Genomic DNA, 144,179 nt, shown 5'->3' on the forward strand with positions numbered 1-144,179 from the left:
GAAGGGCAAATTCTCTCTCTCTTTTTGAGCCTGGACATCAGAGCTCCTGATTCTTGGGCCTTTGGACTCTGAGTCTTACACCAGCACCATCTCTCTCTCTCCGGGTTTTACCCCTGCCTCTCCGGAGTCACATTCTCAGAGCCTGTCCTGGAAATCTGTCCTTCGTGCACACACATCCACCCTCTGGCCTTCCCCACCCTGTTCTGTCCCCTGGGAGGATGACTCACGTTAACTTCCTGCCTCATTTGCCTTCTTATTTCTCGTTGGGTCTAGCTAATGGGATGCCCCTGCAGGAAATTGAAGGGTAGGAAGAGAATGAGGGTGCCATACGCACGTCCCAGCTCTAGCTCACTGGGTTGCTGTGCATTGGCTCTGCCCCCCATCAAAAGGCTGCAGCTCCTGTTGGAAACCGTCTACACTCAGCTCCCCTTCCAGGTTTTCTGCACCTGCTTCTTCCTCTGGCCTCTTCAGTCCTGGGGATGGCAAAGCTCCAACTATTGTTAACCTTGGGGGTACTGTGCTATCCCTTTTTGTTTCCCTAAGCCTTGCCCACATTTTTGTAAATAGTCCCTTTATAAAATCCTGTTCTGACAAATTAGTTTGAATGTGCCATCTGGATTCCTGCTGGGATCCCAAAGTTTCTCCTCTACCTGAGCTATAAATGTTTAAATTCCTCAGGCTTCAGTCTTAGCTTCCTTTTCTTTCTATTTTCTTTCCTAGATTATCTCATTCACTTCTATTGCTGTATGCTGACACTTTAATAAATTATATCCCTGGCTGAGAACTTGCCTTTGATTTGGGGACTTCTAGAGCCAGCTGCCTGTTTGGAATGCCCACGGACACTAACCATACTGAAAAAGCATGCTCCATCCCCTAGTGGTAAGTATTCCTTCCTGGCCAACATCTGTCCTGTTACTGTCGCCATGTCTGTACGTTCTTCAAGCAGGACTGTAAGCTATTGCACCCAAGTCCTTCTCCTTACCCCCAATCTTTTGTATTGTCTCTTTCTCTAAAGTGGTCTCTACCCAGAGACAGCAGGGACAGTTTATTCAAAGTACAAGCCATTCCCAATTTAAAGAGGACTTTATTCTGAAAGTTCATCAGCTTAGAATTCCTAATGCTTTCCCCCAGAGAAAGTATGCTATAGCTTCTGCCTAGATTTCTAGTCTACTTCACAAAGACTACTGAAGGCATATTGTACTTGTAAGCTTCTCAAGGGCAATGATCTTGTCTAATTCATCTTTTCTTAAAAAAAAAAAAAAAGCTCTATTGAGATAGGATTCAAACACCATACAATTAAAAGTGTGTAAGTCAGTGTTTTTCAGTACATTTGCAGTGAGTATACCATCACTACAATCTAATTTTAGAATGTTTTCATCCCCCTCCCAAAAACAAATCCCATACCCATTAGCAGTCATTTCCTCATCCTAGTCCACCCCATCCCTAGGTAACCACTTTCTGTCTCTGCAGACTTGCCTATTCTGGATATTCACATAAATAAATTCATACAATAGCTGGTCTTTTGCGACAGGTGTCTTTCACTTAGCATAATGTTTTTAAGGTTCATCCTGTTACAGCCTACATCAGGACTTCATTGCTTTTTATTGCCAAATACAATTCAATTGTATCAACATATCACATTTTGTTTATCCATTCATTCATTGATGGATGTTTAGGTTGTTTCTACTTTTTGGCTATTATGAATAATGCTGCTGTGAACATTTATGTTTCTCGTGTAGGCATAAGGTTTTATTTCTCTTGGGTATATAGCTAGGAGTGGAATTGCCAGATCATATAGTAACACTATGTTTAACTTTTTGAGTAACTGCCAGTTTTCTGAAGCAGTTGTACCATTTTACATTCTTGGTTGACAGATTTTTATTTCAGCTCTTTGACTATATCTATCGTCTCACTGCTTTCTGGCCTCCATTGTTTCTGATGAAAAGTCAACTTTTTGGGTTTCCTTTGTGTGGGATGATATGTTTTTTTTTTCTTGCAGCTTTCAAGATTCTCTTTGTCTTTCAACATTTGAGCAGCATGTGTCTGAGTGTGCATCTCTGTATTTACCTTAGAGTTTGCCGAGCTTCTTGAATGTGTATAATAATATTTTGCATCAAATTTATGAAATTTTCAGCCATTTTGTTTTTGTCCTTTTTTTTCTCTTTCCTTTCCTTTTGGTGCTCTCATTACATATATGTTGGTGTGTTTAATGGTGTCCCACATGTCTCTGAGGCTCTGTTTGGTGTTCCTCATTCTTTTTCCAGATTACATCATCTCTATCAATCTGTCTTCAAGTTTGCTAATTCTTTCTTCTGCCAGGTCAAAACTGCTATTGTCTATATAATATTTTATCTAATAATTCTATCTAATAATTCTATCTAATAATTCTATCTAATATTCTATCTAATAATTCTATCTAATAATTTTATCTAATAATTCTATCTAATAATTCACTCTAGTGAATTATTCATTTCAGTTATCATACTTTTCAACTCTGAAATTTCCACTTGGCTCTTTATCTTTTAAAATAATTTTATCTCTTCACTGACATTTTGTATTTGATGAGATATTTGCATCATACTTTCTTTTATTTCTACAAGCATGCTTTCCTTTTTTGTAACAGTAACTTTGAAGTCTTTGCTAAGTACAGCAACCTGGACCTACTTCCAAGGCAGTTTCTGTTGCCTGCTTTTTTTCTTATGCATGGGTCATAGTTCTCTGTTTCTGTGAATGTCTCACAATTTTTTGTTGAAAACTGGATATTTTAGACAACGTATTGTAGCAACTCTGGATACCCATCCCCTGGGAGTTGTTGCTGTTTCCTTGGTCATTTGTTTGTTTAGTAGCTAGGGTGAAGCAAAGTCTATTTCTGCAAAGTCTATTTCACCCACAGTGTGTGGCCTCTAATGTCCCTGCTCAGATTCTTCCCCCTTACTTTTGTCTTTTAGCGTGGCTAGCTAGGGGTTGACCCTGGGTTGGCATAAGCCACTTACTAGTCAAAGATTGTGCTTTAAGTCCCCTTAGGCTGTTAGATTGTTAACCCTTTACTGTTGGAAATGGCATGTGCAATGTGGACGCTGTTATCACAGTTTAGAGAGCTCACTATTTTTCTCCCATGTTCAGCCAGGAACTAGTAGCTTGGTGGTTCCCTCTCTGATTATTCCTTGGAGGATGCAGCCTTGGGCATGCACATCGTCTTCCAGATTGCCAGGGATGAGTGTGATTTTATTTTTAAGCCTAGCTTTCTAGGAGTCACTCCTGAGTCAGAATAGCTTATCGTTCAGTCAGGTTTTCATCACAGGTTGTGCTGAAGCCCTTTGTGCCAATAAAATGTCCACTGTGTGCTGATGGGCCTGTGGGTGACTTGAGGAACTTGTGGGGCTTTGAAGTTTGCCCTACATCCTGCCCCGATTGCTCCTGAGTGGGTGCGGCATAGCTCAGCCCTTCTGACCCCCAGACCTGACTGTGATCATAGGAGGGCTCTTCTTGGCTGTCTCTTTCTCTGGTCTATTAAATCTCTGGCTGCTGTTCCATTTTGTTTGTAACATGCATATGCCAATCTCCTCTTAATTGCTTTCCAACAAGATCACCATTATTTTTAACAATGCCCTTACATAGGAACCTCTTTACTCTTTGTTCCAAATAAAGTCAGTCTCTTCAGGCAAGGCTGTGGATATTTTCCTTTTTGTGGCTTGCCTTTCCCACTGGGCAGAACCCCTGTACCACTACCCTGGAGCTCAGTCGTAGATCCTCTTTCCCCAGAGTGACGTCCCTGCTCGATGAGTGGTTACTAGGGGTGGGGGAGTGCAGAGGCCCCTGTCTTCTCATCTTACCTCTCCCAGCGTGGAATTTCTGACTTGCAAGTGAACTGAGCTGTGGGAAACCAGTCCCCCAGTGTTCTTGACTTGCTGTGCCTAGAGTAGAGCTTGCACCTTACAAGTAGGGGGCTGGATGAAACCCGGTCCTCTTGGCATGTGTATCTGGAATAGAACTTCTGCAAACCAGGGTTTGGGGGAATGAGAAACAACAGCCTCTCTTCTAGGGTGAAACCAGAGCCCCACACTGGGATCTAGGGAGAGGCGGAGCCCTATCTTCTTGGCTGCATGTGCCCAGGGTAGAGCTCTCATAATAGGGAAGTGGTGGAGAGAGTGATGAGGGAGATCATTGCTCAGATGTTGCTGTTATTATTGATATTTTATAATTTTTCTTTGAGACATAGTCTCACCTGTTGCCCCTGGCTAGGGTGCAGTGGCACCATCATATTTCACTGCAACCTCAAACTCCTGGGCTCAAGCAATCCTTCTACCTTAGCCTTCCAGGAGCTGGGACTACAGGTGTGTACCACCACGCCCAGTGTGGTTTATTTTTATAAAAAATTTTTAAAAATTATTATTTTTTTGTAGAGATGGGGTCTCACTATTGAGCATGCTGGTCTCGAACCCCTGGCCTGAAGTGATCCTCCCGCCTCAGCCTCCCAAGGTGCTGGGATTACAGGCTTGAGCCATCACTCCCAGCCTGGATTTTGTTGAATGAATGTTTCTCCTTTGCTGTATGCCCCTGTGTACTTTCCAGAGACTTTAAATGATGAATACTTAAAATAATTTTCTCCAGTTCAATTGTTGTTCTGCTGGGGAGAATGCCCACCAGGTTTGTTATACCATTAATCCAGAAGTCCCACCTCTTAACTCATCTTTATATATCTGCCATAACATCTCTTTGCACATAACATAACGGTTAAAATAACAAGTTCTAGTCTAATCAGCCTGGATTCAAGTCCCTATTCTGCCACTTGTTAGCTGTGTTACTTAGAACAAGTTATTAAACTATAGTAGCTACCACAGGGGATTGTGGTGCAGATAAATGAGCTAAGCCATGGAAAACACCCAGCATGGTGTTTGTCTCAGAGTTAAGTACCACTAAATGACAGCTATCACGTTCATCTTGGTAACCCTGCATGATGACAGATTGCCACAAGGGGGCACCAAGAACCAGGGGTAATGATGAAGGACTCGAGGGATTGATTGAGTTAGAGCATCCCAAAGTTTATATTTTTAGGCTGGCAGTTATATTTGTAGGCAAACCAAAGTAGGTATTTTTTCAGACAATATAAGATGGTGGTTGAAGGTTGAAGGTTGAAGGTGGAGGTTGAAACATCACCATACCATTTCCCACATCCTGAAGGTGGAAATTCAGGATCCTTGCTAAATATTACCAGGCTTAGCTATGCACAAGGAAGTATGCTGTGAAGGGAAATGTCACATTCGATCTTCAAGGTACTATTCCTGTGTGCAAGGTACAGTTTCAGGTTCCTTTAAGGAGAAGTCAAACGCAGTAAGTTGGTGTTTACTCACTGAGGATTCTAAACAGCTGAAGGCATCATCCCATTCCTTTTGTTCTGATTGAAGACAGCCCCAGACGCTTGGCTGAGGATTTGACCTAGGTCCAGAAGATGAGGATAGAAGGCCAACAGAAAGTCTGCAGCAGGGACAGGGTAACTTAATGAAGAAGGAATTTGGCATGATTTATCTAGACTGAAGTGCAAAACTCAGGGATGCCCCTGGCAATGTTGAAATAGACTGGTGTGAAGTCGAACGTTGTTCAAGCAGAAACTTATGATAAAACTAAATTTTAAGAGAAGCCACAATAGTTAAGAGAAATGAAAATGAAGCTGTTGTTCTGGGGTGAATTAGGAGCAGGGAATCTGAGTTTCCGCCTACTAAGCCTCTATCTCACCCTCTAACCACCCCAAAATGGTAATTCTTAACAACTGAATCAAATGTTGGAAGAATCTTGGGTGAATCTCTGTGTAACACAGTTTGAAAGCCACTGCAGTGGTTCAAACAGTAAAATGGATGGATGAAGGCCCAGGATAAAGGATGGTGGTGAAGATGTAGAAAGTGGGTCAGACTCAGTACCTTCCCCCTCGCTATCTTCAAACCTATTGATTCTTTTTTTTTTTTTTTGTCTGCCAGCTCAAATCTGCCATTGAATTCCTCTAGTCATGTCAGTTATTGTACTTTTCAACTCTAGAATTTCCATTTAAATTTTTTATAATTTCTATCTCTTTATTGATAGTCTATATTTGGTGAGGCTTGTCTTCATACTTTCTTTTTGTCTTTTACACATGATTTCCTTTAGTTCTTTGAGTATATTTGTAATAGCTGATTTAAAGCCTTTGTATAGTGAGTTTAATATCTGGGCTTCCTCAGAGACAGTTTCCATTAACTACTTTTTTCCTCCAAATATGGGCCATACTTTCACTTTCTTTCTATGTCTCACAATTATTTGTTGAAAACTGGATATTTTAAATGATATAATATGGCAATTCTGGAAATCAGATTCCCCTCCTACTCAGGGCTTGTTATTATTGCCATTTGTTGTTGTTTTGCTGTTTGCTTATATAGTTACTTTTCTGAGCTAATTCTGTAAAGTCTGCACTCAGTTAGCTTAATGGTCAGTTAACGATTGGACAGAAATTTCCTTAGGTGTTTTGCATAAGTTCCCCAGCTTTTTCCAAGGAGCTCTCCAAGTGTGTGGCAGTGTGCCTTCAATGCTTTGACAGGCAGTTTATAACACTACCTTAGCCTTCACTTCCTATTTCTACCGAGCCTCAAGGCCAGCCAAATGTGGGAGATTAAGGCCTTCTCAGATCTTTCCTGGGCAAAGACCTGAACCTGTGCACGGCCTTCTATATCCTCAGAAATGTGCTGGAGCCTTTCAAAGCCCTCTGGGCATCTCATTCCTCAGTTTTTCTTTTTAAATTTTCTGGTCAGCTTCTTGTCCCTCTTAAAATGTTATCTCTGCTGCAGAGATGGCTTATAATGTTAAGCCATTGCTAGGGATTGTTTTCAATAAATGCTCTGGGCTGTTTCCATTGAGGGAGCTCTGAGTCAGGTCAAGTAAACCTCCCTGAGAGTGGAGGTTTTGAGGGATCCACCAGACAGGTCAAATAGTGACAGTTCTCTAAAGATGTTCCAAACATGTTCCGCTTTCTCCAGTGGCAGCTAGACTGATGATTTCCACAGCTACCAAGGTTTCAAACTATGTGATACTGGGGAGAGGAGGAGGGGAGTAGGACAAGTTAAAATGCCACAAAGCTCATGGCCTTACTGATATTCAGTCATTTCCCCTGAATCTCATTGTTGGCATTAGCTAAGAGACCTTGGACAAACTATTTGATCTCTCTAAACCTAACTCTCCTCCTTGTATTGTTGCAAGCCTTTGGTTCCTTTCCAGAGTTCTGAAAAGGTTGATTCTGACCATTTTTGACAATGTCTCATTGCTTTTATGGAAAAACAAATTTTCAGAGGCTCTTACTCTGCTGTTCTGGATGTTGGAGACCCTAGTCGCAATGCTTTTCTAAGCAACTGCATCACACTGCTCACTCATACAGGGTCCTCTTCAAAATCCTGCAGCCTTTTGTCACAAACCACTGGCTACTCCTTGTATTTGATTATTGTTAAGTATATTAAAGAATTTTCATTTTTGCTAATTAACCACTTCGATACGGTGCTCACCGGCCGCAAAACCTTGCCCACGGCGGCACTCACAGTCCGCACCATAGTTTGTTCTGTGCATTGACAACGAATCCGTTTTGCTCTTGTGTGATGAAGAAAGCTTTAAAGCACTGAAAGCTTGTTTTACTTTACAGGCAGCTTCACTTGCAATTCAAATCAGAATAGGTAACATATACATATATGTTTTCATTATGTTATTTTTAAATGTTCACAATTTTATTTTGATAAATGAAAAATTAGAAAAGTCCTATCACGGTTGTTGGCTAAAGTCGACGCTCGGCTGTTCGCATTCATCTGTGGCTATTGACGCTCATACCGAAGTGGTTACATTTCATTTTCTTTCATTTCTTGTAGTTCCAAGATGTCAAGTTATTTTGAATCCTGACATCAATAAGTATGCTTTTTTTTTTTTTTTTTTAAAGTTTCTTTTAGCTCATAAATAACATTTCTGGTCAGGTCAGAGCATGGAGCAGCTTTTTGGTGCTCTACTGAGTATCTCCTGCAGGGGAGCATTTACTGCCTTAACTAGTTGTGGAATACTTATCTGTTTACAAACAGTATCTCTAGCTCTCCAAAGTCTACCAGGAAGACAACATTTTCTAAAAAAGAAGTTGGTTAGTTTTACATGATTTCTTCATAGAGCATTTTCCCAGCTTTTATTTATTTATTTATTTAGACAGAGTCTCACTCTGTTGCCCGGGCTAGAGTGCCGTGGCATCAGCCTAGCTCACAGCAACCTCAAACTCCTGGGCTCAAGGGATCCTCCTGCCTCGGCCTCCCTGAGTGCTAGGATTACAGGCGTGAGCCACTGTGACTGGCCCAACCTTAGAAACCTTGTCCCTGGTAAAGGAAGAGCATGGCCTGGGAAAACCAGCTGCAGGAGTGGGTTCCAATATACAGGCAGCTAGCTGATAGCTCTGGGTGTGGTGTGGGAAATCAACCACATCGGAGTTCCAAATCTCACTCAGAGGGCTATGGTGTGGTTCAGGGCTGGCTTTTCTGGTAACCATGGTGGCACCTAGTCAGTAACTACTGCACAGAGTAAGGGGAATCCAGCACTCCCCACCTCCTAGCAAAGGGGACTGGTGAGAGGAATATAGGATAATAAGGCCCAGCGAAACTGACTGAAATTCACAGCTGAAGCCTCAGACCTAGTCCACAGGGCAGGAGACCTGTACAGTGACCGGGGCCAACTATGTGGGGACAGAGGTCGTTCACAGGGATACCCAGGGCTCACACATTTCCTGCCTATTTCATGGATGACTCCAGTGACATGTGGCACATCTGTGATCCCAGCCCTAACGGATGGGGAAGGCAGGAGTTGCCAAGGAATACTACTTTTGAGAGTTTGCATAGTAGAGTGGAAATAAAGGCTCAGGGAGGCTAAACAGACAGTGGTCAAATCCCTTGGCAAGTTACTTAATATCTTTGTGTTTTATGTTTCTCATTTATATAATAAAGATAATAATACCTCTTAAAGGATTTGTATGAAAGACAGAGATCTGGCCGGGCGTGGTGGCTCAGCCCTGTAATCCTAGCGCTCTGGGAGGCTGAAGTGGGAGGACTGCTTGAGATCAAGGAGTCCGAGACCAGCCTGAGCAAAAGTGAGACCCCGTCTCTATTAAGAATAGAAAATTAGCCGGGCTTGGTGGCGTGTGCCTGTAGTCCCAGCTACTCAGGAGGCGGAGGCAAGAAGATCACTTGAGCCCAGGAGTTTGAGGTTGCTGTGAGCTACAATGATGCCACTGCACTCTGCCCAGGGCGACAGAGCAAAACTCTGTGAAAGAAAGAGAGAAAGAAAAGGAAGGAAGTAAGGGAGGAGAGAAGGGAGGGAGGGAGGGAGGGAAGAGATCTACATTAAGCACTCAACTACCTCTTACTGTGGGAAATTTCATTTTGTATGTACTAAATATATCCATTTCTTTCTCGGAGCAATTTCCCACCTTTACCGCCAGATGGCGCTCACGAGCAGTGCTGCCCTTCTCAGAGGCTTTTATTTCCACTCTTTGGGCGCTAGGTAGTTATCTTCCTCGCTCAGTGCACAGGCTGGCATTTAAAATCCAGTGTTGCACACAGACTTTGTGTTTTTAATCCATCTGCTCCATGAAGAACTGTGAAACCCAGAAATACCTATTTCTAGCCAGACACCCATTTCTCCAATAGGATTTGTCAGATGATAAGCCTTTGTGATATAACCATGCAGCTGGGCATTTAAAAGGAGTCAAACAACCCTTAATTAGGAATCTGTTTTTGTGTATTCTTATCCCTATTATAAGTTTAGAGAGGCTGAGAAGAATGCAGAAATTCAAAGTTCGGGCCATATGAGTTTGAATCTCTGTAGGAGCGTTAGCTGAGCGACCTTGGACAAACTATTTGATCTCTCTAAACCTAACTCTCTTCATCTATAAAATGGTTGTAATAACAGTAGCTGTTTCATAGGATCGTTGTGCAGATAAATGAGATAATACACGAGGGATACTCAACACAAAATCTGGTAGACAGGAGGTGCTTACTAAGCGTAAGCGATTATGATTATAAAAGCATGAACTTTGAAGTCAGATGGATATAGATTTGATTCCCAGCACTTTGACTTAAAAGTTGCATGATTCTTAAAAGTTGAATAAGTTATGTAACCTTGTCTTGACAGTTGCAAGGTTATTACGAACATTGCAGAGATGTATTTGCAAATAATACCTTTCCCTTCTATTTTTTTGTATTATCACCCATTTCAGACAAGGTTTGAGTTTATCTACTTCCTCCCCCCCCCCCCCAAAAAAGCAAAAGAAATTAGCCCAATGACTTTTTTTTTAAAAAGCAAGCAATAGAATCAGGGTGAAAGCAAAGCAAGAAATGGGAAAAATAAGGAAAAGCCAGAGATAAGGTTAGGAGCTTAGATCACAGCATAAGATTAGGTCACCAATTTGGCTTTGAGCTTCTTAGCATCCGAGGCAATACAGCAAGGAAATATGGTTTGTTAGATGATTCACAGTGCCAAGATAAATGCAGAGGAGTTCTGAAGAAGAAACCCAGCTATTCCTAGTTCTGAGACTTAAGATACTATAGCACATGGTGGATACACAATAGATATATAAATGTTAGCTTGTCCTCATCTACAGGAACAGAGGGAAGAGTGAGTCTAAGAATAAAAGCAACATGGAAGAGGTAAATTTTGAGCTGCATAAGACTGAGTACAGATTTTCCAGCTGCTGGGGGGCTGGAGAAGGGCAGGAGCCTGTCCATCAGAGTGTGGCGGTATCTGGACGGTCCCCGCACATCAACAGCAGGGCACCTTTAAATGTGGTGTGCACGCTGGGGCGGAGATGAAGTTCCCATCTGGCTGAAGGACACAGGAACTTGTCATGTGAGGAGGCTGGAGGGACAGGATGCCTTGGGAGCACTGTCCAAGCAGCTGTTTTGGTTTAGAGACTCTCCCCACTGGACATCTGGTTTTTAATGACAATCCTCAGAGGGAAGTTAGTTGTCTGTTTTAAGTGTGTTTTCTTTTGTTCTGTTCGCCTGAGGACCCAGACTGTGGCTCTCGAAGAAAGAAAAGGGTCAGGATAGTTACAGGAAATGTCACCTTTTTCCTCCAGGCCTTCTCCTCCATTGCACCCGGTGGAGGGACAGTCACAGGGTGAGTGGGATCAGGCTTGGGGGTGCAAATGAAGAATGAAGGACCCTGGCATTATCCAAGCAGTAGGGAAAGCAAAAACACAAAAATGTCACTTGAAAAGGACACCGAGATTCCTTTCCTCTGTGGCATCTCGGAGAAGAGATTTTCGGAGCTAGAACTTTAGCTTCTAGCTCCTTGGTTTGCAGATGAAGACTCTGAGGCTCAGAGAGCTCAAATGAATGTGTTTGAGTCTTGTAGATCACAACAGATAGTTCATATCAGAGCCAGGTGTAGGACCTACACCTTTGAAATCCCAGGCCATAGGGCTCTTGGAAGAACATGTTCTTCCAAAACATTGTTATGAGCTAGAGAAGAGGTCCAGGGAAGAAGTTTGGGTGTAAGTCCCTAGTGCAGTACAGAGCATGTGAAATAGCAGTGGGGATTTAGTCAAGAGCCTTTCTGTAGTCTGACGGCTCTGTGTTTGCCTCTTGATGCTGCATTGGCCACACCCCAATAGCTGTAACACCCATGGAACTCTCACTGCTGGCCTCAACACACCTGGTACCTATCATGCTTCTTTTCTCAACAAATAAACATCTGTTCAGTCACTCATTGATCAACTAGTATGGACCAGGAACTGTACAAAGCACTTGTGCTAAAATGCAGAATATCTGTCTTAGGAACTTTACAGTCTAGTGAATGGACAAGAGTGTCATATGATCACTATATTAGAGGGCTTTATGGGAATACCGAAGAAAGAGCATTTAGCCCGGCCTGGGTGTGGGAAGTGGTCAGGGAAGGTCTGCTGAAGAAAGGCTACTTGAACTTAACTTAGCATGAGGCAGGAGCAGGAGGCATAAAAAGAAGAGGGAGGAGGACATTGTAGGCAGGAGTCACCTGGACAAGGACGTCATGAGAAAGCATGACATTTTCAGAAAACTGAAAGTGATTTGATTTCCCCAAGAGAGTAGGGTGTATAGAAGAGATATTTAGTACTATACCAGCTTCCTAGGACTGCCGTTAACAAAACCCCACAAACTGGGTGGCTTAAAACAACAGAAATTTATTCTCTCATCATTCTGGATAGCAGAAGTCTGAAATCAAGATATCAATAGGTCCATGCTCCCTCTGAAGGCTTTTGGGGAGAAAATGTCCTTACCTCTTCCTAGATTCTGGTGCCTTCCAGCAATGCAGGGCATTCTTTGGCTTGTAGCTGCATCACCCCAATCTGTTTCCGTCTGCACATGGCCTTCTTCTCTCTCGTGTGTGTCTATCTGCTCTGTGTCTGTGTGTCTCCTCTTCTCACAGGGACCCAGTCCTTGGATTTAGGGCCTACCCTAATTCAGTATGACTTCATTTTAACAAGTTACACCTGCAAAGACCTTCTTGTCAAGTAAGGTCGCATTGTGAGGTTCTGGGTGGACATGAATTTTGGAGGGGGATACTATTCGACCCACTACACATACTTTATTCCAGAGTGAGAATCCATAGCTTTTATTAGATACTAAAAAAAAAAAATCAAAAAGCCTCCTAATCCCCAAACCTTTAAGTTGGGAAAGTAGAAGAGGCACAAGAAGCAGGGCACTCATCCTCATCATGGCCCTATCACCCCAGTTCCCAATCCCACAAGCCGATGCCTTGAGCAAGTCATTGCTAACACTTTCTAATGACTTCTCCTGTGCACCTCCTGGTACCCTTCACCTGAAAGGTGCCCTGAAAGCCAGTGGGAATGAGAAACAGGATGTTGCTGGGAACAAATGTCTCTTGGCTCCTCCCAAGGCCCCTCACCTATAAGTTGGGGGTATAGATCATTGCATAGCTCGCCGCACAGGGTCGGTGAAGGATTCTGTGAGATAACAGATTGAGAAAGAGCACTGCAGGCTGCAAAGACCACAGAATTGTCAGCGAATGGTGTCTTATTTCTTCTCTTCTCACCCCACGCTCTTTGCTCCTTTCTTCTCCTTTGTTCTTCATTTCTTCTAACACATTCACCCTCCTCTCAGAAAGTAAGCAAGAGAGGGTGAGATAAACTGGAAGAAATCTGTGTTTCCTTCTGCTTTAGACACCCAGAACAAGCAGGCTCTGGGGAGCATCCAAGTCCCTGCGTCCCCTCGGGACTCTGCCCTAACTAAATAAGCATGTATGCAAACACAGTGCTTTGCTGCTTGCTTTGGGGTGTGCATGCCCAGGAGGTGGAAAATGAGCTAACTAGTGATTACAATTAGGTTTGAATTCTTCAACACAGCCCTTGGCTGTGCCTCCCTTTCAGAGACAATTGAGTAGTGACTCATTTTTAGGACTTCAATACCTTTCGGGCTCTTCCTGGCCTGCCCAGGATAGGCATAGCATGATCGCAGCGACCAGGGTAGTAGCTTATTATCTCAGCATCATCTGTTTTCTAAGAATTCTCTCCCAGGCCAGTTCTCCGTATGGTTCCAATTGTTATCTTTGCACCCTCTATGTGACATTTAGCTCACTCTGCCCAGGTAGGGTGGAAGGGGACAGGATTGGAGAGTCAGGATATCTGAGTTCCAGGCACAACCGTCCCAGACAAATCTGATAACTGTGGATAAGTCGTTTCTATTTTCTGATCAAGAAGAATCCCTGGAATGGATGATTTGTAAGTTCTTATAATCCAATTTAGAGCAACTCTTCGGTCCTGTGCGTTTAGGAATGCCATACATCTAATTGTTGAACAAGTTTTTGCCAACTGCCGACTATACACTAGGTCCTTTGACAAGGCCTAAGGTTGCAAAAGTAAATAGGACACTTTCCAAGGAAGGCTGTCTCCCCTGGGGGAGACAGACACACAAACAAAATACGTCCAAACTACAATGGTGGAGAAATACACAGGGCATTTGAGTTGAACATCTGGAAGTGTTTGTAACTTTTCTTCCTGGCTTCCAGAGAGGTCATGAACTGCTGAAAAGAGCGGGCTTTTTTTAAGGGCTTCCATGCAGGAGGGGATGGCAGGTTGTTCCCCTCCAGTCACTGAAGGCCCCAGGCTCACACTCACCTGCTACCTGCTCCCTCCTGACACCCTCCACCCGTGGTCTCTCTCCTTGTGCTGCTAGCAAGCTCATGATTTTATTTTATTTATTTATATTATTATTTTTGAGACAGAGCCTCACCCTGTTGCCTGGGTTAGAGTGCTGTGGTGTCAGCCTATCTCACAGCAACCTCAAACTCCTGGGCTCAAGCAATCCTCCTGCCTCAGCCTCCCGAGTAGCTGGGACTACAGGCGCATACCACCATGCCCGGCTAATTTTTTTCTGTATATTTTTAGCTGTCCAGCTAATTTCTTTCTATTTTCTTTTTCTTTTTTTAGTAGAGATGGGGTCTCACTCTTGTTCAGGCTGGTCTCAAACTCCTGACCTCGAAGCGATCCTCCCGCCTTGGCCTCCCAGAGTGCTGGGATTACAGGCGTGAGCCACCGTGCTCTGCCCACGCTCTTGATTTTAGTGGAAATGGGTCTCCTCCTTCCTGGGCAGAACCCCTACTGTGCATTCCTCAGATCTCCCGCTTCCAGGGTGAGAAGCCCCACAGCTTCTAGGAGCCCCAGGGATCCTGCCGGGGTGCCTTTTCCTGCCCTGGCCGCGTGGGCGCTCTTGGGCCCCCTTCGCACCCAGCACTGCAGGAGATGGGCCGTTAGGGACGCCAATGAGTACGCGATCACACCAGCATGCTATTCTTGCTCCAGTGTAGGCCTGAGCAGTTCCCAGTGGCATTATGGTTCTGCAGAAAGCAGTGTTAAATGGGAAATTTATTCAAAAAAAGAAAGGCAAGAATATCGATATTGGCAAATGGCAAGCCAGAGGGGCAGATGCTGCAGTGGGCCCAGGTTCTCGCCCCTGTTGCTTTACTTGCCCCGGGGGGTCCAAGCCTTTCCCTTGTGTTGCTACCCGGTAGTCTAGGCTACCATCACCTCTGCCTTCAACTGTGCCGCTTAGCTTCCACATATGCCTCATTATAATTTCGTCTCCATATGGCAGCCAGAGGGATCTTTTTAAAATGTAAATCAGAGCATGCCACTCCCCTGCTAAAATTTTCCAAATATTTTTACTGTACTTAGAATAAAATCCAAAGTCTTTACCAAGTCCTGTAAGACCTTCCCTAATCTGGCCTCTGCCTACCAGTGCCAGCCCTACTCTGAACCCCTTTCCTTCTCCCTCTCTCAGCTCCCTGAACTTCTGTCTGTCCCTGCACTGTGGCAGTGCCAGTTCTGCCTCAGGACCTTTGCACTTGCTGTTCTTGTTGACTGACCTATAACATCCCCCAGATCTAGGCATGGCTTCTTCGTTTTATTATTCGGGTCTCAGCTTCAAAGACAGGTTTTTGGGGAGAAGTCTTCCCTGACCATTTCATCTGGAGTTTCCCCACCACACCCCCGTTACAGCCTTTTCACTCTGCTTTCTTTTACTTTTCGTAGCACTGATCGTAACCTGGAACTGTTATTTGTTTATTATCTATCCTCCCTGCTCCAACCAATTCTGTCCCATTCACTGTTGTATTCCCAGCATCTAGAATAGGGTATACCCATAATAGACAATTATTCGTTGAATGACTGAAAAACTATGATAAATGTTGTTGAATATATTTGAGCCCCAAATTCCTTGGCAGTAAAATGGGTAAAGGAAAAATATCTACTTGGCTACACAGCAGATCTTTTATGATCCCTCTGAGGTAGATATTACAATTATAGCCACTTTACGGTTTAAGAAATGAAAAACCAGATGGGTTAAATTATTTGCCTAAAATCATAGTTGCAGCCTGAAAGTTTATCCTCATTGAGATATCAATAAAGATAGGTTAGATTAGGAGAAAGAGGCAGGGGAGAGAAATTCTCTATGTTCTTCCAAGTTTTAAATCTCAACAAAAAGTTTAGCACCCATTGGAGAATGGAGCCACGTACTATCTATCCAGTATACCCAAGAGCGAGGTCTGTGGCCAGGACCCTATTCCTACACATAACCCTTCTCCATGACATTTATTCATTCATTTATTTATATATCAACTCATCATGTATGTCCTGTTAACAGTCCATGGCTATGATAGGTGCATGGTGGCGCCAGGGAAAAGCCCCTGATTTGTGCTAAGGGTATGTCCCTAGATTCCCCTAGAAATGGAGAGTCCCCAGTAGGGTCATTGGTCAAACCCTAATTCTTTTGGTTAATTAAGATAATGCATATATAATGCTTCTAGCCAGGGCTCTGGCATGGAATAGTCCCTTAAGGAATGTTAGTAATGATGAGTATCAAAACCTGGGCCTCCTTCCTCAACCAGGCTGCCTGGGAGAGGAGAAAGAGATGAAAAACACCCTTGGCAATTTTTCCCACCTAGAGTCATCCTGTTCAAAAATCCAGCTCACATGACTCCCATTGCCTTTTCCTAAATCCACAGCCTGTACAAGCAACTGAAAGTAATAAGCATAATTTAAATGCTGTGTCTTTCCTAATTAAAATCCATCCAGAAAGGGATGCCAGAGTTATTTTTGTCCATGTGGCAGAGGAAGTTTCATTACATAAATCCAGGCTTCTAAACAGAGTCCAGGGGGAGGCATGTCCGTGCGTGCGTGTCCTTACGTGTGCCGCGTGTGCACACATGCACGCATGCGCATGTAGCGTACGCTTGGGGGTGCCACCAAGCATGCACAGTTGTTGGCCCCACACAGGTTGCAGGCTCTGAATTCTCAAAGGCAGCTGTCGATGGAGGCACTGGGGACTGGAAGAACGCCGGAGTCTGCCTTGGCCCTCTTAGGTAGTTCTGAAGAAACGCGCTGGAATGGCTTTTCCACGAGGGGATGTTGTCCCCGCGCTCCCGGCAGGGGCCCCACGTGCTTGGCGGCTCCTGGTGGCCAGAGCAGCTGTGCCGGCCTGGCTCCCCCAGAAGAGGCGGGAAGGCGGGCAGGGAGCCTCTGCTCACCCGGGGGCCTCCTTCCAGGGGCGACTCCCAGGAGCGTCCACACAGGAAACCAAATGCAGAGAGGGAAGGGAGAGAAGGAAGCAACACTAAGAAGGGCAAGGAGATTTAGAGGGCTTCATTACAAGGCGTTGTCTCTGAGGGTAGGCTTTGCTTCTCCGGGGCAGGAGCTCGTGTCTGTGTGGAGGACAGTTGGCTCAAGCGTGAAGACAGTTTGGGGCACGCTTTTCGTTTTCAGAGGATCCTTCTTTCCCTACACCTGGCCCTGCAGCGTCGCTGGGAATCTGCTAATATTTCTGAGATGCATTTCCATGTATATCCTCTTACGGATAAATCCGTTTCTTTCCCAGCAGCCCTTCTGCCATGTCGTCCCTGCCAAGGAGTAGAAAAGAAGGAAGATATGATGTTGAGGGACCCCCCCCCCAACAGGAAGGGGGAGGAGATGCATCCACAGGCCTGAGGAGGGGGCCCAGAAGAGAGAGAAGACAGGGCAAGAGATAAGAGATGTGGGGCCAGGCACTCACAGGTGGCTCACGCCTGTAATCCCAGCACTTTGGGAGGCCCAGGTGGGAGGATCACTTGAAGCTAGGAGTTCAAGTCCACCCTGGGCGATACCCACCCATTTCTCAAAAAAAAAAAAAAAAAAAAAAATTAAAAATTATCTGGCCAAGATGGTGTACACTGTAACTTGGGAAGCTGAGGTGGGAGGATAGCTTGAGCTCAGGAGGCCAAGGTTGTAATGAACTATGATTGCACCAATGCACTCCAGCTTGGCAACAGAGTGAGACCTTCTCTCTTAAAAATAATTAAAAAACGAGAAACTAAGAAACCTCAGTTAAGAAAAAGAAAAAAAGAGAGATGTGGTGTGTCTGCTCCCCAACTCAAGTGAAACCTAGGGTTGTTGGGGATGGGAGGAGAGAGAAGACATTCAGGAGTTTGAAAACACGTAGGTAAGGAAATAGGATAACTTACCCCTGGGAAATACAAATGTCTTAGAGATGGCCCATGGTCAGCATGGCACAGCATCTGGTGCCAGCCCAGGGCAACCAGCTAGCAGGGCTGAGGATGTGTCCACATGAGTGGGCCCTTGGCCCAACGTGCTGAGATTTGCAAACTCCAGCCTGGTGCAGGAAACACATCTGAGGCTCTAATTAGGCAGGTGCAGAGGCTCAAAGAAATGAAGGATGAAAACAGCCTGAGCTATGGATAAGGCAGATGCAGCATGCAGGGACCTCACTTCTGGAGGCCAGGCCAGGGATCACACACAAAGCTCGGAAAAACAAGGCAGGATTCCCTTCCCAGGCAGCTATCCAGCAAGCAGATCAGAACAGCTTATAGATCAGCACAGACCTGCGGCCAGCACGTGAAGGCAAGACTGCTTCCCTTGCTATCCTAGGATTTGTGAGTTCTGCCCACACCCAGACACAATCTTGAGAAAGAGAAGAAAGTGCAGAAATGTCCTGAGAGAAACCGTCCTGGACATTTGTACATCGAATTGATCGAATTCTTAACCCAAAGAGATCAAATTCAGCGAAAGATCCTGTTTTCAATTGGAGAAGAAGAAATTACATTTAATTGACCAATTAAGTATTTGGGGGGACTTAAAGATGAAATCAATTATAGATCATTTTAAGAGATGCACTTTTCCCAACAACTGAGTTGTAGTGAAAAATTTTTGGCCACTCTCTAATAATGACCATACACCTTTGCAAATAGAGTAAGTGTACACATCATTTTCATATATGTTATCTTCCTTGAACTGCACATCGAATCAAGATAGATGTTGTTATTCTAACTTCACAGATGCAGAAAATGGAGGCCCAATGATGGTAGGAACTTTGCCCACGTTCAACGTAGAAGAGGGCACCTGCCCCAGGACAGTTGCAACTACAAACTGCTGAGTCTCCGTCTAATATAGTGGTGCTCCACGAGGGTGATTTCTGGGGATAATTTTGGTTGTCACAGCTAGAGGGAAGGGTTGCTGCTGGTGTTTAGTGGGTAGAGGACAGGGATGCTGCTAAACATCCTGCAATGCATAGCACATTCCCCACAACAAAGACTTATCTGGCCCAGAATGTCAGTGGTGCTGAGCTGGGAAAGCACATCTTTTCTTTCACACTTGTAGAAACCCCCAAAGGCTCAGAGCCAAGGTGATTACACTTTACAATAGGAAGGTCCAACTAACAAACATCACTTGCCAGAAACATGGCCTTACCGAAGCTTCATTTCCAAAATGCTATGGGGGGGGGGGATGGGTGAGTCAGAGGATGAAGAGGAAATTGTGCTCATTCTGAGCTGGGCTGTACCCTGGGGTGTACTGGAAGCGGATAGCTCTTAATCTCCCCTCCTATGTGCAGCACAATTATTTTCAGTAACAATCATGAAATAAAATAAATAATAGTAACACCCAGCAAAGTATAATTTTTTTCTTTTATTAAATATAATATTAATAATCATGTCAGGAAGATAAACACAGTAAAACAGGAAAAGCATAGTAAATGATACTTTTTCATTAGTGTATTTTCTTTTAAAGGAAAAAACTCGTACCTGCATATTGTTCTGTTGCAATAATGAATAATAGTATTACAGATTTTGTGTTTGTGCCTTAACTTCTGTAAATTTGTTAATCACTTTGTCAAAATTGGCCTTTCCTGCATGTTCGTGTTCAGCGGGCAGAGCAGCCAGATTTATCAGGCTATCTTGACTTATAGTTGATCAGAGAACTATTAATTTTAGTTTTGAAATTTTCTTTCACACAAAGCGACAGGTTTACATTAGGATATATTTACCTTGTGGACAAATTTGGCAGCGATCCATAAAAATCCCATTTCCCAATCAATTCCCCAAATCACAATTCTGCCTACATCTTTGATTCCCTTCATGATTATTCTAGCAGCTTCCCAAGGTTTTCACAGTTAAAAACGTCCACTGAAATACCTTCGGCAGAAATTTCATGATTTCTGTTGTGCTTGGTAAAAATCTGGAAAATTGTCTTCTTCTGCAAAAACAGAGAAAATGGCTGAATACTATAGAATACTTTTATGATTCTTAAAATCACTCCAGACAAGGCGCCGTCTATTGCCTGCACCCAGGGCTCACCCATCCTGAGGCTTAGTGCTGGGCGTGCATCTATCTATGGGTGCTTCCTGGAGTAGGCGTGTTTCATTGCTTAGGCAGGGCAAGGATCTGTGGGGTAAGGGCAGGCTTCACTGCATCACCATATTCCAAGATTAAATCCTTTTCTTTTTTAACATTTTGTTGTTTTTTTTTTAAAAAAATCTTTGCACAAAGAATATGAAAATGCAGAAACATATTACAGAATAAAGATCACACATTGAATTAGTTAGGATTAGATTTGCTTGCAATCCACAGCATCCAGTCTCTGCCCTCAAAGATGCCTACATCTTTGTGGAAGAGGCTAAGTTGTGAACAATGTATTTAAATCCGATTATAGAAAGTCAGCCATCCCAAAGAGGGACAGATGGAGAGCTTGGGCTGGGAGTAGGGTGAGGTTCAGAGGAGATTCAAATGGGAGACTAAAGAACATTTCACCCACGGGGAAAGTGGCATTTCAGTTTGTATTGAAGAATGGGTAGGATTTGGATACTTAAAGATGTTGCTTAGGCCTAGAAGACAGTAGACTGGAAAAAAATGAGCCTCTTTGTGTCTCCATTTCTCCATCTGCAAAACAAGAATCTGATCATCTTTGGCTCCTTCTGGAAAATAACAAAAGGGGAGACAGGGTGCTGTATTTAACAGCACGGTCCAGGAAGCGAAGTAGGGGATGCTGTTAATGTAGAATACGCAGCTGTGGGGAGCACTCAGCACCCCACTTTCCTTCTCAAGACCACAAGGTTCTCATCTGAAAAATGAAAGGATACACCAGAGGGAATATATCCTCGGAAGCATCCTCTCACTCAAACATTATCCTGTGATCCTTCAAGTGCCTTGGGGCAGGTTTCTGAGCAGCGCAATGGGCTTCCGGCTCACACAGGCTCTTCAGTGACTGGGCATCACCCCTGTGGTGTGTTTACAAGGTCACAGTCAGGGGGCCAGGAAGTCTGGGCCGTTCCTGCCCCATCCACCTGCCTGGGGCCTGGAATCTTCATCCCACTTGCTCTATAGTCACCCTCTCATCCACGTCCACCCACTCAACCCCCACCCCCCACCATCACCACCAGCACACACGCACACACGCATGGGAGAAAAGTAAGAGGAGAAGGAAGCAGCGGAGAGGAGAAGGAGAGAGAGAGAAGAAGGGAGAGAGGATGGGAAGGGGGAAGAATGAGAGACAGAGACAGAATGACTTCAGCACACAAATAGCTCAAATCCAAGGTTCCCACTGAGCGCTGTGGGGCCCAGGGAAGTCTCATCTCCTTTCTGCTCACCGCCCCCCACCCCCTCCTGCCTCTGTCTTCTCTTTTAAATTACTTTTCCTGTATTTCTGAGTTTCATCTTCATTCAAAAGAAAGAAAGGCGCTTTGGTCTTCCAAGGGCTCCTTTTCATGAAGCTTTTCTGTGCGTCTGCTTCCCTCTGTAGTTCTGGGGCGGCAGCGGCCGGGGTTCAGGGCCTGAGAGGAGGGTGAAGGGGGGGGTTCGGCGATACTGCCAGGGGGGAGGAGGCGGATGGGCTGGAAGAGCGAGGGGGTGTCTCGGGACCATCACAGCAGCCTTGACAAACGACACACATTTTCTGGCTTCAAAGCTACGAACAGAAAAGTTAGGACGAGGAGACTCGGGCGACAGGTGAGGGAGGTTCGTCCCAGGAAGGACAGCGCTGTCTCAGATGCCTTCAGAGGAGCACCCACAAATCACAGTCTCCCGCAAGTCACAGGCTTCCGTTTCCCAGGTAGCGGGCGGAGAAGCTCCGGGGTGCAGGCTGGGGAGTCAGCAAACTGTCAGAGGCATTTGAAAAAAATGTATCCAAAATGAATGAATTGCAGCTGAGGCGTTGGGGTATGTTTGCAGGGGGTTGCAGAGGCCCACTTGAGCCCTTCTCAGCCTATGAGCTGAGCAACAGCCCCTTGGGGACAGAGTGATGGCATGACACTCCGCATCACAGACCTTCCCGCTGCCCTCTGACCTCGGGTGAGATTTGCCTTCACCAAAGCTGTTTTCATGTTTATTTTGCCCTGAGCACCTCATAGGGTTGCCAAAAGGGCCCAAATGAAAAGCAGATGGAGGAAAGCTGGGCTGCACCGTGGCACTCAGAGGTGACAGGATCCTTCCCACACCGGCTGGAGACATTTTCCTTCCCCAAGTGCATCCTCTTCATGGGAGACGTTCCCCTTTCTTTCCTCCCTCTCGCCCCCTTCCCAAGCCGCAGGGTGCTGTCCAGAGGATGGACAGAACTGATGACCGTGGAAGAAACCTGGCTCGTAGCTGGGCTTTGTGACTCATTCTGGAAGTCCATCATGTCCACTTCCAAGGAAAATCACACAACTCTCAGTTGGCTGGGAACTGAATGTTCAGCTAACGGACACTGACTCTCAGTCTTTTATATCCTGGGATTCAATTCCGCAGCAGCTTCAGAATGTCTACATAGACGTGGCTCAAGGGCTGCAATGTATTTGAGGCGTACGGGGTGCACCTAGAATTGGAAGCCACGTCAGCAAAGCAAGCACCCTGGTTTTACTTGAATGTATGCAAATTTGGGGCGGCTTTTGGAAATTAGTGGAGATTATGGTGTACAAAGATCCATGATGCTTTCACTACCAATTTACCTTGGGAGTAGAAGATAAAGATGTGATGCTGATTGGTAAGGGCGAGGTTGATGGTACAGTGTGAGCATTAGACTGGGGGAGGGGGTTGCAAACCTAGGGTGGAATCCAGTCTCATCGGCAAATATTTGATTTCTCATTTTAAACTTAGGGTAGTAGATGAGAGATTCTCTAAGACTTGTTTCTTAGGTCCTATCCCAGACTCCTGAATCACAATCTTTTTTTTTTTTAAAGACAGAGTCTTACTCTGTCATCTAGGCTAGAGTGCCATGGTGTCATCATAACTCACTGCAACCTGAAATTCCTGGGCTCAAGTGATCCTCCTGCCTCAGCTTCCCGAGTAGCTGGGACCACAGGTGCACACCACTACACCTGGCTAATTTTTTCTATTTTTTGGAGAGACAGGATCTTGCTCTAGCTCAGGCTGGTCTCAAACTCCCGACCTCAAGCGATCCTCCTACCTCAGCCACCCAGAGTGCTAGGATTACAGGCGTGAGCCACTATGCCCAGCCGATCCTATCTTTCTACAAAGCTCCCAGGTACTACTGCTACTGCTGAACCGTGGACCACATTTGAAGTAGCAAGAACTGAGATCACAAGTGTACAAGCTGCAATTGGCATCACCTGGGGAAAATTTAAACTACTGATGCCTGGATTCTACTCGCCTCCATTTGGATCCACTTGGTTATAAGTATGACCTGGGATTCATGAGCTTTAAAAGTTTCTCAAGTGATTCTAATAAGCAGCAAAGTTTGAGAGCCACTGTCTCAGATCAAACTCCCAGCCGATCCAATGGGGCAGCTCCTCTGGGGCTGGGTATCCCTCCTGCTTCAGGCAGCTGTGGATGGAAGTGAGAGGCTCATAAGGTACGAGCACATCAGCCACATGGAGGAATAGATAGGACAGGTTGGGTGAACAGGAAGGGGGAGCGGGCAGGTGGGCAAGGACCAACATATCTGGAGCAGGAAGGGGCTCAGCATCCAAAACACTTGGGCTCAAATCCCAGCATTGCCATTTACTAGTGGCATGCTCTGCTCCAGAAATTCTGACTTCAGAACTCTTTGAGCTTTAGTTTCTTTAACTGAATGGTGAAGGCTACAATTCCTGACCCACATCCCTCTCAACCAGGGGGGTGTGGAGTAGAATAAGCTGGGAGAGCTTTCTAAAGAAAACAGGCTGGTATTCCACACCCGAGGCTGCAAGCTCAGCAAGGCTCAGGGTGGTGCCAGCACGGGTGTTTTTACAGTCTCCTCAGGCGGTTCTTCTGCACATCCCTCTCTGTGAAGCATGGATCAACTGAGATTGTGTAAATGAAACCTTAGAGCTGTCCTTCACCCCTTCTACCAAACCCTGCGGATTCAATCTCCCTAAATAGCTCTTGAATCTATCCATCCATCTCATCCCTAGAGACTTATTCAAAGACTCCCCAACTCTTCTTAATTCCTTGCAATCCATCTTCCACAGAGCTGCCAGTATAACATTTCTAATATAGGAATCTGTTTATATGTCCTTCTCCTGGTCAAGATAAAGTCCAAAGGCCTTAGGGCAGTGTGCAAGGACACTGGTGGTCTGGCCATAGTTCTTTTTCCACCCCCAACCCCCATACCATGGTTGGCGCATAGCCAACCATGCTGTTGCCTTATGGGACTGTTCTGTTCTCTCTCACCTCTGTGCCACCACCTGGAATGTCCCTCCCTATCTCTTCCTGACAAGCTCCTGCTCATCCTCACTCAGCTCAACCATCACCTTCCTTTTGGGGCCTCCCCAGATCCACACATCCTGCCCCTGACTTCCCATCAAAGCGTTAAGGGAGGCTTGGGGTCAGTTCTATTCTACAGGCTTGAAGAGACACATTTCAAAAGATAAAAAAAAAAAATGCCCAAAGAAAGTTATAAAAAAAAAAATTGTCATTCTATCTCTGGACGAATCTAGCATCCTAATTTGAGGCCCTTCAAAAATGTCAGACCCGGCCAAATGACCTTCTGCTTCGTGACCACCATCGATTCCATTCTGATACCCTGCATTAAGCCAGCAAGGCACACATTGACCGGTGCACAAAGTACATTCAAGGGATATGTTTGTACAGGCAAATTTTAAGGAAATTTCTAGATCCTCAACTTCTATATGTATTTTTTCTTAAAATGGACCTGCCTGAGCAAGTGTTTATTGATGAGGCCTCAGGCTGGCTGTTTTTTCTTTTCTTCCCTCTTTTCAATCACATTTCACCTGCTTTACTAAAGACAGGCTTACTTCCCACCCATCCTAAATCTTCCTCCAGTTCTGGGCTCTAGTTCCAGATATAAAAAATGTCTGGGCACCCCACAAAGGGACAATGAGAACCTTTTCTGTCTATAAAGTGTTATTTTTGGTATTTTTATTAATCCTCCCAGATTTGTAGTCCTGTTAAAGTTTTGTTTTTTAAGCACAATAATTATTTATAAAAATTTTAATGTACACATGTGGTTTCTAATGTTTGTATACTAGTAAAAAAGGTAACCATATATCTACCTAAAGAAAAATTTTTTTAAACTTTATGAGTTCAGAGAAAATGAAACTAACCATCTCAGCCTATAGATACTGTTTTATGACTGAGAAATATGAATATCATGTAGCACAGTAGCTCATGCCTGCAATACTAACACTCTGGGAGGTCAAGGCAGGATGATGGCTCAGGTCAGGAGTTTGAAACCAGCCTGAGCAAGAGCAAGACCCCTGTCTCTACTAAAAATAGAAATAAATTAATTGACCAACTAAAAATAAATATACAAAAATTTAGCCGGGCATGGTGGCGCATGCCTGTAGTCTCAGCTACTTAGGAGGCTGAGGCGGGAGGATCACTTGAGCACAGGAGTTTGAGGTTGCTGTGAGCTAGGTTGACGCCACGGCACTGTAGTTTGGGCAACACAGTGAGACTTTGACTAAATATATATATATATTACATATATGTAAATATATATATATATAACATGATAAATTCAGCAAGGGAACATAGAATGGAAATAACGGTTTTAAGTAGAAAGAGAAGTGATGTACAAATTCCAACTGCATTTTGCAAATGGATGTTGATAGGTAACAAATTATTGGGGTTTTTATAGTTCATTGGATATATTAAAAAGAGTCACATCATAGTTTATTTTTAAATGCCAATACTTAAAGCAGATCTTATATCCTTTGCAACTATTTAAACATGCGCTGAAAAATTTTAGTAGTCAACTTTGTAATGTACAATGTGGGTTCATCGTTTAAAAAGAATTTCAGGGAGTATGTGAGCAAAATGTTTGAAGACCAGAGCACTTGTCTTCAAAATTGTAGGCCTCATCTCTAGCTTAGTACATGAACATCTGGGGTTGCGGATGGAGGAGGGGCTGGGTGGCCAGGGAGAGACTCTGGCCTCAGAAGATGAAGAGTAGGAAAGCGGATCTGGATGTAGAGGCTGATTCCCTTGAGGACAACCGGACAGCTCCAGATGGTGTTCAAATGCTGGACGAACTGAAACATGATGTAGGCGGTGACATTCTGAAGGTCCAACCCAGCAGGCTGAGCAGAACCAGGGTAGGGGGTCTGTTCAGAAGGTGGGCAAACCTCAAAGTCATGTATGTGAGAGGTGATGAACCTGGATTCCAACCAGGAGCCACAGCCTGGCAAAGACGTCAAGACCTCTGATAAAGACCCTGGGCCTCAGAAGAAGGCTCCTATGTCAGGGCAGGCTGGCCACTGCAACAACCAACCCCAGGGTTTGACACAGGGAAGTGTTGTCTTCCACTGTGTAACATTCAGTGACTCAGGGGCCTGGGTCCCTTCCTTCTTAGTCTCTATCTTCCCCACTTTGCAGCAGGTGGCAACATGTATGGAAGTGGCACCATGGTTACTACTGCTTATAGCTCACTTGGCAGAATTTGGTTGCATGGTCTAGGGTGAATGTCCAGAAGGAAAGAAGGATGGGTTTGGTAAACCTTTGACATGCTTCCTACCCCTGTCAAACTCTGGAGTCAGGCTTTGGTCTAGGTTTAAATTCCAATGACTCGATTTCCATAAGCCTGCTTCTTCACCCACTAAACAGGGACAAAGATAGCACCGATTTGTAGTGTGAGGATTAAATGAGATGTAGAAGGTACAGGTTTAGGACTCAGTAACTGTTAGCTCTTCACACTGTTCTGTGCCAGGCTTTGCAGGATGAGAAGTCATTAGAGACAGGGGCTTTAGACTGAAGTTTTTACTGACTTAAAGATCAGAGAGGCAGAGGATACTTAACACCTTTGATTGGACCTTTCTCCTCTAAAAAGTCCTTTTGATTTATTACCAAGAAGCCATTTCCTGACCTCAAAGGCAAGATTTCAAATAATTCTCACCCAGTTCCTGGCTAAAGATGTCCAAAGAGACTTCTAAGCCAATGACTTTCAAAGAGGGAATTGAATTCATATGCTTTGAAGAGAAGGGATTGTTGGTTGGGTGGTTAGTTATGTTTTAAATGTGGATGGAAGAACCACCCCACTCAGGCAGCATGTGACAGGCCCCCAGAGTCTGAGGGCTCGCATGTGACTGGGAGTCCACGCCGTATGGCTTTGTATCAGTTCCTGCCATCTTGGAGTCCGAATGCTCTCCAGGCATGAAGTCATTTCCTCTAAGAGATTTGGAAGATGCCAAATATACAATCAGCTGCCCTGAAAGAATCTTAAGCTACAAATGTACAATCAGTTACCCCCAAAGGATCTTAAGCTTAAGTCTCCATGCCTATTCCTTTGAGGAAAGTGTTTGATGATGAAAATAGAGCTGAACCCTAACTTGTACCTGCTCAATCTAAATGAGAAGGTGCCATCAGGTGTCGGGTGCCCATTGACCTGGTGCACAAAGCTGGTGATAGTTTAGGATCTGCTAGAAGGGTATCACTTATTCCCACACCGTCAGCCACCCTGCTGCATCCTGTGAGCAGAGGATTATTTCCTGTCCTCTTTGAAGGAACAAATGATCTGAAATACTGAACTGGAAAAAGTGCTCAAGGAATACTTTCCACTCCCCTGGCCCCCATGCAGTTATTCGTCGAGGGCCTATGATGTGATGATGTGCAAGGACTATGCATTTGTTATTAGTTCTCCTCAAACCCCTCAAAATGTTTAGAAGCTGCTCAAGGTCACACACCTGCTAGGTGACAATCCAGAATTGTGCTCCTCACCATGAAGCTGCCTTCTTGCTATGCCAGAGATGCTGAGTCCCTTGGCCTGAGCTGCAGCCCACACACTGCCAGCGTTCTACACTCCCCAGGGCTGGAACCACTGCTCTGCGTCAGCCTTCTGATAAATCAGGGGTTTTATTCCATCTTGCATTACAGATTCCTTCATGGGAGGCAGGGAGAAAGCTGTGAAGTCTTCTAGACACTAAAATAAGTATGTGTTTATACACAAAAAATGTTGCAAACAATTTCAGGTAATTATGGAATCTCTGAAACTGCTACATGGGTCCCCCAAGGGTCATGGACTCAAATTTAATGCCAAGACTATAAATCCTTGAGTGCAATTACTTGGCTGCACATGGGAGTTAGCTGGGACCATTTAAAAATTCAGATTTCTGGGCCCCATCCCATATCTACTGATTCAGAATCTTGGATCTCTATTTCTGTAATATGTTCCCATATGATTTTTATATATCCAACAAGAAAATAGTCTCTGGACTGGCTTTTGGGAATCACTCCTCTAAATGATGTCCATTCAGTGGATCAGAATTCGTCTTAGCCACTTCTATTATACCTATATGTAAGGTCAGATAAGCTACTTAATCCCCCAACCTTCAATTTTCTCTTCTGGAAATGGGGATAACAGTTGTCCTTACCGTATAGGGTTGATATGGGATTAAATAAAATATTCCATGTAAGTGTTTAGTACAGTGTCTGGCACATAAGTACTCAATAAGTGTTAATTTATTGCTAATTAGATAGCAGTATCATTTTATCATCTATGTAATTAACCTCTGTAAATGGTCTCTTGGTTGAGGTGTGAACACAATCCAATTGCTAGCTGTTAACAAAAATACATGAAAGAAAGGAAAAAAATTCAAAGTTTATTGAACATTAAGAATCACAGACAGATAAAGGTTTGGACTTAATAGCATAAATACCACCAGTATCATGGTGTACAATGAAACTAACCTCATGTCAACTTGTACCTGTTTAACAGATGCGATCTTTGTGGTGTTGCCAAAAGGATAATAGATTATTGTTATGTTTGGTAAGGTGCTCAAAAATTAAAGATTTTATGTCAACCTAAATATTCATGCACACACACACACACACACACCCCTACACACATTTGGCCCCCCTGCAAAACATATTGACTTTAGTTGCTAAATCCGGATTCAGATAAGGCTTTGCTCATTTTTTTAAGTGACATTATTCATAATAGGAAAACCCTGGAGGAGATCTTGGCCTCACCAGTGGGGGGTACATAGGAGCCCTGAGCCGGAAGTGAAGCAGACTGAGGTGGAAGGTGTCCACCATGTGGAGGGCAGAACACCCAGCCCTGGGCACCTGCAGGCTGCTGCCCCCAGTGTTGAATCCAGGTCTCCACCCGCCACGCGCAGACAAGCAGGCCAAGTCTGCCTGCCTTGGGATCGCTCCAATGGACTATGATAAAGTTTGAGTTTTCCCAAAAGGAACATTAGGGGAAAGTTAGATGAACTATTAGAAAAAGTGAAGTATAATTTTGCATTTTATAGAATGTCTGTTGTTTTACCCTGGGGCACAGGGGGAGGACACCACTTACAATTCTTCTTGACTCTGCTGAAAACAGACCCTGGACCTTCTAGATGTATTGTACATTTGGAATTATTGAGTTCCCTGGCAAAACCAGTGGGCTAGCAGGATTCCCTGGGTGATCTACTTCGGCTTCCCATTCACCCAATGCCAGAATTCCATCTGCATTCTCCTCAAACAAACGGGCCTTCTGTCCGGAGGGGTGGATCCAGGGAGGCCTGTTGTATTTGAAGACAAAAGGCCTATCACAATCTTGCCTTCTGTGGCTTTTGTATTGCCCACAGTGGCCACTTTCTCAAGAGGAAGAAGGGATCATTTACAGCCCTCCCATCCTCTACCTCTTTCCTCAAGGTAGTACCTGCAGAAAGAGATGCTGGTCAATTTTTGCCTTTGCCAATTCTAGTAAAAAGAAACAACAATGTGATCCAACCAGGTCATCCTATGCTGCTCATTTTAAATCGTGTCTAAAGGATGTCAGCATGATATGACTTGGATTCATTTTTAATAGCCAAATAATTAATCTCTGGAAGTTGCTTAGGATGAAAAGGTGGAAAAATGACAATAGGACTCTTATAATAGCTGCAGTCTGCAGGCACTCTTTTGACCTGGGTTGACCCATGTCACTCAAAGTTAAGCCATGGCTTCCCTCTCCACTGAGCAGCTCTGCCTCATTTCCTAGTTAACGTCCCTGGACACGCAGGCAGCCAGTCCAGGAGTGAGCGTTCCTGTGTGTGTGTCATGAGAATGACCTACGTATAAGGCACCTGTACAGACTCCAAAGTGTTTAAATATTTAAGACGAGGTAGGTTTCTGAAACCTCTCCTGGCACACAAAAGAATACGTTTTATTATGATCCTTTTATTTCTTCTGCAGAAAACATTTGTGATACTCATTTTTATATAATCATCTAATTCCAAGAAAGACCAGTGCTCAAATATAGTTGTTTTTTGTTTCTTTCTTTTTCAGCTACCATTTGATACTGCCATCACTTTGGATGGTCCACGGTACAATCCTTCAACACTTCTCCACGGAAAGATATAATGGTTTTGTTTTAATGACTACTGGCATTTAACAACTCTGCAATTAGCCTCTTTGCCTGTAAAACGGCCAACTCTACGTCCACTTGTGTCTCTTCCTGAGCATCTCTTCTTCGGTTCTGCTTAAGATTGCCAAAGGGTTTGTTTATTTTGTTAGTTATTCACTAGCACAATGTATTTCGATTCCAGCGCTCCCCCCTGTCTCTTGTCATTGTCTGTAGCTTGGGAAAAAAATGGATTCCTTGGAGGAACATCCTACTGGTCGAGTTTCCCGAGGCTATGACACTACGAGGGAATCACTACTGACAGATTGATAAGGACACCGCCAGCTCATTAAAGAATTAGATAATCTGGAGGCAGGAAACTAGAAAATTCCATCTAGGAAAGGGTATTTTAATGTAGCACAAAATGTCTCTTTGCGGTAATAGCAGAATCTCTTGACATTATACAACTCAATGAAACAAAGGAACGGTCACCTGTAAAGTCAAGACATCTGTCACATCACGAACCGTACACATAGCACCCGTATCGACCTCACGCACTGCGTAGGACGCAGGGGCCCCCAGACAGGCACAGAACTGTCTGGGGCACTGGCGGTGACGCTCCATTCCAGGAACTCAGAATTTTGAAGTGAACATTTTTGTGGCAGATGCTTTTCCTAAAAAAACACTGTATCATCCAATAAATATTTGACTAAAATCCATTTTGTGCTTTTGGGTGATTTTCGCTGACTTCTTTCTGAAGGCCCTAATAAGAAACAAGAAAGCTCCTTATGTATTTCGGAGCAGGATTCGTCATGGCAAACTTCGGTACTGTCATAAAATTTTAATTTAAAGCAGAAAACATGCTGATGTGTCAGTGATAGGCTTAAAATATTAAACGCTTCAAAAACCCCCAAGCGCGGCTTCTCTGTACAACATTGGTGAATATATATCTTTGCTATATAATTTTAAAACATGGAATAGTTTTCCTTTTTTTCTTTTCTATATATAATATATGTCTTCCAAAATACATTGTCAGTATTTATATCTGAAAAATACTGTACAAAAAAGAACTTCCTATAATTACTCTGTATAAACATTAAACAATTTAATAATCTCTCCTTTTGGTCTATAGTAAACATTTAAATTGATTGGATTAAACCACAGTTTGTGACAACACCATCCGCTTCTGAGATACACCAGTGTCTTTTACATTCATTTTTCAGAAGTCCACTTAAAAGAGCACATACGTTCAAAAGCAAACAGAGAATAAGAAACATAAGCGCCAGAATCATTAATTTATGAGGCATTCAAAAAGGACACCACTAGGAAAAAGGGTCTTACAAAAACATCAACTTAACTCAATTAACTGCTTTTTGAAAAACAGCAAAAGTATAATTCACAAAAATATATGTATTACCAAAAAAAAATATGGGAAAACTGAATCTTAAGTAATTGAATTGTTTTGAATATCAAGAGGGATGTGGAAAAAGTTAATAGAAAAGTGGGAGTGGGATGGGGTATGGGAGAGGGGAGACAACAAAACCAAACGTATCGATGTCAAAGGCTAGTCCAAGACGCATTTTTTTGGCTCATGTACTGATAAATTAACCCCTCATTCTTAGACCTCCCATTTCCCTCTGCTTCCTTGTCCTAGGGATGTTCTGATCATGCTCAAATGCATTACTTTAATTTTGTTTTTTAAAAGACAGTGAAATTCTTAGGTAGGGAAAATATCCTACGTCCACTAGTAATACTCAGGCAGCATGCTCTAGCGTACAATAGGATTATTGCTTTAGGTATAGACAGTGCAAAAACACACTCTGTGTTCTATAATAGTACTCTTACTTATCTGGGGTTGGTAGAATTGAAAAGGAAACTTAGTTGATAGCAGTAAGTAAATATGGGATCTAATAAATCTAAACAGCACTTTAAATTTGAAGACAATTATCACCAAAACTGAAAATAAGAAGAAAGCAACCTATAAAGGAAGAGAGCTGCAGTGTAGTGATAAGTTAGTTTGTGCACCTTATTAGCATGGCAACTTACAGATTAAACAGAAACAAAATCTTGTACTCTTAAAAACTGAGATCCACTATTTAACCAGGGCCCCTTCTTGGTGAATCCAAGCAGAGAGTCCTGGAGGAGTAGGTAAGCTCGAACACGGAGCAATGCAGAAAGGGCAGGAGTGGAGAAGAAGGGTGAGGGCGGGAAACCCACGCGAGGGCTCCAAAGTCTAGTAGAAACATGGCACCTTTCTTTTTTGGAACTAAAAGACGATGAGAGGGCTATCTTAAAATGGCAAGTGCAAAGGAACACGCACGCACACACACACGTTGCTGACCACACACATGAGCACAAGCACATACACACACACACACAAACGCACACGCACACACAGATGTATGCCAAAATGGGAGTCAGTTGTGTTTATGCCTCTGGTAAAGTGCTGATGTCAGAAAGGTTGGTTTGGGTGTGGTGCTATCAGACAGGAAACAAACTGTCCACCTATTCAAAAGCCAGCCCACAAAAATGCCATCCTACAGGGGCCCATGCCTGGCCTCATACTTGGCAAGTATGTTCTTGCATTTGCCCAGCTCCTTCCTCAAGTCAGCCACCTCCTGGCGGAGGGCCGAGTTCTCCTTCTCAAGGAACGAAGCCCGGATGGCAATCTGATTCTCCTTCAGCCGCCGGGCGTCACGGGAGCGCTTGGCCGCCATGTTGTTCTTTCTGCGCCTTGCCCAGTACTTGTCATCCTGCTCATTAGTTACAGAGGGAAAAAGAAACAAGATATTAGATGTCAGCAGAGCCCAGTGTCAGCCAGGGCGCTGGCAGCCTTCAGGGTTGTGTGGAGGCACCGGCCCAGGTTTCTTAACCGTGTCTCCTTCCTTTACGGTTTCTGCATGTCAGAGAGAATGGTCCATGAGCCATGGCTTCCTTCCTGGAGCAGGGACCAACCTGTCCCAGCAGGTCCCTCCTCTCTGCCCAGCAGAGTATGTGCCCCACAAGGCAGAGATCACAGGCTGAAGGAAGGCAAGAGGCTCGCCTCGCTCCTTAAAATACATTCCAACTTTCTCTACTCCCTTTGCTGAAAATCATATTTTAAGAACCTTTTTCTTCCATGGGCACTCATATGCTTGTTTTGATGCAAGTTGTTGGTACAAAATTTTTGGAAGGGCATTTGGCGATAATCAGCTGTTCCAATGCATTACGATTGACCTGGAAACTCTACTTCTAAGATAGCATCCCACAGCAGTCTTCGGACAGGTCCACATAGACACAGGCACAAAATGTTTATTGCAACATTGTTTGTAATAGAAAAAAAAATGGGAGAAACTAATTATATGTAGGAGAGTTAATAACACATTATGATAGAGTCACACAAAGGGATACTCTGTAGCTGTTAAAAATAATGACCCAGCAGAACCAGAAAGATGTTCATGACATGCCACTATGTGGGTGCAGACAATGGCAATTTGCAGATAAATATGTATGGTCTCATCCCAGTCTGATTTAAAAATCTTAATATTATATATTCATAGAAAGAAGCCCATAGGTATTTATACCAAGCTATAAAAGTGGTACCTTTAAAAGAGGGATTGGAGGAGAGAGGGAAAGGAGAGAGGTAGGACCTTTCACCTTTTATTTTATATCCTTCTGAACTATTAGAATGTTATATAATGGGCATGTTCACTTTGGTCATTAAAAATAGAAATTAAAAAAAAATACCTTTAACCTGCCACTAATCAATGTACTCCTATTGGTGGCTAGGATTTAAATAATTTACTCTAATTTCCTGTTTAACCATTATCTAGGCCTGCATTAGCCTGAGTAATACTGTGGTCAGTGTGAAAGCAATCCTTCCTTTCTCTTCCATCCCTCCCTCCCCACAACAAAAGAGAGGAAAAGCTTCCTAGGAGGACTAAGAAATGTGAGTCTTATTTTAGACCTTCCCAATTCATTGACAGTGCTACCTGATGAAATGTGGCAACTCCCTTTTTTTTTCAACAACTTGCCACAGCAAAACCCTCAGTCCTAATACCTGCAGTTACATGCCACCCAGAGTAAGTGGTAAGTGGGTGAGGCCAGTCCTTACCCCCCACCAGGATTCCAAGGGGCAGCTGGCAATGGAGGAGTCACACGGGTTGAGGCCAAGGCTGTAAGGAAGGTCCAAGGTCAGTGGTCCACCCCCAGACCTGCCTGTTACTCTCAACAGACATTTGCCCTGCACAAAGAAAGTGTGGGATAGAAAGTGTGTGCAGGCAACCTCCTTCACAAGTTGGTACTATCATCTTAAATAAAGCACCCCCAGCTTTCTCTACATTTCATAATGTGTTCCAGAGTGAAAAAAAAATGATCTTCATAATAGCTGGTTCCAGAATTCTTCTGAGGGAGGAGGCTGTCCTTTGAAGAACACTTGGATAAGCAAGCTTGGGCAAGTGTGCAATGGTTGTTGGTAGAATTTGTTGTTTGTGCTTCTGCAAGGAGGGAGAGAAGTGGAAGGGAGGGAAGAGGCTGGGAGGAGCCAGGAGAGTCAATGATGTCAGGTCAGTGGTGAGGGGACCCAAAGGCATATTAACAACAGCAGAGAAGCCTCCAGTTCTGATGCAAGTTGTCAGTATTAATTTTATGGAAGCCCTAATTCCACTCCCTCTCTCCATAGTGCCAGTAAATTTATTAAATTCATCAATGTGCGCAGGAGTGTGGTATCCAAGAACATGCCAAAGAGGGGCTGACTTAGGATGTATCAAAACCTGCACACAGGGGAAGAGGAGCACAAGAGATGACGAAGAACATGAGAACCCACCCCTGGGAAACTCTAGAAATTGTGCACATGCCAGGGAGGGACTGGGAGCCCCTCACAGGCTACAGACTAGGTGGTCTGGGACAATACTGACCAGGTCTTAAGGACCAGAGTGACCAGCTCACTTCAGGGTAACAACCAATGTCTCCATCTCTTACTTAGAGCTCTTCTCACTTCCAAAGTGCTTTTGTTTTCTAGCCTCGCCTGTCCACACATGCAGATGAGCCAGCAGAAGTGTGGAATGCAAAACACACCTCTCGGGTGGGAGGGGAGCTGGGAACAGGGGTGAAGCAGAGGATGCAGAAGGCAGAGATGATGGGAGAAGGAGTGTCCTGGACTAGGAAAACCAGCCTCCCTCCCTTTGTCACACACAATGGTTGGGGGCAAACGGAAACAGCATCTGCAGTGGGCCTGATACGTTGGCACTCCACGCCCTGGCCCCTTGCCCTCTATCTCCCAGGTGCTGATGCCATCTGGCTACCCAGTTACCCCCACCCAGCAAGGACCCGCGCAGCCCTGTCCTTCCTGGCAGGTCTTCCTTCCCTCTTTCTCACCAGACTGCAAGTGCCGCAAAGGCAGGGACAGTGTTGCTACTGGCTCCCCTTGGCATCCCTGGCCCCTGACACAGGGCTTGGCATACACTAGCATTTGAAAAATAATTGTTGAGTGAATGAATGGACCCTTAAACGTATTAAGAAATCAAGGTGGTTAAACTACTTTCTGGCTATAAATCCCCACGTGCCATCCCTTAACTCTCCCAGGGGATGCACGCTAACCCAAAGAACTGGCTCTAGAGGGGAAGTTCAGGCAGCTGCCGGGAAGACCATGCTTTGTGCGGCTGTTTCATTGAATTGGTTTGCTCATCCAATGCTGGGGGCTACAGACACCTTCTCTCCCACCCACCCCTAGCTCAGTCCTCTCTGCCTGAGGGAGCAACATGGTTCAGCTCTGCTTCCTGCTTCACACCAGCTCCCAGTCTGTGGCTTGAGCCTTCACCCACAACTGAAAAAATATCCAAGGACACTTGGCAGGAGAATGTTCCTGCCCATTCCTCATCCACCATGTGATAAGGGCAGGCCTGGCCATGACAGCAGTAATATGTATAATTCCAGCACAGAGGGTTTTTGCATGGCCTCTTTGTTGCCATGGTTACCTGGGTTTTTAAGTAATCTTGCTCTTTGTTTTGAACAGGTAAATCTGGAGACTTTGTGAAGGTCTGGCTGGAAGTTCTATCTACTACCCAGCAGCATCCTTTCAAACTACCCTCCACTGAAGAGGAAATCCATACTGAATAGGCTCCCTGGTTTAGTTTAAGAGATGAGCCTCTAAAATACAAAAAGAACTGGATCATTAAGAACACAAGAGTAGGAAAAGCAACCAAGTGGAGGAAGGTACCTAACTGCCCAGGATCTGCGCCTGGTGTCACTTTCTTACTCATCTCAGTCTAATCACAATCCTTGACTAGTTTAGATGTTTATTGATTTGTCACCAAAGGGCCCCTGTTGTAACCTTTCTCAGGGCCAAAATGCTACCATGACCTTTCTAGAAGCTAAACAACCTGGGAGCCAGGCTAAGCCTTCTTCTAACAGGCATAGTTTACCTGACTTCACCTTTCTGCTTCTCCATTTATTCAACTGCAAGATGGTAACTTTGGACTAATGAATCTCTAAGGTCCCTTTCAGCCCTGACATTTTTCCATTCTGCATTAATTAAGGCAATCTCAGGTATGTGGATGACAGCGGTGATTAAATCTTCCAGGTACTTCTGCCTTTTGAGCTCCTTCTACATATGAAAAGCAGGAACAACTGATCTAAATCAGTTCAGGTAATGTCTCAATCTCCCATTTCCCTACCTGGGGAATGTCTCTGCACAGGAACCATTTGAGAAATGGGGGTCAGATATTAGAAAAGGGCCCAGAATGCCTGGTTAACCACATTTAATCATATCTCTATTGTCCATGTGATTGGGAAGAACCATAAACACAAAAAGTCCTAAGTAATGGCCAAAGGTGGTTCCTGTTTTCATCTTTGCAGACATGGCCTAATTTTGGGAAAAAATTCTACTTTTCAAGTATCATGTGTCAGATTAATTTTGTTTTAAGTTATAATAATATTTGACGTCCCAAGGTAAATCTAGTTCCCTTTATAAATAATGTGTCCCTTCCACATAGTGGAGAACACCAACCCACAATTGACCTTTTATTGGTATACTCAAGTGATCATTACTTGAGACATGAAGTGACATAAACAGTGTCAGGGAACCCACCAGCTTCCTTCACAAACCCCCACCCTGGTCATCCAAGGTTTGCAATCTGGAGGAGGTCCTGACTCTGGCTGTGATTCCCTGAAGTCTAAAGGGAAATGGCAGCAGCTAATTATCAACAAATCTCCCAAAAGGAAGGTAACCCTTGGAAGTCCAGATGCCCTTTTCCAAATAGTTTTCTTTCTCTTTCCAACCTGGAAAGATTTTGACTGTATTTTATTAGACTTTTGTGTTTCCTTGCAGATAGTAGCAAGTTTGCTTCCTTCATGGGCTTAAAATCACTCCCACATTTCACCACTGCTCCTTATTTCTGTTCAGTATCAAGACACAAAAGCATATTTCAGAAGACACCCAGAGAGGAAGCAACTTGCCTAGAAGTCACATGCCAAGAAACAGGGTCAGAAATCACAAGTCCTTCATGCATTAGCTTCTACGCTCTTCCTTGGGGACACTCTTTCAATTTCCTTCTCCAGCCCACTCTCCATTCTCCCAAAGCCTGATTACCAGTTCCAATTTACCTTCAGATCATCAGGGATGAAGACTTTGCGAGCTTTCTTAATCATAGGTTGTGGCTTCAGTTCTTCCTCGGAGAACTTGCGTTTACGAGGGTCAAACATTTCCTGGCCAGGGATGCTGGAGAGGGCGAGATCTGCCGGGTCTGGCTCATAACCCACCGGGACCTGGATGGTGTCAGGATCGATGGGACTCGGTGTATTGCGGTTTGCTGGCAACAGCTGACCTGGAACGACACAGGAGTTTTAATTCAGGAACACACTAGGGAGACCCAGTAGGCAGCTACTTAAATAGTGCTGTGGGATGAGTGGCAAGAGTCTTCAACTCACTTATATATCTCACCTTAACATCATTTATCCAACTCATCCTCCCCATGTTTCTGAGAACATAGTGGGCTGAGTATAACTTGATTCATGTCCTACCAAGCACAACAAAGACCCACATACACATGTTCACAAACTGGAGGGGGAGAAACAATTCAAGACATACACATTCATTCTTTCCTATCACACATTCACAGAGCACCAACTATGTGCCAGGCACTCTGCAAAGTGCAATGCATAGAACTACATGACTTTTACCTTCAAGGTGTTTTCAGGTGAATGAGGGAGACAGACTAGCCAGTTAGGATAGAGTGCAGGTGCTGGGATGGAAGTAAACCTCGTGTGCTTCCAGGGTGTGGGGAAACACAGAGGAGGTCAGGGAGCACTTCCTAGAGGTGACACTTGGCATAGCTGTGTCTTAAGACAAACAGTAATTAGCTAAAACGGTATTCCAGGCACAAACACAGGACAGAGGTTTGCGTTTTTGATGAACCACAAATAGTCTTGGGTAGCTGTCGCACACAATCAGAAGACAATATGGAGTAGGCAGAGGCGTAAGCTGAGAAGGTGGGCGGTGGGGATATGATAGAAGGCCCTGAATGTCACTGAGGGATTCTGAGCTGTGAAGTGAAAAACAGCTGGAGTTTGGAAAGCAGACTCCGGCAGTGTGATGAATGGATTGCAGGGAGCACAGCTGGAAGCAGATCAGACACAAAGCTGTTGTGATAAACTGCACACTCATTAATGGCGGCAGTAGAGATGGTGAGAAGGGGACCAGTTCAAGCAATATTTAACATATTATGAAGCAGTGGTCCCCAACCTTTTTGGCACCAGGGACCAGTTTCATGGAAGACAATTTTTCCACAGGCCAGTGGGGGGAGATGGTTTTGGGATGATTCAAGTGCAGTTATTGTGCACTTTATTTCTATTATTATTATTACATTGTCACTTGCCACTCACTGATAGGGTTTTGATATGAGTCTGCAGCAACTGATTTATTATGGTCTCTGCAGTCAACCATCTTTGCTACTGATAATCTGTATTTACAGACGCTCCCCAGCACAAGAAACACCGCCTCAGCTCCATCTCAGATCATCAGGCATTAGATTCTTATAAGGAGCACACAACCTGGATCCCTTGCATGTGCAGGTTGGAGCTTCTGTGAGAATCTAATGCCCCCACTGATCTGACAGGAGGTGGGGCTCAGGCGGTGATGCCAGTGATGGGGAGCAGCTGTAAATACAGATGAAGCTTTGGTTGCTTACCTGCCGCTCACCTCCTGCTGTGGGGCCCGGTTCCTAACAGACCCACAGACCTGTACCTGTCCATAGCCTGGGGGCTTGGGGACTGCAGTTATAAAGGACAAAATGGAGACAACCTAACTTCCACTCAGAGGGTTCTAGGGGCCAAACCACTGAAATGCACAAACAGTCACAGAACAATAGGGTTATTGTGTGTCTGAATGTGTCTTACTGGTAAAGTGAACTTAATAACAGACCCAAATGTTTATGCTGGGAGCTCTGAATCTTAACTTCTCGTTTCATCGGAATTTTACAATCGCTCCTTTCACGCCCAGAAAATAAATGAGAGGATACAGCTCAGCTGTGTTTGGCCCATCTCCTCCTCTTCCTCACTGCCAATGGTAGGTCCCTGTGTGAAGTATGCTTTAGGTTCTGTTAAAACCTACCCCAGGCCAAAGCACGGAGCCATTGGCTCGGATTCTAGCAAAACTGTGAAACCGTGCTCGTCTGTCTTCTGGAAGGGCCTGGTGGGGAGCTTGCAGAATGAATGCTCTGGGTGACCTTCTAGGTCCCTGCTCTGCTTTGAGCTCTCTTTGTATCCTGCTTGCCAAAGAGGAAGAGATGGGCCCTGAGGCGCTGGCGGCGGACAGAGATTTCTCATTAGCCAAGCGCGGCTCGGCTCCAGCTCCCAGAGACTGCTGAGCTCTGTGCTGGATGGTGACAAGCTAGATTTGATCTTGCGCCTCTTGACATTGCCTGAGAAAATGAACCACATCTGAGTCAAATGGGAATTTTATTTTCTCTTTAGAAACTCTCTTTGAACTTGATAACAAAGCTACCCAAGGCCCCTTCACCCCATCCCCCACATTCACACAGGCATATGCACCTGCCCGCCTCCTAGCCTCTGGAAGCATCTCTTCAGACTCCCCCAACTAATTGCCCCGAGTTACTTCAAACTTCAAGTTCCTCCTTAGTACTTCAGGATTCTGTTTATTATGCTATGTTAAAATGTTCTCCTTTATTATTTTATATATGTTCCTAAGCTTCTCTCTTTCTCTCTCTCTCTCTCACACACACACACACACACACTCCTCCTCCACCACACCGGTGACATGGTCTTTCATGTTTTATTTATTTTATCCCACCTGACTCCTCACCATGGTGCCTACTTCAGAGTTCAGCTTCTACAAAGAGCATTCCTCATTTAACGGCGGCCCTCGGAGACACTGGACTCCGACATTCATTCATGGACATTCTAACAACAACACTTCCCATTTAGGCGGCACCTTTCTCGACATGCTTTCTTCCCAGCCCCCTCGCCCAACGGAAGTAGGTCAGCCCCACCTGCAGAATGGAGAAACCTAAGTGGGCCGCAGACAAGCCCTGTGGCTTTCCGGGCATCAAACAGCAAACGGCAAAGGACCTCGGAAACAAAGCCAACCCTTCCCCCCACCCCCAAATACCTTCGTGCTGTCTTATTTACCTACACTTTCTACTGAATTAACTCTGCTGGACTCATTTTTCCCCCTTTATTCCAAAATGTCCATAATATCACTGGGTAATGGGTATTTTTTTTTCCTATCTTTTGTGGATTGTCAAAATTTGAATATAAGAAATCTCAAGTACAGAAATGTGTCAAGAAAGTCTAAGTCTGGGTTCTTGCTACTTTCCTCTCACTTCGGTCCCTCTCACTGCTCTCCCCAGAGGTGACCAACCTTAAATGCTTGACATGAACCCGTTATGTCTCGGTTTTCACACATAAATGATTTAACCCAAATGGGATTATACTACCCACATATCTTAAATTACTTTTCCAATATATCAACATACCATATGTAGTTTCCAATGTTAGTACAAATAGAACTACTTGGTTCATTTTAAAGAGTGAGTAGTATTCCATAGTTTGGACATATAATTCATTGCATCACTCCCCAGCTGATGCATTTTTAGGTGTATATTTTTGTAGAAGAGATTTCTATTAGTGGGACTGCTCACAAAAAAGGCATTTACATGTTTGTTTTTTTGAAACAGAGTCTCGCTCTGTCACCCTGGGTAGAGTGCAGTGGCATTATCATAGCTCACTGCAACCCCAAACTCCTGGGCTCAAGTGATCCTCCTGCCTCAGCCTCCCAAGTAGCTGGGACTATAGGTGAGCACCACCATCTCAGCTATTTTCCATTTTTTTTTTTTTTGGTAGAGACAGGGTTTCACTCTTGCTCAGGCTGGTCTCAAACTCCAGACCTCAAGAGATCCTCCCACCTCGACCTCCCAGAGCACTAGAATTACAGGCGTGAGCCACTACGCCCAGCCAGGCATGTACATTTTATATTTCTAACTGTACTGCCAAATTGTGCACCAAAAATGTCATACCTAATTTATACTTGCACCAACATTTATGAGAATACATATTTCCCACAATTAAATATTAATTTTTAAAATGTTGCCAACCCAATACGCACAAATATCACTATTGTTTTAATTTACGTCTCTCTAGTTACTAGTGACACTGGAAATCTCACATGTTTACTGGACATTTGCTGCTTCCCTGCATACTACCTCTTCACGTCTTTTAAAGTGGGTTTTGTTTATTCATTTTTAAGAACTCTTTTTAGGCTATGGATATAATCTCTTCATCTGTTTTGTCTACTATAACAAATATTTTTTTCCCATACAGTTGTTTGTATTCTAAATATGCTTATAGAGTTTTTCACTATTAAGAGATTTTACATTGTAATATAGTAATATACCAAAATCTTCTTTTATGGCTTCTTTCATACTTTATCTCAAAATTATATTTTATATACACACACACATATGTGTAAATACATAAATATCTGTATATGTGTATATTACTCTATACTTTAATATAACTATAGCTGTTTTATATTATAATTTGAGTCATCTAGAATTTATTTTGGTGTACAGCATAAGCAAAGGCTATTACCTAATGTTTTCCAAATGTCTTAATATATAATGATATTAGTAAGGTTTGATATTTGATAAGGCAAGTTCTGCCTCCCCAGGTGTTCTTTTTAGAAAATTTTCTTGGATATTTTTATATATATACTCTTCTAGAAAAGTTTCAGAATATATTTGTTAAATTATATGTGAAATTATTGTTGGGATTTTTAAATTAGGATTGTGTGAAAGCCATATGTTAATTTGAAGACAACTATCTTTAAAATATTGACTATACCCATCATATGCTCTCCATTTTTATTTTGGGTTTTTTTTTGTTTACATTTATCAGCTGAGTTTTATAGTTTTGTTCATCTTAGCCTTTCACATTTTTGCTAAGTTTATTCCTTAAATGTTTTATAAGAGTTGTTACTAGTGTAAGTTCTCCTGTTTCCTACTGGTTAGTGCTGGTACATGGGAAGCTACTGGTTTTAAAATACTGGTTTTAAAATGCTGGGTTTAAATCCAGCCACTTTACTCTCTTATTAGTTCTAATAGTTCTACCTCCTCTTAGCTTTTAGGAGGATAATCTTACCTTCTGCCTCTATGGACAGTAGTGGCTTCCTTTCAATGTTTATAATTTCTACTTTCTTTTTTTAAATTTTCGATCTCACTGCATTAGCTAGGCTCCTCAAGACAATGAGGAGTAAAAGGGGGTGACGCTAGTGATCGCTGTTTATCCCAGACTTTAATGAAAAATACTTTCAATTATCCACACCCTTCAGTATGAAGGTTTGTTCTAGAATCTTAGCGGATACTGTTTGACAAACCAAGGAGGTTCCAACCCTTCCAGCCCTATTGAGAGTTTTTTTTTTTTTTTCAATCAGAAACAATGTATTAAATTTTCTCAAATGCCTTTTTAGTATTTATTGAGAGAATCGTGTGATTTTCTTTTATATTTGTTAAGTCTGAGCTCAGTGTTTCTCCAAGGCTTTATTTAAAAGATCCAGAGTGGACAAGATCAACCCCATCATGCAGACTGTGCAGTTTGCTGGAACATTGTTTTAGCATCTTGATGAAAGTCACTTCCAGAAGGACCAAGCAGGGTTTTTGGAGGAAAGGGTGGAACAAAGGGTGTAATGAAATCTGGAAAGAGATTAAACGTCACCTTCAAACCCAAAGTTGGCCTCTACATTTGTCACAGATTAGGCATGACTAAATCTCCAAATGCTGTAACTGAAAATAGGATGTTTCATATTCTTACATACTTTCGCAAGAATTTAGCAGCTCATGTTCAACTAGCTGATTAGCTAACAGTCATCAACGGATGGGAGCAGGAGCAAATGTGTCCTTATCTCTTCTCAAGTCAATGGTTTATCTCTTTAATTTATGACTATATCAAATTAATAAATTATAGTTCTATGTATAGTCCTCAAGGCTAATTACAACACCTCTAACCTTTCTGAGTGCTCCACAATCAGGCAGTTAAATAAACACAACATTAGACGTGCAGCAGTAATGTCAAAACAGATACCATACCCTAATATTTATCACTGATGAGCATTAGGCAGCTGACAAACATTACCCCCCATTGAGAAAAGCAAATGACTTTTATTTTGGCCAAAGGGTTCCCTTTAGAACTGATAAGTGAAACTCCTTGTGATTCCAAGTTTGGTCCCAAATCTTTCGTGCCTGCCTACTTCTCCCCTCCTTCCTGTCACCAGTTTAGGGTCTATTTGCTTGTCATGAGCTCCTGGACCCAAGACGGTCATAATTTGGCTTTGTTTCTTCTTCTTTTTTTACAAGACAGTGTCTTGCTGTGTCACCCAGACTGGAATGCAGTAGCACAATCATAGCAAACTACAGCCTCAAACTCCACAGCTCGAAAGATCCTCCCACCTCTGCTTCCCAAGTAGCTGGGACTACAGGCACATGCCATGACACCCACCTATAATTCGAGTTTGAAACTGCACCTTTTACCCTCTTGGCATCTTCTGCTTTCAGAAGAAATCATCATCAGAGTTTACGACCTACTTCACTACAAACCACTTCTGCCTCTGAAAAATCCCTTCATATTTCAGGGAGCCAACTGATTAAGCAGACTGTAGTAACACAATAAGGTCAACAAAGACACACTCATAATATGTACAGAGATTAAATAAAAACCTCAGAAGTATAGCCTAAAGATACGGACTTTTTGGACTCTGAGGCCAGATTAGCCAGTTTCCATTCTAATGGCAGGAACCTGTTATTTTGTCCAACAAGTAGGCAGAGTACTAATGGCTTGATGGCCAAACGTCTCATCCTTCCCTCCACCCATGTCCTATTTCATGTGACTTGCAGGTGCAGGCAGAGGCTGTGTCCCTAGCCCTTGCATCTGGGCTGGCCTCCTGACTTGCACTGGCCAAGAGAACGTGGCAGAAGTGATAGTGTCCGTTCCAAGGCTGGGCCTAAAGAGGCTCTGAGATTTCTGCCTCTTTGAAGCATTTTGTCATCACAATAGACATTCTGGGTCTCGCCTGCTGGAGGATAAAGGACACACGGAACAGGCCAGCCTAGGTCAGCCTGAATCACCTGAACCCTCGATGTGTGAGTCCAGGATCAGCTGACCCACCAGACCAACAAGCTGGAAGTGAGTCAGACTTAGGTTTGAATCCTGATTATGCTACTTGTATATCATAAAGTTGACCCTTTGTGAATAAAAGATCAAAAAGAAATGCCCCTCAAAGTCCTAACAAGGTCTGAATTGGGGAAAGGGACAATCAGTGATTTTTTTTTCCTTTTTCACATACCTCTGAGTTTCAGTTTCCTCCTTTGCATAAGGAGATCCCTACGCCTGCCTCTCAGGGTTGTGTGAGAAATGAATGAGATAATGTGTATAAATAAAGTGCTTCACACAACGCGTAATACCTGGAAAGTAATAAATTGTCTATATAAAAACAAATATAAAATACAGATATTATGATACAGATACTTTAAAATAAATCAGATAAACAGACCATTCCCCCTTGTCTAAGCCAGCACCGTGTTCCCTCCACCATGCCCGGCTAATTTTTCTATCTTTTGTAGAGATGAAGTCTTGCTCTTGCTCAAGCTGGTCTCAAACTCCTAACCTCGAGCCATCCACCTGCCTCAGCCTCCCACAGTGCTAGCATTACAAGTGTGAGCCACCATGCCCAGCCGCCAAAGTTATCTTTTTAATTTGCTTGATATTGTGGATGACTTCCCTCCACTTGCATGTAAACCCCACGGGACAGTGACCTTGTTTTACCTGCTGCTGCAGCCCCAGCTCCTAGACAGCGTGAGCTACTGAGTAGCCAGACATGAACACCCCCATATCCTAACAAAGACTACTGGGGGAAACGGGCTAGTTTTTCTTCTTATTTTCTAAAATTTTGCAAATTGTACATAATGAGCATCTTCACTTCCAAAAATCAGAAAATAAAAACATTCTTTTTAAAAAATGGACTTTGTTTCAACTTGCACGTGCACATTTCAGAAGGTTGTGTTAAATGAGAGGAGACCAGTCAAGCCCTTGGAAAGGAAGAAGACGAGGAGTAAGAAGAGACCAAACAGAGAGAGGAAAATTGGACAGAAGAAGGAAAGAGCAAAAGGAAGAAGAGGAAGAAAATGCGTGCTGCTCCGCTGCAGGCTGGCTGTTGCACCCAGGTAGGGAAAAGAAATTGATAAACCAACCTGGCCCTGGTAGAGAGGCTTCTCATCCAAGAGGGCCTAGCAGCCCCTGCCACCCTCTCCTGTGCCTGTACCCCAAGGGAGGGAGGAGGGGAAGAGGGAGAAAGGGGAATCCAGAAATCAGAGGAGGAATACAAGAATGAATGGAAGAAGAAATGAAGGCAGGAATAAAGAAAGGGAACGTGGAAGGAAAGAAAGGCATCAAAAAGGAAGAGAAGGAAGAAAGAGAAAGAAAGACCTGGAGAAGGCTTAGCCAAAGATGAAACTGGAAAGTGTCCTTCTGGACCCCGGCAGCTGGGAACCTGTCATGACCCTGATGTATTCTAAGTGTTCTGAGCTTTATATGGTTGATATGCTAATTTTAAGGCAAAAACCAAATCTCTTTCTCTGTCCCTCTCTCTCTCTCTCTCTCTCTCTCTCTCTGTCTCTCTCTGTCTCTCTCTCTCTCTGTCTCTCTCTCTCACACACACAAACACACACACACACACACACACACACACACTTCCTTTGTGCCTCACTCCGACAGGCACTCGGTAAGCGCTCGGCCCATGACTGCAGAACAAACATACTGAAAGGCCCACTGAAAAGACCCCTTTGATCTCAGCGGCTCTTATCCAACAACTCTCCCCACACAGCATCAGGCTGTCAACAGAAATATGGGCAAAGCTCTGTGCTGAAAGGCTGGCTCGAGCCATTCCGTGTAAACATTAGGAAGGGAGAGACAAATGCAGTGGAGCCCCGTGGGCTGGCAGGCAGGCCTCCTCGGCCCTCCAACTAATCAACACCAGCCACACTGCTGGGTAACGGGGTAGCCCTTGCTACCTCCCAGGCCCTCCAGACGGGCTACTTCATTTATGCTCGCAACCGCCGCATGACGGTGGAGGGTTCGTGTCTGCATGTTCCACATGTGGAAAGAAAGGAATGGAAACAAGGCTCGAGACAAGCTCAAAATGCTGAACAATTTGCCCAACTAGCAGATGGAGAAACAGAGACTTGCCTTCCAATCCTTCTCACTCTAAAACCCACATTCTTTTTCTTGCAAATGTCCCAGAAGCCTAATCCTGCCCCAGGAGAAAGCAAGAAACTTGGTGCTTGGACAGTAAGAGTCCTGCACCAGGACCTGGGCCGGGAGCCCTGCACACAGCAGCCCACTGAACCACCAGCCCCCACAACGGGGGCACTGTGTCCCACATGTGCTTTTGAGACAGGGTCCTGCTGTGTTGCCCAGGCTGGTCTTGACCTCCTGGCCTCAAGCCCCATCCTCCCACCTCAGCCTCCTGAGTTGTGTGTCTGCTATTTTATCAAAGAAAAAGTAGAGTGTCAGAGGAGGGAAACCACCTGCACGAAGTCACACAGCTGGACAGCCGGGGGAAGCCGGTGGAGTTCAGAGTCACGTTGGCCTGCCCATAGCCCACGCTTTTTCTACTCCACGTCACTTCCCCGTCAAAGGAGCAGGAGAGAAAGAAAGGGGGAGACTCTGCAGTTCCGAGATAAGAGATGGTCCCTCAAAGAGGTAGGTACGGCCTCCTCTCACGCACAAGAGTCCCAGGAATGGAGGAAGCCCGGAAGCCTAGTGCCTTTTCCTCTCTCCTTCTTCCACCTCCCTCTCTGCCCTCCTCTGCGTCAGTCCCCCTGAGTGCTGAGCTTGTGCCGAGGGTGCGACTGCGTTTGACAAAGCCAGGGCTCTTGCCAATGCCACATCTCTCACCGAGTTTTTAAGGAGCCTCTGGATAAGCCAGGGACCATGCCCCAGCAGAAGGGTAGGGATTCCTGGCAGAGAGGGCGTCAGACATATCCTGTCATGTGAGTAAGAATTTGGCTTCAAAGGTCACTCCATGGGGGAGGTGTGTTTTATATCTACATCCGTCAATTATCACCATGCCAATTAACGTCTGTCTTGGGCAAAGCCAGTCAGAATGTTATTCCAAGGCTCCCACAAGGGCCTGAGACCCTCGACTAGGACCTGTCCTGGAGGAGACAGCTCGGTCCATCAGAGGCATAAACAGACAGGGTATATCATGGGTACAAGCCCCGGCCCCCCCGCCCAGCTCTGTGGCCTGGGGCCAATCCCTCCGCCTCACAGAGTCTTGGTCCCCTGCCTGGCAAGTGGAGGAAATAATGCTCACCTCCTGGCCTGGCCAGGATAGACGGCAAGTGGGAAGGCCCCTTGGTGGGCGGAGAGTGCACACCTTCCTCCTGTCACACTCCCCGGTGCCATTTTCCTCTAGCTACTGCCCAAGCAAAGCCTGTTAGATGTCACCCAGTGTGACCCCATGCCCGGGAGAGCACTTTGCCCTGGGGTCACGCACCAGTACTCAGAATGGCCTTGACTTGACTCAGCAACTTCTAAGTTGGCAGGAGCTTTGGCTGGATTAACAAGGCCTCTCATTCCAAGGGTGTTTATCATCACACGTCTTTGCCAATGGTGTCAGCAAAACCTGCCTCCTACACCCACTGAGAGGCGAGAGCAGGGGATCTCATAACCACGGCCTGCGAGAAGTCCGTGAAGTGGGGGACAGCAGACATTCCAACTGGTGGCCAGGGCCCGTGGTCCGCTGGCCTTCTCACATCGCCCCCGAGATGGCACAACAGAGCACCCCCGCCTCCTCCTCCCGGGGCCGATAGCCTCTCCCCAGACACACGGGGTTGGTGTGAGGCAGGAGATGGAGCCGCTGTGGCTCTGTGGCTTCCACCCTGGCCTCCTCCTACCCTGTGGCTGTCCCAGCACCTCAGGATGCAGAGAAGTCATGGTGCCCAGAGACGAACTCACAGTGCTGAAGACAGGCACCCTGCACGAGGCGTATTTCAGATCTGGCAACGACGGGTCCCCTGCAGTGGGTACGGATGGTCACAAACAGGAAACAAGAGGCACTGTCCCCCGACACACACACACTCCTGCCACACCCCTCACTCCATGCCAGAAAGGAATCTTTTCATTAATAGTTTCCTCTGCACCTGCAGGGAATGGATAGTGGGTTCAGTCACCTGGGAAACAGGAGGTTAAGTCACCTGGCCAACTGCTGGCCAGCTCAGTGTGCCAGCTGTCCTTTCTTAAAGAGCAGCAGCCGGATCCCCCTCCCAAGGCTGCCATGGTGACGGCGGGTGTGATAAAGAATGACCATCTCGAGCCACCCTGCAACCCTATGCACTAAAGGACAAGCAACAGGAGACAGTCGGAGGGGATGAAGTGGAGACTCAAGGCCAGTGCCTTCTTCAGTCCCTGCCAAGGTGTGCAAAGTGGGGACGGACATCAAGACCACCAGCGTCCCCAGGGGAGTCTGAGGGGAGGGGGCTCCTGTCTCTCTTAACAGGCTGCTTCCTGGGGACCCCGTTTGGCTACGTGCTGCACATCTATAGCGTCACTTTGCCCTCCTGACAGCCCTGTGAAGGAGGCAGGGCCGAATGGGCACATTTTACCTCTGCAGAAACTGAGCCACCAAGCAATTACCTCCGTCCCCCTAGGACAGGCTCCCTTCTTCTCAAGCAGAGAAATGAGCTCTCCCGTACCTGGAGTCTATTTTCAGAAAGAGGCTCTTCCCATTTTTAATGGCAACATGCACTACTAGACTCAGCACCGCCTAGGTCCCCGGAGTCTCTTTAACTGTCTGAGTTGGGGAAAATGTGCAGGCCTAGTCATTTGAAACCTGCAGTTTTCAAAGTGCTGCCAGGGCTAGTTATTAAACTGACTGCTCTCCTTTGGGCTACGTTAAACTTCTTGTTTTGATTTAGAGGAGAGAGTGAAGCAGGAGACTAAGCCACCCTATCTGCTGACGTTCACTGCGAACCCAGGACCCCAGGACCCCACTGCAAACAAACGGCCCGTGCTCTCCCTAGCGACACCCTTCCAACCTCTCCAGCCGCCCAAAACCAAACTAAACAAAACAAAGGAAGAAAAACAAGATTGTGCTAAAGTCTGCGTTTCCAGATGAACATGAATAGGATTCAGGTGCATCTGGTTCTGCAGCTTCTCAAGGAGGTGCACAAAGATTCTTTCCCCGTGCAGGTCTCTAAGTTAAGCGCCCAAAAGCAAACATGCTTTTCCAAAGCCTCCTTGCCTGGGCTCCTGGCCAGTGCTCTCTGTAATTCTCTTACACCAAAGTTCACAGAGAGTCCTAAACTCCAATCTCACAAGGTCCTTGGCGCTAATCTCACTGTCATCTCAAAACCAACGTGTTTAAGCCACATGCATCCTCCAATCTCCTGTCAAGCACAAGCCTCCCCTTCGGGTGTCCTCATGCCTTTGAACTATTTCTCTGTCCTGCCAGGCTTTAAACTTTAACCACCCCCCTCTCAGGCAGGAGGGAGGAATGAGCCCTGGATTGGAATCCAAAGACCCCATCAGGTAAAGGAACCTTGGGGAGATTCCTGGGCTTTTGTTTCCCTGCCCATTACATAATGGGATGAGAGGTTGGGACAGTTGCAAAGGCTCCTTGCAGCTGCAGCAATACACTATTTTTGGAGTTCAGTGGAGGTTTTCCTTCGTGATTCAGGTCCCTGTCTCAATCCAGCTGCAAGGCCATTTCGCTAGGCACTGGGACAACTGCAAGAGCTTCCTAACTGGTCTCTCTGCCACCTGCAATCCCACCTGCTGACGCAGCCGCCAGGTCACTCTTCCTAGAACATCTCCACCAGGATCAAAGGCAGCCAATGGCTTCCCACTGCCTCCCAATCCAATCTCTTTGTCTGGGACTCAAAGACCTCCATGTTCAGGCGTACGTATTGCTCTCACCTTGCATGCTCCGCTCCAGCCCAGCTGGCCTGCCTTGTTTCTGGACACTCCTGTTTCAAGTCTTCCCCAACTCTACTCGTCCTACCATCCATCAAGTGTAATTCAAGCCTTCCTCCTCCTGTCTATCCCAGTGTTGGTGTCAGCTCCTTCTAACTTCTCTCACACCTAATCTCTATACCATTTTGCACTTAACATATGCCAGCCTAGGATTTTTTTCTTATCAGATCAAGTGACTCTATAACTTTTGATCAATTATCTTTTCTCAAACTAGATTGGACATCACTCCAGGTAAAGGCCATGATAATGCCTTGCACAGAAGAGGATTAACAAAGGCTTGTTGATTAAATCATTCACTTGCTTAACAATCTTTTGTTAACCGCCTCCTTTGGGTTAGGCTCTGAGAATACAGAAATAAAACCCAGACTGTGAGAGCATGCAGGAGGAGACAAGGTAAATAAACAGATGATTAGAGTACAGGGTGCTAAGTGCTCTGGCCAGGGAGCCAAAGGTTGGAGTTCAAAGGTTGATTACTAATCAGATCTTTGGAGGGAGTTCAGGGACATCAGGAAGTGCTTCTCAGAGGGAGCTGCCATCTTGGCCAAGTGTTGAAATTGGCCAGACAAGTAAAGGGATAAAGGGTGATCAAGGCAGAGGGAACAAAATATGTTAGAGAGTTCACAGGCCAGTCAGGGAACTGAAAGTAGCTGACACAGCTGGAGCTCAGAGGGCAAGAAGAACAGTGGAAAGAGTTGAGGCCAGGCAAAGGAGGGCCTTAGATGCCCAGGTTTTATCCTCAAGGAAACAGGGAACAATGCATGAGATGAGAGCAAGGGGGTCACCTGATTGGATGATTCATTGCTAGTGAGACTGTCACTGTCGTGGCAACCAGGTGGAGGTGGGGTTGGAGGGGAAACCGGAAATGGTGAGCGCTCACTCACATCAACGGCAGAGGACGGGGTGGATTCAAGAGTTATTGATGACGTGGGATCAGTGGGAGTCTTGGCAAACTGGATATGGGGAAAAGGGAAAGAGAGGGCAAGGTTTGCTTTTAGGTTTCCACCTAGACACCTGGAAAGGAGGTGTGAACTTTCACTGAAATAGGGAATACTGTGGAGTGAGCACATTCAGAGGAAGACAGCATCTGACTGTAGATCCATCAAGTCTCAGGAACCTATAGACCCCCCATGAAGAAGGCTGGAGGGGGTGGCTTCATATACCAGATACAGATGTCATAATCTTGATATCTCCCCAGGAGAGAGTACAGAGCAAGAAGAAAAGCAGAGAAAAAGCCCTGGGGGACACGGACACTTCAGGGATGGGTAGAAGAAGAGGACTCTGGAGGATACTTAGGCAAGTGCAGAAAGGTAGGAGGTAAACCAGTTCTTGGACAGCTAGTGAAATGGGACTGACCAAAGAGATGCTCCCCTAATCTCTTTGTTGATCCCTGATGGCTACACGCTGTGCCTCCTGATCGGGTAGCGGCATTATTACGTCCATTAAACAAAGGTGAAACAATACAACTAGACAGATTAAGTACCTTGCTTAAGGTCAAATAGCTAGTGAGTTGGAAGAGCCTACATACAGAATTAGGTTGCTAACGCCAAAGCCCTAACTTTCTGTCTACACTTCTACCCCTACCCACACATGTCCACCAGCAACAAAGACACCATTAATGCAAAAAGCTAGTGTCATTTTTTTTCAAGCCACACCCACATGGCCCCTACGTGGGGCAGGAATGCTGAGGTTCTTACATGCTTCTTGGATGTTCAGTGTCTACCTTCCATTCTCCTTGGGAATATTTTGTGAAAGGTGCTCCTTAAGAGCATCCTGGTATGTTGAGCAACTCAGGATAATAGTTGCTTTTGCTGTCCGTTGTAACTACTGCCTTAAGTTCCCACTAAAATATTTTAATATATATTTTTTTAATCTCTTGGTCTGAAAGAGAGTATGTTGTGGGAGGATGGTAGGTGAAAATGCCTGCAGAGATACCCTCAATAGCCTATCATCAGAGATGTCAGCCCCAGAGGCTGTGAAAATAACACAGAATAGGGACATTCTCACTCTCCCTCCCTATTAGTTACTGATAATTCTGAAAGGTTACTAACTCAGTGTTGCTAGGCGACAGGAGCTGCCTAGGGGGTGTATGCTAAGTCAGGAATATAGATTCTTGGGGGACAAATACACTTAATTCCACAGAGTCAGCTGGTACCTAAACAAAATGAATTTTGTTCCCCCAGTGTCTCATCTGGGGTAAGGAGAGCAATCTCCTAATACTGTCAGCCTCTGCAGTTCTTACTATGCACTTTAGTGCCTGCTTCCTGTAGGTATTCGTCACACAGGACTGGATATTGGCCCAACTGGCATACACCTTTGCGATGCGGTATCATGGGAGGAATGACATTGTGAACAAGTGACAGCTCGGTCTTCAGTCCTTTAGGCAGAGGGAAAACGAAGACTACAGAGCAACATATATCGTTTACAGCAATCTATAATCCGAATTAATGTTCATCGAGTATGCACCTGATTTTTACATTCACATGCAGGCCAAGATTTGGGAAAAGGCACACACTCAGGTTTTCGCAAATAAATTCAAGTCCCGCAAAGGAGAAAAACTGCCAAACAGCCACTGATACAGACAAGTAATAAAAATGGAGGGGTTTATTAAATCTAGTTCTTTTCATTACCATGTTGGCAGGGAACAAAAGGAGATGCAGGTAAATTTTCACACATATTTATAGGCCTGCAGCATTTCAGCCTTGCTCTGTAGCACACAGCTCCCCAACATACACTAGAATAATATTCTAGACCAGACAATTTCTTAGAAATGTGTTGTTTCAGAAAAACTGAAATTTTCCAGCTTGCACTAAGATTAGCCAAGTTAAACCCATCTGGCTTCTGCTTAATGTAGTCTACGGAAAACCCTTCATGGGACAAAAATCTGCCTTCATGTTTCACAGGCACAAGGTAAGGTCTGGGTGCCTCTTGGGTAAACAGAAACCAGACATTAAATCACTATCAAACAGCCAGATTCTTAACTTTATCGCACACTTTCTCTTTCGGCTCCTCAAGCCCATGTGCACCGGGACCAGGCACAAGCAGGAAGCCCATCACAGCCTGCAACCTTCCGGTGGACCAGCAATATCCCAACACCTCTGAAACCCTCTGTCATTCCAATGTGTTGACAAACTCCTGTCCCAATCAGCTCACACTTCCTGCCATAAAACCCCTTCTTGGGAGTCAGTTCTGACCTAACCACGGGAGTGAGTTGGTTACTAAGGAGACCAACTATGAAGAAATGCCAGGCAAATGCTAGGTGGGAAGGGGCAGGAGTCAGTTTCCTCAAAAGGGAAAAGAAATAAATGCCACTAGATGAAGATACAGGGTCTTCAGGTTGGTGGTGGTGCAGGGCTGAGAGCATCCCCTGGCTCCTGGCGCCACCAAGCAAGTGCCTCGGCCACAGCTCAGGGGACGGAGACACAGAAGAGCATGACAGGGCTCAGCTACAGAGGAAAGGCTCAAAGAACTGAAGGCTGGGACATGTTTTCTGCAACAGGCTGTAAAGAAGGGCAAGAACCGGAATAATTTCTTAAGGTGGATAATTCTTAGGAACAGGTTTTCTGAAGAAGAGATGTCCATTTTCCTTTTCCCAATCTACTGCGGCTACCTAAGCAAGGGAAAGGGGACACTTTTAATTCCCCAAGTTGGCAGACTAGTAATATATACCAACCGGGGCACTTTTCAGACTGAAATTAAAGAAAGCAGTATCGACTTTTAGTACCTACAAACTCTAACTATTATACTTCTAATGGAATCTGAGGCCATACCAAAAGGAAGTAATTCTTTCTTAAAAGGCTATCAAAAGGAGAAATGGATCATGACTAAATAATTATAGAACGGCAAGAGAAGTGTCACTGCTCTGTCTCTCATTGCTTTAATCATACACTGTTTTAATAATACAGATTCCTTAAATGTTTACATCTGTCTCAATCTTTAAAGACCTCCAGTTTAATGGGAGTTTCAGAGGAAATGGGTCATCCCATTTCTCCCAATCAATCACATGATGGGAAAGTTTACTGCTGGAATCCGAAAGGGCATGTCCACAGAATGATCCCTAGAAGTAGCATGTCCTAATTCTGCGCCCTCTAAGGCCATAGTTCTCAACCCCGGTTATGGAGCAGAGTCACCTGTGGAGCTTTTAAAACGTATAGGCTCAGCAGCTCTCCCACCCCAAACAGAAGATCTGAAAATGGGGCCTGGGCTATGTGATTTTTTTTTTTTTTTTTTTTTGAATGAAAGAGGAAATAGCTTTCTCACACACTTTTAGTGGGAGTGTGAACTAGTTCAATTCTTTGGAGCCTACACACTTCAATCCAGCAGTTCCACATCTAGGAATTAACACTCTAGATATGCCACACAAGTGAACAAAGAATGGCATTCAAAGATGAAAACAATCTAAATGCCCAGAGGCATTAAATAAACTATGGTACATCCAGACATTTGGATTCTATGCAGCTGGTAGATCTACATGTACTAATATGGACAGATCTCCAAAAGATATTACGTAAAAAAAACAAGTTGCATAACCCTATGTATCTTGTGAATATATGTGTATACACACATATTTCCATATTCCCATACACACAATATATACACACCCACACACATACATTTGCATATGTATGCTTATAAACACAAAGGAAATGTCTGGAAGAGTATGCAGAAACTGTTGACAATTAAATCTGGAAATGGGATATAGGAACTCAAGCTATACTTCTGCACAGTTCTGACTTTGTTTTACAACAAGATCATATATTACTTTTGTAATGAAATATCTTAAAATTATTTTTTTTCCCAAAAGTCCCCACTGGTGATTCTCATGTAAGGCCAAAGTTGAGAACCACTGGTCTAGAGGAAATTGCCCCTGTGGATATAAGTTAAGGAGCTTGCAAACTCAAGCTTGTCAGGAAACCAACCCACTCACTCAGCCAGGATTCATACCGTGTCATACCCAAGACTCACCAGAAGGTGGCGCTCCGGAGGCAATCGCTCAGACCATGCACCAAAACTTGTCAAACCAATTTTTCATTAACCCGTCTTTTTGCTATTCTAAGGACTATTTTATTTATGCCCCAAAGCATTCTGTGCTTCTGCTTCTATAAAGAGCAGTTTACAGACATAGATACCATATGCATTTTTTTTTTCGTAGAAATCCACAGGTCACTCAATACATTCAAATACAACACTGGGGAGATGTTTTCCTGAAAGGCGTGCAATGCTTGCTCAGACTTCCCCCTCCTCCTCCGCACCACTTCCCTGTTGTCTGTGCTCTGCCTTACTCATCTTCTTATCTTATCCCAGGGTCAATTCCACAAAGGCAGGCAGCAATCAGCCATGTGGGACATCTGTCCTCTTGAATTTGTTCATACCTTTGGCCCAGAACAGGTGGTACGGGACAGAGGGCAGCCCGGGGCAAGTGCCACGAGTTTGCCTGCCTTCCCACGAAACGCTGATTCTCTGGAAGTGGGTGTGTTGCCACAGCAACTGTCAAATCCCATCAATTACACCGCCTCTAACTTCCCAACTTCTTCTTTAAACACACCACGTTCGAGACACGTGTCTCGGCTGCCCGGGCAGTGCACAGCCACGGGCCCTTTCCATCCAGCACAGTTCCTCTTCTCTGGGCAGGCAGGATTCAGCCCCTCCGTGTGTTAACCGCCATAAACATTTTTCTACTTCTCTTTTTTTCTTCTTCTTCTTCTTTTTTTTTTATATATTTCAGACCCTCGTCCCCCACGTCCCATAACACTCTCATCAGAATGATTCCTGTGAATTACTGGTGCATATCTAGTGGAAATTCACTCTTAACATCAGTCAAGAAAAACTTAATGAGTCAATTACCGTATCCTTCCTTTCCACTGAGGGAATTTTTGTTCATTCTTCAAGACACAATACAAGGGTCACCTGTGATCTTCTTCTCTCTCTATTCAGAGCTGACTGTCCTTGCCTTCTTGGTTCCACTTGTATATACCTTCTCACCATCTACCACACTCCATTCACAATTATTTGTCTCTTTGCAATTCATAAGTTTCTCAAGTTCAAAGGACAACATCTTCCTTATCTCTGAATTGCTGGCACCTAGCCTGGTGCCTGGTCAATAGTTGGCCCTCAGTAAATGTCTGGGTTAAAAAAAAAAAAAAAAAAGAATAAATGCACTCCAAAACAAACATCCACGTGCTTGCAGTTCTCCATCCATTTTGATTATGTCATTCAATCACAGGGATAATGGCATGATGGCCATGTGTCTGACTTGAGAGCAAGACCCAAATGATATATATACAAACTGCTTTTTAAAAGGAAGAGTGCAGAAGGACCATTTCCTGAGACTTTTAAACCATCTACTTTTTGGTTCTTGTTTTTCAGATCCAAGAAGTGCATAGAAAGAGAGGCAGAATTCTCCATATGGGGAGAAGCAGTGAAGTCCCGAAGAAGGAAGCTGTAACATTCCTTGAGTCCTCACAAGGCAGCCCGACATCTGGTCCACACTCGGGGAAAAGAGGCCACATCCTCACATGGAGATCTATTTTTGCATTCCGAGCTGCGGACGCTTTGCTTGTACAACTTGCCTTACACACAGAAAGAGGAAGGAAACTAATATTTACCAAGTGCTGGCCACGTGCCCTGTGCCGCTTCACATACGGGTCTCTCCCCCCACATTGTGTACTTGCAAAGTGCTCTCAGCAAGCATGTCTCTGAAAAGCACAAGGAGGTGAATACCAAGTGCCTCCAACTCCTTCCACTCACCCGGCTGATAGGAAAATGCTCAGCCGATGCCCAATATATCCATACAATCATGCATGCTTCTATATCGGGACTTCTCACCGCAGCTGAAGGGGGAAATCTATTCGTGAAAGAGGGAGTTTCTCTGCACCCTATGTGTCCCCCTGTCGTACTGGGGCAGATCAACACAGTGTGGGCACAAGGGGAATGAACCCTGTTCTCTTCTTGGACTAACACGGACCGTGCTGTGGGCTTAGTTGGCACCCTCGGCCTCAGGGACAGAGCAGCGCTCAAGGTTCCTGATCGCCCTCGAGCCTGTCCCTAAATCTTCCCAGATTGCTGTTTATCACCTTCATGGTGCCTCTCTTTTAGGATCATTATCGGAAGGAACCATAGCTTTGAGAGTGCTACAAATGCACAGAATTCATAAATCCATCATGATTTATAAGTACAGGCCTGTGTTTTGAAAACTAGCCTCTCTGTAGCCTTTAAAATTAGATTCCCCAGGAATTGGCCGAGGAGACCCCAGGACTTGCACAGAGCTGTGTGAGGGGTCACTCCTTTTCTCTTTATTCCTTCCACGTCTAGGTTCCCAGGACATAGATGGCACCATGTTGTCCCATCGACACAGGTGTCCTGACAGTTCCAGAAGTTCCGCCATCTTCCACAAGGCAAAGTGCCTTCTACTGAGAAGTGGAGCATTGAGTTGTGGCCCCACACATGGGCTCTGGGGCCAGGCTGCATGTTCTAGCCCTGCTTTCTACTAAGTGTGCCTCCTGCACCACTTTGCTCACTTTCTCTGGGCCTCAGTTTCCCCATCTGTAAAAGGACTATAATAATAGTACCTACCTAGTGCTACTAATAATAGTGGGACCCAGAGATTGTTTTGAATTTTAATGAAATAATGCACATTAACCAGTTAGCCTAGCACCCAAACTATAATAAGCACTAGAGAGGGATCAGCTATTATTATACTGTTTCTTTTCTACCCATCCGTTGGATGGAAGCTCTATATTCAGAGAAAACTTGGTGCACAGTTGACTGCCCGCCTCTCGGGATTTCTCCAGGCAGGGGAGAAAGAGGGAAGCTCTGCTTTCTGTCCTGAGAGCATGAGGGTGACCAGCCTTTGCCCAGACCAGCTGCCACACGTAATGGCCATTCCCCTGGAATCCCTTGTAATGCCCTGGGGAAACTCAGCACCTTAAGTCTTTTTACTGATTCATAATAAATGTGCATATTTATGGGATACATGTGATGTTCCGATACAGGCATACAATGTAAAATGACCAAATCAGCGTAACTGGGATATCCACCACCTCAAGCAGCTATCATTTCTTTGTGATGGCAACATTTCAAGTCTTCTAGCTATTTTGAATATACAATAAATTACTATTAACTATAATCATCTTATGTGTTGTTGACTACTACAACTTATTCTTCCTACCTATGTTTTTGTGCCCATTAGCCAACTTCTCTTCATTCCTCCCTCCCTTCCCAGACTCTGGTACCCACCATTCTACTTTCCATCTCCATGAGATCAACTTCTTTAGTCCCCGCAGATGAGTGAGAACACAAGATGTTTGTCTTCCTGTGCCTGCATTATTTCACTTCACATACATGACTTCCGGTTCCATCATGTTGCTGCAAATGACAGGATTTCATTCTTTTTTTATGGCTGAATAGTATCCATTATGTATTAAATATATGTACCACATTTTCTTTATTCATTCATTTGTTGATGAACACTTAGGTTGATGCCATATCTTTGGTCATTCTTAATAGTGCTACAATAAACAAGGGAGTGCAGGTATCTCGTTGATATACTGATTTCCTTTCCTTTGGATATAAAGGCATACCTTGGAGACCTCGCAGGTTCAGTTCCAGAACACTGTGATAAAGTGAATCACATGAATTTTTTGGTTTCCCAGTGCATATTAAAGTTATGTTTAAACAACAGTGTAGTCTATTAAGTGTGCAATAGCATTATGGCTAGAGAACAATGTACATACTTTAATTAAAAAAATACTTCATTGCTAACAAATGCTAATAATCATCTGAGCCTTTGGCTAGTTGTAATCTTTTTGCTGGTGGAAGGTCTTGCCTCCACATTGATGGTGGATTACTGATCAGGGTGGTGGCTGCTGAAGGTTGGGGAGGCTGTTGAAATTTCTTAAAATAAGACAACAGTGAAGTTTGCTGCATCAACTGACTTCTCCTTTCATGACAGATTTCTTTGTAGCATGTGATGCTACTTGATAGTATTTTACACACAGTAGAACTTCTTTCCAACTTGGGGCCAATCCTCTCAAACCCTGCTGCTGCTTTATATTTTTAAGTTTATCTAATATTCTAAATCCTTTACTGTCATTTCAACAATGTTCACAGCATCTTCACCAGGAGTAGATTCCATCTCAAGAAATCTACTCACCATCAAATTGGTACTGACAGACTAAAATTATGGTGCTCAAAAAACTGTAGTGTTCAACAGGGATCTGGTGGGGGAGACCCACATCTTAAGGATGTGATGAGCATTGTAGTGGGAAAGGATTACCTCTATCCCTTTTTAGGGAGAGGCAAAGAAACACACTGTAACCAAAATGTCTAAAAAAAAAACAATTTGTTAATGGGAGGTGAACAGGTGGAAGCAGGGAGAAGGGGAAGGGCACGCACTTTCATGGTGGGTGCAGGGCACACCACTTGGAGGAGACTGGACATGCTTGAAGCTCTGGCAGAGCGGGGTGGGGGGGGTAGGGGCAAGATATGTAACCCTAACAATATTTGTATCCACAGAATTTGAGATAAAAAAATAAATTTTTTTTAAAAAAAGAAAAGAAATCACTTTCTTTCCTCATTCATAAGAAGCAACTCTTCATCCATTCAAGTTTTTTCATGAGATTGCAGCAATTAATCCACATCTTCAGGTCTTCTAATTCTAGTTCTCTTGCTATTTCCACCACATCTGCAGTTATTTCTTCCACTGAAGTCTTGAATCCCTCAAAGTCATTGAGGAGGGTGGGATCAATCTTTTCCACATTCCTATTAATGTTGTATTTTGACCTCCTCCCATGAGACACAAATGTTCTTAGGGCATTTAGAATGGGAAATCCTTTCCAGAAAGTTTCAATGTACTCTGCGCAGATCCATCAGAGGAATCACTATCTATGGCAGCTATAGCCTTACAAAATGTATTTCTTAAATAATACAACTTGAAAGTTGAAATTACTTCTTGACACATGCTCTGCAGGATGGATATTGCGTCAGAAGGCATGAAAACAACATTAATCTCCTCCATCGTAGCTCTTGTGTGACTAGGCACACTGTCAATGCACAGTAAGATTGTGAAACAATTTTTTTTTCCCCTGAGCAGTAGTTCTCAACAGTAGGCTTAAAATAGTCACTAAATCGTGCTGTCATCCAGACTTTGTTGTTCCATTTTTAGAGCACAGAGTTAAATTTAGCATAATTCTTAAGGACCATAGTACTTTCAGAATGGTGGATGAGCATTGGCTTCGATTTAAAGTCACAAGCTGCATTTACCCCTAACAAGAGAATCAGCCTGTGTTTTGAAGCCATGTATTGACTTCTCCTCTCCAACTATAAAAGTCCTAGATGGCATCTTCTTTCAAGAGAAGGCTGTCAGCTCTACATTAGTCTTTGGCTTAAGGGAATGTTGTGGCTGGTTTGATCCTCTATCTGGACCACTAAAACTTTCTGCATATCAGCAAGAAGGCTGTTTGGCTTTCTTATTATTCATGCATCCACTGGAGTAGCACTTTTAATTTCCTTCAAGACCTTTTCCTTTGCACTCACAATTTGGCTGTTTAATGCAAGAGGCCTAGCTTTCAATCTATCTCGGCTTTCAACATGCCTTGCTCATGAAGCTTAATCATTGCTGTATTTCGATTTAAAGTGAGAGACATGCAACTCCTCCTTTCACTTGAGCACTTAGAGGCCACTGTGGGGTTATTAATTGGTCTCATTTCAGTATTGTTGCATCTTAGGGAACAGGGAGGCCTGAGAAGAGTGACAGAGATGGGAGGAGGAGTCAGAACACACAACATTTATCAGCATTTAAGTTCGCCGTCTTAAATGGGCACGGTTCGTGATGCCCCCAAACAATTACAATAGTAACATCAAAGATCACTGATCACAGATCACCAAAACAGATATACCAATAATGGAAAAGTATGAAATAGTGTGAGAATTACCAAAATATGATAGAGACATGAAGTGAGCACATGCTGTTGGGAAAATGGCGCCAACAGACTTGCTCAACGCAGGGTTGCCCCAAACCTTCAATTTGTGAAAAACACAGTATCTGCAAAGCTCAACAAAGCGAAGTGCAATACAACGAAGTATGCCTGTATACCCAGCAGTGGAATCGCTGGATCATATGGTAGGTCTATTTTTAGTTTTTTGAGGAACCTCCACACTGTGTTCCACAGCGCACAGTACCTTAAGTCTTGAGGCCGCACCAGAGCCTTCTGTTAACGTTGCTTCTGTTTATTTGCCCAGGAAGAAAGATCATTCTGGGTCAGGTTCTCCTCGGGTTGTTCAAGAGACACTCCCTTCACATTCCAAAGTGAAAACATCTAGAAACTCTGTGCAAACGAGCCCCCACCCGCTACCTGCCCTCCAACAAAGTATAACCAAAGGGAATGCAGAATTCGCACCAACTAGGCTGGCCTTCTTTTTTTTTTTTCTTCTCACTAGGCTAAAAACAGGCTTATTTATTAATACAATGGATGCAAAGTGCTAGTGGGGATTAAAAGCTGAGAAAAAAAAAAGGACTTGGAATTATTTTAATTCAGCCTTATTTCTATTTCTTTTTGTAAAAATTTCCCCGAGCCCCCAAGTTAATCTGCTATGCTTAGATTCACAGATGAATGTCTAGGTGAGTTTATATGTGAATATATATGGCAAATATGTTGAATTATTAATTCTGGGCGATAGGAATAAGGGTGCTTGCTACCAATTCTTTTTATTTTTCTACATTTTTTTTTTTTTTTTGAGACAGAGTCTCGCTTTCTTGCCTAGGCTAGAGTGAGTGCCGTGGCGTCAGCCTAGCTCACAGCAACCTCAAACTCCTGGGCTCAAGCGATCCTCCTGCCTCAGCCTCCCGAGTAGCTGGGACTACAGGCACAAGCCACCATGCCCGGCTGATTTTTATATATATATATATTAGTTGGCCAATTAATTTCTTTCTATTTTTATGGTAGAGACGGGGTCTCGCTCAGGCTGGTTTTGAACTCCTGACCTTGAGCAATCCGCCCGCCTCAGCCTCCCAGAGTGCTAGGATTACAGGCGTGAGCCACCGCGCCCGGCCTTATTTTTCTACATTTTAAGTCATTCTCAAAATAATGTTTCAAATGCCTAAGTCATTTGAATAATATTATGTGCCATTTTATCCAGAGAACTCTGCCACCTTACCCTTCTAAGAGGGATGTTATTCTCCCCAACATACTGATAAACTGAGGCACAGAAAGTTGAATGAATAGTAGAAGCAAATGGGGGAGGCGTCCGGAAGCTCCACTGCCAGAGGCTCACACTGCATTCCCTGGCGCAGGCACACGGGACATGGGGGACTCAGAATGAATTCCGTGCAGGGGCATTGTTAAGCTGGGGGTCGACCCGTTCCAACTCTCCACCAATGTGGGGCAGCAAACGAGAAGGGCAGCTTCTCACCAGCTGCACACACCTCAGTGGTGGGCTGCAACCATCACGGCGTGGTCCTTGGAAGCCCCTGTCCTCTTCATCAGGGCCATGTCTGTTTTAGTGACTGTGACCCGCAACTGCTGGCTGGTATGGGGAGAAGCACCATTCTGTAAACCAACCAAATCCCAACTTCAAGGAAGCTACACGTGGAGGAGCATTCTCCTGCATCTATTAACAGACGAATATAAGTTGGTGTTTTGTTTTTTTTAATCTGTATCCATCTGCATTCCTCCCTTCCCCTCACTCAACATGGAGTTTCTCTACTTACCCAGTTAAAATCCCAAATAAGAACCTGTTGGATGAGTTCTAAGAACTCTTACAGGTGATCTGGGAACACGCAGGCTGGAGCTGCTGACTTCCAATCACGTCTCTGTGATTAAAGGGTGCAAAATTGGGGGGGTCAATATCCACTTTGATTTGTAAACATCTAAATGCTCTTGTCTGAAAACAGCTGTTACCATCCAATGTTAAACAACCAACCCCCAAATAGCAAAATGTTCATATGAGAAAAGTAGCTCACTGAAGTGTTACGAAGAGCCCTGAATCCAGTGCTGCGTGGGCAGGGGTATTGTCTGCACTTGGCCTCCTCCAAGACCATCCTGACTCAGGTCTGCCCCAGAGGAGTGCATCATCACACCATCAGGACCCTTTGCAAAAAGACTTGCCATGCTCAGCAACATTCTGCCAACACAGACACTCATTGAAAACCGTTTCTAATGAAAGCAATATCTTTGCTATTTCATTCACTCGACCAATAAGCCTACCGAGCACCCACTGTGGTGCAAAGCAGATGCTTAAGGTGCGGCAGAGAGAAGCCTAGTTAGTCCCCACCGCTGGGAAACTTGCAAGTCCCCTGCAGGGAGTCACCAGGGGACCTACCATGAGATAGCCAGAGTGCTTTGGGAGTTGGGAAGATGGGCTTCAACAAACTTTCACCTGTTTTATGCAAAATGAGGAAAGCCTGCAGGAAGAAAGTATGTATGCTGGTATGAGGATAGGCCAATGACGTACATTTGAGATTTTCAAAGTACTCCAGCCACAGTCCATTCTGAATAATAATTGCCCAGCTGCTAGAATGTACTAAGGAAATGCACTGTGCATTGCTGTAGTTAATTATACAACGGAATTACATTCCCTGAACACTTCCCAAGTGAGGGCAGGAGGTAGAAAGCCTTAAGGCAGGTGTCCTCCAACTTTATAAACAGGGGGCCAGTTCACTGTCCCTCAGACCATTGGAGGGCCAGACCATAGTTTAAAAAAAACTATGAACAAATTCCTATGCACACTGCACATATCTTATTTTGAAGTAAAAAAAAAAACAAACGGGCAAAAAACACCTGCATCGTAGTTTGAGGACTCCTGCCTTAAGGTGTTGTTTTGCTAGGTGGCAAATGGAAACCAACTAGAGCTTCCACACTGACCACGGCTAATGCACCAAGCAGGTAACCCACACGTGAATAACAGGGAATCGACAATTGATGCTCACTGCAGACAACTCGCAGTCATCAACGATCAGAGCTTCTGTCGATCAGAACAGAAAATGTGGCCTTAAAAAGCACCAGTCTCATTTATAAGGGGAAAGGGAAAAGGGCTCCAAATAAACTTCTGCACTTCCACTATTTCTCCACACTTTCAGAAGACCTTTGAAAGTGCAGGGTGACTTCATCTCTCCAATAACCTTATCTAACCTCACCTGGGATGACTAATGTGATTGCGACAGTGTTACTCTGGAGGTAGCACGCTTCTCCCCTGTCCCCCCCACTGAGCTAATGCATCTACCAGCCATGTGAGAACTTGGCATTATTTTTAAAGCTAATTACCAGCAGGTTTTTTTAGACAGGTGGAATGGGTTTCTGTCACCTCCCTTCTGCGGAATAAGCAATGGCTTCACCAGCTGACTGGCAGGAGGCTGCAACCTGGTTCCTGAGATTCTGGGCATCCTCCACTACATGGGACGCCTCCCAGAGGTGGCCTGTCGTGGGAAGAAGCAGCCTGGCACGTGCATCATCTGGCTGGAAAAGTTTCTTTAAGCTTTGATTGGTTGCCGCGTGGCTGGGTGGCACTGACAGCAAAAGTAACACTCCAAAGTAGCAACTACTACAATCCGAACAAGGCTTGGCCATGGGAAAATCCTTACGGAATTTATGGGTTGGACTTCATGTGCAAGCATTTTGTTACCAGAGGGGTCTATTTCATTGAGAAAACAGAAGTCAGTACTATTCCAACAAATCTTTCCTTTCTAACCATTCAGCTCTTTCCTAAGGAAGGTTTAAAATCCCCAAACCAGTTTTATTTTCAAACCCAAGTCAAGCTGCAAGGCAGCCACCTATAAGAACAGAATACAGGGATTGGGGAGAGGGAAATCACCCAAAGAAATAAATGATACAACCCCTTCCTCCCCGTTCCTCTTTTTGAAAATGGGTATTCGTTTTACTGAACAGAATGCAGCCAGCCTGGCCCCTGAGCAAAGGGAGAGGGGCACGGGAGTAGTGGCAGAGAAAGGAGGGTCCTACAGAGCGGTAAAGTAAAAGGGGGAAAAAAAGAAACAAAAATAGACAAGGGCAAACCGAAGGGAAGAGGTCCGTTTGTTTATTTTAACAGGCTCTGCTATTCCAGGAGGCTTGCAGAAGTTCCTTCCTTCAATGGCTGGCCTGGGACCAACATTAGAAAAGTCTTAGATCTTTGGAAAGAAAGATCTGGACAACAATGTTGTTTTATCTGGGAGGGCGACTAGTTTACTCAAGAGTTCCAGGACTTTGGTTTTGATGTTATTACCTTGGCCTCAGCATTCTGTCCTAGGCGGTCCTGGCTCTGTTTGCTGATTTTGCAAGGGAAAAGGGCAGTCCTGGCAGGGAAGGGGCTTCTCTCAGGCACTTCTGCCACATTTGGCTGGGTCACCTTTGTACCTGAGCCCCGCGAAGAAGTCGAAGACGGATGTGGGAAAAGTAAAACATTTTCTAAAGGTCCTATCTCTCGACACTCATAAGAGGGAAACAACACTTCTCTAACTTACTCCCCAAATAGACACCGCCGTGGATGTTCTGCCAAGGAGTGATGCGAAAGTGTGTTCCGAAGTGAAATGTAAGCTTGGCCCCGCGCCCGGCTCTCTGCTGTATTTTGCACAGAGAGCTGCAGGCTGGCGGACCGAAGGAACACATTTCTCTCCACGTGACTGCGAGAGCCAGGCAGCCCAAGCAGATTTCTTTGTGTTAATAAAATGTGATCTCTAGACTGTACACACCAGCAGCCCTGGGAAAACGTGAGCCAGAGAAAAGGACCCAGGCAAACCCACAGCCCCGGTTAAAAAGGGACACTCTGTTGTGTTGAGGCAGGGCATTGCAGGCCTGGCAAAGGCAAATGACAGTGTTTTTTCAGAGATGAAAAGACATATCAGGGGCTCGGGGGAATGCTGCTTGACAAATGAACATAATCGGTGGAATCCCATCAGACACGACCCTGTGCAAATGTTCATTCTTTCTTGGCGAGCCACAGACCACAGTCCTCAGTGGACAGCTTCTCAAGATTTGGAGTGTACCTGGGATCCAAAGTACCTCCTCCCAACAGGGAGACCATCCCAAATATGGCGGGAGCTTGACTGCTGGGTTAAATTGTGTGTTTTTCAATCTGGGATAACGTGTGGCAAACACACATACTTCTACACTCTCACCCAGGGACCCAGGCAAATGCAGTCAGCCGTCTGTGGACCGGAGCAACCCAAACAATCCCCGCAGAAAGGCCTGGACCCTAAGGAGCTTGCTTCTGTGGGCAGCCCCTGCCTCATTGCCATTGTGACCTTGGCCTCCACTGACCTCAAAAGTGATCCATGGCCCAGTGTCCCAAGCCTGTCAGTCCACATCTGAGGGTGGCAGGAGGTGGTGGTGGTGGGGGTGCTGTGTTCCCAGACTGAGAAGGAAAGGGGGATTAGTGGCTCCTTTCAACATATTAGATTACTTAATCTCCAGGACTTTTGAATTCTCTGTGCCCTGTGGCCAACTTGAACTTTCCAGTTTGGAGAGTGTGTGGGGAGTGGGGCTGGAAGGCAGCTGGGCAGAGCAGCAGGACAGGAACCCAGGGGACATATGAACCTCTCAGGGACTGTGCTGGAGACTGCAGAACCTTACACAGGGCCAGCGGGCACCTCTGGGTGAAGGGAGTAGAAGATCCTGGAAGAAGTTGCCCCTCAGTTCCCCTCCACTGCAGCAGCCCAGCCTCCAAGCTCCCCAACCCTGGGGCAGGCAATCAGCCATGACCGGCTCTTTATGGAGTAGCTGAGTTGATGAGCACCTCCCAGGCCCAGGTGAGCCTCCACCTTGGCTAATCTGCAAACCAGTTAATCAGCCTCAGGATAATTGAAAGTTAATTGTATGCAGAGCTCAAGTGCAGTCAGTGGAAATGATGGGAAACAGCAGTAGCAGAGGAAGTCAGGCCCATTCTCAGTGAATTCCTTTGTAAATCTCCCTGGACAATGTTTAACCTTGACTCCACTTCACCCCATTCCCCAGCACGCTCCTGGATCTACCCCTTGTCACCCAGTTTCCTGGATCCCAGGGAGCACATGGTAAGTGCTCAATAAATTGCAACGGGTTGCAATATTATTCCACTGGTTCAGTTCATGGATTTAAAGTTAGGAGGCTGGGAGGGCTCAGAGACATTTGGCTGGCTATGAGAAACATATTGGGGGAGCTGCAAAAAGCACTACACTCCTCCTCAACCATTCTTTATAGAAAGAAAAATCTCAAGAGTTCAAACACCACCAGGAAAGCAGATCAACAGCACAAAAACATAAAGCACATTCCAAAGCTGAAGAGAAATGAACTTGAGATTATCTGTTCTATTAGCATGGATAACTGAGAATCGCCCTCAATCCTGAACAGACTGGCAAATTCTCCGGTGCCTCCGTAAAGAAGAGGCAGCACTTCTGTTTTATATGTCAAGAACCGCAATGTATGGAACATATGGCTAATTGCCAAGTGAGGGCCCAGTTTCCAGGGAATCTGCGGTCATGACCTCTGGCCACAGCTTGGCAGGGCCTGTGGTCTGTGGGTGCCTCTGCTGGGGCCGTGAGCACCCACGCCTGTGCTTTGCCAGAGCATCTACAGAAATGCATGTTGGAATTAGAGCTTCCCTCCACCTTGCAATTCCTGTCTTGTGACCATGGAGCAGAATCAATAGACTTCCTTTCTTCCATTCTCTCTGTTAAGCTAACCAGAATAAGCCTCCCTCAGAAAGTAAAACAGTATGTGCCGGAGGCTTGGAAAAACACTTTTCCAGGACACCGGAAACAACACTGGCCTGAGTCCTTGATCTGCTGCCCAGCGGAGGGACAAGTACTAAAGTATCTTCCCAACCTGCTCTGGCAGGACAGCAAACACCCAGCACAAGTACTGCCCCACCTACGCCCACAGCAGACATCACTAATTAATCACAGCACTCTTTCCACTGAGCCCAGACCAAGCCTCAGAATCCTTCAAGATTCCCAGCACCTAGTAATCCACTCAAGCCAGTAGTGATATGAAACCCACTGTCACAGGTGGGTCCTACAAACCTAAATCCACCTAGAGGGGCAGCCAAAAGCCCAGCTGGACACTGCCCCTCTAAAAAAGTTACTGCCATCATAAGACCTAGCAGTGGGTGTTGGGGGATTTCCTTCTGTGGTTTTCCTTTTTTTTAAAAAAAATTATTTTGTCTGGCTAATAAACCACTGCTTAGAAATCCAACCCTTGGAGCAATGATTCCAGCCAGATAACTTACTTTCAGGGTTGCTCTGGAATGTCCACACGGAGAGAAGCCAGGGGGTTCCCATTCAGAATAAAGACCATTTGTAAGGAGGAATCAAGCTTTAATGCTGTTGCATTTTTTTTTCAAAGGGTGTGAAATGTCTTTTGCTTTTCAGCTTTAGTTTTTAAGTTCCATCATCCTTTTTGAGTGGCAGAATGACAGGTTCTTAATTCATCTACTTGGCCTCAGAGGCTTTAAATTTTTTGCACCACAACGTGAATGTTAGTCTTGCAGCTCATGGTAGCCTTTGAACACAGAGACACAGAGCTAAGAACAGCACCTACATTTTACAGACAAGAAATCTGAGGCCTTGACAGATTCTGTGACCTGTTCGTTCAGGGACACGCCACCTAATCCTGGCAAACCAGCTTGGAACCTAGAGTGGCCAAAACCAAGGTCAGCGCTCTTTGTGACTGGCCTACCTTTGAAATTGTTGCTACAGGTTTTCCACTCTTGCCATGTAAAACCCAACAAAAATAATAATTCTAACCCAATTGGCACTTTGGTCAATTTTCTAATTGCTTATCTTATATCTAATATTTTACATTTATGACATACTTGAAGGTTCGAAGGACATGGATTACTCCCATTCCTACATGAAGAAGTAAAACCCAGAGAGGGTGATAACCTAAGGTTCATACTTCCAATTAATAGCACAGCTTGGACTATAATAAATTTAGATCTCTTAGTGTACCCAAAGAAGTGTCATGAGCTTGCAAAGACCTAGTCCAGCAACTCAGAAATTGGGAAGCGAGACTCCAAAGATACGAACTACAGGTGTGTTCTAGAAAGCAATCTTTATTTATTTATTTATCATTAAGTTTTACAAAGTGATCTTTAAATACCAGATTCTGGCTCTGAATTAAGACTTACTGAGTGACAACTCCAAGTAGGCACAGTCCCAAGTCCTTTCACTGACAGCCTGTTCAAGGTGATTTAACCCTCATGAAAATCCGGTGACATAGGCCCCCACATTCTGAATTAGGAAATGGAGGCTCAGAATTTAAGTGACTCCCCCAAAGTTTCACAGCTTCTCAGGAGACCTCCGATTCCACATCCAATTTAGTTTGTTGACTAAAGGGCCCAACAATGATGTGCTGATGTTATTAGGACTGTGTTTCTCTAAATATCTTTATCAAAGCTTGTTATTTCTGCCTTGAAAATGATTTCATCCTGATCTCCATGGTTTTTGGCCACTGAGATATGCCCAAATTTATTTTTAAGCTGCTTGTAGTTGGAATGGAAGGGCTGATGGAGAAAAAAGAAAACATACTTTGGCAATGGCTCTACAACACTCAATCGTCTTGGGAATGGACTAAAATTCCAAGAACCAGTACCATTTCCAATATGAGTTGATTTCCTACAACCTTTTATATTAAGTACTTAGCATCATCCTGGCTTTATACATAACAGGTATTGTTACAATTTCCTATTGAATTTAGGAGTTTGAATCCTATTGAATTTACAATTTCCTATTGAACTTAGGAGTCCATTCTTCTATAAAAGGGGGCTCAGAGATATTTGATGGGATATAAAAAATATGCTAAGGGAGCTTTAGCTGGAATTAAATGTCTCTCTCAACAGGGAAAAAATCTTGCCTACTTTGACACTGATGTACTTTGTAATCCCTTAAAACTGCTGTACCTTTAAAGGCTTCATTCTGCCACACCCATATATATATATACAGGATACAATACACTGTATCAAGACCTGTGCCAAGAACCCCACACCTCTAATCTGGTTGAAAAGCAAAGTCATATCAGGTTAACCCCAATTCTTAAATCAGTCAACCTGTAGTTGTCCCTTTGTGCAAAAACTGTTTTTACACATTTCTTCTAACTAATCTACTTTCGTTTTCTCAATTTCCTTATGTTTCCCATTCCACTTCAACAGAAGGGTCCATTTTATCCTATCTGGAGACCTCCCTGGCACTGTCCCCTCTGGCAGGGACAGCCAAGAAAAAAGTATTTGAGAGATTCACGCTAGGGAGAGCCGAGCACCAGGGAGTTCTGTGACCATCGGAAACCCACTTTCCTGCCTCCCCCAACTCAAGAGCCCACTGCCCACTGTCCCACTGGGGGACAGCCAGTCCTCTAGTTCATGGCCTAGGGGCAAAAATAGAAGAAATCCAAGTTACAAATCTTGCAGCATGTTTGAAAGGCTTGAAGGCACTAAAGAGAAGGTATTACAAGGTCCCTCTCACCCTTCCCCACCAAGCTGTCTCAGGTACAGCAGCAGAAGACAGCGGGGCACATGGAGATGGGAGACACAGCCCCGGCCCGTGGAGCATACACCTATTAGAGGAGCTATCCAGGAAGGCAGGTGGTTACACTGCCACCACGTGCCAAGGGTGACAGGACCACACATGGCATTCCGACATGGAGCTCATCTCTTCACAGGTGTAAATACACAGGCTGTTCGCCTGCTCTGCCTCTTCTCGACCCTTTCTTCCCTGGAATGACTCAAAAGGTAGGGAGCAGCTTCCAGGCCATCCTTGCTCTGGCACCACTATAGCACAAGGTACAGTCCCACTTAAGTGCCTGTACGATGATGATGGAGGCGGAAGAAGAGCAGGAATAATAATTGTAGAATAAAAATAAAACAGAGGAAGAGCTACCATTTATATATCGAGCACTGTTCTAAGTGCTTTACATATATCATCTCACTTACTCCTCCGGGAGTCCTCTGAAGCTGGTATTATCATTCCCACTTACAACGGAGGAAACAAAGGCAAAAGAGTTATGTCGGGGGTAGATCTCACCATCTTTGGGGGCTGCTCTATGATATCCTCTCTGGTGGCTGGTAAATGAATGAAAATGCTCTTCCGGTTCCATATACTTACATGAAAATTAAGTTTCAAATATTAAAATTTAGTTGGGGGATGGGGAGGGGTGGAAATGTAGATAAATGGCAACAATTTATTTGGTGGGAACGCTAATCTGAAATATCTGAATGACAGAAATTCTTTTCCTATTCATTAATAAACACTTGTGGTTAAGAACATCAATTTATACCACACGCAGTTGAAGTCTTTAGAAACTATTTTGTACTCAAACAAGTTAAATGTGCTTTCCAAAATTATGTTTGCATAATTAATCTATTTGGTAATCTCTTTCTTTATAAGGAAGACAAAGATATAAATTTCAGTTTGATCAATTCAAGATCACATGATCATAAAATGTGAATCAATGCAATGCGACCGCTAGGCAAGCTAGAAGGTCAAAAGAGAAATAAGGCGTGGGCGGTGGCTCACACCTGTAATCCTAGCACTGTGGGAGGCCAAGGTGGGAGGATCGCTCAAGGTCAGGAGTTTGAAACCAGCCTGAGCAAGAGTGAGACTCTGTCTCTACTAAAAATAGAAAGAAATTAGCTGGACAACTAAAAATATATAGAAAAAATTAGCCGGGCATGGTGGCGCATGCCTGTAGTCCCAGCTACTCAGGAGGCTGAGACAGGAGGATTGCTTGAGCCCAGGAGTTTGAGGTTGCTGTAAACTAGGCTGACGCCACGGCACTCTAGTCTGGGCAACAGAGCAAGACTCTGTCTCAAAAAAAAAAAAAAGAGAGAAATAAAATATTAGTAGCCCTCAATTACTTCTTTATACCTAGGGTATGTAATGCTGAGTCTTCCTGAAATGCATCTTCAAACTTCTAAGGAATCCAATAACTAAATACCACTACCAGGCCTACTATGTTTGGGTAAATTTCATTTATTATGCTAAAAAACAACCTAAGCTTTTGACATGGATATAAATTTTTTTTTTAATCATTCAGTTACCACTCACTGGTCATTTGAAATAAACATACTCTCGATTCTATGAGGAAAAAAGACACCCAGCTTCTCCATGAACATATGCTAACATAAAAAAATCAATCATAATGAAATGGATACTATGCAATTCTTATGAAATCAGTTCTGCAAATTCATCTCTTCTTATCCTCAGAAACTCTTTCAAGGCTTTATTTCTAGCTTTACATTTTATATTATCTACTCTTTCCTTTATAAATGTTTCAAAGGCCTTTGGCCTTTTAAAAGCAACACTATTCTGACTGGACCTGAGATCTCTGGCCTATTTTCATAGTTCTCTAGAGTAAAAGCCTGCGTGGGCTCCTTCAGTGACACTAACTAACCCCACATGCTAAGGAGTCCATCCTAAGGTGACTCCAGTCTTCTGTTCAGTCCGTAGGACAGACGGAGCTTCACTGTTTGCCACTATCCTTGAAAGAACCCTTCATATCTTGGGGTTGTGGGATTTCTGTTCTGGGTAATCTCATTACTGCATATCTTGATGATCTTGTTCATCTGGTTTACAGCACTGATTCTCATTGGTCAGGGCTTGGTGGCATCCTTCCCTAAACAAACCTTCAGCTCTTCCCCATTCAATTCAATTCAAGAGGCATTTATCATGCATGAATGGACAGGCGTGCTTAACTCTTTCCATTAAGTGCAGAAACACTCAGAGAGCCAGGATGAGACTTCTCTGCTCCACGGTCCACGTCTGGGTTCCACGACAAAGACATCCCAGCAGACTGTTACCCATAGCTAATTAGAAAAAAGAAAGCACTGCTCTTCCCCACTCAACGAGTTTCTGCCAAAGCATTTATTTCTGCCGATCCATTTATGCATTCCACTTTCTAAGAGAACATTTTGTCACAGATGATTTAGTGCTGTAGCTCCCCCGAGCATCTTTCTGCAGCGTGCACTCATTGTTTTTAGGAATCTAGGGTCCCCCAGGCAAGATTTGAGAGGCCAGGGGGGGCTTAATTAGCCACAAGCCAGGCCTTATTCTAAGACCTCAAATTCCAAAGCATTCTTCCAAAGATCATTAATGAACAACAACAAAAAGAATCCCAGATTAAACATCTAAAAACAAAAACTTTTTAGGAGCCCTGTGTAACAGGGGAGCTGTGTAGTTTTTCAGGAGAGAAAACGGGGCTGGATGGGTAATGAGGTAAGAGAGTGATAATATTTGTTAAAGTCAGAAAAGAAGGAAAACAAACATTTTAGGAATTTTCCCATTCAGACATGGAGTCTGTATCCACCAGAAGCCAGTTTAACAGGAACAAATACTGTACCATTTCTCCCTCACCAGCAGACACTGGACTGTGCCAACGCTCAGGTAATTGTCTATGGTATGTAGCTGGAGGTGAAGCTGCACACACTGACTGCTATTTTTTATTTAACAGAACTGGTTTGGGTTATAGCAACTCTTCCAGTCTTCTGAAATCTTGTCTTGAAATCAGAATACACTTGAGGGGTACCTGAACAAGTCATTTGATGCACGTGACATTCAGCAACACCCCCCTATCCCTCCCCACAAAGTCCCTTTCCTCTAGAGCCACTCACCATGTGACACCCCCCCCCCCATCTAAGCATGACATACAATTCTGGTTTCAGGGAAGAAGGGAGCCACAAATACAAGGTCAGGACTCAAGAATGCAAAACTGTAATAATGACTCCTTTGTATCTCAGGAGTAAAATTAATAAGCTGGCCAGAAACTTGGCTAAGTATTTTTAGCTTGATATTACTGCTGTAGGTAATCCTTATAAAGTACTATTCGTATCACTGAGGTATTAACTCCCCACCCCCATACACATGCATGGGCACATGTGTACACCTACCCCACACACACATACACCCCCATAAAAACTGGTTCAATATACTTGTTTGCAAACCCAGTAAGCTATATAAAATACAGGCATTTAAAAGTGATGAATGTTAATGCATTGAGTTTATTAAAATCTATTTTTCTACTCCCATGAGACCAGGCCTGCTTTTAAATTCTAAACCATTCAAATCCCTCAAACTATTTCCTTGCCAAAGAGTATTTCCCCCAATCACCAAAATTATGGGCTTTATAAATGAAACCTAAAACCCTGTGTTTTTGAATTACTTTCTCTAGATCATTAGAACATCGTGTTTTGAAAATCTGTTTGATGTTCAAGGCAGAGTATTTATTTTCAAAATAATAAAAATAAGGAAATCCTGGTTTGCCAGAGGAAACTATTGTCAAGTTTCTAAAAATGTTTGAAATCCAACCTTGAACCCAAGTGGAAACGTCCACATGCCACTTCCCTGCTCAAAAACCTTCCATGGCTCCCCACTGCCTGTTGGATAAAGTTCAGGCTCTGCAGCCTGGTACTCATGAAGCTGTCAGCCTGACTGGCACCAAACCCCTCTGACTCATCTCCCTGATTCCCTCGTATGAATTTTCTGCACCAGCCAAATTGGATCTACACCTTGTTCCCTAAACACCCTGTGGGCATTCCTGCCTCCACAGCCCACTCTCCAGTCTGGCTCTCTCACCTCTCCTTCCCAGGCCCAACACAAGGTCCAACTCTTCCAAGAAGCCTTGCCCCAGGCACCGTTGCCCTGAGCAGTGGTTGCCTCCTGCGGAGGTCTGGCAGCTCTTATTGTCTGCGCTGCTTTCCTATTCATTTTTAAATTTTTTATTCACTTTCTTGATTAATCTTTCATCCCCCTCTTTTCAATAGATACTGGAGGCTTCTATACACCCACAGTTTGGCACTGAGAAACATGCTAGTTTGTCCTGTCACACATCCTTTTGCCTAAAAGGATGCCTATCTTCCCTACTGAATTGCCTTCTCCTTTGAGACCAGCAGCCAGATCGTACCCTTGTCTATCTTCCCTGGAGTGTATAAAGCAAAACACAAAGCACAAACCAAAACAATGCAAAACCAGATGCTGTTTCTGGGACCATCCCCATTGCATTTCACCTCCTGAAACCTCTTCTGTTGCTTTCTAATCACTGTGTCTTTTATTAGAGAAAAGTATTGACTTGTGGTAATGGCTGGCCTACTATGTACCAGGCACCATACTGGATCTTTCTTGCACCTTAGCTTTAGACGACTCACATAAACCCAACACAGATGTTACTCTGCAGGTGGGACAATGAAGACTGAGAAAGATTAAGGATTTATGCATTAAAGGACCACTTGGGGAGAGGAAGAATTATTATTTTGGAATGCTTATGGAACGTCTTGCTTGTAAGCAGAAGGATAAACTAAACCCTTCTCCTTTTTTTTTCCAACCCCATAATGTGACTTTATGAGGTCCTTACTCCTGAGGACATATACCGCCTGCAAGTATAATTATTAATGCCTATTATTAAAAATTCAATGGTAACACGGATGGATTGATTTAAAAGCAAACATGACACGGAAGAAATCTAATCAAGAATTTCTTCAGGTGACTCACACCTGTAATCTTAGCACCCTGGGAGGTCGAGGCGGGAGGATCACCTGAGGTCAGGAGTTCAAGACCAGCCTGAGTGAAAGCAAGACCCCCAACTCTACTAAAAATAGAAAATTAACCAGGCGTGGTGGCACACACCTGTAGTCCCAGCTACTCAGACGCTGAGGCAGGTGGACTGCCTGAGTCCAGGAGTTTGAGGTTGCTGTGAACTAGGCTGACGCCAGGTCATTCTACCCAGGGTGACAGAGTGAGACACTGTATCAAAAAAAAAAAAAAAGAACTTCTTCAAACGGCATTTTGTTTGCTTATTTGATCTTTTAATCCTGTGAGCAAGGACGAATGACTAAAGGTTACAGTTAGCTACTCCAAATCACTGAAATCTCAGGGGCTGAGAGAAAGGCAAGCACCACTACACAGACAAGCAGAGGAGAAATCCAAATTCCTTGACCAGAGTCCTTACCTGGCTAGGAAGAGAAAACTATCAGGACTCTGAGTCCCACACTAGGTGCTCCCATGGGAAATGAGATTAGAAGGTGGAAAGAAGGCTGCTTGCAGCAGCAGTTATTGAGCACTTACTGTGTGCCAGGCACTGTGCCAAGTACTCTACATGCATTGGCCACGTGACCTGCAACAATCCTAGGAAGCAGGTCCAATGAGTATTGCAAAGTTCCAGTGAGAAATCAGAAGCTCGGATCATTTAAATAACTTGCCTGAGATGGCGAGCAAGCTAGTAAGTGGCAGGGTCAGGATTCACACTCAGGTTGGTTTGTTTATTGGATTCTGTGCTCTAAAAAACATTGCTATATTGCTTGTATAGACCTGTGTCATGCACACAGGACATTCTGATGGATGCTGTGAATGCTGGGCCAGCAGTCTTAAGGAAATTTAAGTTTATGGCAAAACAATGGTTTAGTGGCTTCAGGTTGAGACATTTGCTGGCAGAATGCCAAATATTATCACAGATGAAAAAATAAGATGTGACACATGTTATTTTCAACATTCCCATTACAGAATCAAACACAGACCCCGTACCTCCCTGTCCTTCTCTAATATATTATTTTCCAATTTTTTCCCTAACTGATTTCTTCCCTTACTACCTTTCTTCTTCCCTCCATTTTCATTGCTGAGACATAAAAAATGATTCCTGGGTAAAAGTGATTAGTGCTAGTTGGAAGACAGGTTTCTGAGAAACCTAATAAATCACGGCTGTCTCCTCCTCTGGCTTTCAACATCAGGATGTTATCAAGGCTTTTTTCTTCCCACCTTCCTCACCCCCTTTCCTTCTCCTCCGCCTCACTCCGTCTTTATATTGCTATTTTTCTAGTCTGGTAGGCACAGTGCTGAACTGGAAAGACTCTGCCAAGACCCTTGGCAGAAGCTGGCCTCCAGGAATCCTGCCCACCGCAGCGGTGCGGAGAAGACAGGGCCTCTGGGCAGACCAGCAGGAGTGAGGGCCAGGTTTGGGGTCTGGCTAGAACGCTGGGCAGAACAGGTTTCCCTGGCATCTAAACTCTCATGCCTCTGGAGCTCAGCTTTCTCATGCCAGGGCCAGGATTACAATTGCTCGCTGGCACTTGCTGTTGTTCTCCTCACAAGAGAAGTGAGAGGGAGGAAGCACAAAAAAAAAAAAAAAAAAAAAGCGAAAGCAAGCCAGCACACCACCCAGAGTCGGGCAGGCTCCACAGGGCACGGCCACGTGCCCAGAGCACACGGTCCTGCAGGCAGGCAGCCAGGGTTGCCAGGGCTCACACGAGAGCCGGGGGCTGGGCACTGAGAGGGTGGCTGTTTCCACACTGGCAGGGCAGGAGCTGCTAACTCAGAAGCGATACTGCTGGATACCAGGGAACTGATTCGTCCTAACCCAGAAGGAAAAGAAAGGTCAGGCAGGCTGCACAGAGTAAGTTCCAGGCATGCTGGGGAGAGGAATAAAAAAAAAAAAAAAAAAGAAAAAGCATGTCCTATTTTTGCAGAGGGAAGGGGACTAGATGAACAAATCCCTAAATGGAGAATGGGGGGTTTAGAATCGAGTCATTCCTTTCCCTACCCCCATGCCGGGGACATGTAACAGCTCTAAGCACTGGGCCCTCAGGTGCCACGAACCATGCCATCCTTTGCCATGGGTTAGTTTCTTTAACCCCATTCAAATCCCATAGAGGAAGAACTATTTATAATCTCCATTCTGTTGATGAACAAACTGAGCCTTAAAGAGGTTAAGAAGTTGATACAATGTTACACACCAAGCCAAGGGTGGGTCAGGATGTAAATCCAAGCCCCTGAACCCAGAGCCCACACTCCTACCTACCGAGCTGCCTTGCTTCTCATACTTACCCCAAAATACCTCTTGCCACAGGCTAGGGACTCCTCCCCCGTGAATGTCAGCAAGCCTGTCCTCTACAGCTGTGCTCCCCAACCCCGGTACCACCCCGAGGCCTGTTAGGGACTGGGCCGCAGAGCCCTGCCACGGCCCCCAGCCCCCTTTCCATGGAAAAATTGTCTTCCATGAAATTTAGGAACCAACGGGCCACACACCAGAAGGTGAGTGGCTGGCCAGCAAGTGAAGCTTCATCTGTATTTACAGCCGCCTCATTTCCCATCGCTGGCATCACCACCTGAGCTCCACCTCCCCCACCCCCTACACCCACCCCACCCCAATCCACCTCCCCCACCCCCTACACCCACCCCACCCCAATCCACCTCCCCCACCCCCCTACACCCACCCCACCCCAATCCACCTCCCCCAGCCCCCTACACCCACCCCATCCCAATCCACCTCCCCCAGCCCCCTACACCCACCCCATCCCAATCCACCTCCCCCAGCCCCTACACCCACCCTACCCCAATCCACCTCCCCCAGCCCCTACACCCACCGTACCCCAATCCACCTCCCCCAGCCCCCTACACCCACCCCACCCCAATCCACCTCCCCCACCCCAATCTACCTCTCCCACCCCAATCCACCTCCCTACACCCCCCTACACCCACCCCATCCCAATCCACCTCCCCCAGCCCCCTACACCCACCCCATCCCAATCCACCTCCCCCAGCCCCCTACACCCACCCCACCCCAATCCACCTCCCCCAGCCCCCTACACCCACCCCACCCCAATCCACCTCCCCCAGCCCCCTACACCCACCTCACCCCAATCCACCTCCCCGACCCCCCTACACCCACCCCACCCCGATCCATGGGAAAATTGTCTTCCATGAGACTGGTCCCTGGTGCCAAAAAGCTTGGAGACCACTGCTCTACAAGGCTTGGAGCAGATACTCTTACAAAAGTAACAGAAAAAAGTCCACCTGCCTCGAGAACAAAGCTGACTCCCTCCTCTTCAGGATCACGGGATCCTGATGAATGAGAGGCACCTCCACGATACGTGAGGTGCCATGCACGGCGACTATCAACCTCACGTTCCCAGCCTGCAGGCACAGCAGTCCGCTGGACAGGAATACAGATGAATTGCAAGCCCTTAAGGGGAGCTTCATCTCATGGTATGGGGAAAAGCAAGAAAATCCTCTTGCCTCAACAGGACTTCCCACAATCCCAGAACCACCTGCACAGAACTCCTCTCCGTCATTACTCAAATCCCACAGGGGCAGCCTTTTCCTTCTGTACCCAAACCTTGTCACAAAGGAAGGTCTGCTGGAACGGAGCACAGACTCCATATTGCAATGGTACAGTGGGTTCTCCTCACCCTCACTCCTCTTGTGCCAACCACTTATGCCCTTCTCTTCCCACACACAACCACACGGAAGGGTTTTCACTTCACTCTGTGACCAGTCTTTATCATGACCTGGTCTCTGTGCTCAGAACTGGAAAGAGAGCCTTCTTAATTCTTAGCAGAATATGGGCCTAACAGTGGTGAGACACCCCCAAGCTATTCAAAGAAAAACCACCAGAGGAAACGATTTCAAATCTGGCTTTACAAGCATGTGATTTAAAAATAACTCTGCCTTTGTCTGCTATAGATGACTTTCCCTAAAGGGATGGCTGTCCTTAAAGCAATCGCTCAATTCTCAGGGCAAATAGATTCTTATTTTTCCAGTACCCAGCACATACCTCCAGGAGAGCAACCCCACGTACCAACTCTGATAGCGTCTGAAATGCAAACATCCAAGTCGTCAGATGGACTCCTGCTCTCTCTGCCGGCCTGGGAACATCAGGATGCTGCACCTGAGATGACTGAGAAGCCTCTGCAGGTAGCTACAGCATCCAAAAGCCACCACTCTTCCCTTCATTAAGCTGTCAGCCCAGAAGGCCCAGCCATCACACCAGCCACTGGTTTCAATAGTTCACTGGATTATTTCTCCAAGCAAAGTATATTTATTCAGATATTTGATTCATTCATTGATTAGATAACTAGACAGAGGACTAAGGATGGGGTGTACAATATAGGAACAGGGACTGGGGGGTTAGTCATGATAAATACATGAGAATTCACAAGAATGTTCACCTCCTTGTCAGTCCAAGACCTCCTGGGATGGACTAGAAATGCATAATTTGTCAGCTTATGGCTTCAATGCCTTTCAACCAAACAGGTAGCACTAATGACACAATGCCACTGAGCATAACTCAACAGAGACATGCTGATCAGATAGGTGAAAACAAAAGTTTGGTAATTGTTCCACTATTATCTCCCCAGTAGCCCGAGGGCTAAGTTTTATCAACTCAAAGTGCATAATTACACTCTTATTAATATCCTGTTTCTTCTTGGCAACCTAATGTTTCCTGACTTTCTTAAAAAGCTTTGCCATAAAGCATCACGGGAGGTAAAAGCATCCATTTGTGTGACGGGATCCTGAATTAAGTCTATATTCTGCTGTCCACATTAAAGATCTAAACCAGTGGTTCACAACTAGGAGTGACTTTATCCTCAGGGGACATTTGGCAGTGACTAGAGACATTTTTACTTGTCACAGCTAGAGGTGGGAGTGCTACTGGCACCTAGGAAGCAGAGGCAGAGATGCTACTGAGCACCCTACAATGCACAGGATGGTGACCCACAACAAGACTTACCCCAAACACGAACAGCACCAAGGCTGAGAAATCCTGATCGAGACTGAAATTATACAGTTCCCAGAATGCTCCAGGCTACATCTGTGCTCTTCCCTTCCAAGGGCTTATTTTCTTCAAGATTAACTTGCTATTTCTATTCTGGTCACTTCTGTGAGCCACAGAGAATAATCAAGAACTCTCTCCTTTTTCAGGTTTGCTTGTGATATACATCCATCAAGGCAGCATCCTTGATGCTGCAATTTTATTTTGCATTATAATCTTTATAATGATCAACAGTGTAGGAACAGCTGAGTGTTATTCTACCCGAGCTTGGCATTTGAAGAAGAACTTTAACTTTTTTTCTTCTCTGTGAGGACTATCATTGAGCTTTCAATTCAAGGAAAAAAATTATTTTGAAGTGTGTTTCCATTATCAAAAAGACATTTAAATAAAGAGTTTATTTCTAGCCCCTCAGTGTTCCATTTGATCCCAGTGCCTTCCTGGCACATGTGACAAAATGATACCTACTGCAACTCAGGAGTTTTTTTGCTATGGATTGCAACTCTGATTGGGGCAGCCCAAGTTTCTGAGAGTCACTGATTAATGACTGACTCTAACAAGCTCTGAAAAATGACTTTTAAAGAAGTCTCAAATTCTAAAACCCTGATTTTTGACTCTCAGTAGGAAGCAAGGTGTGGACACTCAATATTTGGATGTCTTTTGGGAAAAAAATACAATATTCCTAACATGGTACACATCCTATATTTGGTAGGCAATGCAGAAATACTAGTCCACTGATTATAAGTACTATAGTTAAAACACCCCAAATCTATAACTACTGGGCAAAATTTCCTGATATTTCTCTCCAAAGGAAGAGTTATATGCTGTACCTAATTACTTTAAGAAGGAATTTCAGAAGACAGGGATTGAAGTAAATAATAAAAGTTGACACAGATATAACAATGATCACAACTGTTTCCATTACTAGAACATCCATTGCTAGTCATTTGATCCTTTATATATATTATCGCTAATTTTCCCAATAACTCAAGAAAACAGAAATTATACCCTTTTACACAAAGGGAAACTGAGGCTCCAAAGGTGATGTCACTTCTTAAGGCCACACAGCTACCAAGCGGTAAGTCACACTCTGCAGAGTGGAATGACTGAGGCACAAGTGTGCCTCCTCCCTGGGGCTCTGCTCCCTTCTCCCTTGGTTGTTTTTCCACTTTGAAGAATTGTTTATTTTTGCTGATTGTTCCTGGGAAGCAACTGAAGACAATGGCACTGTACATTCTGTACATTCTGTAGCAGGGCCTCAGGTTCACATCAGGGGTATTTGCCCAAGCTCCTGCAGCCTACAGGGTGGCTGGAGGTTCAGATCTAATTCCATTCCAGCCAGTGGCCTTGAGTTATAATTCAAAGTGGATTTTGGAGAAAAGGCTAGCACAGAGAGACGTGAAAGGAAGAACTTTAACTCCAATACCAATATATCAAGGCGGGGGTGTTCTCTTCCTTCTTTGCATCATTTTCTTCCATTTAAATCTTGCTCTGTGTGCCACAGAAATTTCTACACAAGCAGAGGACACCAAGTTCAGCAACGATCTCTAGCACAAGTCTCGCATTGTCCTGCTTTCTGTCTTCCCCCACGGCTAAGGCCCTCAGCTCTGTGACCTTCCTGACGATTTATCTGGCTGGCTCTTTGTTCTGGTTACCTGTGCACATGAAATGGTCTTTCTTCCTGTTCGTTTTGTACTACAGGGTGCTAAAGGCATGAATCCAGAGCTGCCTGAATCTGTGTTTCTATCTGAGCATTTAGCAGTGGGGTTTGAAGTCCTGGTCATTTCAGGTGATGTTTTTGGTTGATATTTCAACATCACTTACAGCCAATCTTGCAGCCTAGCAGGCTTCGATAAAGGTGGATTAAGTGTGATGGACAGATGAAAATGAAAAAAAAAAAAAAAGTAAGAACAGTTTGGTTTGTGGGAATAACGAAAAGAGGGAAACGGGGTCTGGGCAGGAAGAAGGCTAAGCCACATTTAATATGAGAGCTGCTTTTGGATTCTATTTCTTAGTTAATGATAAGATGAAAAGGATGAAAAAATACCTGCCTCACACCCGTACTCACATTGTTTTTGTCCCCTTCAGGCCAGAGAAGAGTGAATGCAGGTAAACCAAGCCTTACAGAGAGTCCACTCACATCATTCAGCAAGACCCTATTATCTATGTGTTTAAGGAATGAGGAAAAGAGGAGATGAAATGGATGCTAAAATTTGGAATCATTAACTGTTGGTATTTCTTACACTGCAGTCCTTGGATGAACTGCATCAGAATCCCATGAGAAGCTGGTCAAAATTACATATTCCTAGACCCTTACCCCAGACCTGAAGAATTATAATTTCTAGGGGCAGAGACATAGGATCTGTATTTCAGATAAGTAGGATCTGTATTTCAGATAAGTGATACGGACGCTCCTTGAAGTGGGAGACCCTCTGCCCTGGGCAAAGCAGAAGGTTCCTCCCTGACAATGTGTGCTGAAGCCTCCCTGAGTGTTAAGATGTTCACGCCAGCCCCCCCTGCCCCTCCCATTCGCCCTTCTCCCCTTCCGCAGGGAGAAGCTTCCGAGAGCTTTACCTGGTCTGATGGGGCTCTGCATGCAGTTTGGAGACGGGATACCGGGGTGAATGGGTGCAGAGGCCCGGTTGCTGAGGTCCATGACCAAGGGGGCCGCAGAGGAAGCCGGCTGCAGCCCAGGAGGGTGAGGGCTGTGGTCGTGCTGAGACGGGCTGGGGGGAATGCCATTTTCTGACAAAAACTCCTCCAGGTCCATGTATTCCAACTGGAAAGTATCTCCGTCATAGGGAAGGGTTTTGTCCCATAAGGTGGGCCCCAAGAACGCCGACTGGGGGACCGTCGGGCTGTTACTCTCATCATCCAGCTTCTTTTCCTTGTCTTTGTCTTTACCAAATGCTGCAGAAGAAGGGAAAGCGGGACTTGAATAAAAAAGACAGAAAAGAAAAAGCATCGATCTTTTGCCACTTTTCCTGGCCTGTTATACAACCATGTGTCACCAATGCTAGGGTCCTCCTCTGGCTGCTGTCTTCTGTGGATCCAGAGTTAAAAGTTCAGGCAGCACATGGATCTCTGCCTGTTTTTCAACATCTTCCTATTTACTTTGGAAAGAAAGCACTAATCCTTGGGACAGGGCTACAGGCTGATCTAGAATAAAAACAAGAGAACAACAAGTCTTGGTGCACTATTTGGGGCGATTAATAATTTAAACCTAAAGTGGGGAAAATAACAGCTGTGATACAACTGCTGTGAGTTTTAAGAAATCTGCCAATAACCAAGTTTATCTTCCAGGAAATTTATCACAGTAAGAATATTATAAGGTTGGCCGGGCGCTGTGGCTCACGCCTGTAATCCTAGCTCTTGGGAGGCCGAGGCAGGCGGATTGCTCAAGGTCAGGAGTTCGAAACCAGCCTGAGCAAGAGCGAGACCCCGTCTCTACTATAAAATAGAAAGAAATTAATTGGCCAACTGATATATATATAAAAATTAGCCGGGCATGGTGGCGCATGCCTGTAGTCCCAGCTACCCGGGAGGCTGAGGCAGAAGGATCACTCGAGCCCAGGAGTTTGAGGTTGCTGTGAGCTAGGCTGACGCCATGGCACTCACTCTAGCCTGGGCAACAAAGCGAGACTCTGTCTCAAAAAAAAAAAAAAAAAAAAAAAAAAAGAATATTATAAGGTCATTCAGACTTACATAGCCAGTGAGTTGGGGGGGTCTTAACTTTGGTAAGGCAGGGACTTTTCACCTTTCTTTAATATCATGTATTGAGCACCTACTGTATGCCTCGTTCTTTCCATACATTATCTCAAAAATCTCATTAAAAACCCTTGCAAAACAGTGGTTATTTCCATTTACAATGAAGACACAGAGGCTCTGAGATCTGAAGGAACTTGACCAATGCCTCCCATTGGCAGAGAAGAAAAATGAGAACTTTCTGAGTTCACACGTGCTTGCTTAGAAAGCTACTGGGGCACACTGATTTTTACAAAAGGAGTTAAAAATGTTTTCTTCCTCCTCATTCCCAAACACTTCAGTATAATCCAGTTTACAAAAATTACACATTTAGGAAACCCATCAAAGCACAGGCATTGCAAAAGGTATTCTACATACCTATGATGGAAGTATGGAGCTATTTTCTACCTGGAAATACTGCTCACCCAAGCAGGTCTTTAACAGGCGCTCTGGATTTTGCCAATTCTAATACTGAGGCGTGGGTGGAATCTGGGATTAAGGAATTTGCTTCTGAGTTTCGTCTTCAGAGAAACACAGCCTCCACGACAACCCATTCTAACCCTCCACAGTCTCGCCTGAGAATCTGACTTAGAACACCTCGGGTTGCAAATACAAAAGCAAGCTCGCCCGCAGCCCCTTCCTCCCAGGCGCTGCTCCTTAAAGGAGAGTTACCGCAGGGGAGCTAAGATCTGCAGACTGCTTAACTGAACACCCCGGCTCTTGCAACGCAACAGGTGGTCCCCTCCTAGGAAAGATGTGAGTACTCCCAAGGTATCTGTAGCCAAACAATCTTTCAAGACTTTTACACTCTGAGTAGCATCTGCTGCTGTGATACGGAAGGCATGAAAACGCATTAGCCCAAACGACAAATCCGCGGCGGTACCCTCTGGGGTTCGGGGCCTCCGTGTCTCTCGTACCCCTCCTCTCCCGCTGGGGCCAAGGCTGCCTCGGGAAGGTTTGGGACTTACCAAGAAAGGGCTCTAGCCGGAGGAGGCTCCTGCGCGGTGACACGTGAGCCCGCTCCGCTCTCCCCTCCCACCAGGAAAAGTGCTCCGGGAAAGTGCCGGCGCGGGAGGCGTGCACCGCTTCCCTCCGGGAGACCACTCCCCCCGTCGTCCCCAACCCCCAACCCCGTTTTTGAATTACCCTGCCCCGGGAGAAAACTGCATCTCCGCCCAGACCCCGTGAGTTCCAAACCGTAGCCAGCAAAAAGAACCTATAACACAAGCCCGACGCCCAGGCTACGCAGGGAGAGCCCCCCACTACCCGAGCCGCCCCCCGCCCACCCTAGAACCGGGCCCCGGGGTGTCCCCTCCCCGGCCCCGGGGGCTCTGCCCAGGCTCGGGCGGTTTCCCTCTGCTCGCGGGCGTGCCCCTTCCAGGGACCAGTCCCGACCTGTCAAGTTCCACCTCCCACCCGCGCGCAGGAGCGGACCCGGGAGGCTGGGCTGCCCCCACCCCGCGCTGTTTTAAATGTTGCTCAGGAGGGTCGCTCCCCTCCCACAGAGGAGCAGCAGGAAGGCGAGGGGCGAGCCCCTCGGCGGCACCGGAGCGGGCGGGGCGCCGTGGGACTGGGACGGGGGCGAGGGGACCGTGCTCCGCGGGCGTGCTCCGCTCGGCCGGGCCGAGGAGGGGGACCCGGAGCGTCGCCCCTTCCCAGCGCGGGGCCGCGGGAGGGGAGGAGCGGGGCGGCCGCGGCAGCGCTCACCGTCTTCGTGGTGAAGGGGGAGCTTCAGCGGGTTCTCCAGCAGGGACCTGAGCACGCCGTAGGGAGGCGGGATAAAGGTGGGGTTCAGGGGGAGCGGTCGGGACATTTTCTCCATCGCGATGGACTCAATTATTTTTCCTCCAAAAATAAAATTAAAAAAAAAAACACCAAAAGATTCAACCGTCCTCCCCCCCCCCAAAATGTTGCTGAGCTTTTCCTGCGTCCTCTGCCAAAAGTACTCGCTTTCAAAGCGCTGGAGACAAGGGAAGAAAAAAAATTACTTGTAGCCTTATAAATACATCTACATAAAAATATGTATTTCAAAAAAAATAAAAAAAACTTTCGGGTTTCCAGTACAGACGGTCCCAGGAGAGCGCGCCAAGTGCCCGCGGGTTCCCCGGCGACGCGCAGGATGCTCTCACCTGCCTCGAACCCCTCGTCTTGCAAAATGTTCAAAATTGCAAAAAAAAAAAAAAAGAGAGAAAGAAAGAAAAAAAAAATGTCGACGGCTGCAGAAGGGCAGAAGGCACCGCGCCGACCCTGGCGCCTAGTGCCAGCACCCGAGGCGGCGCGCCGGCCCGCCCCACCCCCCTCCCCGCGCCGGCGGCCGCTGCTCCCCCGCGCTCCGCGGCCCCGCAGCGCCCGGCTCAGCGCATCCGGCCGCCCATGTGCCGCGGCCCTGACAAGAGTGACGTCAGGGCCCGCACCGCGCGCCCATAGGCGTGCGGGGGCGGGGCCACGAGCGACCCCGCCCCCCGGCCCGCCCGCCCCGCCGCCGCGTGTGTGGCGTCGCCGCGCGCACCGGTTTTCCGGGACCTTGCCATGCCCAAAAGCTGCAAAGGAGCAGGTGCCAGATTCCCTGGGCCATCGACCTGGGCTTAGAAACTATTTTTTTTTTTTGGTCAGGGAGGAATGAGGATTTTACATCAATAGTTTTCAACCTATGAATAACCCGGGGAGTTAAAAAAAATCTCCATGCCCAGGTCGCATCTCAGATCAATTAAATCAGAACCTATCCAGGCGTTAGGTTTTAAAGCTCCCCAGGTGGTTGCAAAGAGCATCCAAGTTTGAGATGACTGGTTTAAATGGAATTGAAGGTAAATAAATGCTCTCCTAAATATTCTCATGATCCAAGCCAAGCTTCGAGCCTTCTTTCTTGCCCTGCTTCCCCGAGGTCCGAATGGGATGCAGAAAGTGGAGTGGGGAGTGGAGCTCCGGCCGGGCGAGCTGCTGGGAACTGTCCCCGCGCTGCCAGGGGGGTAGACCTTCGCCTGAGACGGACAGAGGCAGGACAGAGACGCACGCACTGAATGGGATTTTAGGGATAGTTCCTGTAGGTGGGTCTAGGGCACTGTGCTTGGGTCAGTTTACAAGGACTGCACAGTAATGAAAATGATTTTTGTAGAGTATTCCCTAAGGGGTTTTTGGCGTTCATTGCTGTCCCAGCAGCTGGGACCCCGCCAGTTTGACCCCGCGGCGCTCCTGGTCCCCCTAGAGCTGCGTGCGCCTCCCCCCCCCCCCGCATGGGGCGGAACTCCCTTCCCAAGTTGGGTGCCGGGGCGCTGGCTTCCAGCGGTGGAGAGCTCCGGGCGGCCAGGCAGGCTCTTCCCCTCTCCGCCCCATCTCCCCAGACTAGGGCGGGTGAATCTGGGGAAGGGTCTGCAAGAATGAATGGGCACAAATTAGAACACATCTTACTTCAGTGAGACATAAAGGCTTTTGTGACCCTAGGCTGAGTCCCTGGAGTGGGATGTGGTGGAGTCTTGGTGGCGTTTACCTCCCTGGAGCACCCTCAGGAGAGGGATGTGAGGGAAGGCTCCCGAAGCCCAGGAGATCGGGGAGGGCTGCAAAGGGGCGCAGGCGCCCTGGTAGGGCGACTCTGGCAAATGCCTTCCCTCCCCGAGCTGCCGGGTCCTCATCAAAGGACGTCTGATCTAGCGATCTCGACATTCCTGCTCACTCTAAAATTATGACAAAAGGGTAAGGCAACATTCTAAGTGAGAGGATGTTGCAATGTTTCAGATTTCAGCCAGATTCCAGAAACATCAGACTTTTAGTTAATGCCACGTGAATTACTTGAGCACCACTGTATGCCAGCGACTATTCTGGGACTGACGAAAAAAAGATGAAAAAGACATAATTCTAACCTTCAAGAACTCATAGCTATAGTGTCTGACATATAAACAAACTTTATAATATAGAGCAAGAATAGATAGATGGAGACATGGGCACTTATAATAGAGGAGGAGTCCAGAGACGTCATCCAAGCTGAGCTTGGAGCTAATGGTCTTTCATGAGCTGTTCAAATCCCTCAAAGCTGTTACATTGTTTTTCATAAAAGAAGGGACCCTAGCTCCACCATCCTTTTGGAGAGGGAGGGGCTATCTCCTAGACTTGATTTCCCTGCATCCCTATAGCCCATAAACAGAGGGCTGAGAGCATCTTCTGAGGCTGGTTAGAAATAGATTACAAATTCCAGGTGCATAACCCAGGCTTTGCATAACAGTCCATTAACATTACTCAGCACACCCCAAATGCTCCACCGGTTCATGGTTCTCCACACTTCCCCACTTCCCCATGTTTCCAGATGTGAAACACTTACCAGTTCAGGTAATCTGGTTTCCCCAAGTCTTACCACTCAAAAGAGCCTAACACCGTGGCTGGAAAATCACATTTCTCATTGCAAATGGATAAACTGGCATCCTGGTTTGTCAGCCCATCTCCTGGGAATTGGGTTCATATAATTCAGTCCCCCTGTGCCCAAATCAACAGTGGACATGGACCAGATTGAGGACCAGCCCGTTAGACCATGGTGACTCCCTCTCTCTTCTCTCCAGCTCAGCCTTCTCTCTAACTTCCAATGTATTTGGTAGAGTCTTAAAATTATAATAGTAAGCATTGACTAGTCCTCAAGCTAGACACATTCCTTAACAAGATAAATAAAATTGGCGCATCTTTTCGACTCAGACTATGTGGCTATTTGTAAAAATATTTTATTCATTTTCTTTTATTTCTCATTAAACTATGAATCTCTCTCCCCCTCTCCCTCCCTCCCTCCTCTCTTTCTCATCTTCTCTCTTCCCCAGAAGCAATAGTGGATGGCTACCCAGGTGAGAGGGAGGAGGGAGATAGAAGAAACCAAAGGTTATATGGGTTAGATAGTAAGACCTCTATTTCAGGGGATAATTCTCGAGGTGAGCACAAACCCTAACCTGCACATGTGCCCAGAGATAAAAGCCCCTCACAAATTCTTAGCACTTGTCCATTTACAGAGACTTTTCGTGAGGGTCATATCACTTAGTTCTGACAATTCCACAAGGAAAGCAACAATTCTGGTTGTCTATTGCTGCAAAGCAAATCACTCCAAAACCTAGTGACTCAGAAATAACCATTTTCTTATTTCTCATCATGCTGCAATCTGGGCTAGGCTCAGTTGGGACGCCGGGATGACCTGCCTTCTCTTTCTCTCCATGTAGTATCAGGTCCTCTCCCTTTTTCACAAAGCCTCCTTACACCATAGATTAGTTCTTCATGTTCTGTAATTTTGTATCAGTGGAATCATACTCTCTCATGTGTAGCTTCATTCACTCTTCACAGTATTTTTTATATTCATGGATATTGCATATAATTCATTCCTTTATATTAGTGAGTAGTATTCCATTCTATGAATACGCAAACATTTATGTTCTTCTCTTGGTGGACATTTGGGTTGTTTCCAGTTTTTAGTTATTACGAATAACATTTCTATGAACATTCTTATTCTGAGTCCTTTTGTGAACCTATGTTCTCATTGCTCTTGAATAAACATATAGGAGTAGAATTGCTGTATCATAGAATAGACATATGTTTTACTTTATAAGAAACTGTTAAACAATTTTCTGAAGTAGCTGAATTATCCTACATTTCCAGCCACAGTCTATGTATGAGTTCTGGCTCCTCACCAACATTTGGGGGTGTCAAGTTTTTAAAATTTTAGCCATTCTAGTGGGTGGATAGTAACACCTCATTGTACTTTTAATTTGAATTTTCCTAGTGACAAATGAAGTTAAGGACTTTTTCACATGCTTATTGGTAATTTGTATATCTTCCTGTTCAAGTGCCTTTCCCATTTTTAAACTAGGTTGTTTATATTTTTATTATTGAATTTTAGGAGTTCTTTATGTATTTGGGGTACATATTCTTTGTCAGATATATGTGTTGTGAATACTTTCTCCCAATGTGTGACTTGCCTATTAGTTTTCTAAACAGTATCTTTCCATGAGCAGAAGTTTATAGTTTTGATGAAGTTCAACTTTCCAATTTGTTTTGCATGATTATTGCTTGCTGTGGACGAGGAAACCTTTGATTACTCTTAAGTCCTGGAGATATCCTCCTATACTTTCCTTTAGAGCTTTTATAGTTTAATCTTTTCCATTTTGGTCTATGACCCCTTTCATATTAATTTTTATGTATACTGTGAGGTAGGGGCTGAGGTTCTCCCTGCCCCTTCATGGAGATAGTTAATTGTTCTAGGAACAATTGCTAAAAAGGCTTTCATTCCCTTCAAATTGTTTTGTTGTATTTGCTGAAAATTATTGGTGTGTTTGTGGGTCACCAAAACTTTTGACCCCAAGGGGATATGGGGGTTTTACCTCTAAGGACAGAATAATGCTATTTCTTAGTTTCCTGAGCTCTGATTCATATCAGACAACATAACGAAGTTCATCGAAGCTAATGGCTAGAATGAATGCTTCACTTTCAATGGCTCATTTGGCTTGTTGAGGAGACTTTCTACAAAGTTGTCCACATTCACTTAGATAAGACCCTAAAAACAGAGGCAATGTCCAATTTGCTTTGCTGGTATATGAGCAAACAGTCAAGCCTATTGGATGCTTTTGGTTACAACCAGTAATGTCTCAGTGCTCCTGTCTTAACCTGCATGTGCTTAAAAAATAAGTCAAAGCTAAACCCTTTTGTTGGAGAAATCCAAACAAATAAATACTAGGTAAAGAGCACTTGACAAGTCACTGGAAAACCCTTCAGCTGGTCCTTTAAGGGGGAAGAGATAGCAGAGGCTCTGGAGGTTTGGGACTATCCTAAAAATAGGAATGATCATAGAAGAAATGTTTCTCAGAATTAACTTGTAAAAAGATGCCAGCGCAGCCCTACTCTGCTCTGAAGCTCTGGAAATCACCCTTTTGCCCAGCCAGTAGTTGCCACCTGTCCTGTTATTTCAGGAGTTTTAACAGTGAGGCTAGGGAGGGAAATCTTCTTTGCAGCCTAGTGGGGTACAGATGTAAGGCAGCCATCTTGGCACTGGCCCTGCAGGTCTGCTGTGCCGTGTAAACAGTGTCTATGTTTCGGATTCCCAGTGGGTGTGAAACCTTGTTGAGCACACAATGCCTGCCACTGTACCCTGCTTGGGCCTGGGAGCCTGGGGTAGATGGAGGTGAGCACTGTGGTCATGAAGGGCTTTATACTCCAGTTAGCTAAACCTCTAGATGAACCTGTTTATCTTGTTGCCAGAAAGGGCACTTTATCCAGGGAATTAATTCAGAAGTGAAAGGCATCACGTGGGAGTTCAGCTAGATACACCTAACCCAGGCTTGTTCTTTTCTCTTCTTCCTGAAACCTCTCACTCAGCTGAAGCACAGAAAAGCAAAATTTGTCTAATTAACTTGACTACTGAAGACTCTCAAATCTGTTATTCACTTGGTGCAGAAATGTGCAAAGCAAAAATAAAAAAACATTTGTTGGGAATGTTGAGCTTCCCTCCGGAGGATGACTCGTGTAAAAGAGCATCACTAAGCTTCTCTGCCCCTTTTCGAAGCCCTGCGTTGCTCCAGGAAATCCCAGTGGGAAAGACTTAGACAGATATGTAAGTATAAGAGGTCCTAAATCAGGCACATGTGTGTATGTGTGTTTAAAATCAGACGATGGTAGGATTTATGTATGTGCGGTAGGAAGGAAGATGAAGAAAATCATATAGAAGAAAAAGAAAGAAAAGAAGAATATATGTGGCAAAAAAAAATCAGTGCAGTGTGTTGCAGTAGAATGAACACAGGGTTTGGGGCCAGACATGCCTCGGTAACTGCTACTACTACTATTACTATAAATACCAACAGCATGGAGAAGGGAAAGAAGGCATATTTATTGTAGGCTTAACTGTGTTCTGGCAGAGCATTAAACCTTTTTTTAACATATTATTTCATTTATTACTTGCAACAATGGTATAGGGCATGTACCATTATCCCCATTTTACAGATGAGGACAGTGAGGCCCAGAGAAATTAGTGACTTGCCATGATCCTGTGGCCAGTTAATACATGGAGAAGCTATGAGTTGAAAACAGCTCTGCTTGGTTGAGGTGCCTGTGGTCTTAACCTCCATCCAGTAAATGAATAACAAACACCCATTCAATAAACTCACTAGGTTTCCAACCGGTTCTAATTCTGCTTCTGTCCTGTGACCTTGGATAACCTCTCTGCTCTCAGTTTTCTTTGTGTCAAATGTAAACTAGCGCCTATGTTTTCCAGCTTGCAGCCTCCACCAGGAGGATTGAATGAGATAACTCATGTGGAGGTGCTTGGTAAATTATGAAAGGCTAAACAAACGTAAGGGCTTGTTATTTGGGGCATTTTTGCATTTTCTGGTTTCTCTGCTCTTTTGTAGAGATGCTCCCACTTACCAATCTGCAAAACTGTTTATTTAGCTCACGGTATGAGAGGCACTATCCATCCAAACACACGTCCTTTTTTGTTCTCTTCCTTTTCTGCACCCCACCAGGGGCAGCCACATTCTAGTGCTCAAAACAAACCACAAGTTTAAAGTTTAATAAAAAATCAAATACAGCAGATTCCAAACAGCCATTCAGCCAAAGTAGGGAATGGATGGCCATTTCCTGTATCTTCTTAGGGGGTGAAGGAATAGAAGTTTTGGGGTTAACTAACACTTAGAAATTATTTCAAGTCTAGTAAATACAGCTGAAGGTAGAGCTAGTTGAGCTATAGAGTAGAGGCAGGAAATCACCTTGACTCAGAATCTAGTCTTTAATTTGTTCAGCATCAGGTGTCAGTCAGGCTTAGCAAAATTGACTTCCATCAACCACATTCTTAAATATAATTTCCAGAAAAATAAAGTATAATTTCCAAGCTGCATATTAGATTCTTTTAGGAGCGTGGAAAATATAAGGCCAGATACCTTCAGGTAATCACAGCTTATCATTGGCTAAAGAGGAGGAAAAGAAGACCACAAAACTGTGCTGAGTGTATATATGCTTTCAACGACTAACTACTTCCATGACCAATGCATCCTGCAGACTTGGGGAGAACTGGAATAATGACCTATCATCATGCGGGAATTCAAGAGCAACTTCCCTCCATTTATTGTGTCTTAATCCCAATACAAAGGTTCTGATTCATAGACATGGTCACCACCCTCAATGAAGTTCCTGCATTGGGTGGAGTTTCACATGAGCCATCTCATAAGTGATTGGTCAACCTTATGCCAATAAATGGGTGTCTTTGTTGGGACATTGGTAATTGGTTCAATTACTAGAGGCCAAGGCAGCTGGTTTAACTCATTCCCTTGCACATACCATTAGCCTGGCAGGGCTTTCCTTTAGAAAGGAGCCCTTTCTAAGGAGCATGCCAGGTATGTTGAACTTCACGCAATACTTAAAAATGTATGTCAGCTGGACAGTGTGTTCCCTGCCCTGTAGGGACACTCTCCATGGGAGCTTTCTTGCTGAGCGTGGAACCAGACCAAGGGAAGTGAGTTGTGTGACCTTAATGACATCAGGCAGTGCCAGCCAGGTGCACGTAGCTTTGCTGAGTATTTCTTTCCAATTGAGCAAATGCGTGGATGTGAACATTTTTCCATCACAGGGACTCAGAGCTGGGGTGAGAAAAGCAGAAGAAAGCATCCTGAAGGGTCTCGCTTGGCCTGCGGTGGTTTTCGATCTTACACATCAACAGACATGTTCTGAGGGTTACTTTCTTCTTCCTCATTATGTCTCGAAGGCATCACATCTGCTGATCTTTGCACAGCGCTGGAGGCAGCATTCCTGCCTCTTTGGACTCCGCTTTCACTAGGTTCCAAGCACGCCATTCCCCATCTGTTAATGCAGTTTAGTTGTCAGGCAGGGAACATTAAGATTGATGAGCTTTCAGCGGGTCTGCTTTCCTGAGATGTCAACCTGGTCCTCTTCTCCTCAGTGCACGCGGCACTGACGGAGGGCTCCTCTGGGCCAGGTGCCGTGCTGGGCACTGAGGATGAAAGCAAAGAGAAGTACAGACACAAAACCCTTGCAGTCAGGTAGGGAGGTAGCAACTTAACCAAATGCCGTGTTTCCCTGAAAATAAGACCTACCCATTAAATAAGCCCTAGCAGGATTTCTAAGCATTTGCACAATATAAGCCCTACCCAGAAAATAAGACCTAGTGATGGGCGTGGCTACGCAGCGCATCTGCACAACCCATGCATTTTGTTGCAGAGCGGTAAAGAAGACGAGCAGCCCTTCTCACCTGCCCCATGAGAGCTCTATTGCTCTACATGAGAGATTGAGGCCAGTGGTTATAAAGGAAATAGAGTCGCAAGAAATTCAGGATGGAGTCCGGGTTTGGAGAGTTATGATGATGTTCCAGAAGAAGACGACTTAACTATATTTGAATAAATGTAGATTGTTGTACCATACTTAAAAAAAAAATAACACATCCCCTGAAAATAAGCCCTAGGATGTCTTGAGGAAAAATAAATATAAGACCCTGTCTTATTTTAGGGGAAACACGGTACCTGTCTCTGTGTGTTATGTATGATTGATAGATAAGAAAAAGGGAGTATGAATGGGGAAGTGATAACTCTGTCTGGGGGCCTCAAGGCCTCCAGGAGGGTTTTGTAGATAGAATAAGAGTAGATCAGGGAGGGGAGGCAGAGAATTCGAGAAGAAAGCAGTACAAAGTACCCTGGCAGGAATAGAAGAGTCCAAACTACAAGCTATTCAATCTTCTGGAATGCAAAGTTCACTACAGGAAGAATAATACAGATGATTGTAACAGTAATAACTATTAGCAGAGCCCTGACGGGGCCAAGCATTGGGCTAAGTTCTTTGCATGCATCATTGCAATCTAGCTTTCAAACAACCCTATGAGACAAGTACTACTGTTTCTTACGGGTAAACATTTTTGGTTATGTCATAAATCAAAGTCAAATTGGCTTAGGCAAATGGCAGAGTTTTGCAAGCCTTTTCAGTCTCTTCCTTCTCCGTGTTGTTTTCATTCTCTCTCTGCAAACTTGTCTCCGCCACACGTCAGGGCATGTGACTTCCAGGAGCTCAGGAGTTTCACATGTTTGGCTTTCCTCCACCAAGGAGGGACTGATTCTCTTTCTCAGTTTTAGTTTTAAAAATCCCAGAGAAGGGCTTAGATGGGCCCAGCGGAGGTCAGCTGCCCATTCTCGCATTATTTAGCAGTGGCCCGGGGGTGATAAGAACCTGACCACTCCAGTTGGGGCCAATGGTTGGAGGAGAAGGAGGAGCAATTTCCAGGAGGAGAGAATCCTAGGCAGAGAAAAGCACATATGCCTAGCGCATTTTTCATTTTATAGATGAGGGGATTGGAGCTTTGCGAGGTTGAGTAACATGTTGAGCTTGCCCAGCTGGTGAGTAGCAGAAACCGAAGTTCAGTCTAAGTCTGTCTTGGTGGTTCTCAAACAGGAGCTTTGGGACAAGACCACTAGAGCTCAAATCCTGGCTCCATCGTCTGTTAGCTGGATGACTTCGAGCAAGTCAGTTAGCTCCCCATCTGTAAAATGAAAATAGTAATTGTACCAGCCTTGCAGGTTTGAGGACTACGTGCATTAATACACAGGAAGAACTGAGACGAGTGCCTAGCAGAAAGGACGAGCTCTAGAAATGTGAGTTGTCACGCTCTCAGACCGCGTGCTGGCTTTCGTTTCTTCATTTGATGAATGCCTGTCTCAACCTTCAGGGCTTGGCTCGGCTGCCACGCCTTGGTGAAGCCTTTCTGATGTCCCTAGAGAAAGTCAGTCCCCCTTTGCACTCCTGAATCTTTTGCTTGCATGTCCATCTCCCCGGCTGCTCCTCAAGGGTGTGGTTCTTTCCTCTTGATGTTCATCATTCCTCCAAACACGATCCCCACTACAGAGAAAACGTGCAAGAATCGAAGACATAACACATGTAGATTTCACTGCGTGCAACGCCATTTTGGGTCATCTAAAGCAGCGGTTCCCAGCCTTTTTGGCACTAGGGACCATTGTCATGGAAGTCAATTTTTCCACGGACCAGGTGGCTTTGAAATAATTCAAGCGCATTTGCATTTATTGTGTACTTTATTTCTATTATTCTTACTTTGTAAAATATAATGAAATAATTATACAACTCACCATAGTTTGGGGACCCCTGATCTAAAGGTGCTGATCAGTTTGCCTAAGCATTGTTTTTTCTAATTCTCACATTTCATCTGTTCTTAATTGCCTACCTCTGAAGGAGTGAAAAATATCACTTAACAGAGTTCGGTAACGTGGTCCTTCCTCCTTTGCTTGTCAGCTTTTATCCGAGGCTGAATGTTGGTCGTGTTTGTTGTCAACGCCTCCCGGACTCTCCATTACCCCACCCCCCGCCCCGGCTTGGGTTTCTGTTTACCTGCCACGACTTAACCCTGACCATTCAGCTCTCCTTCCTTATTCATTTCTGCACACCCCGAGTCAGAATGGTCTCCTGTCCAAGAGAGACCTACTCTCATGGTTTCAGCTTTGTGGTTCCAGTTGCCTCCCAGTCAGTGCTTAAGTAATTACAAGTCTCCAGTAACGAGTAATCTGGGTATCTCATACCATTGCCTAATCATCCTGGGTTCTTTGTTAAGAAAATGGCAGGCAGTCTATGAGATTTCCTTCTTTATTAAAAAAATAAATAAAAATCTTACAATACTAGGCCATTTCAGTACCAAAATACAAAAGCCACAGTTGGTTGTTCCTTTTTTTGTTTTTTTGAGACAGAGTCTCACTCTGTTGCCAGGGCTGGAGTGCAGTGGCATCAGCTTAGCTCACAGCAACCTCAAACTCCTGGGCTCATGTGATCCCCCTGCCTCAGTCTCCCAAGTAGCTGAGACTACAGGTATGTGCCATGATGCTTGACTAATTTTTCTATTTTTAGTAGAGATGGACTCTCACTCTTGCTCAGGCTAATCTCGAACTCCTGATCTCAAGTAATCCTCCCACCTTGGCTTCCCAGAGTGGTAGGATTACAGGCGTGAGCCACCGTGCAGGGCCTCGATTGTTCTTTATCAGTAGCTGTCAAACTTTATAGTACCAGAGTTTAGAGGAGCTCATTAGAATGCAGATTCTGCTAAAGATTCATGTTGAATAGTCTGTGGCAGGGTTGAAGTATCTGCCTTTTAAACAAAGTGTATAGTTTCCTAGGGCTACCATAACAAATTCCACAAACTTGGTGTCTAAAAACAACAGAAACTTTTCTCTCGAAGTTGTGGAGCCAGAAGTCTGAAATCAAGATGTCAGCAAGGCCATGCTAAGCTCCCAAAGTGTAAGGGGACAATCTTCCCTTGCCTCTTCCAGTTTCTGTCCGCTCCAGCCGTTCTTTGGCTTTTGGCTGCATCATTGCAATCTCTGCTTCCGTCTTCCCGTGGCTTTTTTCTCTGTGTCTGTGTGGCTCAAATCCCCCTCTCCTTTCTCTTATATAAGGACACCAGTCGTTGAGTTTAGGGTACAGCCTAAATACAAGATGATTTCATCTTGACATCCTTAACTTAATTATACCTGCAGAGATTCTATTTCCAAATAAGGTCATATTCACAGGTACTGGGGGATACGACTTGGGACATACCTTTTCAGAGGGACACCATTCAACCCATGGAGTTGAATTTATAATCTATGGGGTTCAGGTATCATACCATAAAAAAAACACAGTCCTAGTTTCTAGATAAGTTATCCTGACACTGTATCCTGACACGGGTTGTCATGAAATCTAGACAGTTTCACAGTAGAATACTAGTAAATTAAAACAATTAGAAATAAAAAAGAGAATGTTTTCCCCTGGCTGAGCACAACTTCCTGCCACTATTTATCTTGGTGGTAGAGAAGGTAGGGGAGGAAAAGTCTAGCTTCTTTCCTTGGCTCTGTGTGTGTGTGTGTGTGTGTGTGTGTGTGTGTGTGTGTGTGTGTGCCTTTTCCTTTCTGTCTTTTTCTTTCTTTCTTGCTCGCTCTCTCTCTCTGTCTCTCTAGCTCTCTCTCTCTTTCTCTCTCTCTCTGTATGTATATGTATGAACTCCTCCACCTGCCCCTGGCTCCGAACTTGCTCTTTTCCTCTCCAGCCACCAGTTTTAGAGACTTTGGCTTTAAAACCAAAGTTCCAGGCTAAGATATTACCTCCTAGTCAGATGCACTGAGCCTCCTATTTGAAACATAAATAAATATTAAATGTGTGAATGAATGAACAAACACATAAAAGAATGGAAGGATTTTCTCTTCTGTTAATTCATTCAGCATTTGGCATATTGATCCTCAAAAAAAAAAAAAAATCAACCTTCTCCTCTCACCCCCCACTATAATCCTCATCCTGGTTTTCCCCTCCCTGTATCTTATCAGTATAATTTGACCACTGAGATAAGATTCCTCCTCTTTCTCTTCCTGTGTGTTAATCACCTTTCCCATCTTGTTTCAAAGCAAAAGAAGGCTTTGAAACCAATGATCTACGATAATACCTGCCCCTTCTGCAAAAGTTATAGGCGTCTTAATTTCATGGCTGCAGTCTGCCTGGTCTACAAGAGCCTCTGTCCTCTCCTTTAACATATGTTCATTTCCTGTACACCTAATCCTCCAACGATCAGTTACAAATCCTTTAGCTGCCCCTCGCTCCTCAGACGAGACACAGTTTACCTTTTATTTGATCCTCAATGTTTTGCTGCCAAAGTAGTTCCAGGTCCTGGAGCCCTTTCCAGAAGTTGTGACCCCTTTTTGACATGAGGGATCAGATGTATTTGCCCTGGGTCCCAGCCCCGAGCTCTCCCTCCCCCTACTAACTCCATTCTCAGGTATTTTCCTGGTGGCAGCATCTGGCCAGAAGTGTCTCTTGACTGGTGGCCGCCTCTCCCATGCTAGTACCCACGCTATTTCGTCCTCCCCTCAGTGAATCCACTGCGCACGATAACATGGATGATTCTCACAAAAGCAATGTGGATGGGACCAAAGAAATCAGATGTGAAAGAACATGTCCTGTATATAACATGTTGGTGGGATTAAAGGCCATTATACTTTTGGGGGTGGTTGAGGGCCTGATAAATATTTAACGACTGGCTCTCCTCTGAGCATAAAAGCCACGAATTGAAGTACTGGCTGATTTCCATGGTATAAATACTCAAACTATCGCCAATGTCAAGCTGCTAAGGGGACGTCACTTAACATGGAGTTGGAAAACGGTGTGCTGTAGCACGGCGTTTCCATTAGACAGATACAGTAGATAAATACCTTCAGGAGCATAAATCCTAGTATGATGTAGCAGAATAATTAGGAAGTGGGGAATTTTGAATATTTATTACCTTGTTCTGTATGCCAAATGATCTTCCTAGCATCTCGCTCTCATGCAAATGTGAACGGCCCCACAGCAAATGTCACCTGGGGACTACAGGACTAAAATGACTTCAGATGTCCAATTATATAGTCTTTATTTCCACCATCTTCGAACACTCCTAAGGTGGTCTATATTTAGTCAGCCTTTCAACAAATGCGTAGTGAGCTATGTTTCAGGCACTTTTTTCTCTTTGATAGTTTTGTTGAGGTATAATTGACGTACAATAAACTGCACATGATTAAGTGTACGCTTTGATTGATTCTGACATCTGTGTACACCATGAAGCCATTGCTATAAATCAAGATAATGAACATATCTGCCACCTCCAAATTTTCCTCATACCCCTCTGTGGTTCCTCCTCCATCCCCAGGGCCACACTGATCTGCTTTCTGTCACATTATATCAGTGTGCATTTTCTAGAACTTCTTACCTTTGCTTTTAACACACGCAGATGTGGAAGAGAATCTGGCTATATAACTGCCTTGTTCAGCATTCTTAGGCAAATAGCCAAATCTCCCAAGCCTCAGTTTTCTCCTCAATAAAACAGGAATCATAATGACTATTTTGTTTATTTATTTCGATACATTTAGGGGATGCAAGTGAAGTTTTGTTACATGGATATATTGCATAGTGGTGAGCTCTGGGCTTTGAGGCTACCCATCACCAGAATAGCGTACATGGTACCCAGTGGGCAATTTTTCATCCTTCCCCCCTTTTGAGTCTCTTCTGATGTTCATTATTCTGCTCTGTGTGACCATGTGTACCCGTGGTTTAGCTCCCACTTACAAGGAGAACTTAGGGTATTTGATTTTATTAATATGTTCCCAAGTGACTTCGCTCAGGATAATGATATCAAGTTGAGGAATGAGGAAAGCAGTATATGCAAAGCACCTATCTCATCCTTGGTGTTGTCAGATGTGGGGACCAGATGTCAAGTCCCGTGTTTCCTGGTTCTTCATTCCTGGCACTGAAGAATGGTTACTGGTACCGAGTTGATGGAGCAAATGAGCAGACCAAGCAGATGTGAGCAGGCAAAGTGCCAAAGTTTATTAAAGCATAGTACATTCCAGAGAAGGAATGGGTCAACCCCAGCGAGTGGAGGAGATCCTGAATTTAACAAGACTTACCCTTTTATGCTGATTCCCTAATTTTATGTTAAGTGGGGGGTGGAATATGCATGGCTTTTCTTGGAAAAGGGCGGAGAATTCCCAGAATAGGGAGTCCTCCCTTTTCTATCCTTGCGAGGCAATTTCTGGGGGTTGCCATGGCATTTGTAAACTGTCATGGCACTGGGTGGGTGTGATTTTTACTATGTTAATGAGGGTAGTTCATTTAAGGACACTGTTACCTCAACTGTATACATGCCCTTTTGTGGCCTTGATCATGTCTCCACTTTGTGGCCTTTCCACTTCTTTTTGGTTGGTCGGTCCTTGCAGACCCCCTATCGTATACCAAACAATCTTTTCAGTCCTTGGAAGCCCCCTTGACATGTCATCTGCTCTTTCTTGGAAGCCCCCCTTCTGGTCAATTTGTTCCCTCTATTGTAGACACAGCATCTCCTGGTGCCATCTGCTCCTCTCCCTCCTTATCTCCACCTAATGGTGTTTAGTAAAAACCCAGTTGGTTGCCTTCTGCTGCCTGTAATGGCAGCAGCTGGGGGGGGGCAGGGGGGTAATAGGCAACATGAGGCTTCTCCTCCCTATCCACGAATGTCCTAATCATGGCTGTGATCGCTGCCCAACTTAATGAACGCCCTGGCAGTAGGTTGACATTCTCAGGCTTTAACTGTCTAAGAAGAGTGCTGGTACACAATGCCATGCTAACGCATCAAGCCTCTGCCCCAAATGCCTGATGAATTTGTTCCTGTGGGCACTCTGAGAAGAGTGAAAAAATTAAGGCATAGATTGAATGAAAAACTATGACAGTTGTAAGGCATAAAATCAATAATGCCCCACTTTCCAAAAAACTGGAACCTTTTAAATGCCAAAAATACAGTGAGACATCTCCTGACATACATATCTAGTGATTCTACCCTCTTAAGAACAATCTTTCTAATTACAGGTATTTAGTTTCCCATGAGTTACACTGCTCTTAGGGTTCCAGGTGTTAAAATGATGCACTGAGTGAAGTGAGGAGAGGGGAAGGGAACTGATATATTTTTAGTATTTACTTTGTTCCAGACACTGCGCTAGGTGTTAGCCTTCCTATGAGACAGGCATACCCTTCTTCATATTAAGGATTTCAGATTTCATTTAAGTGTGAAATAAAATATACTATTAATAGTTGTGTAGAGTCTAAGACACTTTCACGAAGAGACCCAGAAAGTACAGGGGTTCCAATAGGTTAGAAGTTTTTTTTCTGTCCAAAGGTAGGCAGCCCAGGATTGCAGGGTGATTCTGCTATACTCAAGATGATGCTTTCATTTCTGAAACCAAGACGGCTGCTCTCTCTGCTGCCATGTGTTTGCATGCCAGACAGCAAACACAGGGAAAGGCAAGGTGATCTTTTCTTTTAAGGGCATGAGCCAGAAGTGCTAGACATCATTCCTGCTCATGTTCCCAAATAGCTCCAATGATTTAAATAATATAGAAGTTTATTCCTCTCCCGTGTAACAGTCTGAGGGTAAGCAGCCCAAGGACCTCCATAGTATCAGGAGCTCCATTTCTTCTTGCTATTTTACCAACCTCCCCAGTGTTTACCATCTTCTATATGGCAGAAGGAAGCTCACCACCGTGCAGGGACACATTCCAGCCAAAAGAACTGGGGAAAGGAGGAGAGAGGAGAGTGCAGTCCTTTTCTTCTTAAGGGCACACCTGGAAATTGTTCATATCACTTTTGCTCACATCCCATGGGCCAGAGTTTAGTCACATGGCCAAAGCTAGCTGCAAGGGAAGCTGAGAAATGTGCCTAGCTAAAACTGGGTAATTCTGTTAGTAAAGGAAGAAGAAATAAATGGTTTCTGATAAGAAATAGCTCTCCGTGTTATAGGAAACCATCGTAGGGATTTGTGCAAGACAGTGACACCATTATTTTTTTTGAGCAGTTATTGTGGATGGTCTATGCTGGAAGGTAGATACAAGCGTGGAAGCAGGAAGACCAGTTGAGCAATCAAGGTGGCTTGATCTGGGTGGTAGCAGCTCAAGTGATGAGAAGTGGTCTGATACGAGATATATTTTGAAATATACATTCAAAAGCCCTGAGCAAGATTTTCTGAGGGGTTGGATACCAAGTGTGACAAGGAAAGAGAAGTGGAGGACGTTTGGATGAATTCATTTCTTCAAGTTGAACAGTGAAATTGTCTTTGATCAGCTGCTTCATGGCAATCACACTATCACATTGTTTCGGCTTTTCTTCCTGAAACTTACCTCTACCTGAAGTCATCTTGTTTAGTTTTCTGTTAGCTTAATTAGTTTCTGCCTCTTCCCACTAAAAGGTATGCTCCATGGAGTGGAAACTTTTTCTACCATATTCATTATTCTAGTGCTGGCACCTAGAACAATGCCTGACACGTAGTAATGTTAAGAGCCAACATTTTCCCAGCCAGCATTTATCTATTTGTCAACCGGATGAATAAGTCAAGAGAGATAGTTGGTGGTTCTAAAGATGATGACAGAATGAAAAGAAAAATTAAATGACATAATAAGAAGACAGAATGAAAGAAGCCAGATATCACACCTTGAGGAGTCTACAATGGTCTTTAAAAATGATTAAATATTGGCCAATGCTGTTAAGTAATCTTTGTGATGTTGTTAATCTAAAATTTATAGTCTATAAGTACCCTAGAAGAAGAGTCTGGGTACTTTAAAAGAAGTGATCAGGCAAATCTCAAATATGTCAAATAACCCTCAGCTCTGTAGATTTATTAAAAAAAAAAAAACAATTTCTAGAGGTTTAAGGGGAAAAAAAGGTATGACTCAAAAATTCTAAAAACAATCCAGTTGTCATTCAAGTATGTAAGAACATTGGCAATATATCGCCCATATATCCTTTCTGGAATGGAGAATGTCATTAGAGTCTTGAGGATGATTATGATGTTGAAGCATATAAGGATTATTGGTGAGTATGAAAATATATTAAAGCTAAAATAAAGTCTGATATACTGTACTCTGGAGAGGGACATCCTAAATACCCTGACTTGATCACTACACATTATATACATGTAACAAAATCTTACATGTAACCCATAAACTTGTGCAAATTATTTAAAAAGTCTGAATGTTTTTAATAATTGTGGTTATAAAACATAATGTAAATGTTACAATTTTTGAAAGGAAAGCTACACAATGTAAAATAAGAATAGCATATTAACTTGACTGCTTTAACACATACCAAATTAACAGTGGTTTAAACAAAACAGAAGTTTATTTCTCCTTCTACAACAGTCTGGTTATAGATAGTCCACAGCTGATCCAGGGATCCATGGTACTAGGTACCCAGGTTTCCTCTCTCTTGTTACTCCCCAACCTCTAGAGGGTGGCTCTCTTCCACTTGGTTGAATACAGCTCACCACCATGTCCACTGGGTTCATATTCTAGCAGCAAGAAAGGTTAAAAGGTGGAAAGGGAGCAGAAGTTGCACACATCTCTTCTATTCGCATCCAGTTAGTCTGCCACCTAGCCATACCTAGCAGCAAGGGAGGCTGGAAATGTAGTTGGTGGCTGGGGACTTGTGTCCACCTCTATTATTATGGGAGTAAAGAAAAGACATGTATTAGAGAGGGAGAAACCATCAATCTTTGCCATAGTATTTCAGAGGTTGTGAGAACGAAGTGAAATAAATCAGAACACACACTTAATACTTATACCTGCAACAGAGTTAAGTATCCAGTAATATTAGGTATTCTTTTTTTGTTTTTTGTTTTTTTTTTTTTTTTTTTGAGACAGAGTCTCACTTTGTTGCCCAGGCTAGAGTGAGTGCCGTGGCGTCAGCCTGGCTCACAGCAACCTCAATCTCCGGGGCTCAGCGATCCTCCTGCCTCAGCCTCCCGAGTAGCTGGGACTACAGGCATGCGCCACCATGCCCGGCTAATTTTTTGTATATATATATATTTTTAGTTGGTCAATTAATTTATTTCTATTTTGGTAGAGACGGGGTCTCGCTCATGCTGGTTTTGAACTCCTGACCTTGAGCAATCCGCCCGCCTCGGCCTCCCAAAGTGCTAGGATTACAGGCGTGAGCCACCACGCCCGGCAGGTATTCTTTTTAAATGAAAATAATCTTATTTTTTTCTTATGGAAATGATACATGCTGTTTGTAAAATATTCAGACAATGTAAAAGAATATGGAAAAAAAGTAAAGATCATTCTGAACCCCATCTTCAGAGTCAACCACTGTTAATGCTATACCCATATCTGGTAATTTATCAAGTGTTTCTTTGAGTCCCAAGATGTAGTAACTTTTATAAATATTTCAGCACTTTGAAAAAATACATATTTTCTATTTGCAAGATAAATTGTTGATGTATATAGCCATTGTTTCAACCACAGTTATGTTTTATATTTTTATGCTATATAATTTGGTGCAAAAAATTATGATAGTTATATCTTCATTATAGACTAGACAATTCATAATTATAAAGTTTCCACTTGATTTTGAGCATCTGATATTAATAACACAACCTTCCCTTCCTTTCTGCTTCCACTACTCCGGACACTTAGATTGACACATTAATTTGCCCCCAAGCAAATTCAGAAGCTGAATGGGTTAATTTTTTTTAAAGGGTTCACTTTTCTTCTCCCCTTCCACTACAACAACTAAGGTACAGTTCACAGCCACCTGCTTTGTACTTACTAATCTCAGGTTCTGTAAGAACTTGAGAGATTTTAAATACCACATATCCTATTTGGGTACATTTTCCCCATATTGAAAAGGATTGTGCCAAACTGTAGCAGCAACTCAATTGCAGAGATTTGAGTTTTCACTAGATTTCAAGCGATGCTATCAATTCACAGCTAATGGGTGTTCAAAGGCATTTTAAGAGCTTCTTTTGATGCCTTTGAAAATGTCACATATACCTTAACATTTTTTTGGTTTTTTTTTTTTTTTTTTTGCTTCATGTATAGAGAAACAGCCACTTCAGAGTTGGCATCCCTATTTACAAAGAGGCAAATAAGAGCTTTCCAAATTTAGTGTAATTCCTTTTGAATTCATGTCGTTAACGTGAAACTACAAGAAAAAAAAAGAGTAAATCCTGGCTTATTTGCACCTATTTTTTTCCTAAGAAAATAATGAAGATGATGCCTGCAACTATTTGAGGGTGACTATAAGGTGCCAAGCTTTTTTGGCCCATCAACTTTCCTCTGATCCTCGTACCCTGCCATGTAAGTGTGATTGTCACCTTTGTGTAGCAAGAGTACTGACACTCAGAAAGAGAAATGACAAGTAGAGCTACACAGCTAGACTAGAAGTGGCAAGATTGAGCTGGGGTCAAACTCCTTCTGTCTGACTCCGAAATCTCTGTTTGTTCCAAGAGATGGACTTCGGAAGGAAATGGGCAATTCTTTGTTTTTTCTATGATTTGAGTAATGTTTCCTCTTTTTCTCTCTTTGGATGCTCTTTACTGGAGTCTAATGAGAACAAACTCCATGTGCAGCTACAGAAATGCAAGTCTGAGGGAATGGAAAGCTAGAATCTGTTTAATTTACAGTTCAGCAAACAAATACAATTTCCTTAAGTAAACCCTCCAGGAGGGTTGATGGAATCCAGCCTCTTGTTATTTGAGTGCTTTAATTCTAGAATGTACCTCAGAGATTTAACAAAGAATATTGTTATCAAATATTATTCTCCATCTATTGCGAATGCCATGCAACGTTTTTGCTGTTGTTTAGAATACACAAGCTCTATAGTAATACGTTATACCAAATTTCAGAAATGCCAACTGCATTTGGAATAAAAAAAAATAGGGGAAACTTTCTGAATCACTTAATTGTATTTCTTAAACCCAACAAAACTCCTAATATGTAACTTTGGAAAAAAGAGTCATCTCTCTTGATTGCAGACACAGTTCCATTAATTGGAACTGTACTGTGCAAACAAGGTGTTTTAGTATCATTGACTAAAAGGATTTGGGCATGATTGCATGGAAATGAGGGAATGGTTTAGACCAAACCCACAGCTCTGGACTGGTGGTGCATAACGTTTACATCTGCGGAACTATTCTATAAATTCAGGCCCTCCCCCAGAATTACTCATTCAAAATTTTAAGCAGTGGAGTCCCAAGCATGTGTATTTAGCAAATCTCACAGGTAATTTTGATGTGCATCCCTGGTTAAGAACCTCTGGCCTGGAATCAGGGATATATCACTGGTGCACTGAATAGCAACAAGAAAATATTTTCCTTCAAATGCTGGCTGCCACTACAAACAATTGTCTTTCCCTGCCCCCTTCCTTACTCCATCAAAAAAAAAAAAGAATCATACAATGAAATAAATATAGGCAAATGCTCTCAACAATGGCAGATATGAATCTTATTCTCAGAGAAATACACCTTTGTTGTCTGTCATGAATATCTGATGCAGCTGGGGCTTAATAGCCACTTGAATGCTGGGAAAGGGTTTTGGGAACAATAAATGCAGTTTGTTTTTTTTTTTAAGAATGCCCTACAAAGAAACCAAAATACTGTCTTTCCATCTAATCATATGGTGAATAGATGGACACGGCATTAGAAATTATGGAGTCCAACTGCTCCATTTTACTTAGGAGAAACTGAGCTCAAAGTGGAGAAGTGACTTGTACGTCACACAGCTTTTCCAAACAAGGCAAACCATTTCATCCAATGGCCAGCCAAGGAGTACAAACCAAGTTTCCTATTCTTTTTTGGAAACTTGCCTCACTGAAATTAGAAAGAACACAGAACAGCTCTTGAGCCATGTCCAGAAATGAGACTCCATTCTTCAATAAAGCACCAATAGTTTAGCCAAGAAGTGTCAAGAGAGAGAAAGAAAAAAAAAAAAAAAAAAGATCAGCCTGAAACAGATTCTTTAGCAAACTTGCCCATCCTCACAGAGTAAAATAACCGAAGCTGCCTGTACATTTGCTGTCCTGTCACCAATACGAATTGTTCTTTCAGGACAGATATTTAAGGATAGACTTAGCCAGAGCTTCATTACACACTGTTTTTCTGGATCTATTCTCAGAGGGGGTATTTTCTAAACTTGATCTCTCCTCCTTCCTCAGCCCCTAAACAAAATTCTGGAGAAGTAGAAGAAGGGTGAAGATCTGATATCAAATAATCCATATCATGTCATAAATGTCTTGGTGGATGTTAGGAGCTGAATTGGGTCCCATACCCCCAAATTCATATGCCAAAATCTTAACCCCCAGTGCCTCCAAATGTGACCATATTCGGAAATAGGATATTTAAAGAGGTAATTTAGTTAAAATGAGGTCATTAGGGTGGGCCCTAATCCAATATGACTGGTGTCCTCATTAGAAGAGAAAATTAGGATGCAGACACACACTGAGGTAAGACCAAGTAGAGACTTAGGCAGAAGACAGCCAACTACAGGGCAAGGAGATGTGCCTCAGAAGAAACCAACCCTGGGGACACCTTGATCTTGGACTTGTAGCTTCCAGAACTGTGAAACTATAAATTTCTCTGTTTAAACCACCAGGTCTGTAGTACTTTATTTATTTATTTATTTATTTTTGAGACAGAGTCTCGCTTGTTGACCAGGCTAGAGTGAGTGCCGTGGCGTCAGCCTAGCTCACAGCAACCTCAAACTCCTGGGCTCAAGCAATCCTTCTGCCTCAGCCTCCCAAGTAGCTGGGACTACAGGCATGCGCCACCATGCCCGGCTAATTTTATATATATATTAGTTGGCCAATTGATTTCTTTCTATTTATAGTAGAGACAGGGTCTTGCTCTTGCTCAGGCTGGTTTCGAACTCCTGACCTCGAGCAATCCACCCGCCTCAGCCTCCCAGAGTGCTAGGATTACAGGCGTGAGCCACTGAGCCCGGCTGTAGTACTTTATTATGAAAGCCCTAGAAAACTAATGTACTTGATCTTTTTACTCATCTGCCATGGGTGTGAGATTGAATTTTATTCTTTAACAAGTTCATGCTCAGAATGGAATGCCAGTGTCATCATTTTGACCCTTTAGTTAAAACGAGGGCTTGGGCATGGTATCCGTGAGCGTGGCTGTGATGCAAATAACAGAAAACTGTAGTGATGGAAGTAACACATGGGATGTGTTTGGCTCAAATGACTGAAATGTCAAGAGGTAGTGCGGGCTGCAAGTGCAGTTTGATCAGGGTGTGGCCTCCTCTGCCCTTCCTTGTTTATTAGGTGTGTTGTTGAGTTGGCTGCCGTCAAGATGGAAAGAGGACATCAATAGTTATACACGCTTCTTCACCCCTGTCCAAGGAGAAAGAATGGCACCATGTAACCATTAAAACAAGTCCAGCCTTCCCTCTAATTGAACCAGTCGTCATTTGTTATACTAATAATAACAACAGTAACAACAACTAATATTTCAATGAATGCTTAATATGTGCCAGGCATTCTTTTAAGTGCTTTTGCTGCTTTAACTCTTTAAATCCTCATAAAAAGAGCAATGGTGGAAACAACCTAAATGTCCATCAACATATGAATGGATTTAAAAAATGTGGTGTGTGTATGTATAATGGAATACTATTCAGCCTTTAAAAAGGAAATTCTGCAATAGGAGACAATATGGATGAACTTTCAGGACATTATGTTAAGTGAAATAAGCCAGTCACAGAAAGACAAATATTGCATAATTCCACTTATATGAGGTATGTAAAATAGTCAAATTCAAAGACTCAAAGAGTGGAATGGTGGTTGCCAGGGGCTGAGAAGAGGGGGAAATAGGGAGTTATCACCATGCATAAAGTTTTCAGCCAAGTAAGATGAATAAGCTCTAGAAATCTGCTGTATAGATCTCTCTTGTTTCCCTATGGTCAACAAAAATGTATTTTATACCTAATTTTTTTTGAGAGGGTAGATTTCATATTAAGTGTTATCACAATAAATTTTTTTTTAAGGAAAAGAAAAAACAACCCCTGAAACCAAAATAAAAAGTAATGAATGGGACTAGCCTGGTTTGTTAATTTAGGCCAATCTCTAAACTGATGGGGGTAAGTCTCCCACCCCCCACTCCTAGAAACTATCAGATTGATGCACAAGGTGCAGGATAGATATCAGGACAATAACCACAGTATTAATTACAATCATGTCTCTGAAAAATTATAACTCTGCTTCAGGCTTCAGTTTTCCTTAACAATCTAGCTTAACACAGGCAAAAATCAAGATGTTCTTCTTTCATTGTCCATATTATATAAATTACCTTTTGTCCATTTGTCCTTTTGAATGTCACAGTACTGTTTTCTCCTTACAGGTACAGATGCCAATAGAGACTGAGTCAAGTAGCATGCAGGCTTCCGGAAATTTCCAAACATGTGAGCACCTTCCTCCTGCAAGTTATAGTGATCTCTCAGGTCAACCCTCAGGTCCCTTTGATTCTCTTCCTGTTCTGACATTTGCAGAGAGGCGTGGAAACCTCCTTGCTTGTTCTGGCTTGTGTAGAACTGCTCTCTCTGTTACTCTTGATTCATGGTAAGAAAGGAGCAATCAGAGACAAGCATTTGGTGAGGCTTTAGTTTGTCCCACTTTCACCCTTGTCACCAACCCCCACCTTGCACAAGCTAGGTGGTTCCCTGTAAGAATTAAATGCACAGATATGATATTTCCCAATTTTCAAACTTGAATTCAATTAGAATTTTATCATGGGTTACAAAAGCCAGAAATGCATGTGTATTAGGAGCTAGGGCATTCGAGTAAACCAAGTGTTACTATCATCAGGCTTCACTGATATGAAATAAATAATGGGCAACTTACTGCCCTACATGCTAAATACTTAAATATCATCTTGGTACAAATCAGGACAACTTTTTCCAGAAAATAAGGAGGGAACACTTTATCCAAAGTTACAAAATGTTTGTATCTTCTATATAACAAGATACACTATTACAACTCCCACTCCTAGGAGTTATTAAAAGTGTGTGGGGGGAAAAGCAACAGTGATGTTCATTCAAGACTGGCTTAGACTAACATAAATGTAAACAATGTACATTCCACCCATACGCATGGCTAAGACAATTACAGTAAAAACTCCTTGAGGGGAATATTATGTAACTATTAGTAGTTCCCTTTGTTTGGAATACTTTTCCACCCCCTCTGCCTTATTTCTCTGCCAGCTAACTCCCACTTAGCCTTCAAGACTCAGGGCACCCACCCCTGTGCTTATGTAACACCTGGGCACACCTCTGAAAACATGTAGTGCCCATTGCATTGTAACCCACTGATTTCGCCTGCGAGTCTCCCCCACTCCATTGCAACTTACTGAGGCACAGCCTGCCATTTGTGCAACAAGTTAAAAAACAGAAGAGGAGGGGGGACAATAAATAAAATCATTCTTAATACATAAAATTTAGGCTTCAGCTAATTCAGAGCTGCCTTCATTCCCCCCACCCCCTGCAGCTGCACCCGCATCTGCATCAGGGCAAAGCCTCCTAGAAGGTGAGAAGTCTGCCTCTCAGCCTTCTACAAGGGGCGTCTTTTGGGGGGAGTGGGTGGGAGATTAGAAGTGGGGCCCGTGGGATATTCCTGCAACACCCCGGGATCCATTAACATACTTTTCTATTTCCTTCCACAAAGTTTGTTTCCATGAATATCTGAGTTGCCCTATGTACTGTACAAATTGGGACTGCAAACGTGCAAACGATCAGGGTGATTTCATCTACACCGAAAAGCGACGCGCGTTCCCTGCTTTCGGGCAGAAACTGCGTCTGAAGGTGCAGAAGCGGAGGCAGCCCCGCGCCAGGGGTCAGCGAGCGCAGGGCGCCCTCCTCCCCCAAGCGTTTCCGGCCGGGCTCCCAGACTCTTCGCGCGGCGCTCCCTTCCGCCCGCCCGACTTCTGAGCGGAGCGCTCGGGCGGGAGGAGAACCGGCGAATCCTCGCGGGCGCCGAGCGCTCGCGGAGCCGCCCGCGCCCGGCCCCGTCACGTTGGCTGCGGAGCGCAGCCCGGCTGCGCCCCGGCGGGGAGGCACCGGGGGTAGCTAAGGGGAGCGGGTCACGTGAGAGGAGGAGTCTGACCTACTTTTCCCCGCGGCAGGCGCATGCGCACTTCGCCTCTGCGCGCCGGCCGGGAGGCTCACGTGGAATCGCACGTGCCCGAGGCTCCCGGGCGCGGGCTCCGGGCGGGGCATGCGCGGGGCGGGCGGGGCGGAGCGCGGGGAGGCGCGGCCTGGGGGGCCCTGCGGTTGTCACCGACCGCAGCCCGCGGCCTTCCGGAGCTGCTGGGGCTTCCCACGAGTTCATCGGATTCAGCAGCCGTGAAATCAGAGTTACCGCACATTTGCCCTTGGCATCACCATTTCCACAACTTGGAGTTCGCCCTACAGATGGGCTCCCGCCGCGGGGCAGTGGAGTCCCCGCGGGGATGATCCCTGCACCCTGGTTTGACGTCGCCGACGACGAGAAACAATCTCGCCGTCCGACAGAACACGGTTAAATGTATGGGAGCATGGTTGAAGTCCTCCGCAGCTCTTAAAAATCAAATAGACCGCTCTAGAGACGCTGATATGGAAAGACAGTGTATGGGGTTGCTTACATTTGTGAGAAAAAATTTATATATGTGTAAATGGATGGAATCGTTCTGGAAAGATGCACACGAAACTGGTCGAAGAAGTCATATTAACACTGGGGGTGGGGTGGGGGAGGGGAGGGCAAGGCTGACTATACTTTTGTAACTTTTAAATTTTGTACCATGTGTGGTTAATTTATTTATTTATTTTTTCAAATAAAATTTAAAAACAAAGCGTCAGTTAGCACTTAATCTGTGCTGGGCTCCAGGTTTTATGCAAATCATTTCCTTCTAGAAAGTTTGTCATATACAGTATCTGCTGTATTTCCTGTTTTGTTCAGCTTGTATCCTTGTTTTTTCCTTGGAGTAAAACATTTCATTGTCATCAGCTGGTATCTTAATGTCTTAAGCTTTCTAATAAAGTGCTGAAAAGTTGTTGTTGTTGTTTTTTTTTTTAATTTCCAAGGGAAACAACCCAAGTCCTCTACATCTTTAATTTTCTCTCCAAGGTCTGTGTCTTGAGGGAAGTCATCTTAACCAAGGGAATCTCAGCAACAAATATTTTCATAATAAAGCCTACACAGCAGTTTTATATCTGTGATTAGCTTTTACTCTCCCAATTACTCGGTGAGTTTGTAGTGCAGATATTATCTTCATTATGGTTAGTACATGTATGTCAGTTATATTTGGTGGCAAGTAACAGAAAATCCAACTCTGAGTAGCTTGAACAGTAAAGCTCATTTAACAGAAGTCCATGATAGGATGGATTTCAGGGATAGTTTGATTCGCCAGCTAAACAATGTTACCAGGATCTGGTTTCTTTTTATCCTTTTGCTAAACCTTCTATGGTGTCAGCTTCATGGAAAGCTTTGGTGAAAATGCTTCCTACTAGAGGCAGCTAGCAAACGTCTTCCCCATGCTCATTGGCTAGAGTTGGGGCAAGTATCCATCCCTGAACCGATAACACTAGCAAGAGATGAGAGTATGCTGATCCATTTGGGTTTATCTGTTAGTCCATGTGCTTTGGGGGAGCTAAAGAAAACAGACCATGGGTAGGTGGGGGGGGGGCGACCACAATGCACCTCACATCACGACTACTATTGCTCCTACTGCTATTATTTCCCCCTTTCCAGGTGTGGCAAGTTGGATTCAATGATAACTCTTGATTTGCTGCAAATTCTGCAGTCACCATATTTGAATGTTTCTCTACGCTGTATACCTTCTCAGCGGTGGAGTGAGTAAGAGCATCGACACATCAGAATAAATCCCCAGTACTAGCAAAACAACTTGAGTTATGATGAGAAATCAGTGATGCCATTCTGGTAGAATTATATAAAAGGAAATGTACAAACACCACATTTATGTTCTATTTCTTTATCCACCCATCCCACAAGTATTGAACTCCTACTGTATGTGGAAACACAGAGCTCTTACATAAAAACAGAATACTTTCATGACCAAGTCCCTGAACTCGGAGGGAACATAGTCAAGTTAGGCAGACAAGATGGATACTTGGAAAACATTAAAATAATGATACGAGACGGCATGCAATAGTGCCTAAGTGGATGATAATGTAGTGTGGCAGATGTTCAGAGCAGAGGCAGAGATCACTTGAAAAAGATAACAAACAGGAGAGAGACTTGGAGGATTGCTCAGATTAGATACAATAAGCAGAGGAGAAGGCAAGGGCTGTGTAGATGGTTGGACGTTAGGTGAGCAAAGGTGCACAGGTAGACAGGGATCTGATAGTCTCAAGATTAGAGACCAGACCTATTGGCATGGGATTTTGCATTGGAGGAGTGAGAGGTGATGCTGGAAATGTGAGAAACCAGGTTCCCTAGGCCCACTCCCCTGTGGATATAGCTGCATTGTAATTATTTAAATATCCCTGGCTTCTATTTCTACTTGCTCATCATTTCCAAGTCTCAGCCAGTTATATCAGAGAATACCCAAGGACCTTTCACATGTGCTCATGGACCAGTCAGCCAATTAATGTCACCCCATAGCCTCTGTGATGCTCTTCCTCTTCCTCTCCTGCTCTGGTCCCCCTCTCCTAGAAAAGCAGGATGAAAGATGTCTCAGCACCACTTCCCTAGTTATATGGGGAGGAGGAGGAAGAGTCAAGAACAATTCTGAGAATATCCACATGTTGCTACATGCCATGTCATCACGGGACACATTACACACAGAACATGCCCAAATTGGGATGTTCACACAATAAGGGGAAGGTACCTCATCTAACACACTGGGTGTTCAAATATTTAACAACTGCCAATTCAAGATCAAGGCATACTCTTAGGGGAAGGAAGGACTGTGATTAACACGCGTCAAGTGAAACTACTAAGGTACAAACTTAAGGAGGCGCTCACTCTTGGTGCCACTGTCTTTGTCTTGTGGTCTAGACAGCCTTAAACTAGAAACTTGAAGACTCACAGAATCTCAAGGAAGTCTTAATAGTAGAGAGAGAGAGAGAGAGAGAGAGAGAGAGAGAGAGAGAGAGAGAGAGATATTCATACCCATATATTTATTCGTCTATGTTTTTCTCTCTTTCCTTTAAAAGTCTTTCTTATCTATCCTTTTAATCTACAGCCCAATTATACTTTAGATTTTGAGTTTTAACTAGATGCATGAATTTATGTGGGCATATAAGCTGTATACTCATCTGACAATTGAACAAAACATACATTAATGGTCTGCAAGGATAGACCAGGGATTCATTAGCTGCTGGGACCATGAAGAAAATAAACAAAAATACATGAAAGCCTTGCTTTCCTTGAGATCCTAGCTTAGTAGGGGGACACGGTTTATAAGGAGGAGACAGGCAAGTGTAAAAGTTTGTCAGGGTGGGTGTGGGGACACAAAGGAGTGAATGGCTGTCTCTACCATAGTTGGCAGTAGGTGGGAGGTAGCATCCTACCTTCGTGTAGCATGTGGTACAAGTCTTCAGTGATGAGACCCCCCAAAAGCCAGGCATTGTGCTAAGCATTTGGGGTAGGGAAAGGAGAAGTACGTAAACTCCAGATATTAAAAAAAAACTCACAGTCCAGTCGGGGACAGGCCTAAAAACAGAAAATTGCAAAGGTCCTGAGGAATGGTCAGCGGGAGATTGTACTCACTGCTATGAAGAGACAGGAGAAAGGGTGAGGCACCGGATGTGTGGGAATTGGGAGACCAATTTTGGGCTTGACAAAGCCACCCGTTCTATAACCCGGGTATAGATAGCTTAAAGATTACTGGGTGGGGTTGAGCATATTTGCATAAGGAGACAAGTTTTCAAAGGACTGGAAACTCCCTTTCTCTTTCCCTTTTGATGTTCAACATTATTTGAAAATCTTTAATGACTGACACAGTATGCACTGAGACCAGTAGGTAGAAAACGACACAATAATGTCATAGTGATAGAGAGGGTGCGTGGTTGGTGACGGGATCTCAAATTGCCCAGTTGAGGACGAAGCATGTGTTTGAGGCTGAGCCTTCTTGGACACCTCAGGAATATTGGCCAGGAATGATCGTAATGTTGGGAGCTGATAGAAGAGCACAAGGAGCCTCGTTTTCCCTGCCCCCACATGTTCTCTGAAACAAAACAAAACAAAACTTCATGAAATGCTGTGGCAGGAACACCCACTGGTGAAGACTCTTTTTGCATTATCAGTAAGTCATCGCCCCTGCTTTGACAGTACATTTGCAACACAATAGCTTGTTCTCAAATAACAAGTTATTTACTGGTGGGTATCAGTCAGGCTAGGCTAGGGTGAGTCACAGTAACAAACAAACCCAAATCTCTATGGCTTGAAAGAGCAAAGATTCATTTCTTGTTTATACTACATATCCATTGCAGTTCCATCTCATTGCTGTTCTTACTTGGGTACTGAGACAGAAGATACAGCCATTATCTGAGACCCTGCTGGTCTCCTTGGCAGAGCAAAAGTAGAGCTCTGGAGGGTCCGACTTGACCAATTAAATGCTCTAACCTGGACCTGACAGTGGTTGCTTCTACTCACAACCCATTGGCTAGAACTAGTCCTGTGGTCCCATCTAACCACAAATGGTTGCATAAGTACTGTTCTACCTGATGCCAGGGAAAAGAAGACGGAATATTTGTAAACAGCTTCAACAACTACTATGCATGTAGTAGTTGGCTCACCAAATTCTGTCTCCAATAGGCAAGTTGAAATACTAGGAATGATATCGATGGTAGAAACAATTATAAAAAAATGTTTGTTGAACACTTGCTATTCTGTTAGAATAAAGCTAGACACTAATCTAAGCACTTTCCCTGTAGTAATTTATTTAATTTCCCTAACAATCTTGGAAACTGACATGATTGCAGAAAAGACCATTCTAGGGTAGGGAGGAATATGGTCTCCTCTCAACAGGGAGCATAAACTTAGAATCATACAGATTTTATCAACAACAAAAAAACTTATTTTATAAAGCAGGTTTATGAAGTGGGGCATATCAGTTTCACATGTATATCAGCTTTTGCTGTGTGAAGGGTGGATACAATGTGAAACCAGGAAAGTATAAATTCAAGGGCATGAATAAATCAACTGGGACATTGTTTCTTACACTGCATTGTCCACAGTAATAATAATTACTTTATCGATTCATCCACAACATTTTATCACAGGTTTTCCTCATTCCAGGCAACCACAGGCTTCTCAAGGGAAACAGTGATTAGAAAACCTCCCTCTGCATTGGCTCAGAGAGCATCAATAGAGGGGAAAAGTCAGGAATCCTTACTTGAACATGCTGTTTGAAGAATTCTGCCTGAGAGATACCTGGAAAAGGTGTGTGTGTGTGTGTGTGTGTGTGTGTGTGTGTGAGAGAGAGAGAGAGAGAGAGAGAGAAAGTGAGAGAGAGAGAGAGAGAGGGTGGGGGGTCAGCCATGCCCGCATGTATCCCTAAGTGTGTTTTTCTTTTTATGTCTGTATTTTGCCCAACTATTCATTAGCACCTTATCGAGTCTCCTTCAGAGCTATTTTCACAGCCTCCAATGGGAACCACCTACCAAATATTTTTAAGCAATTGGTGATGATTTGGGAAAATGTTTTATGAATTGCACACAGAAATAAGGAAACCATATCAGCCAACATTTCAGAGCTCATCATGCACCAAGGCCCTTGCTAACTACTCTGTATGCATGACGTCATTCATCCTCAAAAGAACCTGTGATGAGGCAAGTACTATCATCTGCTCACGTGACATAGAGCAGTTCCACTGTTGGTCAACAGAAGGCCAAGCTCAAGGGCTCACTGACTCCGAGCCCACGCTTGGGACTTCTGCACTCTCCTCCTCTTTGGAGCCTTCCTATTCGCCTACCTGGGTCTAGCACTTTGTGTTCTAACCTGACCCACTTGGCCATTTCCTGAAGTTGGCCATTACCTCTAAGCTTATTCTTATGGCTCTAAGCTTACCTTATGGCTTATGAAGAGGCCATTACCTCTAAGCTTATCACTCAATTTTTTACCCATGGCTCAGTCTGTCTTCTTTTCCTGGGATGTCCTTTTTCTCTGACTGCCAAAGTCCCACTGCATCTTCAGGCTCATATCTAGAAATGCCTCCTTCACAAACACCGTCTTATCCTCCTAACCCTGTCTAACTACTGCCCTCGCTTCACGTTGCTTTGTTTTTGTTACTTATCCTGTGGGTTTCACCTAGGTCCTCCCTCTGTTGCTAGAGCATAGTGTGTCATATGCCTAATTGTATTCTCCAAGCACCTAGCTGACCATGTGGTACCCATGGTAAGCGCTTGGTGAATGGACAAAAGGGATATTTCTATAGGTCTGAGAACATGTTAAATGGTTACAGTGCAAGATGAGAGCAGTATCTCCCATCCTCCAGTATTGAAAGAAAGATACATTGAAAAATAGAAACTAATGAAAATAAATCTTGTTAGAGTAAATTTGAATATTCTTTGATCAAATCATGTCCCTTAGAACTTAATGACGTTCTAAGGAAGTTTGATATAACCTGGGCATTCATCCATGTATTATTGATTAAGTGACTTCTGTGCAAACAGGCACTGTTCTAGATGCTAGGGATCCAGCAGTCAACCCAACGATAAACAAATAAGGAAATGTAGAGCATGTCAGATAGTAATAAATGCTCTGGGGGTGGGGGTTGGGTGGGAAGAAAGCAGTATGGAGAACAGGAAAACCTGAGGCTGGAGTGAGCAATGTGATTGTATCCACAGTGGTCAGAAAAGGTCTACGCAAGGAGGCAATAAGTGAGGGAGCGAGCTATGCAGATATGTGGGAAGAGAGCATGCTAAGAAAGGGAACTGCAAGTGCAAAGGTCCTGAGGCAGGGGTGTGCTTGGCATTCAAGGAACAAGAGGGCCAGGGTGGTTGCAGTTCACGGCATAAAGGGGAGAGAGGCAGAGGAGGAGATCTTAGGGGTCATGTGCAGTGGAGCTGGTGCAGATTATGTAGGGCTTTTTAAGCTCTTGAAAGACTTTAGCTTTTTTTCTCTTTTTTAAGAGTTCGACTTTTTATTGAACATGTTATAAAAGAGATTTAGTAAAAAATATCAAAGCCCATGTCATCATCAGACTCCTCCGATTCTTCTCTTTGCTTCTACTTTCTTCTCCTCAGCTAGGGCAGCAGCAGTGGAGGGGGCAGGGCCACCAGCCCCTACACTGCAGACAAGGCTCCTGGTGCTGACCCTGGCCAGGGCCTTTGCACGCAAGCCAGGCCAAAAAGGTTCCACATTTGCACCAACTGCTTTAATGAGGGCATTGATCTTATCCTCTGCGACTGTCACCTCATCGTCATGCAGAATGAGGGCCGGGTAGATGCAGGCGAGCTCGGAGACAGAGGCCATGGCATGGGCGAAGTGAGGTCCTCCCCCTAATGCGACTTCAGTCTCCTCCAAAGGACCGAGCACCTTGGCAGCAGCTAAGGAAAGGGGACTCTGGCTTTTAGTGAGCAAACATGGAGGGTGGTGAGTGGACAAGTGGCATCGTAATCTAACCTCCACATAGAAGAGCCCTTCTGACTGCTGGGTTGACAATAGCCTGTAGCTGGGCAAGGCAGGAAACAGGGAGACCACGCAGTCAGCTGTTGCAATGATCCAAAGGAAAGCTGACAATGACTTAGTCTAGAGCAGCGGTTCTCCACGAAGGGCGGTTTTGCCCCCAGCAGACATTTGGCCATGTCTGGAGTCGGTTTGGTTTGCCACAACTTGGAGGAAGCAGAGGAGGGGTGTGCTACTGGCATCTTAGTGGCTAGAGGCCAGAGATCCTACTAAACAGTGCACAGGACAGCCTCCTCCCACAAAGAATTTTCCAGCCCAAATGTTAGTTGAGCTGAGGTAGAGAAACGGGTTCAGAGTGGTAGCGACTGTGATGGTGAGAAATAATCAGCTTCTGGATGTATTTTGAAGGTAGTGCCAGTGGGATTTGCTGATGAGCTGCAGATGGGGTGTGAGAGAAAGGAAGGAGCCAAAGATGACTTCAAGTTGGTTGCTGGAGCAACGGAGAGAGTGGAGTTTCCATTAACCGAGACAGGGAAGACTCTGGGAGAAGCAGATCTTGGAAGCAAAGCCAGGAATTCAATTTTGGACACGATAAATTTCATCAGTGTGTTGCTCCAGTTTCCAGGGTTAAACAGGGGTCTCATTATATAATGCTAGTGAAAGATGCATGGATAAGCCAAAGAAGATAGACCCCCAATTATTTATACTTAGCTTTGGACTGCAATCTGTGATGTTCTCCCAGCAAGTTCATTGCCCTGCTTGTATTTTGCTTATGTAAGTATTCGCCTGGGTTTACAATTCTGGAAGGTGGTCTGCTTAAAAGGGGAAGATGAGAAAGCTTAGGAAGCTGGGAACAAGGGGAGAGCTATTAATAATAATAGCTTAACATTAGGGTCTAGACTAACTATCTTCTTTTCCTTCTGATTTGGATATGACACCCAGGGGTAGTGATCAATCTCTCTGTGGTCCTGGGTGGATGGGCTGGAGTGTGATTGCTATTTTTTTTCTCAGTATGACACCTGGTACAGATGGTGCAATATCTACATTGGGGTGTCCTGGTGAGGAGTGCCCCTCTCATGTGGTGGGTTAATGCTCACCAGAGCCAGACGGGGCCACATTCCAGCTTCGCCACTAACTGTGTCTTTACTACATGTGAGTTACACAAATTCTCTGAGCTTCAGTTTTATCATCTGTGACATGAGGATAACAGTGGTCTGCTCATAAGGATGATGCAAGAATTAAATGAGGTAATATGTGTAAAGTGCTTAGACTACTGTTGGCACATAGTAAGTGCTCAGTAAACACGTGCTTACTATTACTGTGCAGATTGCAGGCCGGGGGTGGGAAAGACCCAAGTTAAGATTCTAATTTTATCATTGTGAACTTCCTCTGACCCTCAGGTACATCATCTTCAAAATGGTTATGATAAAAAATATTTATATCCCAGAGATACAAACATTGCATGATATAGTTTACATAAAGCAAGTGTCAGATTGCCTGACATGGGCAAGCACTCAGAGAATAGGCCTAGGTTATAAGCAAATAAAACCAAAGTCTTGTAGGGGTGACCTGAACAGATCCTCATCTTGAAACACCATGAAGACACCTTACATATTTTCAAAGGCTGCTGAGGAGCCAGAGCCCAGAGAACCACTACCACCAGCTGGAATTCTTATTGCTAAGGAACTCCTGACACCCTTCCAACTCAGTCCAGGATGTGGTATGGGGCAAAGCAGGGGGATGCCAAATAAGTCACAGGAAAAGGTTTCATAAAAAATTGCTCTAAAAGAAAAATATGAAAGATAACCACAAGCCAAAATGTGCATTTGAAAGAATGAGGATGTGCCTTGACAATCAAAAAAAAAAAAAGTGTCAAATGTGAAATGTCAGAGATATCAACTGTCAAACTTAGTGCTTGAGGAAATTGGACATTCCACACTTAATAATCTTAATAACAAGATTCTGTCTATCTTTAGTCGATTTGACTGACCTCATGAGTTACATTCTTATCATGGGAGTAGGCAAGTTAATGACAGTGCAGAGGATTGAACTTTCACAAAGGTTTATAATTGTTCAGGCCCTGCTCTATCCATATTGCAACATCTTTCTCAATTCCCTCCCAGCTCTGCAAACACGCTCCCCTCACCATAAAATCCACATCTCATCATATGCAAAAGGTGTATTTTCAAGATAGACAGGAGGAATGAGCCTGACTTCTGACCCAAAATCAGAGGTGTCTGTCAACAGGGGTCTCATTTGGTGTTGGGGTGGTCCCTGATATGCACTGGTTGATCAGCAATTGAAACCTGCCCCTCTTCCCAACTTGGAACCAAACATTCCAGCCTCCGTATCCCAGATAATGATGTTTAGATGGTCACAAATGTCCTTTCCAGCATGAATAGAGTATGCAACTAAGGACAAAGAATAATTATGGTTTTGACTATTTAAACTATATTTTGTCCAGAAAAAACCCTTAGAAGAAAGGGAATGTTGACTGTCCCTGCAAGGTGGGATTTTCGGGTAGGATAAAATAAATTAACTGGATACCTTATCCCCTTAGTCTAGAGATCCACTGCATTTCACTCTAATTCTGTTGAGTACTCCCATTCTCAAAGCTCCTTCAGTAGTAAACACATTACATAGGATGGGAAGTATAAAACTGATGTTGTCACTCTTCTAAAATCATGGATGAGTTCCTTACTATTCAGCTATGAGGAAAAGTGTGCAAAATATACAAAATGCATCCCCTATTTATTATTTCTACAATAAACTTCAATTGTTCATTGTCTATAGCTTTTTTTTTTTTAATCATATGAATATCCAGCTCTTACGGTTGAATATTCTTACATGTAAGCAACACAACTCTGGCCCACCAGGGCTGATGAAATTCTATTTTCATAATGATCCTCCTACCTTCTTGGGGAAAAATGGTGAGAAATGGAATGGAGAGCTGGTTTGTGTGACATGGTGATGCAAACCTTTGAGGAAGGCATTTGGGGGAAGTGCCTGAGTGAGCAGGAAATTCATTCTGAGGTGGAGGGATGAGAAGGTGCTGAGATGCTGGGTGGGAATGAACACTTTAGAGCATCAGCCCAGGAAGAGCCACCACTTGCTTCTCTGCACGGGAGGAGCTTATCTCAAGTTGGTAGGAGAAGGGGATAATAACAGCTCTAGACTATGCGCTCCATGAAGTTGGTGGCCATCCCCGCCTCGTTCTCAACTGTGCCCCCCAGTTCAAGCCCAGTGCTGGCATGTGGGAGCTGCTGATTTAGTATGTGTTGAATACATGTTGCAAGAATGAATGGAAATGGCAAGAGCCAGCCAACCCTTTGGGGTTGCTTGTAAAGAAGTTATAATATTGCCAGCTGAGAACCTTCCCCCATGGAGTCTGGGCAATGATAACCACAGGGTCAGAAAAACAGTGGAGGGGCAAAAGAGAAGCCCTGAGGTGGAAGCCACCGCATGGCAAATCGAGGTCACAACAAGACAGCACGACAAGCCAATAGCAAGAAGCACCCCTTCCCGGGATCCCCCAGGGGAAGGAAGGGAACACAAGAATTTCGGGGTTAATTATTCTCCTGGAGATGTCATGTCAAGGCACTGCAGTGGTTGCCTGTGCCTTAGTCCTCTTGTCCTCTCTCTTCTTCTGTCCTGGCTTCTCTCCCTCTGCTCAAAAGATGCTGATGTGACTTGGGAGAAAGGAGAGTAAGTCTATGTTGTTTTCTTTTTTTTTTTTTTTTAAAAACTTCCTCCCTGAAACTTAAGCCCAGTTCTGCCTTGTAAAGGAAGAATCCCAAATGAGTTGAACTTCTTTTCTGCATGTTAGTCCTTCAAATAGAGAAATGCATGATAGAAAATAATTCCATTTTCCTTGTATCTCAGAAAGATCTATAGTTGATTTCCTTCTATGTATGTTCCAATAGGGGTTGTTGGAGAATTTTGCTCAAGTCCTACCTTATAGTCCTTCCTCACCTTCTTGAGGCCCAGAGGAGAGTTTAATTAAGACACCTCAAATTGATTAATGAATGGAGGTGGGATCTTTCACTCCCCCACTCACTTTTCTGACAATTCCAAAGTCATTTCATGTTGGAGGCATATTAATCTGTCTTCATTACAAAGTTAAAAAATGCGCTCACTATCCAATATATAGGACCCAAGGGGACAGAATTTCTTTGTCACTTATCTTACATTGCCAAATGTATAAGAGTAAAACTGCCTATAAGCAAGTAATTTTCTGAGTACTCAAAGCTGGTTCTGATCCCTTCAATAATTCCCTTTGAGTAACACTGCCTCTGTTTCTAGGGATGCTTCTGATGTAGAAGAGCAAAGATCTGGAAGAGATCTCTCAAGGGTGAGCTCCGTCAATTCAGTTCGCTCTGGAATACACTTTTTGGCAATTAATGGTCATGGGTATGTCTGCTGCAGTCTCTTTCCCCACCCTTAGGCTCAGGAAACTAGAACTACTGGCTTCCTTCTTGTTGCCTTTGAAGAGAGAGGAAGTGGGTGTACATGCGGTGACTTTTGTTAGATAACTAGAGATTTGAAACATAAGCATTACAGATTAAAATTCAGAAATATTAAATAAAGCTTGGTTCCTCCTCTCACACAATGCCCCATCTCCATAGACTTAGCAGCATTGAGTGCCTCAGACTGCTCCGGCAAGGACTTCCGGCACTATGTTGAATAGAAGTGGAGATAGTGGGCAACCTCGTCTGGTTCCAGTTCTAAGCGGGAATGCCTTCAAAATGGGGCACACTGTTTGGGGGAAGGACACACTTGTGGCCCTAGCTCGAGCGAGGCAAATACATTTCATGTAGCCAAAATGTTTGTATCCCCATAATATCCTGAATTTAAAAATAAAGAAAAAAGAAAAATTAAGTGCCTCAGAGAGCATTCATTCATTGAAGGGAGACTTAAAGAACTTAGAAACAATAGAGGCAAATTCTTTTTCCTTCTTTCATTTGAATTCCAAATGGACTCTTAAAACTCAGAGCAGGGGCATTAATTTTGAAATCTAAAGCTGTATTTTTGCAGGAGAGGCAAGAGATGAGTTGGGTTTTTTTTTTTTCTTTTTTAAACAAGTTTTTTCAAAGGCTAAAACTCTGAAGGAAGACAGGTATGTAGTTAATTATCTCTCTATATTGGGTGGGGGTGGGAGGGAGTTTCAGCCTAGGTAAAGAGGAGTATCAGAGAAAGATAAGAAAGCTTAGCTGCCAGTCAGTCCCAGAGAGGGGCTTGGCACCTCCCCGTGGTAAGCCTGGAAGGAAGGGAGAGATGAGAGCAGAACAGAGTCCAGACAGGGAGGGGGATCCAAGAATAGAGGAACTCTGTATCTTATTCCCCAGGTAAAGCCTGCAGGGGTGGCCATGCCTAGAGAGGTCCCCTACACCTGTTTTGGAGAGTGGCTATACAGCATGAAGGGAAATAAGGCCGGTCTGCACAGAGCGGGCTTGAGATGGCATCACCCCAACCCATAGGCTCTCATGACATCTGAGGGGCAATGTCCAAAAGTTCTACATGCTCCTTAGAGGGACAAAGAGGGGATGACAAATGACTTGCTTACACAGAGGGACATGGCCATCAGAACAAGAAGAACGACCCCTATGAACCTACCAACAGAAGGCAAGGCAGGACAGAGGATATGCTGGCAGATATAGAAGAGACCCAAGGTAATGACCAGAGTTTCAGGTCAGTTACATCCCAGAAGGTTCCATCACATATGGGAGAAAAGCTGCAGACCAGAGATCCCATCTTAGCAAACTCCCCCCAAATGAGATGTTACTGTGGGAGTGGGTGGGCAGAACACTGATTGAGTCTTAGCCTAAAGTTCCTGGAAAGAAAATCAATTAATTGACTGAATTTATCCGGATGGAACAGACTTTTTTCTACATCAGACAGAATGAAGGCTCTGGCTAGAGAAAAATTTTGTGAAGTTATGTCCTTTATGTTCATGAGTTTTATGGCCTGATATTTGATGCCCACTGTTTTGGTTAGGGCTTCTCAGTGGCAAAGGGCCTGTTCAGAAACCATTTGATTTTATTTAATTTAAGCTCCTTTACAGGTTTCTTAAACAGGTGGGTTTTCATCTGACCCAGATGGTTGGAGCTCAGACTACAGGCAGAATGATGGAGCAGCTAACCTTACTGGTCCATCCTAGATTTACTGGTTTTATTATATCTTCAGGCACATTTACAAATATCTACTCCTATATAAACGCTCTACAATTAATTAACTGAATTTCACCTTCCTAATCTGCATAATCCTCTTCATAATTTCTTTTCTTATTTATTACTATAAAAATAGTAAACTTTAAACAAACGTAACTGTCATGTTGGACATCAGGACTTGCAGGATATAAGAGAAAATAATTTCATTCTGCTCTTAACCACTGCCCCTATCTACTCATTTTGGAAGGCACATTCTTCCCTATCCTTTTTGATACATTTTAGGATGTGCCCATGCATGATGTTTTAGGCCTCTCTGAGATAACTAAAAAGTCATCAAGTCACTTTAGATCTCTAAACATTCTCAGTCCAGTTCAAAGTCCAAACTCCAACCGAAATTAAAGCTTCCATATTCTACATTGAGCTCAAGCACTTTGTTGGCCCTTCTAGAGGCAAAATGAGCAAGGGGCTGGGGGAGGAGAAAGGAGGAGAGGCCAGGGAACAGGAAATGTCTTATGTGATTGATAGCGTGCATTGTCACTCTCTGGGCTTAGAAATGTTTCAAGGGGACTGTCCCTTGGCATACTTTGTGGGTTCTCTGCAGAGCCCCAACACTGAGGAGTCTCTCTCATTTCCGGTTTCCTGCCAAGGCGGATGTACTCCTAACCCTTCAGGCCAACTCTCCCCCAAGTGCCTCAGTGCTAGGCTGCCCACCTTCAGCATCTTTCTGATCACGTCTTCTTGTGCCGCCAGATAGCCTCGCTGATGCTCACCCAGCCCCAGGAGAAACAGATTTCTTAGATCTGCTGTTGGTGGGAGGTAGTTTCTTCCCAGTCTGCTCTCTGCCCAAGGCTGCTTGTCCTGCATCCTGTAGCTGCCTCAGGCACCAGGCAGATTCCACACCACTGTGTCTGCAGCTCCAGGGCACACGCAGCCAGTTCTCCGAGAGGCCCCAGTGGAGCCACTTTCTCTCAACTTGAGTAGAAAAAGGCATCCTACCCTCTTCCCCATGGTATACGCGTGTTGTGTGCAGGAGGGAGGCGGGAGTGGAACAGGATGCAGCATGCACGCTCTCTCTTTTTTAAAAGTCTCTAATTTCCAAACTCTCCCCACCCCTCCAATTTTAACCCTTGTAGATGCTTGAGAGGGTAAAAGGATAAACATCATAAAAATGATTTTCAGTTGCCTCCTTTCTAGTCCTGGAAGGTGAAGTTCATCTCCTTTTGGAATAGAGAAGTAGTTGACACCTATGGTTTGGGGATTTCAGCCATTTTAACAAACAGACAATGACATGTAAGGAAAATCTTCTTTTTTTTTTTTGAGACAAAGTCTCACTCTGTTGCCTGGGCTAGAGTACCATGGCATCAGCCTAGCTCACAGCAACTCAAACTCCTGGGCTCAAGTGATCCTCCTACCTCAGCCTCTCGAGTAGCTGGGACTACAGGCATACGCCACCATGCCCAGCTAATTTTTTCTACATATTTTTAGTTGGCTAATTAGTTTATTTCTATTTTTAGTAGAAATGGGGTCTTGCTCTTGCTCAAGCTGGTCTAGAACTCATGACCTTGAGCAATCCGCCTGCCTCGGCCTCCCAGAGATTTTTTTTTTTTTAAACAGCATACCAAGTACCCAGAAATAAGCATAAGCAGAAATGTATAATATCAATGACAGAAATGTACTTGAGATATACAAAAGAGAATTTGAATAAATCGAGAGACCTTTCATATTGCCAAATAAGAAGACTAAATATTATAAATACAGTAATGCCAATAATAATGATAAATTGAACAACAGACATGTATCAGCCACTATGCTAGGCATTTAGACTCTTTAGCTCTCATAATCTATAACCTAAGAATTATTATCCTCATGTTATTTCTGGATGGATTGTCAATGGATTCAGTAAATACTTTACTGCTTCTTTACAGATATGTATTTATGGAGTGCCCATTTTGTGCCACACCGGAGAGACACCACACCTTGCCTTGTTGGTGTTGACAGTCCAGCAAAGGAAACCGAAGCTAGGCAGGACCAAGTCATTTTCCCAGGGTCACATAACTTGAAAATAGAAAACAGTAGGTCTGAAGTCTTGTATTAGAAATCAATGCTCCTAAGTGCTAAGGTATAGAAAACAGCATTTCCAAAACTAGTTTTTAGGTTCAACATGATTTCAATAGGACATTAAATTGGTGGGGAGCTTGTCCAATTGACTTTGAATTTCATCTGAAAGAATAAACATAAAGACATAGTTAAGAAAATGTAGGAAAAAATATTACAATGGATGTGAACCATCAGATATCAAAACAAATTACCCCACTACTTTGACTTTTAGGTAAGCTGCAAATAGCAATAGGGGAATAAGCAGAACAGAGTGGAGAGCTGTGGGATGGTAAATAAATTAAATGTACAATGAAAGAAAATTTACAAACAACAGGAAAGGGAATGTTCAAAACTAATATTGAAGTAATTACATATTTGAAAAATTTGAGTTAGATTCTTATTTTACACTCCCCAGGAGATGAATTTCATGTAGTTAAATGTTAAAAAAATTTTTTTAAACTAGAAGAATGCAATGGCAGATCGTGAACTAATTAGAGATGCATGAAGATTTCTCAGCACAAAAACAACAGGAGAGGTCATTAAAAAAAAGATCATTATATCCAACTACCTAAAAATGTAAGTGGTTTTTCAACAATGCCAAAAACAAAATTAAAAGGTGTATGGCAAACTGGAAAACATTTTTGCAAACAAACAAAATGAAGGGCTAATTGCCTTACATTAAAAAGAAAAAAAATTCTAATTAACACAGGTATAAAAATGTGCAAAGGACACCCATAAATCGGCATGATTGACATGAATGATGCTCAAGGCTGGTGAGGGTGGAGTGAGACATAGACCTGCGTCTCCTCCGGTGAGACTCACACAGTGACAAATGGGGTGGGGGTATTTCACAATAAGAGTTCTAAAAGCTTTAAAACGAACACCTCTCTGAATGTAAAAATTCCATTTCTGAGAGTTTAAAGAGATAGCTGGTCCCAAATTTATATTTAAACAATGGCTACTTCTCATACATTACTTAAAACGGTGATTCATTGGACACCATCTCAAGAGACAATGATGGAGAACTCTTAAATTAATAATGATTTCTACCTAACCTATGATGGGATAGTATATAGCCACTAAAAAAAAAAACCACCTTGTTTTCAAATAATAGTCAACGCAGAAGCAATGATATCAATATAAGAGTAAGTAGAAAACAGCAGGATATATATTTATGCATAACATATCATTAATTATATCAATTTTACAGCATACATGTGTCCATGGGTTTGCATGTGTGTATACTCATTAAAAAACATTAGAAGGAGGGTGGTGGCTCACGCCTGTAATCCCAGCACTCCGGGAGGCTGAGGTGGGAGGATCGCTTGAGCCCAGTTCAAGGCTACAGTGAGCTATGATCGTCTCACTGCACTCCAGCCTGGGCGACAGAGTGAGACACTGTAAGAAAAAAAGGAAATACACATAGAATACACAATGTCTATGTACATTTTAAGTGGGGAAAAATCTACCCATCCAAAAAGCAAACTCTTTATCTTTCTTTGTAATCTGATGAAAACATTGTAAACTGGCACATTGAGTCAAGCCATCATCTTATTTTTGGCATTTGTTATTTCTCTTTTGAACTCTATCAAGAGAAGTAATACAGGCCTTTCAGATGGCAACTTGCCAATATCACAGATCAGGATTTTAATGAATTGCCTCCCTCTGAGGTCTAATTTAAGCCCAATTTAAAGTAAACAAAACAAACATATTATTCCATAAAGGGGAATGAGCACTTCTTTGTTGTGCAGGCTTTGAATCTGAATCTCTTTAGAAAAAGAAAAATGGAGCAAAAAATGAGCTTAATAAGCTAGCCTCCTCTTCTGCTCAGGCTTTTCTCATTAAGGTTTAATAACATAAAATGCCATTTAAAAAACCCTTAGATTTATAATACAGTGTGTCCATGATTCGGTTCTTTTCTTCCTGAATGTTGAGAACTATTGAATATTCTAGAGGCAGGGAGTTAGCATGCTTAGGAGATAATCTGTGGTTCACCAGTGGTCTCAGTCCTTTTCAACTCCCTTCTTTCCCTCCCACTAAAGATACATACACACATAGACATAAACATGCCTGTGCACGTTCACACGCACAAACACACATACACACACTCATACCCACACGCTAACTTGTGTTGTGAGCCTCCCCACCACCTGGGGTGTCTGACCTTATAGTGTACATCCAGTCTGCCTCTTGGTGAAGCTCTGAATCCACCAGAATAAAGAGCCGATGACTGATCCCAAGAGGGAAATCCTCTTGGAAGAGGTGGGGTAAATGGCGGGATGGAGGGCCACGTTCTCAGCAAGCTGAAGCCATCTTTCCGCCCGTGATGTGACCTGCAGGACAACGTGTGAAGTCCTTTTCTGTCCATAGCGTCAGCATCAGATGTGAAACATCAGCTAGCTGATCAGGGGTCCTAGGCTGCTTGCTCTTTAATGAGAACAGGTGGGCTGTTGTTTAAAAGCAATGGATCATGGTAAGGGATGTGTATGCTTGCTATATGCTATTTCATCCCAAATGGACAGATGAGAAGTGAGGCACGACTTGTCCAAGGCTTTAATCTGACGACTCAGCTCTGGCGCTTCCTCCAGGCTCTGCTTCTCTCTCAGCTCAGCGGGCAGGAGCAGATGAACCTCTGCTAGGCCTGGGCAGGAGATGACATCTCCGCCACCACTGAGCCGCTTCCAGCACAGTCCTGGACAGAGCAGACCTGATCTTCTCCCAGCTCTCTTCCCAGCCCAGACAAATTGTTGGAAAGAACTTTGTTCCTAGGGCTTTTGTTCTTTGACGCATCATTGGGTCTCCTAACACAGTCACCATATATCTGTCCAGAGTGGAAAATAAACAGGATTATTTTCCTTGAAAACCTTCAGACTCCTCTTGTAGCCTCTCTTCCGTCCTGGTTGCTTTCCATCTCTTCCCCTTTATAATGTAAGACTTTAAAGTTCTAACTTACAATAAGTGAAACTTGTTTACACAGATACATCACCTTTTCTGGGTCTATTTTACTTTTTATATTCTTGCCCTTAATTATGGAGGAACAAGCTTGATTCACTATTCAAAAGATTTGTGGGATCATGAAACAGCATGGATATATTCTTCCTTCTTCTCTCTCCCCATTCCCTCACCTTCCTTCCTTCCTCCCTCCCTCCATTCCTCCCTCCCTCTCTCCTACCACCGTGGTGTCCATACCAACTTCTTTGCCCAGAGCAGTCCCGATTTTCACATGTTGTACCTGCATAACTGTGGGTGGTACCCACTTTCACTGTCAGAAGCATCCTGGTTTGAATGCTAAATTGTATGATCTCTCAATCCATCCAGCAAGCGTTTACTGAGCACTTATCCGCACCTACGAGGGACACTGTGCTGGGTGCAACAGAGGCGAAGTGGCAGTTCCCAGCCCAGTGTCAACTCAACACCACTGAGTGTTTCTCTGCCTATCACCCACGTGTCATGAAGGATTGGAACATTCTGGAAGAATCATTGTGGGTTTCTAGAGGCAGACTACACTGGTTTCTAAGCCCAGCACAGATTAGAACTTTGGCCACTCTGACCAAAGAATTTCAGTTTCCTCCTCTATCTAAAGGATATAATTAGGGAGCAGTGGAGAGGATTAAAACAGATTATGTTAATAAAGCATCTAGCACAGCCTCACACTTTGAGAGTTAAAAACGCTAGTTACTATCAATATTTTATTATTATTACTACCAATGCTATTTTATTGTTTTCTTAATTACAAAAGAATTGCATGCTTTAAAGCAAATTCAATAATACAAAAATAACAGAGAGTGAAAAGTTGCCCTTCACACTGCTCCTCAGTTCTACAGCAGAGATAATAGTTTTAACAGTTTCTGGGCATCCTAGACCTTGTTCCACACAGCAATCTACATATACAAGCACGCGTGTGTGTGTGCATGAGGGAGTGTGTGTGGTATAAATGTGACAGGGTGCTAAATGATATATTTCCTATCGTTTTAGATTTTCAGCTAATGCCCTAACACTGAGACAGTAGGTGACAAGGGCCCCCATGTTCTAAAGAGAGGCGCAGAATACGCCACATGAGATTTACTGAAACAAAGCCAGTTGAGACCAGTGACATCAGCACTAACAACCTATGTAAATGTGGACTAGGCATTAACTTGAAATAAGATTATTTGTAGGGAATTTGTGGGACTGGAGAGGTCTTTGGTGCTCCTCCTCCCCGTTTTCAGGGCCAGTTAGGAGGCTCCTGCGTGAATGGTCCACGTCTGTGAGGGAGGACACGGATGCTATGTTCCCGGGTTGAATGCCCACTGCTCTGGAGTGTTCTAAGCCCATCTCAGTCAGGGCACTGAGGTGGAGTGAGGCTGGAGGCTTCCAAGGGGAACCTCAGGTGTGTCTGCAGGGGTTTGGGATGTACGTACATGTAGTGATGGGTGACCGTTTTCTTCCAGGAGAAGTCCAAGGGCAGGAGGCTGGCTAGGGCTGCCTGGGACGGCATGGCTTGGAGAGGGCCAGCAGTTTGGCAAGTTGTACATGGTGGGGAAAAAAATGTGTGAGCTTCGTGCATGGAGAATCACTGGACCTGAGCCATCTTGAGGGAAGCCTACCCTTAAAAGAGTGGCTTATTCTGGTGCAGAGACCCCAGGAGTCTGAGGTTGTAGGGTGAACTACTGTGGGAAGCTGCAGAAGGACAGGTGAAGAGTGACTGCCCTGGGTCAGGTGGAAGGTTCCAATCAAGGTTTCTGAAGAACTCACAAATATTCCTTCAGGAAAGAGCCAGAATTAAGACGCCTGTCTAAAGGCAGGAACAGGACACCGGGATGATCATAGCACTAGTCAAATAAGACATTTGGCTCTTTTCCTCTGCAGGGTCCTCTTTTCATGACTTGACCTGTTGGAGTCATCAGTAAGGGTGGGAGGAAAGGAAGGAAAAGTGAAAGAAAAGACATTTCTTTCCCATCCACTGCGGGTCTACAAACTATGACTAGGCTTGTCCTGAGAAGAAGGGGTAAGTTTTAAATTGGATGTGAAAGTGAAGTTTTGATTGAGACTGGCTAGATTTCTTAAATATCTGCCAGTGATCAGAAAAGGAGCGTTGGGATCTGCCTGATATAGTATCACGTGAACATGGTGGTGGAGACGTAGAAACCAAAACATGGCCATTTTCTGCTGCTTACTGAGTTCAGCTCACTCAACAGGCCCCCTCCACACATATAAATACACACACACACAACATATATGTAATAATTCATAGCAGTAGAGATTTTTCAAAGACATTGTATTATAAAATTTTTATAACTTTCTTTTCTCACTAATCAATATATAGTGTATGACAATAAGTATAGACCTGCCTTGTACTTTTTAATAGCTATATAGTATGCTATTTAATGTACTCACAAACATTTAATTAGCCATCCTTTACTTAGGGACACTTAGGTAATTTTCAATTTTAGACTACTAGCGATAAGGCCTCAACATATTTCTTTTTACCCGTGTGCCAATATTTTTGTAGGAGTGTAGAAGTGAAATGATAGACATATAAAGTTTGATAAATATCATCAAATTGCTCTCCATAAAATTTGCACCAATTTACCTTCCCACCAAGAGTGTATAAGAGCTCCTATCTCATCACACCCTTGCCAAAAATGTATATAAATAGTTGTTAATCCAAAAGATTAAAAATTCTTGTCATTATATTGTTTTTCAGATTTTTTAACGAAGTGAAGCTGAGCATTTTTGAATAGGTTTATTGGCTATTTTTAGTTCCTTTTATGTAAATTGTCTTTTTACCTTGTTATACTTTTCCAATGAATAGCTTGTCTTTTTATATTTTTATTGATTTATGTTAGGGTTCTTTCTCTGTCTCTATTTCTAGCTCTCTGTATCTCTCATATATATACACACACATGCACACATGTACACACACAAATAAATATATTTGCCTGCTATTCATATCTTTCCCACTTTGTTGTTTACTTTTACCTTTAATACTCCTTACAGTATCTTTTACCCTATAAAAGTTTTATTTAATGTAGACAAACCTGTCATTTGCTTTTACTTTATATGCTAACCTAGGAAGGAATTCTCTACTTCAAGATTATTATTGTTTGAGTCTTTTGATATTTAATTCATCTGGCATTCATTTTATTTTATTTTATTTTTGACTCAGAGTCTCACTCTGTTGCTTGGACTAGAGTGCCATGGCATCAACCTAGCTAACAGCAACCTCAAACTCCTGTGCTCAAGCGATCCTCCTGCCTCAGCCTCCCAAGTAGCTGGGACTAGAGGCATGAGCCACCATGGCTGGCTAATTTTTTCTATATATTTTTTTAGTTGGCCAATTAATTTTTCTATTTTTATTATAGATGGGGTCTCACTCTCGCTCAGGCTGGTTTCGAACTCCTGACCTTGAGCTATCCATCCGCCTTGGCCTCCCAGAGTGCTAGGATTACAGGCGTGAGTCACTGCGCCCAGCCAGACATTGATTTTATATGCTGGAAAATATCTCGTTTATATATAATATAAGTACTATAATAAATATATAGTATAACTAATATTTCCTGATTTTTTTTTCTATTATATGGATCTGTGTTTGTATTCTTGTATCAGCACCATACAGTTTTATTACTAAAATGTTTTAGGATACAGACAGATTCTTTCCAATTAAATAACATTTCCTTGGCTATTCTCTTGCATTTACTCTTCCAGATAAATTAAAGATTTATCCAGTTTATCTCCAGCCTCCCATACAAACATTTCAGCTGAATTTCATTTCTGGCAGTGGTAGACTAACTTGTTTCAGACAAAGCCTCCTGCTAAGAACTACTAGAAAGGCTGGACATATATATTATATATATTTTAAAATATGTTTGAAAGTATTGGAAAACCACCAAGACAGAAAAAAATATAGAAGTATATGTGTATATAGATATGGATAGATATCTTTTTGAAGATTATATATATATATATATACATATATATATATTTGTGTGTATAATTGTGAAGACATTGAAGTGATACCAAAACAGCAAATACTTGAAGGAGTAAGCATCCAGAGAAAAGGAAGTCCATAGAGTTGAGCTAAAGAGACAATTAGTGAACTGGAAGTCAGGGCTGAAGAATATCCAGAATAATACAAGAAGAGAACAGAATTAAAAATAGCAGGATAGAGGGACATGATAAAAAGTTCTACAATACATGCATCTGGAGTCCAAAAAAGGAAGAAAAGAGAAAATGGAACAGAAGCATATCTGAAGAGATACTGTCTGAGATTTTCCAAAATGACCCAAAAAATCAAGTCAGATTTTCAAGAAGTGCTATAAACTCCTATAATAATAAGTAACAAAGAAAACTACATCTATACAGAATGTAGTAAAACTAATGAAAACCAAAGACAAAGAGAAAATCCTAAAACCAATTAAAGGAAGTAAATTAAAGATTACCTACAAAAGTGCAACAAAGGCTGATGGCCAACTTCTTAATAGAAATAATGGAAGCCAGAAGATAATGGAATAACATCACCAAAATTCTGAAACATACACTATAACAGCCTTTTTTGAACACCTTTAGTCATCTTGTGAAATAATCAGTTCCATTTTGGGATGTGTATAATTGACAAAAATCCATTCCTTCTATTGTGCCAAAATGTACCTGTTTGGAATTTTCACTGGCTCTAGTTTTACTCATGAGAATTTTAAAGAATTTGGAATTTCAGGAATTTTGAAGTTGAATTTTCCTCTATTTGTTTGTGTAGGATAATTTTCAATAACTTCTAGACATTGAGAAACATTTTTCAAACTCACCTTAGATCCCCACCATCCGTCCATTCTACGAACACTAAAAATCCATTATATGCCTGTTACTTTCTTAAATGATGTGAATGCAATGATAACCACAACATATGCACTGTCTATGAGGAGCTCATCATGTAGAGGATAGGAAAGACAGCAGACAGTAATTGCAATGTTGTGTGATGATTTCAATTCTAGGTAGAAGCATGAGATGCTATGAGTATAGGGCAGGGACGTTGAACTCAGCATGGGGAAAGAGGACACAGCTCCTTAAGAAAATGAAACCTGAGATGAGATTAGGAGTTAGCTATATTTTCTTTTTTTGGAGGGAAAAGCAAAACAGGTGTTCTAGGCATAGAGACCCATATGTGCAAAAGCATAAAGAAGTAAAAGAGCATGCCATCTGGTCTTTCTGCCTTATTCTCCACTACAGCAGATGAGCTCCTTCCTGCAGCCAGGAAATACAACTTCCAAGCAGCTCTAGAATTATGTTGCTCCAGTTAGCAAACTCAGTAGAAAGATGAAGCGTTTTCCTCTAGTTCACTTGTCATTTTCCAGAGATGAATGCTGATTGACCTTGCTTGGCTCTTCTTCCCATCCCCCAGACTATTTGGATTTCGGAGAGGAATGCAGAACCAAGACCTGACAACCTCGAAGCATGTACGCAGCGCTTGGGGGAGAAGAGGGTATGATTAGAAAAGGATCAATAATTTCCATCTCCATTGGAACACATAGAGTAGGGGAGAGGTAGGATCCCAAAGGTTAATCGGGCATCCTCAAACTACAGCCCACAAGACCACATGCGGGTGTTTTTGCCCATTTGTCTTTTTACTTCAAAATAAGATATGCACAGTGTTATAAGAATTTGTTCATAGTTTTTTTAAACTATAGTCCAGCCCTCCAACAGTCTGAGGGACAGTGAACTGGCCCCCTGTTTAAAAAGTTTGAGGACCCCTGGTTAAGATGTTGATCAGAAGTAAACAATGCCTGTCAAACGCTTTCAGCCCAAACAGCAAGAGGTATCTGCAACTCCATCTTGAAGAGCTTCTTTGTGTTAGCATGGAAAGAGCATAGAATATGCAGCCTGAATTCCTGGCCAGTTTCACACTACCTGTGTCACCCTGAGCAAGTCACCTTTTAAATGTCAGCTTCTCTGTTTATAAAAATATATGCAGGGGGCTGGGGTGGTAGCTCATGCCTGTAATCCTAGCGCTCTGGGAGGCCAAGGCTGATGGATCATTTGAGCTCAGGAGTTCGAGACCAGCCTGAGCAAGAGTGAGACCCCGTCTCTACCAAAAATAGAAAGAAATTAATTGGCCAAGTAAAAATATATAGAAAAGATTAGCTGGGCATAGTGGCACATGCCTGTAGTCCCAGCTACTCAGGAGGCTGAGGCAGAAGGATTGCTTGAGCCCAGGAAAACTCCTGGTTGCTGTGAGCTAGGCTGATGCCACGGCACTCTAGCCTTCAGAAGAGTGAGACTCTGTCTCAAAAAAAATATAAATAAAAAACCAAAGTATATGCAATGTCATACTGGTTAGGCTTTTACAAAATTAAATGTCATCCATATATAAGCACCTGCCACAAGTGCTGATACTCAATACCTATTTAGATTTCCTCTGCTTTTCTCTTGGACTCTTAGCACCTACGAGATCAGACCTGGGGGTGAGAATTGTACATGTACAAATCAGGTATTCCCCTAAATTGAGGGACCCCAGAGCAGACTGTGGAAAGGGCTGACTCGATGGGAGATGAGTAGAAATTTGACCCACAGTGGGGATGAGGATTTGGGCATGGGGCATAGGGCACCCTCGCTTTTGAGTTAACTGTGGCACCATTTTCATACGTGTGTATGCATGTTCCCATGTCTGCATGTCTCGATTATGTTGAACAAATTAAATGTAAATTACTGATACTAATACAAATGCTACTAAAAAATGAAGGACACAGAAACAGGAGAAACATTTTGATTTCACCATGTAAATGTGATTCTATCCTTTATGGGACTTGTTTACCATTTATGCTAATCGCCCTGCAACATAATAAGAGCTCTGAACATGATGAAATATGCTTCAGATTAAGTTTGCTGCAAGTTGCATTTGGTGACAACAGTCAACTGTGTTTGTGCACGCTCAGCATTGCTGGGTTGTTACTCTTGGAGCTTGGCTCCCTGCTCAAACATTTAGACACGAAATAAAAACTGCTGAGGAAGCAAATACAGATTGAGCAGCTCTCCTAGCGAGACCTATCTTGGTCTTCCCTGTCTTTTCTGTGAACATTTCCTTCGCTATGACCTTACCAGATACATCTTGATTAGACTTCTTTCCTGGAACATGTTCAAATTTCCTAGGCATGCTGAGAAGAGAATTGGAAGCTGATGGGAATGAGAAATGCTGTAATTACTAAGTATCTTACTATTGAAAAAGAAAATGGATCTTTAGATTTATTTTTATTAATAATACAACACAATACGTTGGTACCTTGGAACATAGCTCTTCTCTTTTTGCTCTCCACCCCTCTCCTTTCCTGCCCTGCCCGCCCCTCCATCCCCTGCTTCCCCCCTGCTTCTCCTCTCTTCTTCCTTCCTTCCCTTTCCTTTCTTAATTTTACTCTTTACTGTTTGAACATAACATAATGCTAAAATAATAATTTAAAATGGACGTTTAGTATTTAAACAAAAACAGTACAATCATTATGTAAAAAAATAATAAAGCTTAGCTGAGTTTAAAAATTGCTCTTGCAATTATCATTTTAAATACCAGTGTGACTGGGGAGGGGAAGGCTGTCTCTGCAGCCACAGCTTACACGCTGCCATGGAAACATCTGGGCTGCAGCGTTAACAGTGAAGCTTGTCAAAAAATCAACTTTGGCATGGGGAAATGACAGTGAATGGAACATAATTTTGACCCACGGGGAAACTTCCATTAAGCAAAGCATGTGTAAAACTATTTTCAGAGAAAGAAAAAAAATAGGGATGCATCTCTTCTCTGCACCCCTCTTTAATAAGATGAACAGCAATGGACTCCCACTTGGGTTAGAGAGAGAGGGTGTTTTCTGTTTGCTTCACCTCTTCCATTTTCTTTCTTTTTTCTTTTTTTGGTGGTTTTTGACTTATGCATTGTTTTTTAATTGTTAAACATGTAGTACGCTGAAAATGGAGTTTCTCCAGCAAGTTAATTTAGCTGTACATTCAATCAAATCCGAAATCAAACTACATTTCTCCTTCAGGGTAGAATCCTCCAAAAATCATCTCCAGACTTTGGCAGGAGTAACTTGACTGCAAGACAGTAAGAATAATGAGGCATGATGAGGGGAGTGTGAGGGGGTGAAAAGACCAGTAAATTAGGCACCTGTCGACTAGGATTTGAGTCCTACTTCTGCCCCTTATTAATTTGTGATCTTGGGCAATGAAGAAGGTACAGAAACGCTGTATTTAGGTTTTTTCCCTCTATACTATAGGGAAAATACTAATGGTAAAAATACTATGAAGTGCTTTGTGAATTGTAAAGTGCTATACAAAGGGTAATTGTTATTATTATGGGATTTAAGTCCCCTTGAATGTTTCCACTTCTTTTTTACAGATAAAGGTCTCATCTAGAAAAGATCTCCTAAGATAGTTTCATTAGCTGTGACTAAGAAGAGAATGATGTCTGTTCCATTGCAAAGCATAGTGTGATCCCATTGTGAATTAATATAGCTTTCATTCAGTAATTCTTATAGACAGCTCATATTTATTGAGATGCTATTAAGTAAAAAGCACTTTATTAGGTAGTGGAGGTAGTACAGTGAACAAGAGAAACTAAGGTCTGCCTTTCTGGAGCTTTCCTCCTACTCTGGAGCTTTCCTTCTACTGGAAGATAAAGGCAAAAACATCAACACAAATAAAAATATAAATTACTAACTGTGGTAATGCTACAAAAGAAATAATAAAGGGAATTAGAAAGGCTTTACGACAGGAGGAAGGTGAGGCGAGATAGAGTAGACTGAAGAAGGACTATCAGGGGAAGTAAAGCTCTAAAGGATGGGAATAAGGACAGTATTCAGGAGAAGCAGCATGTGCCAAGGCCCTGGGGTGGGGAAGCAATTGACTTACTGAGAGAGAGAACTGAAATGAGGCCAGTGTCTCTGGGACATATGAGCCAAGGGGAGAGAGGCACAAGTTGAGAGTGGGGACATAGCTAGAGGCTAGGTCATACCGTGCCTTGGCAATTTTATTCTACATGAAATGGAAAACCACTGGGTAAGTTTTGAACAGTGGAGGAACACAAATTGCTTCTTGGGCTATTCTGCTGTGAGTCTTTTTGAGTTAGAATTCTAGTTATTTTGCTGAGTACCTTTAACATACTTGAGCATATAAGTCTAAAATAAATTCTGATTATCGCTACTCAGGGAAATCTGAAGATTAGGCTGAGTTCATTTTCCTGTCACATTAGAAGTTTAAATTGAAAACAGGAGATGGTTTTATTCGCAGAAGGTCACTCCATTTGTAGTGGATGGCAAGCTTATGATGTGGATGGTCTTTTAGAATTGAGAAACAGGAAAGAACAGATCGAGGCTTTTCATCAGGAAAGCATGCATATAATGAACTGAAATTGTTTGAACTTAACTGCATCTAGGGGAAAAACACATTGTTGAAGGACTTTGATAGCTTCCTATAATTTTTTTTTTTCCTAAAACGTTCAAGAATTCACAGAGTACTGTTTTCAGCAAGAATATGAATAAAAACTCTGTTCTGTTGTGCTTTCTGTTTTAAAATTTTTGTTCTGGGCAGAATCCTGTCACTGAGCAAAAAATGCTAATTGGACATTTGATTCATCTGGACAGCTGTGAATGGAATTTTTGCTAACCAGCAGCAGATGTAGACCTAAAACAGCATGGCAAATGGCCACTGGCATGGACGTGATGTTAGCTGCATGTGCCATGCTCCCATCCGCAAGCATCTCAAAGTCCTTTTCTTCCTTGAGAGATTTTTATTAAATATTTCTGTAAATCAATCTTAGTAATTATAAAAGGCCAACCCAATCCATTGGCATGGAAAGACTCTGTCATAGCCTTTAGAGTACTCTGAAGAGTGAATTGGTAGAGTTAGGGGGGAACTACTTGCTTTCCAGTTGAAAACGCAGAACAGATGCCGGCATTATGAACAGAACATTGCCTACTTGCAGTTCATGTCCTGGATGGAGTCATGTACCACGTAGGTCTCCAAGCTCTACTCTTTCGTGTATTTAGGAATAAATGCCTCTGGAAACAAACCATTCCAAAGCAGGAATTCTGGACGTGGAGAAGATGGTGCTGATCTTATTTGCTTTTAAGTTGGGTGAACTGGTGAATCAATTTTACATCAATGCTGCTTCATTTAAAGTAGTTACATTTAACCAGGAGTGAACCCCGAAGATCACTGATGGATTTTCTATAAACAAATAAAAATCTCCAGAGAAATTTTGATTTCAGATTTCTTTCTTGATTATTTTGACATGCACCCACCATTGAGAATCGCTCATCAAAATAAAACTTTAAAAAAAAAATTTTAAGATCTCTCTCTGATTAGTTCAACGTGGTGTATAGGAACAGTCACGACCCACTCACGCATCACGTATTTCCCACACTGAAGGAGGAGCAGGGAGGGATTTGGTCAATGGTTCGGCATTTCCTAATCCAGCCGGCCTCTGTGCTTCCCCACAACGCTCCTCACTGTCTCAGCCTGGATCTCTGAAAGAAATCAGGACAACTTTCCCACTGCAGGTTCTCTGGTGGAAGTTATAGGCTCAGTTCCCACTGTGGGGAACTGTCCCACCCTCCCTCCCATTCTATGTAAAGCTGGAAATTTCCATAGGCCACTTTCATTTTGAGGGGAATCACACTTCCTATGGTCCTCATAAGCCTTTCGAGGCTCCTCTCTCTATGCTGACTCCCTACAGAAGGTCCACAAAGTAGTCCTCCATCTTGTCTGCACATTAGAATCACCTGGGGAGCTTTTTTTTTTTTTAATCGTGCCTCTCCTCCCATCCCCTCAGGTATTCTAAGATGCCTAATTGTTTTAATGTTTTAATAGCTTTACAGGTGATTTTAATTTGCAACCAGATTTAAAAACCACTGGGCCGTAGCATCATAGTTTGCCCTCCACAGATCTAAGGATCTGGCTTATTGTATTAAGAACCATCAATAAAGAGAATCTAACTTTTATTCAAGTGTTGGCTGAATTCATTAGAAACATGCTGGAATGTATGCATGTGCTTTATCATAACATTAGCATGACTTGGCTATGCATATGTCACTCTGCAGATCCAACTGATTTGTCCAACATCTGTGGGTTTACAGCCCGAACCTCAGAGAATTGTCATCTAGTCTATTCTGGCACCAGGTAGGCTATTTTTAGAACATCCATCCATTCATTCTTCATTTATTTATTCATTCATCAAACAATTACTGAGTACTTCCTACATGCTGGAATGGTGACAGATGCTGGGGAGATATGTATCTTGAAGGAGCTAGCAATCTAGCTGCGGGGGACAGATGTGCAAATAAATAGTGGCAATATAATGTCATAAAAATTCTCTACAGGAGCAGTGGACACAAGAGAATATGATAAAAGAACACCAGATCAGTTCTCTACGATGAGTAAGAGAACACATAAAAATAATATAGACATGTTCAACTGGGTGAATGGGAAGCTCAACAAGTCAATACAGTGTAGGCTTGGATAGAAAATTCGAGGTAAGGGGAGGATGTTTTGCAAAGCTTTGAGAATTCTAAATAACATTCCGTGTAGTGTAGGCAGAATATAATTTTGTGGAGCTGGCTGGAGTATGAGGTGTGTGGCAGGGGATGGTACATGCCTGCCATCCTGAAATGTTTGCACTTAGATCTACAAGCAACGGACAGCCATTGCAGGGTAGAAAAACACAGATGAATAGTGTACTATCTGACAAAACACAGGTCATTGTGGCTGATATTCTGTCCTGAGCCAACTCATGCTGAGGGGATTCAAATGAGAGATAAACTACTTAAGAAAGCAAAAACTGTCCATTCATCCATTTGGTCAGCGAACAAAAGGTTTATTGATCACCTATTGTGTATCAAGCACTAGGGATACCACAGGATTCCTCAACCTTGGCCCAGCACTGTTGCCATTTTGGACATAGAGGATATTGGGGAGGGTGGGCTGTCTTGCGAGCTGTGGAGTGGTTGGCAGCATTCTTGGGCTCCACCCACTAGATGCCAGTAGCACTCTCCCCCCTCCCCCACAGTGCAATAACCAAAATTCTCTGCTAGTTGAGAACCACTGGGACACAGGATGAATAAGACAGACTCCGTGTCCTTAGGAAATGTACAGTCTAATCTGGCAAAGAGGAGATGTGCATTAAAAAAGGACAGCAGGGTAAAAGAGGGAAATACAATAAAAGAGATACAAACTGCTATGAGGGTTGTACAGAAGGGAAACAGTGGTGACATTTAGGGTAAGCAGAGAAGTCTTCATGGCGGTGAAGAGGCTTTTGAACTGGACTTAAAGGGGTTCTGGATGCATGAAGGCAAACTGCAAGGACTAAGTTTCAGGACTGACTCTGCAGTCTCACTGAAGGCAAGGCGCTCCTTCCGCATATCCACGTGGATAGCAGGTGATTTGGGCCCCGCCCATTGGACTAGTGTGCAGGCTGACGGGTGACCCATAAGGTGGTCTGAGCCACACTCACGTGATTTCCACTAGATTTTAACTTTTCTCACTCATTGCTTTAATATGACTATTTATTGCAACCTGATCACCACCCTTCCTTCCCTAGTTCCTTCCTGATTGATATTTCAATATTTCGGTGGCATGCACAGGTATGAGTACTTAATGTCCAAGTTTCGTTTTGATTGATCAATACTCGGGCTATATACAGCTCGTGACACATTGTGAATATACTCCTGGCTCTTCGATCCAAAGAGCATTGCTCAAATTATATTCTGTGTGAACGGTGCCCCTGAGGTTCTGCAACACACACTCCTTCTACCCCTCTCCACC

The 144,179-nt window shown here is 43.9% G+C and overlaps 1 protein-coding gene and 1 pseudogene across 2 annotated transcripts; both read right to left on the reverse strand.

Annotated features, from left to right (window-relative positions):
• Positions 1-32,943: 32,943 nt before the first annotated feature.
• Positions 32,944-87,666, reverse strand: HLF (HLF transcription factor, PAR bZIP family member). 2 transcript variants are annotated; one of them, XM_012779669.2, is made up of 4 exons: positions 86,983-87,666; positions 84,106-84,441; positions 38,114-38,334; positions 32,944-33,285 (listed from the first exon to the last, which is right to left on the reverse strand). In XM_012779669.2, exons 1-4 carry the CDS (start codon positions 87,095-87,097, stop codon positions 33,070-33,072), a joined length of 888 nt encoding a protein of 295 aa, XP_012635123.1. In that variant the 5' UTR covers positions 87,098-87,666; the 3' UTR covers positions 32,944-33,069. The 2 variants fall into 2 exon arrangements, with proteins under 2 accessions (XP_012635123.1, XP_012634393.1); XM_012778939.2 differs by having other exon boundaries at positions 32,944-33,288.
• Positions 87,667-119,715: 32,049 nt separating this feature from the next.
• LOC105858503 (large ribosomal subunit protein P1 pseudogene) lies at positions 119,716-119,991 on the reverse strand (annotated as a pseudogene).
• Between the last annotated feature and the right edge of the window lie 24,188 nt (positions 119,992-144,179).

Source organism: Microcebus murinus, chromosome 18, assembly GCF_040939455.1.
Source record: "Microcebus murinus isolate Inina chromosome 18, M.murinus_Inina_mat1.0, whole genome shotgun sequence".
Classification (NCBI taxonomy): domain Eukaryota; kingdom Metazoa; phylum Chordata; class Mammalia; order Primates; family Cheirogaleidae; genus Microcebus; species Microcebus murinus.

Coding starts and splice junctions, on each gene's coding strand:
- HLF (XM_012778939.2), bottom strand. CDS start 87,097: ATGGAGAAAATGTCCCGACCGCTCCCCCTGAACCCCACCTTTATCCCG. Junction 38,335..84,105: donor GCAGAGCCCCATCAGACCAG/GTAAAGCTCTCG, acceptor GTGTCGTTCCAG/GTCAGCTGTTGCCAGCAAAC. Junction 33,289..38,113: donor TCATCCCTGATGATCTGAAG/GTAAATTGGAAC, acceptor GTAACTAATGAG/CAGGATGACAAGTACTGGGC.